This window comes from Coenobita brevimanus, chromosome 63 (assembly GCF_032717465.1).
Source record: "Coenobita brevimanus isolate Jiangsu-jjx chromosome 63, ASM3271746v2, whole genome shotgun sequence".
In the NCBI taxonomy this organism is placed as follows: domain Eukaryota; kingdom Metazoa; phylum Arthropoda; class Malacostraca; order Decapoda; family Coenobitidae; genus Coenobita; species Coenobita brevimanus.
Window position 1 is genome coordinate 4,197,183 of NC_137016.1, and position 132,996 is coordinate 4,330,178.

Here is a 132,996-nt window from a genome sequence, read left to right on the forward strand (position 1 = left end):
TATGTTAAGCATGTCAGTTATTTTGATATCAGAATGATGAAATTTTACACATGAGGATCGATGTGTAAACGGCATAATATATCGTTGAAGAACAAATATTAAAAAACAAACAAAAAAAAACAAAAAAAAACTCCACGGGTATGCGAGTACATTCGGTGATGGTGTGACTGGCAGACGGGCTGTGACATCTCCCTCACCTTACTATACACAAGACTTAACTGATACTTCTCTCTTTAGAGCTAACCAGTTATCGGTCCTTCTTCCAGGGTATCAAATAGTCTCAAACCAGCAGCCAGATCCGATAATTCAACAGGTGAGTCTCAACCCTGGGACGCATAGCCACGATAAGCAAAACGTCTTACTGAGGTCCCAACTTTCCCTCTTTTTATTACCGAGTTGTACGGCTTTTTCTTGTGGATGCCGGGAGATATAGGGGCGGGTTGGCTGGCGTGGCTATTGTACTGGGTGGATACTGTAGGGGAACCTCTTTGTGGCACAGTCTGGTTCCACGCCCACACTTCCCACGTTCTTCGTATAAGGATGTCAGATTTTCAATTTATGAACATCGCTCTAGCCTTTCGGTCAGAGAGGTTAAATAAAATAGTTCAGGGCACACATAGTATAAGATAGAAAGGAAAACAAAAGGAGAAGAGATAATAATAATAATAATAATAATAATAATAATAAACTAAGAAGAAGAAAAATGATAACAATAAGTCGACACACTCAAATAGCTAAATGAAACTCTAAACCGTTCACTGTAAAAGGGGTCCTCAAAGCTGAATATCATCATTTGCCGATAACATGAATGAAATGCTAACACTCTTGATATGAAAGTAATTATCCAGACATATAGCCCAACCAAAAGAATCAAGAAAAACTGAAAGAACACTACAGAAACCCCAGTGAGTGATGGGCAGGATCTAACTCTCCTTCAAGCCAAATATGGGATGTGCCTCTCATTCTTAAGCTTCAGTCCACAACTTAACAGAGCAGGCATTTCTTAATCTCATTAGTTCATGCCACACACGGTTTATTCATCAGCCGTTGCTACAGAATAGAATCAAAATTTGGTTTAAATATTCATTTTATCCAACCATTCTTTGATTCCAATAGGCATATTTCATTTTCTTTTCCTAACCAAGAAGCCACATGTGGACATTCCATACCATTTGTTATTGTACATTCTAAATTCCCTGAACCAGCAGAGATGAACTTTGCATTACAAGTCGATCATCATTTTTTCACGATGCGCTGTCTATCTCATTCGAAGTCCTTCACTAAGCATTCCTCCCTACGCAGCCTAACTGTGTACCTCACTTCTCCTAAATGAAATGCTACGTCTTATATTCTCTCCTTACTAATTCACATCCAGACATCCTTTGGGACTACTGATGTGTAGTATCAACAGAGGTTTATTTGAAATGGAGAAATTTAACCTATACTTATTTAAAGGTGACGTTGGATTAAAAAACAGTGTGTATTGTTGGATTTTAATACCGAAGAATATGTGTACAAATTATATATACCTAATAAAAAAGTCTTTAAGGTTACTGTTTCATGTAAACTCCTTTAGCCTAAGGATGTTTTTTGTTTGGGGGGGGCTCATACTAGACAGTTAATTTTACTTAGAATAGATCCCTCGAACTAAAGAGGCTAACATATATCATTGTACATAGCCAGACTCTTCATTTACAGCCGTGAGTCAAATTAGGCACACAGGCCCAGCGTGCAGGCCGTAATGGGTGAGAATTGTTTAGAACCGTGTCTTGCTTAACAGCGGTAGTAAAAACGGTGACGTAATTCTGGAGAGAGACAGACAGACAGACAGACAGTGACGGACAGACAGACAGACAGAGACAGAAACAGACAGAGAGAGGGAGGTTCCCCCCACAAACACACAAGTACACTGCAGACAGAAGATCAGACGCATAAGTAAGTGTCCATACGTTGAAAAAAATAACAATAATAATTTTCTACGAGAATTATGTAACCTACCAAGGAGACATTACGGCAAAGCGAAAGATAGATGCACTGAGAAAATAACGGCAAAAAAATGCACAAACTAGGTAAGAAGGCAAAAATCTCCTATCAGGATAAAACAAGACCCTTTTTATCCATCCATCAGTGCACTCATATATCTTATCCCATCGTTCCTCTGTAGGTTATGCAAATGGCTAATGCAAGTCAAACAGCGTGATAAACTGATGTTCTTCAGGGTTCTATCGGCTTATTCACTCTCTTCCTGTTCTTCGACCACCAGCGTTTGTAAATTCCGCTCAGTACTTGTTATAGCCTTTACTGATGTTCCACTGATCCTGACTCAAAGCGTCAACGATCACGTCACCACAAATCTCAGGTAAAGAATTAGTGATACACCTGAGTCATCGGTAATGTCTGACTGGAAAAAAATAAACGAAAACTTGTCTAAAATTCCTGATACCAAGCCATGTGTTATTTCCTTTGAAAGGTGAGTAGAAAAAATATATATGACGAAAGGACTGCATATAAAATGATACATCTACCTTCCATGGTTCTATTGTTCATGAGCTCTTTGTCCCTGCCTCTGTGTCCTGTACTTGTTACCAGGGTTGGCTTTTATCAAGGATCCTAACCATTTGGGGGAAAACGAGGCTCGATAGAAGTGTGCTAGTGTCAGAAATCCTTTTCATATTTTTCACCCTTATATCCACCTTAGCTTGGTTGAGAAGTATACGGTAGCTGCTTGTGTAAGGCTGTTGAATAAATTATCAGCCTTATAAACAATTTAAGCTAAAGAAAGTTCATAAATACAGCGTCAAGTTTGAGGGTCGACTGGCCGGCGGAGGACAGGAGGGTTGACCGAAAAGAATGAGACAGGCGCACAGACGGACATCAGATACCCACACTGAGGCCAAGACAGACGAGGGAGGCGTAAGTGACAGGGGAAGACAGAGGATGGGGAGAGGGGGTAGGGAGGTAGGGAAAGAGGGTGTTAAGGTACGAGATGAGGTAGCGTTGTGATGGAGGGTGTGGTGGGGCAGTTGGTGAAGATGTAGGGTAGTGAGGTAGTTGTGCAGAGGCAGGGTGCAGAGGTACAGTGGTGGGGTGGGAGGTGGATTAGGTTTGCTGGGGAGGGTGTGGAGACATGGAGTGGTAAGTCAGGGGAGTAGTGTGAGTCGAGTGTGGGTAGGGAGCATGTAGTAAGTTGGGTGTAGTGAGGGAGCTGTGATGGAGTGGGGATGAAGAAAGAGGGGCATGAGGCGAAGGATGGCGAGGTATGCGACGGAGAGAGAAGGTGTGGCAGTCCAGGAGGTAGAGAGGCAGAGTGGAGATACTACAGGTATACGACGGTGAGGCAGGAGATGAGGTAGGGTGTAGTTGGACATTGGCTCAAGAGGAAGGGTGATGAGACTAGGGAGTGGTGTGGCAGGCGTGGTGAGGTAGAGAGTCAAGAAACAGAATAATGATGATCAGGGTCAAGACGTAGGATAGTGGAGTATTAGACCAACAAGTAGAAAAGTGAGGTAGGATACTGTGGAAGGGATCATGCAGTAAGGTAGTGAGGCAGGGTAGTACTGCGGCAGGGATGGTGTGGTGGAGTAGGGTGGGGCGAGAGAGAGTGCGCTGGGAAGGAGAGGGGAGGGAAGGGCAGTGATAGTGAGATACGGGATACTGGAGCAGGGATAACGAGTAAAACCTTGTGTTGGAGGGAGGGGGTGTGGTAGGTAAGAGATCTTCTGGAAGTGCTGTAAGGATGGTGATGAAGCGGGTGGTAAGACTGAGGAGGTGAGATGGATACTGAGGTAGAGATATAAGGAAAACAATGGTGTGACATGATAAAGAAAGGTTAGACGTTTAACTACAGAAAGGCATGAGTAGTGAAGTATAGGAGAAGAGGCAGAAAGCAGAGATACACAGATGTCACAACTGTTGTCCTGGGGCAGTAAAAGACTATAATGAAGGTACAAACACTCATATTCACACGGAACTCATTACACACGCCGAGCAGCACTTCACAAAGATATTAAAATTTTCTGTAAGATGACAGTTGTAATTATTTTAATCAAGAAAAGGCTCGTGTAGTGAAGTGTTTATGGTACTCATTTCCTTCCGGTCCTGAACGTTTCGGCCGTAAGTCATTTAGGCCGTAACGTCCAAACTACCAAAACAACATACGGCCTAAATTGTATACAGCCTAAATAACCAAACTTCATCAAGATAACACTGCTCAAGTTAGGTTAAGTTAGTTTACGTTACGGCCTAAATGACTTACGGCCGAAACGACCAGAACCCTTTCCATCTACCTTCCCAGTAAAAACGAATTTACATATCATTCTTACTGGCAATATATGATTTCACACAGGGGACGTACAGTACCTTGTAATGAACTGATAACAAAGTTCATTAACTGCAAAGCAAAAATTATGACTTAATTACTACGCGTGATATTACCTATTGCACTCTGAAATAAATTGATTAGCATATACACTGAAGAGAGCCATCTAAAGGCTAACATCTTTATGCAAAGAAGAGGAGACCAACAGCTGAGTTTGCTAAGTTGTTCTTTCAAACAAAAGAAAAACAAGAAATAGCCATATTCAACATCCGCTGATTTCCAGATGCCTCGACACCCTGCAGGAAAATGCAGACTGAAAAAGACAGTGTGAGAGTTTACATGCAGCACGTATGAAGGATCGAGAGTATCGGTTAAAATTTACATTACAGAACTGGACACAAAAGAGATGGAACTCTGCTTCAAAACGGATTACTACGCACCCACCATAATAGATAGATGTCAGCAGACAGTTTAGAAGAACAGCGACCACTGAAAGCGTGAGATTGGAAAAATAAAGATGCACCAGCATAATGGATTGGAATGGATTCGGTATGAGGATGATGGGAGTTGAAGGGACGGAAAGGCTTTGACTCCATCTAGTTTAGAAGTTATTTGTGGGGAGCCCCCCCCCCATCCCCGAAACACACACACACACACACACACACACACACACACACACACACACACACACACACACACACACACACACACACACACACACACACACACACACACACACACACACACAAGAGAACTGTACTTCATCTAAGGGCAAGAGATACCCAAAATTATTATAAAGATTTTCGGTAAGCTGTCACAAGTTATGGGAAGAACTTTTAGTAGCCTATAGAGCTCAGAACATTGTGAACAAGGACGCAGAACAGCCAGCACGATTCCGGCCAGAAACATAACGCAGCCAAGGTTAAGGGATGAGCTGGCGCCTGTACCTGTTGTAGGCTACTTCCTTGATGAGCACAACATTAGAACAAATGTGATTACTCCAAGGAATTTTTGCACTAACCAAAAATAAATGAAAGGATTAGATAATTCCCTGCCAAAGAGGATTATCTGTATGAGGCGCTGTCGATCATGGATGCTGTAATCATTCTAGGGAAAATCAAAGGACTGCCCGAACTACTCCAAATCCGCAGCTCCAAAGAGTCCATAGGTCTTACGGGGGTAATAAGATAGTAACCGAGATAAGGCTGTGATCGGAAGAGACCAACGAAGAGAAAAGATTGACAGAGTAAGCAGAATGTTTTGTTGTATGGTTGCCAGGGACAGGGGTAGGTGTTATACAATCTGTTAGAGGTTAGTGATAGAGAAGATGTAGGCAAGTTCGCCAGATGTATCAGTGAATCGAGAGGACAGCTAAACGTCGTGGTGAAAATTAAATCACTTATTATTATGGAGACTTCAAAGTAGGAACATATGGGATGAAAAAGATTCACTTTAGAAGTAATGTAATCGAAACATTTTGGATAGCCGGTAGAATTACAGAATAAGTTGTTGCTTTTGTGTAAGCTATGTCTGTCTGGCGGAGCAGAGCCATCAACCGCATGTTAGCATCGTCCCTGCAGGATCGTCCCGTGCAGTGAACCAATGTTCTGTTGTGGCAAACAGCGCCTCGCCACAGTGATGCGTGAGGATGTCTGGAGGTTTGTTCCTGGATGGACGCCGCATATGCCTCTCTCCATCTGGTAAACTGGGGCACCATTGTAGGCTCCACATCACTCCGTTGTTTGTTTATGTTGTTACCACCCAGAGTTGTAAATGGTGTTCTGGGTTGCAAGAAACCATGAGATTTGTAACTCAGTGTAGAGTGACCTAAAGTACAAAGAAGAGTATTGAAAAGTGACAGAATGGATGGGAGAAAATATGAAGAAAAGAAGGAATCCAAAGAAAAGAATGATAGAGGTGAAAGAAGCTGTAGGAAGCACGACACTGAGTGGCTGATGGGTGCCCCTCACCTACCTTCAACTGGATAAGTAAACAGCACCTATGTGTTTTATCAGAGAATTTTAGTTCAGGATCACGAAAGCAAACTGCATTGTTGCGTACTTACACACAACAACCACCTTTGACTTTGAGATTAGTGTACAAAAAGTATAAAGACACAGAAAGGGGATTTTTTCACTCGCCTCAAACAGCAGGTAAGCTGTTTAATAGGGGTCTCTTCGCCATGCCCAATACCATATAGTGCAAAATAAAGTCGTACATGTGGAGTTAAGGGTATTCGTATTGTACCTTCCCAGTGGTCAAGTCCAGTAACTCAGTCTTATCTCTCTGACTGGGTCCGAGGCAGGTACGGTGAGACATAGTGAGATATGCAGAGGGTAGTGAGGCGGTTAGGTAGGGTGAAAAAGTAACGAACACTTTTATCTCCTCCTTAACAGTGTCCAGGGCAGAACTAGGGTTGGGTAGGTGGTTAGGTAAAATGATTAAGAATCGAGTGGTGAGGTAAGGTGGTGGCTAGGCAGGGTGGTATGGTACGATAAGGTAAGGTGGTTAGGTAGGGGGTGAGGTTTGGGACGGTCTGGAGAGGAGGGTCTGGTAAGGGTGGAGGTTTAGAATAATCTGACAAGGGATGGTAAGACAAAGTATAGTAAGGCAAGGTGGTGAGGTAACGGCGAAGCAGGGATTGGTAAGGCAGGACGGTGGAGTAGGGTGGTGAAACAGGCAATAGTAAAGTACGGTGGTGAGGTCGGGGATGGTCATGCAGGATACTTTAGGGCTGGGTGGTGATCCATTGACTGTTTTGTTTAAGTAAATGATCTCGGCAAGCTATTATCAACACCATCGCCGCCTTATAGCAAGAAGCAAAGCAAAATAAAACACAAACACTTCAGATATATACTATAAAGTACTAAGCGGTAAAAGGAGGAGTGTTGAGGTAAACTGACAGTGGGAAGTGGGCAAAATGTAGTACCTTCCGAGATAACAAGATGTGGAAGGCTAGGGGAAGGGAAGTGAAGATGATGATTTAGATTAATGAAGATACTCGTACATGGGGATGTGGAGGAGGTTTGCGTATATGTGAAGAAAATATGTACAGAGTATGTATGTAACAGTTACATGAATCTGTGTAAACTGCTATGTATACAAGTGAAGGAATGTGTATGCATGTGAACGACGTACAGTATCGTACATATGTACGTATGTAATGGAGTTATGTAAGTACGTATATAAGTATGTATCTGTATGTATGCATAAACGTATGTATTTGAGGGTGGCTGGATGTTTAACTGGATATGTGGGTAAAGATAAAAGAGGTGGGAAATGCTACTGATGCAGGCGGAGAGGGACGAGGACAGAAATGTGTGAGAGGAGGGAAATGACTAGGTTGATGAAATGGGGATCGTATGGAGGCAAGCGCGACAGACGGCAGAGGTGAGGGAAGAAGAGGGCTGGTCTGGAAACACAAAATACTGAGGGAAGGGGGGGAGGGAAGAGGAAAGGGCGATTTGGTACTGGGTGGGACGGCAGCTGCAGCGGTGGTGGTGGTAATAGCTAGGGCAGCACAACAGAGCTTATGACATATATTTTAACGAATTATGCTTGAATTATTGATAATTTGACGCATTCCTCATTACTTCCGCCAAGCAGGTTATGTCTTACCCCGCACTGGTTTGTTAGTTAGTTTGTCTGTCTGTTAGCAGGATTACTCAAAAAGTTACCGACAGATTTTGACGAGATTTTGTGAAGGGGTGGGCCATGGCCCAAGGAATTATTTTGGGCCGGATCTGGATTCGGGTCAGGAGTATCCGGCTCTGTTTCTCCAAAAGTTCTCAATGAATTTCAATATATATATATATATATATATATATATATATATATATATATATATATATATATATATATATATATATATATATATATATATATATATATATATATATATATATATATATATATATATATATATATACATATATATATGAAATTTTGGGGCGGATCCGAATTGGATCTTGATCCAATATCCACTGATCCGGATCCGGGATTACTCAAAAAGTTTTAAACGGTTTTTGATGAAATTTTGTGGAAGAGTGAGTCATGGGCCAAGGAAGAAATTATTAAATTTGAGGGCGGATCCGGATCCGGAGTATCCCGCACAATATCTCCAATTTTCTCAATGAATTTCAAAGAAATTTTGTGGAAAGATGGGCCATGGATCAAGAAAGGATTGATTAAGAGTTGGGGCGGATCCGAATCCGGATCCGGATCCTATATCCAAGGATCCGGATCATTTTTATGGCAATGACATTGGTGGAGATATGCGCTGTCTGAACGCCTTCTAGTTTTGTTTATGAATCTCGGCTTCATGTATGTCGGAGCGATTCCTGAGAGAGAGAGGAGGTAAGAATGGCTCATTGACCCTCGTCCTCGTGTGACTGACAGCGTCCGATGCAGCTGACACTTGTCAAACAGAACACACGGGTGCTGACATGACTGGAACTTTGCTTTACTATCAATAAATAAAATCTGGTTTCAAAGTGCGCAGTATTTCCGTCGGCGCACGACACTCTTGCACCTCGTACACGTTTTGAAACAATCGACATTGAGCAGGATAGCATACTGTCAGTGACATACAAGACAATATTAGGGTGTAATATGCAAAATAAGTCGTTAAAGAAAAGATACTAGAGAGACATCTAATTTTTTTATATGAGGCTACAGACCACTGAGAAGAACGATCCACCAATAATTCTATATGAATCGTTGCAAGCAAGAGGTCAGGGAAAAGACACTGCAGTTCCTGACAGTCACCACATTAAGTACTTACTAAACTGAGAAATGAGCCTATTAGCAATTGGTCGTGTACAACCCTCTCAATATGACCCCAGTGTACGAGTAACTGGTTAAAGTTCATCTGTTGTGGTAATGCTTTAAGCAGCGTATTTGATAGTTAAGTGTCGAAAAATATATGATCTAGACCAGGTGTTCTTAAAGTTGTGCCTCAGTACCCCCAGGGGGTATCAAAATGGGTTCTTGGGGGTATCCAGAAAGGCATCGTGGCAAAAATTGAACAATTTCGTGTACAGAACAACTGAGCATTTTTTTTTTACGAGAGAATAAGAATTCATGAAATTCACCAGTTTATTCTTAGCCATTCTTTTTCTCTCTCTTTACAGCTATATGGCTGGACAGTTTAAGTCAAAAGAAGTGCGTTGTGGCATCCGTGTGAATGCACCCTTATCGCGCTAAAGTTCCTACTGGCACTACAGCAAGTCACCCATTATCTCACTAAGCTGCCCACCCCGGCCTCACATCACCAAAGACGTACAGTAACACATCAAAGCGTCCGACCCATACACTAAATAATTACAGCAGCCGTTCTTACCAGGGCCAACCGTCCAACAGAATGCGGCCACAAAAGGCAGAAGCTTTCATAGATTAAATCATCTCTTTTTTGTGTTTACAGGCACCATATACAGCTGATCAGCTCCTCGGGATTGTACACAATTATCCTTCTTTATGAGCCAGCCCTGGGCCAGGCTCCGTGCTGACAAACCTTCATGAGCTTAAGTTGTGCATGATATTGTTTGTATAATCCCCACCATTAACACACGTCGGTGCTATATGCTTCAAAGCCAAAGCCAGAATATAAAAGCTAAAAAAAGGCGTAAACTGCTCATGAGGCTACTTTATCTTATACGTTGGTTAAGATCCTTCATAAATAAGAACCCCGACCCTCAAAATTCTTCATCGTTTAATTAGAGAATATTAAAGACGCATATTTTACTGGATTTTTTTACTATCCATCTCAAACCTGGGCGATGTTAGCGGAAATGAGTGGGGCACAGGAGACAGTGACAAGAGACTTACTGGGGGAGGGACGAGATAAAGAGGAAAAGGTAAGGCAGGTTGAGAAAAAAATTGACCAGGAGAGGCGGAGAGGAGAATTTTTGCAGTCGTGTGTGTGTGTAAGTGTGTGTGTGTGTGTGCATAATCTACACTTCAACACCTAGATATAACACGCGGTCATCATAATTACAAGCAAATACCAGTCAGGATGGCCTATGCACGGAGATACTGTTGTGTCCTGCCCTGAACTTTGCAGTATTGGTGTTAGCGTATCGTAGCTCATCTCTGCAGACACCTTGCAGTCAGGACCATAAATATTAATGGCTCCCTCCTTCACACACCCGCACGCGCAGAGAGAGAGAGAGAGAGAGAGAGAGAGAGAGACAGACAGACAGACAGACAGACAGGGAAATAGATAGATAGATACATAGATAAATTTTCTCTTGCTGTGACAAAGCTGTTACTTCTACAGCCTAACAGCCTATCTCTATCTAGTTGTCGTCTGCATATCTACTTACTTATTGAACTCCTCATCTGCCCGTCTACCTACCTGCTTACCTCCTAAAGTTGTACACTTGAAAGGGTGACCTGAGCAAAAAGCCATCCCTGAGTAAGGAGCCCACATTCACAGTCCCTCATGTATTGTTACACCCAGTTCCTCAGTTTCATTGCTTATTCTGACTAGTAGTCTGTGATGCTTGCATCACTTTTAGTACTGTCTATTGTTCCTATAAAATACTCTGAAGGCATTATTACCCAGTCATATGTTACTTTTGGTGCTGGACAGGGACGCCTTCACGTCGTAACACTGATATTACTGGGCATTATAGTTACATGGTTATATAAACGTCTCTCAATTCCCTCCCTGTCCCTTGAAGGAAAGAGTATGGACTGAAGGAGGAATTTACTTTCAACCTACAATTTACTGGGTTTACGTTCAGATGAGTTTGGGGCTGGAACCACTACTCCTATGTTGCTTCACTATATTCATGTACTGTTAATGACCGAAGAGTTTGGATGAAGACAGTTACTTGCATTGCTATCCTATGCTGTTTCCGTTAATGTTTTGGGATAATAAATTTTGTGATATCCCTCTCATGATCGGAAGAACTTTGTTAATCTATTCCCGTTAACGTTAGGAGGTTTTTCTTTTTTTCGTAACAGTAAGTCCTGTGAGCCTGAGGGTGTTAATACTGTCACGATTCCCCCTTCATGCTCGGGAAAATTCTGGTATTACTGTATGTTTAAGCGAGCACATGACGTTCTTGGTCAGCTTATTGAGTACTGGATCCTGAGGCTGTAAAAAACATTGTTCACTGCTCCTTGAACTCACCTACAAGGGCTCTCATAGGCTGAGTTATGATGTCTTATGGTAGCTAGAATAAAACAGATTAAGGTTATCGTATTAAATGTCATATAGTAAAGGTAGGACCACATATATATAGATGTTCTCCTAGCCAACCCACCCGCGGCCACACTTGATAAACTTTCACAACAGCACATAAAACTGCAAAGTGACCGCATCCATTTTTCGCCAGTAATCAAGCTGCATAAATTAACTGCACTCACTCCTATTTGCCAAGGGTGGACGGGGCAGCGTTTGTGCAGTAAGGCGAGAGTGTCTGTACACATCATCAGGCCCAACACAGCTTCTGGCAGGCTTCAGGCGCCGCCACGTCACCCATCACGCTTATTTAGGCGGGGTTTTTAGTACCGTCAGGAGAGCAGGCAACCTTATACATGAAACACTGACTGATGCCACAAGTAATAAAATAGCATCTTAGGCATGATCAGTCACTGCACACACACACACACACACACACACACACACACACACACACACACACAGTATCTCTATCCATCCTCATATCTATATCTATGTACCTATCTATCTATATACTGGAGAGAGAGAGAGAGAGAGAGAGAGAGAGAGAGAGATGATATATATATAAATATAAATATAAATAAATAAATATATATATATATAATTCTCTCTCTCTCTCTCTCTCTCTCTCTCTCTCTATATATATATATATATATATATATATATATACGCGTGTGTGTGTGTGTGTGTGTGTGTGTGTGTAATATTTACTTTGTTTTTCCGTATCTAGTGTTGCCGGAATAATTACATTTCTACTAAAATTCCTTCCTGTCTAAAAATAATGATGATAATAATAATAATAATTTCACTGGGCTGGTGCAGTTGGCTTGGTATGGTAAGGTCTGGCCGAGTTCACTCATATAATGGACCAACCAGAGCCACACAGTTAAAATTAATTTGACTGTTGCCGATAACACATTTTTACTCCTGTACAGCAAATGAATGAGATATTTGTGCACTGCAGTTTTTCGACGAGATATTGCACACGACTGCCCCAAGCTAACAACGATACGATGTACACTGAAATAAAAAGAGACAGAGAGGTAGCTTGACAGAATGAGAGAGAGAGAGAGAGAGAGAGAGAGAGAATATTGGGACTGACATATTTCGCAACAAATACAGCCAGTTTGATGCACAATATTCTCCGACGTTCATATTTAACAAAATGAGACTGTCAGCATTATTTGTAGGATGACTTTTTTTCTCAACTCTTGGGAAATAATTATATATATATATGAAACTGTCAGCGTTTATCTCCGTTATTCCATTGCTTACGATTACAGTATATCTTTTTCTCATATTTTACTCTGATTGTTGCCAGACATTTTCTTCTACTTTATCAGAGACTTTGAAAGGGTTAAAAACGTGGTTTACTTTTTGAGCAAGGCATCTTAGAACTGGATGTAGTCATCTCAGTATGCAATTTCGTTAAAACTGTGGCTAAATACAAATTTTATATTCAGTAAACAAAATCACATATATTAAAACGTAAGTGCATATCGTGCATATAGTGTAGGGGTACGCTAAATTCACTGGAATATTTACACTCTTTATAAGCTCTTCACATGAATGAACGGTTCGACAGTGTGCAACCAACTCTCCTAATAGTAGATACACCTGCAACCCAACCTTAGAAGACACAGATAAGAATAACCTTCAAAAATCCAAAAATGAAACCTGAAGACTGTTCTCGCTGGCTCGCTTCGCTGGCTCGCACAATCACATCAGAGATGTAGTATGGTTTGAACACAATTACCAAGTACCACACCAAAAAATAAAAAAATATAATAAACAATAAAAATCATGTTATTCGGATTCTTTAAAACCACATTCGTTTAGCACACATCGTTGGACAACCAATGGAAATACACGAGGTGGAAAGTGACGTTTCTTGAAATTCACCACCATATTGATAGAGAGAAAGAAAAAAAAATTGTCTTAGCACCAAAGCAGTGTTCTTTTGCGGCTGTTGTTGAGTAACCATGTCTGTCTGGCCAGGCAGACCCATCAACCACAGGCAAGCATTCACCTCTGCAGGGCCGTCCCGTGCAGTGAAACGATGTTCCCCTGTGGTGGACAACGCCTCACCAAAGCAAGGCACGGAGAAAAGTGTAAAGGTCTGGTTCTTGGATGGGCGCCGCATTTGTGTCTCTCCACCCAGTTAACAGGGACACCATAGTAGGCTCCACATAACCCTCTTATCTCTTTCTATGATTATCACACAGCTTTATGAGTCAGCTGAGGAAGATGTAGGCAGCACTCCATCAAGTGAGTGGATGATAGCTTTGGGAAAAGTAATATGTGATATGTATGCGATTTTTCTCAAAATTCACCACCATTTTGCTGAAAAAAAAAAAAAAAATGAAGGAAAAAGCACCAAACTGAGCAAAAAAACTGACTTATCTCCGAAAATTTTCAAATAACAACATTAGAAATCTACTCTCTCGAACACTTTCCAGTTTTCAGGCATGGATTCTTGTAACTTCATAACAGGGTGTACAGAGATCACAAATACAGATTACCTTCATCGAGAAACCAAGTAATCCAAATTAAAAGCCACATTAACATTATGATGAACACAATCCATTTCTTCAGTACAGGATTCGCCCTGTCTTTATTGTTACATGATATACCACACAATTTGTTATACGCTGCCTTGTCAGTCATGTAAACTCCCTCCCCCTCCCCTGGAAAGCAACAGTGAACTCGCGAATTAGTGTGGTCATTGTGCTAAGGAGACAAGTTTCGATCCTACAAGTGAAATGTGGGGAAGGAACAGGTGGACGAGAGGGAACAAGTGAGAAAGTAAAGGAGAGGTTAATGGAGTGGAAGAAATGAAAGGATGAGGACAAAAGAAATGGTAAAAAGTATAGAGCTCCTAATGAGGAAGGGGTAGTTATGAAGCTGTAGGAGTTCAGAGGGCAGAAATTCCTAAGAAACTGATAAAATCGTCTGGGAGTAGCCAGAGAAATATACCTAAACGTGGTCCTGGCATTTTAAAGGGATTATCAAAATGGATTCAATATAGAAAAGAACCTGTGTAGTAAGTAAAACGAGGGAGGACAAGGAAATATTATTATAAAGAGGAGGATAGAAGAAGGGAATAAGAATGCGGTGGGAAGTGATTGTTCCACCTAAAGTCGGAATATATCTGATGAGATAATATAAAGCTACCAATACGATCACAGGATGACTGAAAACGGAGAAAGATACATAGGAGAGGCTGTGTGGCCACGGCAGGTAAACAGCAATAACAAAGGTAAAGGTGGGTGAGTAAAGAGAGGTGAGGGTGCGAAGAGCGAGACGAACTGAGTGTGTTCGTGCGTCTGGGTGTGAACTGCCATGAGGCAACACTCATGTGCAGACACCACTACACCACCGTTATCCTCGACAACGGGGATTAAGTAGGGACCTCTGACACACACACACACACACACACACACACACACACACACACACACACACACACACACTCAACAGCTTTTATTTGCATCGCGCAGTCCTTTGACATCATCATCATCATCAGCAGCAGCAGCAGCAGCCCGAGACATTTCACAGAACGACAGTGACCTCTCCCATATTCTCAGCTCTGATTTCCTGGCCGTTTCATTCGATCCCAGCAAATTCTATGTTTCATTTTATCATCTTATTCTCTGTCTGTCTCCGCCTCTGTCAGTCTCAGGGTTGCCACTCAATTATCCCGACTATCTGTTCTACGAAGGACATAAGCGTCCCATATGTTTCCTCTTTGTTACTATGATGACTGTATCCTAAGCTTTCATCTGTTGACTAAAAAAAAAAAGAAATCTGTCGGTCAGACCTAGACTACTTGAAATGGGTCAAGTAAAGCCGAAAAATCTACATCTTCAAAACAACCATATTTTCCGTAAATGGGTATGTTTCATCCAAGAGAGAGGGTAATCCTTGCAATATGATGTGTCATTATTGTATTCTTGATTCCACCAGACGATTATATTTTATAAATAATAAAAATATAAAAAATAACTTCCAATCCCCCAATAACTACAGTAGATATATTTTTTCTTGGGCTGGTTTTTTTTTTTTTTTTTTATGTTGCCTACCGAAAAGACGATTTCATCCAGCTCAGGACAGACAAGACCTTCAGTAATGAAAGGAATAAAATACACACCAACTGTTTCTTTCTCTCTAAGGTCGTACCCTAGATGAGATAAACTCCTATATTTCAGTCGGCATCATAAAGCTTCATGCAGAGCACCAGGTCAGATGAGGGACGTGAAACCCAAGCATTCCTCCCCTGGACTACTTCTTCACCGGGAAGCAAACAGTACCATTCCAATAGGGCTTAATCTGACAAATAAAATCCACAGTAATCCCAGCAGCTTTGGTGGATGATGAGGATCGAACCCCTACGTGTGCCAGGCTTATACAGTACAAATAAAGCTACCCTTGCCGCCTTCCCTGCCTGTCCCCTGCCATCCTTATTTTTATACCTCTTTCCCCGCACATTATCAGTAGTTAGGTCCAGTTACCCCTTCTCTACCTGGCTTTTCAATTACCCAGGCTTTCCCTGTCTATCTCTTTACCTGTCCCTGCTTTCCCTGTCCCTAAATTCTTCTCTCTGTCCTGTTTCTCTGTCTTTTCTACCCAGTGCCCTCTTCCGCTGCTTCTCTTGTATCCTTTCCTCTTCCCTTCCTCTCCAGGTCGCTCTCTCTCTCTCTCTCTCTCTCTCTCTCTCTCTCTCTCTCTCTCTCTCTCTCTCTCTGCCACTGTCTTCTCATGTAAAGGACGGAGAGAGGGTCATAACACCTCAGGGGGAAGAAGGAAGGGAAACATAAGGGCAACAGAAGAGAGAAGAGGGGAGAGGAAGAAATAGAAGTGGGGGAGGCGAGGAAAGGATATGAGAGGAAGGCAGCTGATGCAAGGTGTGAGTAGAGTGGAAGAGGAGCATAGACGAGAGGAATAAAAGGAAGAAGGAGCGAGGAGACTGGGGAATAGCAGGAGAGAGGAGGAAGCTGGTGAAAACTGAGGGGAGGGATTGAGAAGAAGGGAGTAGGCTCTGTGTCTAAACCTGAAGCGTATAAAGGCACGTTGAGTTCAAAACAACCTTCACATCGGACTCTGCCAAGATGAAGGTGAAAGAATATCCACGATGGGTTCTTTGCTATAACTGAACGACATGAAACGTTTAGGACTGTAAGCTAAAATTACTGATATTGTCTGCCAAGCTTGTATTAATAAAAAGAAAGGAGGGAATATCAACGCGCATGATTCAGGTGGGGTCCAGCAGTCCAGGTGTGGCAACTTGGTCACAATTATTGAGACCTAAATGCTGATACGTATCACAAGATTGAATGCTGGTTCAGCAAGGGAACATATTTTTGAAATTTTGGTACTACTTCACAAGCCCACCGATGGTACAATGAGAGTCTTCATATTCAAGAAACGTGAGGGACAACTGTTACCCAAGAAGGTGCCAAGATCTGCACACAGTATCCACTGCAAGTAAGAAACATAGGCAACGCTACTCTGTTGCAACCCTCCATCTGACCAAGCACATATCCCCCACCTCCCTGCACACCTACCCAAGCACATACCGTAACAGCGCTTACCTCCCCCCCTCCTCTGTATAGCACAGAGACATTAAAACTTAATAACACCCTCTTCTGTCTTTGTCAGGAATGTATAACCTGGGCCCTTCAGATTGCTTACGTAGGTCACACTGAAAATCTCTGATAATTTTTCTTTACTTTGTCGTTATTTAAGACACACAATTCTACCTATCAAAAGGCACCAGTTTACTATAAGACACATAACGATGGGAAATTTCATAACTCCATAGTGAACACTTTCTGAGTTCTAGCTTCAGATTCCTTGCGCAGGTCACACTGAAATCTCTGAGATTTTTTTTTTTTCGCTTTCAACAAAATTACTCATGACACAGCATCCTACCCATCAGAAGGCACCAGTTCACTATCAGACACACAACTATGCGAAATTTCATGACTCTGTAGTTAACACTTTCTGAGATTTGCCCCGGAAACGAAATCTTTACGCCACCTATTCTTGTTGATCCCAGTGATAACAATATCCTCCTCTGTCTTCGTCAGGTGGAAGGTAAAAAACAGAAGGGTCGAACTCGTAACAAGTGATCCCAGAACACTGAGACACAGCACTGTTTAGAGGTCAAGAACCATTTAACACATCGTAGTAGTAGTAGTAATAGTAGTAGTAGTAATTATGATTATTACAGTATTAATATTAGTAACAGTAGTAGCAGTGTTAGTAGTAGTCCTTATTTTATATTATTATTATTATTATTATTATTATCATCATTATTACACTCAGTGAAACAGAAGACAGCGGTTGCAGACAGTAGTACGGTGAAAGTTAGGAGGGAAGAACAGATACACGGCATGGATGGCGAAACAGCAGACAGTGGCACTAGACAGGGGAGTGGTGTAGGTTGGGAGTATGAGAAAGGGACAGACACACAACACACACGGTTAAACAGTAAACACTGGTACCGGTAAAGACAGTGGCATGGCGCTGGCATAGTTAAATCATGTGGACAATTAGGGAACTCAGCCTCACAATAGCCACAACAGATTATCCTCCGAGCATAAGGCCAGCAACAAATTAACCCAACCGAGCCACCAAGTCGTGCTGGCTAGAACAGGCTCGCATCTCTCCGAAGGGGGTAATGTTGAACTGTTTTTGACCTGCAGTTTATATTCATTTCATTTTACCCAGATTTGCTTCTTATAGCCTTCCTGGCAATAAACAAAAGAGAGGGCGAAAGCACGAATTGTTGCACATGGATGCTGGCTCAGTGCCGGGCGTAGCATGGAGGAAGCTGGGAGAAAGAATTAGGAGTGAAGGGGACGCAGCCAGTGAAGCTAATGGCTTGAGGGAATTTTTATAGGGACGGAGAAGGGGACGAATCGATAGCAGGGTAGAAAGAAAATGGAGAGATGAGAAAGTAAACTGAGTACTGACAATGACAAAGCGGAAAAGCTAAAGAAATGCAGTATTTATAAAGAAATTGATGATAACGTTTGCCCTCCATAATTAGCAGCATCTCGTTAACGCCACGAGTCGCCTGCTTCACTACGCTCATCACTCGCTTAATCCTTCAGACCCAAGACTTCTTTGTTTTATTTTATTTTATTACAGCGAACGTTAGACTATGCTCGTCATCTTAGGAAATTTCTATCCTTCGTACTGATGAATTTAATGGACCCAGTATCTAAAATCCTCCAATTTTTAAAGTGTTTTTGAAAGCTGATTAAAACTGTCTTCCAATCGTTTTCATCCTCTCACTCACTCACTAAATCACTGTGCCCTGTTGAAAGATAGAGTCCAGTATTTATGCGTTGTGCATTGAGGGATGGGGGTATTGGTGGTGTGTCTGGAATGTGCCTTAGGTTTGCATGGTGGGCATCTGTTCCACTGCATACCTGCCTCGCTCAGCAATATCTGTTAATACGATAGTGTGGGGAGGTGCAGAGCGCTGGGGTGTGCGTCTGGGGATGTTTAAAATATATGTGTAGTATCCACCTAATCAATTGCGTACCTGCGCCATGGCGGAGTAGCTGCAGGTGTGGCACAGAGGGACAAGGGAAGGCACTGGGCAGTAAGCTGTGCCTGGGACAACCTATGAGCCAGAAGGTTCGCATTTAAGTGCCTAACGATTAAATTATGGTTTCTTTCCTATTAAAATCCTGCAAGTGTGAGTGCGGCTATTAAAGGTGCCCTCTGTCTTGTTCATTTGATTCCGGCTACCACTAGAAAATCTTATTCAGTTTACGATAGACTTTTCGGACAGAATTAATATACAGTATATAGCCTAAATCTATTCCTTCTACGGTAAAGATGCATAAAGTCGTTGAATAAGGGTATCTTAAGGACTATAGCAAAGATTAAGTGGCTAAAGTGACTAACTCCGGTGTGTTGACCAAAGTACTGTATATGAAATTACATCCACTGTAAATCTAAAAATACAATGGAAAATGGAAGCAGGTTCGAATTTCCCTGTAACTAATCCCTAAGACACCTCCTTTGCTTCCCTGCCACTTCACTAATCTCATTTAAAAAGCCCCCAGCATGGAAAGCCTTTATGGGGAGGAAAGGCAGCTCACTGACGATCCCATGGGAAGTATTATAACAATGTTTCATGTTAATTAATGGAGGGTTGCGCTTGCTAGCATTCCTACCAAAGACGTATGTGGAAGCAGAAACAAAGGAGTAAAGATTTCGTTGGTTAGTAATGTAAATAAGGGGAAAAAACGTAAGCATGGAGAGGACCTTTAGCGATTTTTTTCCCCTGGATGCTAGGACTGGTGGCTGTGCGGGAAATAAGCAACAAGGGAAAAAATATGTATTCTAGTAAATATAGAGAAATGCAGGAGGTAAGCACCATTAAGAGAGAAAAGCAGAGACAAGAGGAGAGACTGTGAGGAGAAGGTTGAAGGGGACGAAAGGGAGAGTGTTGGAGGAGCAATGTTGTACTGAAGGGTGCGGGTAAGGTGGGAGAAGTTGTGCGTGAAAGGGAACTGGAAAGTGAAAATGCAGAAGAGAAGGGCACAGCAGGGATACCTCAACTACGTAACGCAGCTAAAATTACTTAAACCTTCCAGTATGACGACGTCTTTCTTGTATTATTCCTTTACCATTAGGCGATTCTGTTGACTGACTGGAGCCCTCTCGTCAAGCAGGGATTGGAAACAGTCATCATTAACCTCTTCTTGACAGTAACATCACTCATACATTCTTCTTGTTACCAGAGCAGAGTTTTATTCAACTTACTGAAGCGTTCACCTTGAGAAAGGGTTTGACTTTTAATATCGTACACAGGCTTGATTGATGAATGAATGGGGGTTTCGCCCATTGCTACGGTTAGTCAGTCACTAGTGTACTTGGTACATCCTTATTTTTGTGTGTGCTATTTATAGATTCTATCCACTCCCGTTTATGCAACGCTAGGAATGGGGTTATGATGATGATAATTATACTTTACTACCACTGGAACTAAACAAATTCCATAAGAACTTATTCTCTTAGTATTACGAAGTCTTTTCTTTACGCGTTACAACAGTTATTCTGCTTGCATGTGTTTTATTTAATTAAGGAAGTACCATTCATACTGAAGGAGTTCATCATCGAGGAGCATTTTTTTTTCTTTTTAAGATAGGGATAATTCTATTTGTTATGTCCCCTGACATCGCCATAATTGCACTAGATATTTCCTACACTCCTGGGTGCCATACCGTAGAGAATATATATGTACACAGGTTTAATGTTTCTCCTGACAATGATCGATGACTGTTGTCTTTTAAACTTTTAGATCCACTGGTGATGGAGATTGTGTCTCCGAAACGTTTGGATTAATAAAGATGCTGTACATCACAACGTTGGTACTACTTTTCCAGGCAAGACACTCTCTCTCTTTCTCTCTGTCTCTCTACAGAGAGAGAGAGTACACAAGTCGAAGTGACGATATATATATATATATATATATATATATATATATATATATATATATATATTTATTTATTTATTTTTATTTATTTATTCATTGATTTATTTATATATATATATTTATATTTATTTATTTATTTATTTATATATATTTATATATAGAATTAAATGAAAGACCAGGGCCTGAATAAACGGCAACATCATCGTGATTTATATGGCCGACGTTTCGGTAACAATACGGACCACCTTCGGAGCCTAAAACGTAAAAAGTCGAAACTGTAGAGCAGGATGAACGAAGACTACAGTAATTTTAACTTTAAAGTAGTAGCCATTAATCATACAATCCTGGTAAACACTCGTTACAAAATTGTTACTTCAAAATAAAGCAGGGTCGAAACCCCGTCAGCGATTGTCAAATCTAGGTATATAAACAGCTAAGTGAAATACCTAGCAGTAATCAGTATACCAAAAAAAAATATTGTGGTGCACACTATTTATATGGTATACCGATTACTGTGTGTGTATATATATATATATATATATATATATATATATATATATATATATATATATATATATATATATATATATATACCGTATATTCCCCCCAATATGTCTAACATATAGCTCAATCTTTTCTTACTTTCCTCCGTCTTCCTTCCTCCATTCGTTTTCATCGTTCCGTTCCCCGGTCTGGCTGAACTCTTTTCTCTGCCGGCTCTTTCCACGTCAACAATAGAAGACTGAAGAGTTTCCTCCCTGCGAACTCTTACATTTTGTGGAAGTGAACAGCGAGATGGAGGAGAAACGGCTGCAATGGAATCCAGAGCGACAGTTGAGCAATACTGAATTTCTCGCCGACTGGCTCTACAGTGAAAGAAGCACGCAGTGGGCAAGAGTTGGCGGCCAAAATAAACAAAGTCCTGAAAGTGGGCAAACAATATGTTACAACAGGGTTAGGAAGGCTCCGGCTTCCTCTGCGCATAAAGTATTGGGCGTCGGAGAGGGAGCAAAAAAAACAACAGACTCCGGAAATGATGTAATCGAACTTCACAGAATTCTGAGGAGAATGAGAGCCCCCAGAAAATGTTGAGCAAGATAAATGACATCTGTCTTCGTTGTGGAGTAGGCTGGTTTTAAGACGAATTCGTTCATAGTTTTTTTTTCTCTCAAAAATAATTCCATATTTTTTTCAATCAAAATTTTCATAATTGGTTACCGGTACCCATACAGGATTGTACTGTTGCATATTATTACTTTAATATATATTTCATGATGACTTTGTCGCACACAGCCCGTTTTTCTCCCAAAATTAGTTTGTACGGTACTTCTTGGCAATTTTAAAAATCATAGGATAATTTTCGCCTATTTTCGTAATTCTTCTTAATTAGGCTTACCGTCATAAAATTCTTGGTAAAGATTAATGATGAAGCAAACTTATTTAATAATAGCGGTATGATTGTCATTTCAGTAGTAATTTATTACTAAGAAGAAAACCGAAGACTGAAACCCTGAAAATGTTTCCCCTTTTAAATAAAACCAAACAAATGAGAGCAATAAACAGGACCCTTTGATTTCGAGACACCTGAGCATATTGTACAGTACTTGAACGAAGTGGTTGAAGGTCGTGGCCAAACGGAAAGACAAAACAAAGGACCATTACTCCAGAGCTGATAATACTTAACCCATTGGATCCCAGGGGTGCTGGGCGAGGCATGGCGCTGGGTGGGCACTAAGCGTACCGCCCTCCGCCTATCCGATAGGTCCTATCGGCTCATGGTCGCGAAACTCGTAGGTCCCTACCCGGGGGTTCCCTACTTTATAAAGACTTGAAAAATCCCAGTTCTGTCCAATATTCCGGACACTGGGCTCCAATGGGTTATGCATTAGACGGACCAGGAAATTGAGTTACTCTGGCATTAGAAGGCCAGACACAAATAGGTCAGTATATGAGAAGATACGAGTAGTTGGACCATCATAAAGGAGGAGGTGTGCAGACAAAGAGTTCAAATGGCTGTTAATACGTTCCCTCCTTGGCTTACCATTAACTCTTCCAGCAAGTTTAATTAAAACTGAATTAAATTTGTTTGAATTTATTCATACAAATGACTACAACGGAAAGTACACAACAGTAGACCTCCTAGTCATTTTACGTGGTGAGTCGCGGTGGTGATGATAATAAAAACACCACGATCGATATTCAGTCGTGAGATGCGTGTCCACCTCTCGTCTGGCCTCAGCACCACTCCACCACCTCTCCCCTGCTCTCTCTCCCACCCTGCCGCCATAACTCTCCCGCCCCGTCTGTTATCTGGGGATATTAACACCGCAGAATAGTTCCCAAAGCTAGTTTCATTAGTGTAAATGGCTCTATAATTATCGTCTGATGTACTCCTCCTATGTTACTGTGATACTGTTAACGGCAGCGACGCCAGATTATAAAGGTAGCATGCTGAATAATTATAGAACAAGCAGCGATTCGTTGTTTTAAAGCCATTATACCGTCTCACTGTCTCTGTTGCAAGCATTGTGGAAGGAGGAAATAGTAAGACAGGTAAAGGATGAATTACTGAGATACGTAATTATTTTCATACATGCCTATATCACTGATCTTGGCGATTTTGTTCTGTGATTATTTAGCATGATGTCTTTATAATTTGCGTGGCTACCGTTAACAGGACCACAGTAACATAGGTAAAGTACATTAGACGATCTTTATTTTGGCCATTTAATTGAATGAAACTTGCCTTGGGAACTATTTTGAGGTGGTAATGTGTCTGATAGATATTGCAGGAGCGTTATGGCGGCAGAGAGAGAGAGAGAGAGAGAGAGAGAGAGAGCAGGGGAGAGGTGGTGGAGGGGTGCCGAGGCCAGACTAGAGCTGGGCACGCATCTCAATTGTAGGACTGATCCGACTCTCAGCATACAAGAGGAAAACAGCATCTCTCTCAAGACTCACTTTTTCCTCCTTTAAACCCACAACGTCAAGAATGATTGGCTTTGCTATATTGAAAAACTGTCCGACACGATGGCAAAACAACGTCTGTGACACTGCATAGGACTGGTGGAAAATAAGCATGAATATAAACCACGTACGGTAATCATATCGATACATTGTAGGCGTGACATATACAGGAATTCTTGTTATATGCATCGGCCAAACTACTGTCACCAGCCAGTATAAATGCATCCACTATTTTGCTCTACCATCAAAACTCTTGTCAGTGTTTAGTGTACCGCTGCTGTCCTCGTACCATTATCTCCCTCAACCGTAGTACTGCCATCACTGCACCGCAATATGACTTCCACCATTCTACCCCTCCGCCATAGATCATATACTGCTGCCATTCTTTTGTGCCTTGAAAATACTTATCATTACACTTTGTCGTAATTCATTCAACTGTATTTTAACTGCCATTCAGCTACAGCTCTACACTTCTGCTATCATTATAATGCACAACAATAATACCACCTCCATTCTACTGTACCTCTATAAAACTGTAATCTTTCTACCCTCTCTCTATAATGCCGTTATCATTCTACTCTGCTGCTGCAATAGCGCTTTCATTCTAATATATCACAATAAAATATCCAGCACAGTTCCCAAAATAATAATAATAATAATAATGAAGTAGGTTAAGACATTGTTGGGGCAATATTCAAAGAACTCCCCATTCCAGATGAAAATACGTTTGTTATTGCAGACCTAATATTAAGGGCCTTTGGTGTGACAACAGTTTTTTACGGATTTGCATTTATTAAGCTCCTTTTCCTCTTCCTCCCGGGCACCAGCTCAGTTCATATTCATTCAAGCTTTTCTAACTTGGTAAAAATCGTGGTATAATACTGTCCAGTGCAACCCAGTCAAAATTCCAGCTGATGGTGTGACATTGTGGGTTTGTCGCCACGTCCAGAGAATACCTTATGGTGGTATGTGTATATGAGGTGCCAATCGTGTGGCTGAGAAACTTTGATATTAACATTCTTTTCTCAACGAATGGGTGCGCTTGAAATTATAATACGGCTACCATCGGACTGTTACACGGAGAAGGGAAAGGGTTAGATAAGCTGATGATCAGACTATGGCATGGTGGGAACCGATCCAGTTCAGTAACTGCATGAAATGAATCATCCACTGAGGAAAAAAAAAAAAAAATGGATCTTATAAATGTAAAACAGAAAATGTTGTGTATTTGTCTTGCTGGTGATACGTGAACTCACAATAAATCATCATCATCCAATCCTGTGTTACGCCTTGAGGAGCGTAGGAGCCCGGGGCTAGGCAAGTTGGCCCTGGCATTTTTGAGTGACCAGCCTTACACATCCCTGAGTGGCATTAAGTGAGCAATAAACCTCAATCACCCCTTGAATATAAACCTGCACAGGCTCAATCCGACTGGAGCACCTTAATTACCCACTAAACAACCAGGCGTCATAATTTGGTTATATGGTTACCACCCAGCCCTGTCCTGTAAATGGTTTCCTGGTGCACAGAAAACCATTTGGCATGTCACTCAGTGTAAAGTCACCCGTAGACAGAAGGTAAAGGAAAGAATGAAGGAAAGAAAGACAGAAGAGGAAGGAATGAAAGAAGTAAGGACGAGGGGAAAGGGCAGTCATCCGAGAGCAGCACTACATCGAGTGAGTGGATGGTGAGCGCCCACACCTACCAATATATACATAACAAATAAATATATAAATATATGTACATAAATATATGTATATAAATATATGTACATTGTCTCATTAACAGTACACAAATTAACACAGAGTAGAGTGTTTTTTTTTTTTTTTTTCACTTCCATCGCCAGCAGAGACTACCACCAAAAACAGACTCCACGCAAATAAATGAATGGAAACAAAACAGTAACACGCAAAGAAAGATGCCCGGCACATTAAATCACTGAAACACAAGAGACAACACATAAAGCCCTGCTCAGTAGTGGTGGCCTTATCCTCTCCTTTCCTATCCCAAGCCTTTACCCTCCGTTACTACATCCCTCTAATTCCCATGTTACTAACCTATCCTGACCTCTCCCAATCCTTTCACTCCCTAACCCTAACCCTCTCCCTCTGTCACCCTTATCTCCCTATCTCACCGCAACTCTCTCTCTCTCTCTCTCTCTCTCTCTCTCTCTCTCTCTCTCTCTCTCTCTCTCTCCCTTCGCCACCCTAATCTTCTCCTTCCCGCACCCCAGCCTCCTCCCTTCCTCACCCGAATCTTCTTCTTCGTTCACCCCAAAATTCCACCTCATTCATTTCAATCTTCCATTTCCCTCACCCAACCTCTCCCTCCACCTCATACTATCCCTCTCGCTCCCTTTTCTTGCCCTGTTTTGCTTGCCTGGAAATGGTAGCTTCCCTGCTTCTCTTATGCATTCATTTCCCATCAATGGTCCTCCTTAGCTCCTCCCTGCCGACCTTTCTCCTCCTACCTGCTCCTCTTTTCTTCTTTTGCACCCCCTCGTTTCCCTCCACTCATAGTTCCCGCTCCCTATATACCCTCCCTGCTGTCTTTCTTCTTTCCTCATTACCGGCTGCGTAACACCTCTTACAAAGTGCTATATTTTGCCTATAACACCTGAACAGTTCCTTATGAATTAGAGATGTGATGTTTATCGTTATTAGAAAGAAATTAATAGCATAAAAGAGACACCTATTTTCACAACTGTGGTCTTAGTTACATTAACACCTACCAGCGCCACCGCTGGCTAAGAGCACCTAAACTCTTGACACTCACAGTTGCCGCAGAAACAGCGCTAAAAAGTTGCTAAAAGCTTTCTATATCATTATAGAAAATGTAGCAGATAAGTTTAACTCACGTCAGTCATCTCAGCGCTTATACTCGTACTTACCATACTACACCATAAACTATCACAAGCCCTGAGAGAGAGAGAGAGAGAGAGAGAGAGAGAGAGAGAGAGAATTTTGGTAGGAATGATGCTCATCGCCAGCACACTTTATGTATCGGTATCTGTCCAGACGAGGTTGAAATGTAAACATGATAGCACGTGTTTGTGACATCAGTTTAAAAATGACATCGATTTCGGTGCCGGATATGGACACGTTTTCTTCTGTCAAGAACCAAAATTTTTCTGCTCTATAGATATTATCCATACTTATTCGATAGGTTATACACTTTTTCCTCTCTCTATTGTCATCTATATAGCTCTGTGCGCCTAGCGACGTTCATTAATGCTTTCCGCGTTATGCAGCGATGGGAGTGGGGGGCTCAGCACAGCCAGCAGGGTGAGCAGGCCAACAGCGGCGCCGGGACGAGCCAGTGTAACTCGGACCATGGCGGAGTGAGGGGGAGCGCCCGTTCTGTGGGACAATACCAGTGTTGTGAGTGTTTTGCCTCTGGTGTTATTGAACTATGTGATTTAACAAGAGGTGTCTTGGTGGTAAGACTGACCCCCCAGGCCTGGTGTTTCGGTTCATTTGAAAATTATTAATGCCACGTGCGTGCGTGAATATAAATGAGGATTATTACGACGAAGCTGAAGTTAGATGGGAAAAAGACTGACCACGCTGGTGAGGGGCTGGTTGCTGAATGTTAACTTTCTCGTGGAGTGTATTAGCCAGTAAATGTGAAAGAAGTTTGGATTACTCCACATGAATTGCACTATTTTTTGCCCTAAACATTTTCATCAGTACCAGATGCCCATCCTATGCTGCCAGCATTATTAGATCATCGACTGTCAGTGCAGATTGAATCTTATTTCTACCACTGATCTTCCGTAAGAGGAATAAATAATAAAGTGGTAGAAAGTGTAATAAATGAATGACTAACCCAACCCTGTAAATTAAAAAGTCTTGCGAATAATAGTCTCGTTTGGTGATTACAGACTATTATATCGTGATGACATTATCAATATACCTCTTCATTATATCTGTGTGTGTGTATTATTGACGGAAAAGTACCGGTACATCTGGCTAGGAAATAATTTTTACACTATACCCGAAACAGCGTCAGATGTGCAGAGAAAAAGCAAACATTTCAGTACAGTAATTTTCACTGCGAACTGTTTATTCGACTGTTATAATATGTACGAGTATTTTACTGATATTTATCTCATCTGCCCGACCACCACTACGGATATTGCAGTATAGGCCTATGGTTGCAGCGTGAACACCTATACCACAGCTCTCCATGTACCTGGCGAAAATCCCCTGTCGGTGTCGAGACTAGGATATAGAAGTAGCACATTGTTCTGAAAAGGTAAGTAAAGCACTTTCACAACAATCTTTGTTATGTTGGATGTCTCCGTCGCTGAATATGATCCGTAGACTGGAGCACAGATTAAAAAAAAAACGATAGCATCATCGTACTGAGGGGTAATACCCATTTCATTGTCGAATTAGTAAGTTGATGCGCAGAGGCTGCATTTTAGAAATGGTTGTTCATGAGACACACTACCGGTACGTATTTAGATACTTAAACGGATTATTTTTTTTTTAGTACCCTTCAGTTTCATAGTCATCTTCATTTTTGTTTGGGGGGGAAAAGGGGGGAATTGATGAAGGCTAATTATTTTCAATCTGCCACATTTTATCGCAGATCACTTCGTTTTGTGATATCCTCTCTTATCCTACCTGTGGCGGCAATAAAGGAGAGCTGGATGGGACGTCTATAGAGTCCTTAAATTACCATCATCGCAAGTCAGTCCACTACAGGATAAAAACCTCTCCCATGTTTCTCAGCCATTACCTATATACTTTTAGACTGTTCCATCCAAGCTCAGCATATCATCTGAATCTCAGCTAGCTGTCTCATCCACTGTCGGCCCCTATTACTCCTCCTGGGTTGCCACTTGATACCCTGGTTATCCATCTGTTGTCTGTTCTTCTAAAGAGACTGCCAACATCCATTCATGCATTTTGACTGCAATATATCCTCAACTTCCGTTTGCTATCCAGAAACCCCTTTTTTAACAACATATATAATCCTTTCCAACCTCCTCAAAGCACTCCTAAGTTTACGTTCCTATTTTTTTTTTTTTTTTTTTTGGGGGGAATACTCGTATTTGCTTCTGATCTCTAAGTTAGAACAGGACAAATACCTTATATGAGAGTCTCGTTTTATGTAAAGGTAATAGTTTGCCTTTCTTGTGATTACCCTACGCCCTCCAACCCATTTCTTCACCTTGTTGGGGGGAAAGGATACGTCCCCAGTATCCCTGCTTGTCGTAAGAGGCGACTAAAAGGGACCTTTCTTTCCCCAACCTTTTTATTCTTTCTTTCCTCTGCATCTCTTCTGTCCTGCCACTCTTCTTAATGCTTCCGTGTTTCTTCCGGCGTTTATATATCTCTCTATTCCATTCAGGTTACTATTTGGTTTCATGACATCAACCGTTTAAGGACCTCCCACTGACGTTGACCCATCCTCCCGTCCTCGGTCAAGCCTTCCAACCAGCTAACCAAACAAGCCACTTCATCGTCAAGCCTCTTTAACGTCAAGACACTTCATCGCCAAGCCACTTCATCGTCAAGCCTCTTTAACGTCAAGACACTTCATCGCCAAGCCACTTCATGGCTTGGTGTTTTATTTATTTATTTATTTAGTTACTTATTTTATTGCTTCTTTCCTTCCATCCCATTTCTGTGCCTTGCTTGAGTTCACTGTCATGAAATGTGTCTGCCTTAACTGTCTGTCCCAGGGAGGCTGTATTTATTTCCAAGCATATTCTGCTTAATTTCCCATTTTTACTGCAGGGCAATGAATATGTTAAATGTTATTATCTTTTTTGTATTCATTTCCAAAGTATCATTCAGACTACTATAAATTCGTTTAGCCTAGTTCCTCCCCTTATTTTCGTACGAGGACTGCAGTGCGTCGTCTGTAGATCTAAGAATGTTCAGTCGTTCACCATTAATGTTATATCCTATATGCCCTCCCAATCTAAACCGAAGTCAACGGTCAAAAGTATTATAACCAAAACGTCATGGCCTCATATCATAGAGAAGCTACCGTACCGTACATAACCAGTCTAACCATATAGTAATATGCAATGGCAGCAGCATTATATACCTCCTGTCGTAATGACGAGAGGAAGCAACTGCACGCATAGAAATTTCTGAGGTCAGTTGGGGTAGAGGCTATTAAAATACTCATCGTTCTTTAAATATGAGGAACAGGTAACAAGGCTTATCAATTATCATATGAACACATATCAACGAATAGTTCCCCATGAAGAAATCCACTCCGACTTACTGAGTGTTAGCTAGATGTACCCAGTTTCTGAAACTATGCAAATTTTATCTCTACCTTCCTTTCCGTATGCTTGATCCTCCTACTCCATCGCTGTCAACATTTTCTGTTACCTGTTCTGCAAAGGACATGACTTAGTTTCTAACAGTTTTTATTGTGCTCACATCCCTTACTTTTGTCTGTTCCCTTCTCCAAGAATGTCTGTTTTATCTCCGCCTAACACCTAATATACACTGCAGTCTAATCCTCTCCACTCCACTTTTTCTGAGAGGACTTCTCCCAAGCTTACGCTCCAAGGACTTTCCATCATCATCTGATCACCATATGAAACTTAACATTATCATCCTAATCCTAGTCCCGCAATCAACATCTTAATATTCATCTTCCTAATCCTCGCCACATTATTATAATCACAATCACCTTACACTTCCTCATCACTGTAAGCTATAAGCATCAGCATCAACGTAACCCTAGTCACACTGTTATCCTCCCAACCCTGAAATGCTCACCTTATTCCCTAGAAACTTTTTTTTTTTTCGGTTAGATTAAGATATACCCGATGGGTGACAAACCACAAAATGAGAATTATTATCAGAAAATGCAGCGAAACTGGCTACATCTTCATTCACTCATCATTCCAGCTTTCAGAATTAGTTATGCCTTTCTTTATGACTTTTTTTTTAGTTTCATCTTGCTTCCCTCATGTGTTTTCATGAAACGGAGGAAAGACATCATAATGAAGAGGTTATTATATGCTAACTCCCCAAGTTCTAAAATATCTCTCAAATTTGGCGAAATCCTCTGAGGGTAGCTAAAAACAGAGGCTTCATCGTAGTAAAGGTCCTGATACGATCTGTAGGATACTCCATTACCGTACTAGAAGTCCCTTTTATGTCCCTGCTCTCGATGGGTACTGTAAGCAGGCTAGCACCTCATCCATAGCGATGCATTTTTGGCTAGGGCTGATGAATAATCTTTTGTACGTTTCTTATGCAGAGTTTTTTTTTTTTTTTTTTCGAGGAAGAAGGAACCAAAGGCCATGAGCCCGCAGTAACAGTTCCCTCCAAGAGAAAAACAAAATACAATATAGAGCCAAATTCAAGATCCGATCATTTTGAGATGCCTGGACACACTGCGTTTGAAAGACTGGAGATCATAGGCAGCAGGAAATACAGACAGAGGGAGACTGTTCCAGAGTTGACCTGTTGCATAAATGAAAGACTGGGAGTAACGGTTAATTCTTGCATTAGAGAGTTGGACAGAAAAAGGATGAGAGTCTGCTGCCAGACGGGTGCTACGCGCCCGTCGTAGAGGTGGAGGAATGCAAGCAGACAGTTCAGAGGAGCAGTGACCATTAAGGTAGCGATAGAAAAGAGATAAAGATGCAACAGTGCGGCGAAGAGACAGAGGTTGAAGGGAGTCAGTAAGAGGAGGAGAGTTAATGAGACGAAAAGCCTTTGACTCCACCCTATTGAGAAGAGCTGTATGAGGGGAGCCTCCCCACACATGAGAGTTGTACTCCACACAGGGGCGGATAAAACCCCTGTATAGAGTCAACAATTGCGCAGGGATAAAGAAAGAGCGGAGTCGGCTTAGCACACCCAATCTCTTGGAAGCAGATTTTACAAGAGATGTAATATGATCTTTCCAAGATAAGTCCCGAGTAAATGAAACCCCAAGCATGTTCAAGGATGATGTAGGATTAAGCTGAATATTATTAAACATTAGTGGGTATACCTGTGGAAGATTTTGTCGGGTTGAAAGGTGTAAGAACTGAGTCTTAGATTCATTAAAGACAACCATATTATTTTTACCCCAGTCAGAGATACGAGCCAAGTCAGACATTAGGTGTGCCATAGCCTCATCCCTTGTTTGTTGAAGTAACTGTTGAGATGGGCGTTGCGGGAACCGAATGGAAAGGTGAAGGGTGGAGTCATCAGCGTATGAGTGGATAGGGTTAGATGTACAGCTTAGAAGATCATTGATGAATAAAAGGAAGAGAGTTGGTGATAGGACAGAGCCCTGAGGAACACCACTGTTGATAGGTCTAGGAAAAGAACGATGGCCGTCTATAACAGCGGCTATAGACCGACCAGAAAGGAAGCTAGCGATGAAGGTACAGATAGAAGGATAGAAACCGTAGGAGGGCAGTTTGGAAATTAAAGATTTATGCCAGACTCGATCGAAAGCCTTTGAGATGTCAAGTGCAATGGCAAAGCTTTCGCCAAAGTCCCGAAAGGAGGATGACCAGGAGTCTGAAAGGTAGGTGAGAAGATCGCCAGTGGAGCGTCCCTGACGGAACCCATACTGACGATCGGAAAGAAGGTTGTGATAGGAAAGATGCCTTAAAATTTTTCTATTAAGAATTGACTCGAAAACTTTTGAAATACAGGACGTTAAAGCAATTGGACGATAGTTGGAGGGTTGGGAGTGGTCACCCTTCTTTGGGACTGGCTGAATGAGAGCAAACTTCCAGCAAGAAGGAAAGGTGCAAGTTGACAGACAAAGACGAAAGAGTTTGCCTAGGCAGGGTGTAAGCACAGAAGCACAGTTCTTGAGAACAACAGGAGGGACCCCATCAGGCCCATATGCCTTGTTAGTACTGAGGCCAGTGATGGCAGAAAATACATCAACTGAAGAAATTTTAATGTCAGCCATGAGGAAGTCAGAGGGGGGAAGTGATGGAGGAACAGCACCGGAATCGTCTAAGGTAGAATTGGAGGAGAAAGTCTGTGGTGATATAGGATGGAGTTATGTAACGGAATAGGACAGTAAGGTGTAGAAACCAAATAAATCGCTTAGGAAGGGGTGTTAGGGAGCTTCATTAATCGACGAGAATACGGGCCTTAAAAGTGAAGGATATTGGCAAGAAAAAGATTTTACTATAATGAATGAGTAAATGATAAAACTGGGAGGGGTTGAGGGACATATGGTATGGGAGAGAAGCCCAAGTGTGTCACCATAAGGCTGGATCACTGGTTATGAGAGAGAGAGAGAGAGAGAAAAAGAGAGAGAGAGAGAGAGAGAGAGGCTTCGTAGGATACGGATTATTACAACGAGAGGTATGCTGTTTTCTTCGTCATTTTTTTTGGGGGGGTCAGACTATCACGCGGTAATTAATAGTGGTTATGATTCTGCACCGTTTCTCTCTCTCTCTCTCTCTCTCTCTCTGCTGTATACTGCCAGGATTCTGTCCATAATTAATATTGAACAATTAGGTCATTTCATTCCTGATTTCAAACAGTATTCTTGTTTGCATGGGAGGCCTCATAAGGCATTTTTTTTTTTTTTTTTTTTTTTACATATAACACTGCTTTTTTCTTGTGTATAATGTAGGCCTGTATCGATTTCATATTGAGACAGTGTGCGCCTATAGCAAAAAAAGTAAAATATTAATGAATGTGTAATGTGGCAAAGAAACAAGGTATGAGGTACAAGTTCCCTTTGCCAGTGAGAATACGACCCTTTGCTTACATGCACCACACTCGGCTGTGTGGTACTCAGTCAGATCATGCTACGGATTAAAGGTGCATGTTTCACCGACTGGCGATTGACGGTCGTATTCTTGCCCAGTACCGGTAATGTACTCTCCAGCTACTTCACAGTAAAATTTCAGCAATATTGGCATTTTTTAGTGGACGAGTGAGGTATATATTGTCAGCTTTTGGTAACATGTATATAGAGCGTTTAAATATTTGTATAGGATAGAATACAATAATTATAACAACACTGATATGAATTTCATGCACATAGAAGTAATATCAGTGTCTGCGTACGTTAAAAATTTTGCGGGATATTCAGATTTTATTTTTATTCCATGATGCTATTCCCAACTTTTAATAAAACTGCTGGGAGCCCCTCGGTATTCATAGGTTATTTCTGAAACACACAGTGAGAATAAAAGTGTTGCACAATTACATCGCAATGTGGCATGCAGTCTGGCTACATCATGCTTCACTCACATAGTATGCTATGTGGTGGCACTCTTTATTTAGAGGTTGTCAACATTCTCACAATCTTCCTTTTAACACCTTCACTACCGTACTATGGCATCTGTTCAACTTATTGTCCCCAGCAATTTACGAAATTTTCGGTACGAGAACTTTTTTTTTCTTTTTTTTGTCATCAGCTTAAGGAAAACCTGTGCTGCTTATGAGAAATCCTAAAGCTTTAAATAGTTGTGAATAAGCCTACAGACGCATCCGTGAGAATTTAGTGAGCTGGATCAATTGGCTAGGATTTAGACTGGATATCAATCCATCATTATCCTGCTTCTCTTAGGCCATGTGCTCATTGGTCTTCCTAATTATGCCTTAATATCCAGTTGTCTGCTATATATGTCTTTCTGATATTGATATAGTTTGCATCCGTAACATATAAGACTATATTATTGTGAGATAAACTAAATAAATCGCTTTTGAAGGGGCATCACGAAAGCTCCTAAACGGTCTAAAATAGTCGCAGTAGCATCAGGCTTCCTCCGCAGCCCCCCTGGAGGAGTAGGACCAGTGGCGTGTGACCACTTTATGAAGGGCTCTTACCGTTGCCAAAATGAACCCACTGAGCTGCAGGAAGGGCTGCTTCGGGGGCGGAAATTGGCGCTATTCTGTCGTGTTCCTCAGAGATCCGGCAATCTGGACGTAGTGTATGGTGGTTCACTGGCAAGGAGAGGAGAGTCAGCCAGAAGATATTAGTGTACAATATGTTGTCGTTACCTGCTACGGGTGCTTAGGAGAGTACATTAAAGGAACACCAGGAACTTGGTGTGTCGGTATTCTTGACTCAGAAACCAACTAAGACTCCTACTTACCAAGAAATGACTTTGAATGAAATGTAATTACTTACCGTTAGAAACACTGACAGAGACCCCTACACTAAGCTACCCTTAGCCTACATTAAAGAGACAGAGAGACAAACAGACAAACAGAGAGAGAGACAGAGACAGAGAGAAATTTCACTTGACCGGTTGGCTTTTACCTGATACGAGGCAGCTCCTGTCTTGTGTATAGCTACCTGTAATGTATATTGTTAACTCGGCTACGAGTTGTCCTCACCTATTCAGACCTGCAGCAGAATAGCAGAAATACGTGAGAAATTCTCGTCAGTCAGTTAAGTGTGTTCTTGGTAAGGTACTTGAATAAGTGTGTGATGGTTACGGTATCAGTGCTCAATTTGTGACGTGTAGGAGTGCGTGGTGCCCTCGACCCTCTGTATATGTGTGTGGACAGATTGCTGGATCTCTGAAACTGATTTCTTGGCAAAGACTTTGATCACTGGTGGATGTAAAAACAATTGGTCATAGCCAGAAATACAACGGCGAGTCAGTTCAATCGATGTTTTACCTTCAGTCAAGCCCACTGGTACTTAATCTTCCCAGGGTGGCTCCCCCTTCAGAAGCTTGAGTATGTTGCCACAACCTCTCCCCCACTCTTCTTTCTTCATTGTATGTCCTTCAGTTACTGGCACCACCTACTCCCGCAATACGTAAGAAATACTGTACCATATATAAAATGTGCACTTCTTTTACATCTATCTGTCTATTTATAGCCAGATGTCTCAGTCCTGTCAGCGGTGGCCACAAAGAAATCACCCGTGCTTCACCCGTCCTCTGCCACTTGGCTGCCCTCTGTCCAACTTACACCCTCCTCCATTATATACTGTATATCTCACCCATTCCTCCATCTCATCCACGGCCTTCCCCATCCCCTGCTCTCATCCACCCCATTCACATACACCGTGGTGAAATTGTGAATTTCTGTAGTTATTTATTTTTTTTTTTTTTAATGCGAGGAAGAAGGAACCAAAGGCCGCGAGCCTGTAGTTATTGTTCCTTCCAAGAGAAAAACAAAATAAAAGAGAGAGCCAAATTCAAGATCCGATCATTTCGAGATGCCTGGACACACTGCATTTGAAAGACTGGAGATCATAGGAAGCAGGAAATACAGACAGAGGGAGACAGTTCCAGATGCCACAGAATTCTGTCACTTGAATTCGTGAAGCCAAGCTTTTTCAAGCGACATCTGATTAATTATCTGATTCTGAAAAGTAAGAATGCTGCCTTCTTCAGTCAAAAGAGGGCGGGACTGAAGCGAGCACGTTTTGATCGTTCGGGACAGGTCAGTCAACGAACTGAATCTGAGTTACATGCATTTTACGGTATATAGTATCACTGGGAGTAGCACAAGAAATAAAAAGAAATGTAGAGATTAGAGAAGTTAATCGTCCCATGTTGTTGATATAGTCTGCTATGTTATTGGATGTGATGCTGAGCAAATGTTCACGTCAGTGCCTCTTTCCAATGATAATGTTCATCGACGAATATCAGATATGTCTGAAGTATCAAACAGGTGATTGTTGAAATACAAGGAGCATCTTAGGCATATTTGCAATCCAGCTTGATGGGTCGACTGACGTGGCTGTTTGTGCCAAACTCCTGGGCCCGTATTCACGTCAGGTAAGGAGGCTTCCTAGCACCTCTTCCCTAACGATTTATTTCTGGATAAGGGTGGTTAAGATTGTGTTATTTATAAGGAATATAGTGATATAGGAACGATTCATGCAACTCAGAATAAGGCAAATCCTGAACAAGGTACCATATCTTGACTGTTTTCTTCATAGATATCCTCTGGCATCTAAAACTCTCCCACCAGAGTTAAAATTAATACATGATGATGATGTGCACTTGGAGAATACCATCAAGTCAATTGCCCCAAATACACGACGCTTCCACCTACTGTGCCAAGAGTTTGGAACAGATGAAGTAGTGTTGCGGTGCTGTTTCGCACCGAGGTTTTCTGGTTGTCACGGGGGAATGTGGTATCAAAGAGTAATAGTGTAACTGAAGAAGAAGCTTTCCAAATTCTTCATACGTGACAACAAGACAAAGTCACTAGAGTTCATCAAGAAATTGTCAGAACCTGTGGTTCCAGAAGCTATCCTGCTTTAGGTACAGTACATAATCTTGTCTAAACTAGTTAAACTTATGCCTGCAAGGCCGGTTTACCATAGTACATGTAGGCTAATTGATTTCAGGGACAAACCAATATCATTCAGCATGAAGCTAGAGCTGTGGAGAAGGAAGGTAAAGACGAAAATCTTAGCATGTGTGGACACCCTAGTAAAGGACTTGATAATAGTAAAGCCACAGGAAAACTAGAGCTGGTGCATCTTGTGCAAACATCTTTCTCTCCGGCGGATAGAGTTGCAGTGTTATTTCCCCGAACTGAGCGAGTTGGAATCGTAACTGATTAAAAACCCAGTTATTGTTAATATGCACTTTCTCCCAGATAACATACAAGAAGAATTCCCAGTGTGCGTGAACAACTTTGTTGCAGAAAGTGAATTTGAAACACGTCCCTTAACTAAGTATTGATCTAAAATGAGTGAGCTTTACTCTGCCGTAACTGATGTTGCTGTGAGGTCTTTGCTAATGTTCTCTGGTACTTATCCATGTGAGCAAAGATTTTCAGTGCTGTTTAACGTGAAAAGTAACACTGAGCACGGCTTAATATGGAGCATGACCTTCGAGTAGGCCTATGCTTGTATAATATTGCTCTTCGAACTGAGAAAGCTACTTTGCTCAAAACAGGCACAGCCCTCACAGTGAAGTGTAATCCTGGTTGTATGCATGTTTGTGTGCAATAAGGCGTGAACGTTGTTGATGTGTAGCCTATGTATGAATTCATTTGTATAACAGGGTGTGTAGTTTGCTCATGGGTATTTATGTACCGTATTTCTGTGTATAATGAGGCATATACATTTCTGATATGATGTCTGTATGTTTGGTTGAAGTGCAATATAGTTTCACTTTCCTGTGTTATAGTAGCATTATACACTGATTATGATGTCATCTACAGTTTCAGCTACGGTATTTGATATTATCCCTTGTAGTGCAACTAATGAATTATTCTTAACATATTACCATTGTGTATTTGGTGGGGATTCGGGTAGATGGTCCGATAACTCAGGGAGTACTTGGTTGAAGACAGGTTGAGAACCCCTGTTCTAAAGTTTATTTTATTTTATTTTATCTTTTTACTTTCAGTCAACATGTGATAGGAAGTTTGGCAGTTATTGTTACCTGGTTTGGCAGTTTTCTCCCAGTCTGTCTGCACATGTTTCAGTCTCACAGTCCACCAGCTTGTAAATATATTTACTGTGCACCTCTTCCCGTGTCATCATTAATCGCTTCAGAAGGATGACAATTTTTAACTGCGTTGTGAATTACCAGAGGGCTGTCTGTGTTTGTCACTTTGTCGTTTGGTTCCTCTTCTTGTTCATCTGAAAAGGGGAAAAGTTTAAATTAATTCATCGCCATGCCAGTCCCGGACAACGTAAAGCATCCATATTCACAAGGTACACTACCCTGGACTTGACACATATACTTCCCACTTCAGTTGCAATCTGTCTGTCCAGTCCTCCTCACCCCTGCACATGAAATTTCTCCTGTCTACCTGGTGCACTCATTGCTGCTCTGTTCTGGTGAATATTATAAGTGGACTATCTCAGTTATCATCCGGCCAACAACACTTATATATGGTATTTACCGGACATACGGTACTTACCTTTATGTAGCCCATACTGTCGTCCCGCCTTTGCACATCTCGCCCTTTCTTGAAAAGCCTTAATCAAAATGTCTCAGCCAGTGCACTGATGGAGTTAAGATTTTAGCACACTTCTTCATAGGCTTGGCCTAAAATATGCTGTACTTTGACCTGATCACCATCTCGGCTCGTCTTTCCTACTCTTGTCTACCCATTTCTGATCTGATGTATTCTGTATCAGGGAACGGTGTCTTTAGCTACCAGCTGACATACAGTACCCACATTCGAAGGCAATATTTCCCCACCATGGCATTCCGATTACTACCATCCCAACTACCGCATTTAATCTTGCAATGCCTTCAGTAGACATATCCCAAAAGCTGTTTCACCCATGGAGCTGATTTTAGACCCACATCTGTATATACGTGAAATGAAACACGTAGCTACTGACCTGATCATCATCCCAGCCTCTCCCGCGCACCCCGTCCCTTCCTCCCCACTCCACACATTTCTACTCCGATAAAATGACCATCATACAAATGAGTGTCTCTACGATTTGCCACAGTGTCCATAGTCCCTGAATACCATAGCTTATAGCTTCTCAAGTCGTGGTTTTCCCACTTGGATATACCTCTCAGTTGTATGATACATTCCTAGGCAATCTCTCTCTCTCTCTCTCTCTCTCTCTCTCTCTCTCTCTCTCTCTCTCACCCCAAAGAGAGCACCACACTGTCTTAAATTCCTGCATTAAAAAAAGTGGGAGGGGGAGGATTGCTAAATGGCGTGGTAAGCAACTGTATGTGGCCCATTGAAAGAGGTGACACAATACGAATATCTTGGCACGGCTCTGTTACCTTGACAATCCTTGTTTTCCACTGAGAGGAGACCTTGATGTGAAGTACTAATGAAGGCAGTATCGAAAATTCTCTCGTAAACTGAATATAATCATTTGAGTGCTACCAGAATTATAATGAAAAAAATAAGGCATCTGATTCAAATGATTAATGTCGAGGTAAGGGGATGAATGAAAGTGTGTGGGAGGGAGAGTGACTCAGACGTTAAGGAAAACAAACACTCACTTAGCGTAGAAGATGGGATGGAATTAATCTCCTTAGTTCGATGACCTGATGTTCATTTTTAAATAGTCCTCTGGAAGATACTTTACGGGTAAGATTAGCCCCCTTGTAGAGAAAAAAGTTATTGAAGATATGTCTAATCCCTTCAAGTCAAGAAGCAGTATCGTAACGTAAATGTGATCGTCTGGAGGTAGCAAGAATATAATACTTAAATATGTCATATGATTATCTGTGTACAGTGCTCACTTAGGATGAGGTGTCTCTCTTACGCTAAGTGAAATCTGTCAGTCACAAGAATAAAATAAAAATGGGGAGGAGGGGAAGTGGCTCAGACGGTAGTTAAAACAAACACTCACTCAGCGCGGAAAAAGTTGTGATGGGATTAAATGCACTCTCGCTACCAGGGATCTCTCTTACCCTCGTCAGTCATGGGACATTAGTATTAATGTAGTTGGTTCTCATTACCGCGAGACAATTTTGTTCATCCTAGGAAAGGCCACTTAGTCAAGGAAAAAATGAGAACTACTCTGGTATCTAGCCCGTCACATTCGAAACGTCTCTTCTAAGCTAAAGAAAACCGTCTGGAAATAGCAAAAATAAATAAAAATCATCATAATGAAGGGATTAAGTTGAATTAAGTTATCTGGTCGTATGATGAATAAAATACCGGTACAGTAAAAGTGTTGGTGAAATTGAGTGGTTTAGTTGTGCCTTAGAAATGACAAGTAGGGACACTCAGAGAATGCAACACCCTGCCCCTAAATGTTCGACAGTTTCTTAAACGTTTGGTCAAAAGGCTGAACATCAATCTAACTATGGCCTGTGAGCTTGACTTTTGACTTTTTTTTTTTTTTCTCACATGTAATCACTTTCCCTGTGATGGTCGTCAATCGTTGTTTCAGAGTTGGTGTAATTCCATCCAAGATTTTCTTTAAAATTATGACCCCAACATTGTCCTTTGGCCTTTTTCTCCAGTATATTGAATCAGTTGTTCCTCTGAAGGTCCTCAGTCATTATGGTATTCCAATTTTGGTGCAATTCCATCCAGTATTTTTTCCACAATGTTTCTAACAAACACACAAGTAAGCTGAGCTCCTTCAGTTCAAAGTCTCTCTTAAGCTAACTGAAAGCTCCTGAAAACAGTTGAATATAATACAAGACAGAGGGCACCTGTGATAACAGCATTCACACGGTACAATGACCCAGTGAATGGGTGAGTCGGTGACCTGGTTAGAGATATCTTTGAGTAGCCTATCTCCCCTTCCCCCATGAATGCAGTAAAACATGACATCCGCTTACTGTAGGGATTAAATGCAATATCATAGCGAAGGATATGATTTCTGAATACACTCTGGCAGTAGGAAGAAAACACGACAAAGGAGACCTTTGATAGCTACACTGACCACAAGCAGAGTTCTAGGGGAATGAAATAATTACTATTGGTTAATTATTTCTGTGATGCCCTTCTGGCTCACAGGCCATCCCATTACAGCTAACTGCCCAGTGTTCTGCTCTGCCCCTGGGTATCATACTTATGGTTATTCCGGCACGACGCATGAAGCTCGGCTACGCGGGTGACCACAGTAGAAGCAGACCACACATACTCGTACCACAGACACAACCCAGACACGGTCATGTGGACACTCCGGTGTTCTACCCTGCCCTTTCATGTCGTATTCATGGCTGTTCCGGCACGACGTAGGGACACGGTGAACTGATGAACGCCACATGCACCTCAGACACACCCTAAACAAGCTGAAAACGCACGCTACATGCACCTCTGACAAAACACACACAACCTATGCTCAATCCACATCTTCTAAGGTCTGTATCCTAACCTTCAGAACGGCACAATGAGTGACTGGGTAAGTGCATGAATAAATGAGTGAGTGACACAGTTCGGGACACAAACTGGATTTGCCTAACCCTCCCCATGGATGTGGCAAAAATGCTTTTGGATGAATAACTGCTTCAGTATGAGAGAACTTTCCTGGGTTGGAAAAAATGCAGATAAAAAGAATACGGTAACTTTTGAAAAGAAGTCATTACGCTGAGAGCGTAAGGCTTTGTGAAATTTGTTCAGTAAAAGTGGTAGAAAGTATAATAAGAACCTAATCAAATGACATCATTCATCATCATAATCACCTCATTTCTAGTGTTCTGCATGTGGAATGGATAGGATTTAGAAATAGGATATACAGAAATATAAATCTGGGTTTGTCATTACAGTAAAAATGGGCTGTGCATTCACGAATTCGTCAGTCGAGTCTTCGAATTGAACGTCAGTAAAGTTCTGTGAACTGCCATCTAAAGTTACTCCCGTTCTCTACGTTAGCTCTTCTCGTAGTTGAACAAAACCGTCTTTTGGTGGCGAGAATAAGGTATGATGTTATTATCGTGAAAGGGTTACTGATGTTTGTTTCAAACCCCTTCTCAACGAGAAATGTTCACTGGGCTAAATTAAATCTTCTAATGGTATAAGAACAATATAAGAAAGACATTTTCGTATTGGACGGGGGTAGATACTATCAACTCCCTTACGCCGTTACGCTACTTCTCCCGTGTCCTCGTCTTTTCCTGCATTTGCACTTTCCATTTCTTTTCCAGTCACACCATCTCTTTCCTTCCCTTCACCCTTTGTATATCCCTGCTCATCTCGCACTCTCCCCTTCTTCCCCTTGAGTCTTTTGACCCTCTCACATTCCTCTCTTTATTCTCTTATCTGCTTCCTTTCTCTCTTAACTGTATTTATCTCCTAAATTTTCTCATACCGGTACATGCCAGAGTAGTTTAGTTTTTATTTTCCTTGCAGCTAACTGACTATTCAGTGACCGACTCCAGCTCTCAAGGGAACAAGTCACAGATGGCCACCTCTGTAGTGACATTTCTTTGTTGGTGTATAAACCAACGAAATCATCGCTCTCTTGTTTCTGCAGTTGTCATTGGCAGGAGAGTTACTAAGGAAACATTATTAAAATAGTTTCTGTGGAATTCTTAGTGAGCTCCCATACCATTCCAAAACAGGTGTCCATGATAATGATTCCTCAGAGATGAAAACAAATCATCTGTGGAAGCCTCCTAAATGCCAAACAGAGAGAATTGAGAAAGGGAAGAGGGCAGCAGCGGAGATGTGAGGGTGCAGAGGAATCCGATCCTGCTTACGTTTTTCTTTGTATTCTCATAATCAAAGTGGGCTGTAGTCTCATGTACCATACAATATCTACCTGGTATAATATGTGATCCCAAACTTAACCACTTCAGTCCTATGACGTATTCTGTTTTAACTTTGTTATTGTACCACCAGACAATTTTGCTCAGTGACTTTTTCTGTCACCATTGTGGATGGAGTTGGTTTAGGCATTATTGTTCCAACAGTTCGAAAAGTTTCTCCTAAACCACAAATGTCCAGCAACAGTAAGAATCAAGCAGCTAAGCAAAAAGTACCTCATCGTATTGGAGTATTTGAGTCAGTGTGGGTACAGAGGAAGTGCCTGCCATCCCTTCTGCCACAACATATCACCGCTCCATTCTGCCACATCAGACCACACCTCGTCCTCATTATTTATTACTGTTGTTTATACCTTGGTCATCTGTTTGTTCATAGGATTATCATGTACTTTCTTCACGTACTCTCTGTTAACGTTTCCTTCTCATTACAATTTATGCCTCTAACAGTGTTTGTCTGTCAGCCAGTCCTGCTGTCCACAAGCTTACAGGGAAGCCATCGGGGGACTCTTGATGAAAACGTTGTGGGGATGTTGTTGGTCACCCAGGGATGAAATAATTTAATTTTGGAGAAAAATCTGATCACAATATGAGCTGTTGGCTATGACAGGTGTGAAGGATACTTTATGGTCTTCAAACTGTGTTTCTTATACTAGGTATTGGTATAAGCATTACCTTCCTCTGTCCTTGTCTTGCCTCAGATCCTGTGGTCCTATTCAGTGCATATAATTTTAGGTAAAATTAACATCGCACACGATAATGTAAATAAATTCAATAGGAGTGTTATTGAACTGGTCTGTGGAAAGCATAGGCGCCTAAGTCTGAGTTTCCCATCAGCTGGTAGCAAGACGATATTATTCAACTTTGGAGGGACTTTAAAACAGGAGAGGTTAGATAGAGTTTTCGTTTCCTTCAGAACGAAAGGCGTCCTTAATGGAAAAGAGTAGTCTGCCGCAAGTGAGAAAAAAAAAGATGGGTCTAACGAATTAAGTAGGTGATTAGCATTGTGAAGCAGACAATTCAGGGCACTAATGAAATGCTGTTTATTATGGAGGGAAAATGTTGCTCCCACCAACCAGTTTTTATAAATCATTCCGTTTCTTAATCCCATTTTCTTTCCTACTCCTCTTTTTCTTTCTCTGTCCATTTTCGTTCTCACCATGCCTGCCTGCTATCAGCTTGTCCCCCTCTCCTTCCGTGTAAAAATTCCCTCAACCCATTAGCTTCACAGGCTGCGCCCCTCTCACTCCTAATTCTTTCACCCAGCTTCCTCTTTGCAACGCCTGGTACTTCACCAGCATCAATGGGTAACACTTTTTGCTTTCACTTTTTTCCTTTTTTCATTGGTAGGCAGGCCATAAAAGGCAAATCTGGGTCAAAAGAAATTTATATAAAATACTGATTACAGACTGTCTCCCATTACCTATTCAGGCGAGATTTGCACACGTCCTCGGGAACATGTCTTGGTGGCTCGGTCAGTGTGAGTTGTTACTGGTTTTATGTTCGGAATATGAATTTCTGTGAGATCGAATTCCCACACTGCCACCAAGTTTGTGGGATGAATTCTCCTAAGGTAATATATGTCCACAGCAAATATTTAACTAAACCCGCACCATACCACTTACTGAACACCGGTACCGTTATCCTCTGTTTCACTGTTTCTGTCTTGTATCCCCCACCGTGCTGCTAACCTACGCCACACAAGTCTGCTGTCACTTTCTTCTATTTCAGCATCCATGAAGTGAACCTGCTTACTGTCATTTGTTTCACTGCTTGTGCCTTGTATCTGTCCTGCCGTTCGCCTATACCCCTCTGATATTAACCTTTCACATAACTCTCGCTGCGATTGCGGTCTCTTGCTAGTAGACCATCACGAGGTATAAAGAAGACAGTGGAGGGGATGTAAGTGTAACTGGTGAAAATAACCAAATTTAATGTTGGATTATCATACGCATTACAAATACAGATAGTGGAGGTACAGGACAGTTGTTGTTGCTGTTGTTGGTGGTGATGGTGGTGGTAATGATGAATGATGGTGACGTTGTAGAATTTTTTGCCCTCGGCTGTGAGATTATGGTCATGTCTTTTTCATTTTGATCTCGGATTATTTTATTTAACATAAATAGAGCCTCCCATCATCATCATGGAAGAGGTAAATGGTTGTGGTGTACATAGCTTCATCACCCTCCAACTCCACCCACATAGGTTCCTTCGTGCAACCCTCCAGGCAGCGACTCTTGCCCCTCAAAGTACCTGTCGACATGAATGATCAACCTGCTCCAGCCATGAGTTCTGTGGCCTTCCACTTGGTCTCCCCCACCCCGGATCAACACTGTCAGAGATAACTCTGTGGGCAGGATTAAGCGCAGGATAACGTGCCCAATGCCCCTTTAACTGGAGCTGGCACTGACATATTATGTGAATATTATGCCTCGATTCAGTCTCACGGAGGAGTCACTCATTACCTACCTGGTCGCAACAGCGATATCACATGATCTTGCGAAAGCACTTAGTACTAAAGAAGTCAATTCGCCACTTCATGTTACTGTCTAGTGTCCTTGTCCCACAACCTGGAGTAAGACAGGAAGCACCAGTGCCCTGATGCTGTGAATTTTCATCCATCTGCACAAATAAGGTCAACACCAAATACCTGAGTTGAGTGATTTCATAACCCTATAGGTCAGAACATATAATTTTATCAGGATTATATATAATTTTTGTCATCTGGTTGTTATGCGCTGGTTTTTTGATGATTCCGCACCTATCTTTCACACATTTTGCAGTATACTGATACAGTCGTTCCAAAGGCCTAATCTGACAATCTGAGAGTCTCGAAGTGTCATATTTAAGTTCTATATATACATAGTAAGTCTCAGTCCAATTAGCCCAGAAATTTAAGTGTGAGGTTGTGATATTGGGTATTGGTAAGATGAACATTAAGCATCCCTCCTTTAAAAAAAAAATAAATAAATAAATAAAGCAAGAAAACCAAGATCCATGAACATCAGACTCCATCTCCCAAGACAACCACTACATTCTGTGAACATCTTTACCTTAGCCCCATCGTACCCATAAAAGTAGGTGGGATCCCTTGTGTAAATCCAGGCACTGGGCACCTTTATCCTGCAAAATGTTTGAGTGTTTTTCTTGTCAGTCAGTCAGTCACTCGGGAGTTGAGGTCAGCTGTTCCTTAAACAATGTCCAGAGTTTTAACCTACAGCGATACCTATAAGTAATCTGTAATAATCAGCAGGGTTGACATATATCATCATTTATACGAGAATAGCTTCATTTAGAGTTTCTCTCTCTCTCTCTCTCTCTCTCTCTCTCTCTCTCTCTCTCTCTCTCTCTCTCTCTCTCTCTCTCTCTCTCTCTCTCTCTCTCTCTCTCAGTCACACACTAATAGACGTGTTTTCCGTCACCAGTTGTACACTATGGCACAGGAGAGTCAGAGCGCCCAACAGTTCACACACCAGATTAAGACCTCGCGACACACAGCCAGAGAAGGTAAGAAATTCTAACATTATTATTATTATTATTATTAACATAGGCATCCATACTGCAAGTGTGGAACGTGTTTGAGCGAGCGAGCGAGCAAGTCAGGCAGTGCTGAATATTGTGAAATGTGATTCATCATCTTCCTCGGATTTCCTGACCTAAAAATACTAAAAAGAACATATTTGATTACACCAAAAATAATCGCTCACACTTCCTATCACCAAGACTCCTTTTGTATTAATTTTAGGTCTAGGGCTTGGGACCTAGCAGGTTAATAATGACTTTGGTTTTTGCTCACTCACAAAAATTCCTTTCACCAAATCTCTCGGTGCTCTCCGATTCGAATCAGAAATTAGAAATTCAGAGTTTCTTTCGTCGATCAGGGTATTGTATTAGTTTGACTCGGATTCAGTCAAAAAAAAAAACAGAAGCTATTATTTGTTTTGAAAAGGCGAAACCTGGTTGCTCTCGGCAATCGTCGGAAAATACTGCTGTGCCACTCACGCAACCTTAGACCGTTACATCTTGCGCAGTCGGCTGTTATCCTAATCTGACTTACAAAAAATCGTTTCCTCGATTTATGGAAAAACTATTGGAAATTACGGGTTGTCTATAAAAAGAAAATAATTGAGGACCTATTTGCGATTTGCAAATTGGTGTCAGTATTTCTTGTAACTTCAAATCTGGCTGAGATATCCAAAAAAGTTCGCTGCTGTACAGCAGAGTTTTCCTCCCGACCACTGCCCCCATTTCTTGCTGATACGACAAATCTTTCGCTCGGGTACATATGTAGGGGATCCAAACTGTGACTAAATTTGGTGCTTGCACTCGCTTCGCTCGCTTGAACAGTTAATATTGTTGATATTATTATTATTATTTTTTTTTTTATTATTATTATTATTATTATTCGTAGTAGTGGTAGTAGTAGTACTAGTAGTAGCAGTAGTAGTAGTAGCAGTAGTAGTAGTAGCAGTAGTAGTAGTAGTATATAGTAGTAGTAATAGTAGTAGTTGTTGATGTTTTTGTTGTTGTTGTAGCAGCAGCAGCAGAAGTAGTAGTAGTAGTAGTAGTAGTAGTAGAATTAGTAGTACCAGTTGTGGTAATGGTGTTTCTTACATGTTAATGTTGTTTTATCTCTGTAGACAAAATACTCTGTCCTAGTGTTAGTGGAACTTTAGGTTTGAGCTAAAAAGTCCTTATTTTCCTTACTCGCCAGCTGAATTGGTTTTGCACAGGTCCTACCACCTCCATAAGTACTGCTTGACTACAGCTTTTTTTCTTTTAATATGGAGTCTCATTCAGTAGACGTACTGGCAAGCCAGGCTGCTTATGAAAGAGCACTGAAACTAGTTACAAAGCAAAAGTCAATAATATGTTCCCTTGCTACACCTGTACTGAGGCCTGGGATTTCATTATTGCCAGCTTAGTACTATGATTCAGCACAATACCTCAAGTGCTAAGCCACACTGGAAAGTCATGTGCATTGAAATTTCAAGCTATGTTTGCATTACCTGTATTAACCCTTGCCAGGCTGATTCTTTGTAAGGGAGTTTACTTCCCCGAGCCATTGTTTTATAACCGACGTAAACTATACCGCAAATGAGGCTTACAGCTTGGCCCGTGTAGACCTTCATTGTGCCTTATATGAGATCTGCAGCATGGCAAGAACTCTTCGCCCAAATATTCTTTTCATACTTCTGATTTGGAACATAGACGGTACTTTCTGTCCTCAGTGACCTCATCCACCAGCCCTCCTGCTATTCTCAGGAACTGTCCTTCTTTGCTAATGCCATGTCTAGGTAAACAGTTTCTCTTTGCCTACCAACTTGTTCTTTTCCTTGCTTGAAGCTTGTTCTCATTAAGCCTGTCCCATTCCTCTAACTACACTGCTCGACAAATTTCAACTTTCTATCTAGTTCAGAAATGAGGATGGGTAATTCGGGGTAAATTGACGTGCTGATTGCAGCTTTGGTTTTACTTTTTCTCAATCGCGCACAGATTTATTGAAATTTAGCCTTGACATTTATCTTCCACTAGTCAGAAATCAATATGTTCCTATCACCTGGTTATGCCGGGAATATATGTTTAATCGAATAATATTAATTAAGATGTAAAATGTATATGCTGAAACGAAATAAAATGTATTATTCTACCACTGTATGTAAATTCTGCTGTGAATACAGGTACGGTAGTCATAACACGGTTTTTGATGATTTCTTGTTCTGTACATCGGTTTCCCGCGTCAGCATCCAATAGTCAGTCAGCCATCATACCAGCGCCAGTTTTACCTTGGCGTCCTTGTTCTACCACTGCAATATCCTGATGAAAACGTTCACCCTGTTCATCACAAACATCACACAAGTGTTTTGGAAAAAACGAGATGTGAGTGAATAAAATGGATTTTAAGGACACGCAACATCCAAGTTCATGGTACACAACCAGAAGCTCTTCAAAGCTTTCCACGTAATCATCACGGCGATGGATGCCCAGAAAACCAGCATAAATTTTCTTATGATACCTCCAAGCCCAAAGTTCGTCTGCTTCGAGGGTTGCATCAGACGGTCTTATCATCAGGCTACGATTTTGTGGGTCAGCGATAATGCCCTCCGTCAGTTTGGTGTCACATACCTTAGGGAAGATTTCCTTAAGGTGTGCAAAGCCTGCACCTGTTTAATCCAAGGTTTTGACGAAGTTTTTCATGAAGCCTAACTTCATGTGAAGAGGCCGAAGTATGATAACTTCCCTTTGGACGATTGGTCCATTCCATACTTTGTGTACACAGGCTTCATAGGAACTTTGGGGAAGTCACTTACGCTGGATGTAGTGCAGCTGCACAGCACGGCTGTCCCATAAACACAGGAAGCAACAGTATTTCGTGAAACCCCTTTGTAGTCCAAGCAGCATGACTACCACTTTCAAATTGCTGCAGATTTTCCATCGGAATTCGTGGTACTCAGTCAAAACGCGGAGTTTTTGCATCGACTGTTACGTTTCCTTCATTTCAGGAGCTAAAACAAGTGGTATACTGGGTAATATGTTCGCAGTGATGAGAACAGCCTTCAGACCTGATTTACTGGAGTCAATAAAAAGAGAGAACACTTTAAGGAATTGTTGAACGTAGAGGATGGAAGTAATGCTAGTATAAGTGGCTGGGGAATGGCTGGGAGAAGGAGGGAGGTGAGAAGACAGGAAGAAATCAGTAGGATAGAAGTTGTGGAAGCCATGAAGAAAGTGAAATCGGGGAAAGCCCCAGGAATTGATGGAGTGTGTGGTGAAATGCTGAAGCATGGGGGAGAGATGGTAGTAGAATGGATGTGGAAGATGTGTAGATTGGCCTGGGAGGAAGGTAGGGTCCCGGAGGATTGGAAGTCAGATATAATTATTCCCTTGTACAAAGGAAAAGGGGAAAAAGAAGTGTGTGGTAATCATAGGGGCATTTGTCTTCTTAGTATAATAGGAAAAGTGTATGGTAGGATACTTATAGACAGAGTTAGAGAAAGAACAGAGAAATTAGTTGGAGAAGAACAGGGAGGCTTTAGGAAGGGAAGAGGTTGTGTAGATCAGATATTCATTCTTAGATCTTTAGTGGAAAAGTTTCTAGAGAAGGGAAAGAAGGTGTATGCAGCTTTCATGGATTTGGAGAAAGCATATGACAGGGTGGATAGGCAAGGATTGTGGAAAGTGTTGAGAATATATGGAGTAGATGGGAAGTTGTTGAATGCTGTGAAGAGTATGTACGATGGTGCGAAGGCTGCAGTGCGTGTGGATGGTGACCTAAGTGAATTTTTCTCTTTGAAAGTTGGTTTGAAACAGGGATGTGTCATGTCTCCATGGTTGTTCAATCTGTACATGGATGGGGTAATAAAAGAGGTACAAGGTAGGGTAGTGGATGTTGGAGTGGCCCTGGTGAGAGAGGATAGTGTTTGGAAACTCCCTGTACTGTTGTTTGCAGATGATACTGTGTTGTTGAGTGAAGACGAAGGAGAGCTGCAAGGCTTGGTGGATGAGTTTGAGAGAGTGTGTAAGAAACGGAACCTAAAGGTGAATGTAGGGAAGAGTAAAGTGATGGTCTTTGAGAGAGGTGAAGTTAGTGAATGTACAGCGAGGTTGGATGGTGAGGAATTGGAAAATGTGAGTACGTTTAAGTATTTGGGTAGTGTGATGAGTAAGGATGGAGGTTTGGAGGGTGAAGTGCTTGAAAGGGTACAGCAGGGAAGAAAGGTTGCTGGTTCCTTGAAAGCAGTGATAAGAAACAGGGAAGTGAGCATGGAAGTGAAAAAGTTACTACATGACAGTATTGGGATACCAACTCTAACGTACGGAAGTGAAGCTTGGACATTGTTGGAAGGACACAAGTCAAGAGTGAGAGCAGTGGAAATGAGTTATTTAAGAGGAGCCTGTGGAGTCACGTGGAGAGACAGGCTGACGAATGAGGATATAAAGGAGCGTTGTGGTGTGGATGTGGATGTGATAGGAAGCGTTATGAGGAACACACTGAGGTGGTTTGGCCATGTGGAGAGGATGGAGGGTGAAAGACTGACGAAGAGAGTGTATGTGAGTGAGGTGGAGGGGGGAAGAGGGAGGGGGAGGCCGAGGATGAGATGGAGGGATGGGGTGGAGAGGTATATGAGAGAGGGGGGTGTGAGTTGGGAGCAGGGCAGTGAAATGGCGGGGGACAGGGCGACTTGGAGGCGATTTGTTTGTGGCCACCCCAAACGGGATTGAGGCGTCTGGCAATAGATAGAATAAAAAGTCGCCATTTGTCTGGATCATGGATTCTTCTCAAGGCTTTGAACAGACCTATGCCATTGCTGCAGTAGCAGACTCCTCCGTTAGACTTTAAAAAAACGTTCCAAATTTTGGAACTTGTCGCCTTTGTGTCTGGATGCAACAAGTTTTATTCTAGCAAAGTCGAAGCGAGTAGTTCTTACTGTTGTCTTGATACACTTCGGTCACACACAAGATCGTTTAGTTCACTTTGGGTGACTAGATGGGATCCTTTGTTTGACGGCTGACATTCGAAGTCAGAATTAGGGACAGCTGCTCCAGATGCCTCTCCATCTTCATCCTCACCTGAAGTCTGGAATACACATTTTTTGGTGGCCTTGGAATGGAAAGGTCCTCAGTGTGATTGGCCAGTCTTATTGTTGATGGTAAATTTAGATAAACAATGCTGTTTTTGTTTTTTAGAATTAAAATCCCACAACTTCTGTCAGGGAAAAGTATCAAAATATTGTGTGGTCACAAGGTTTTCTCCACAGCACGGAAACTGTGAAAGGCATCTCTCTTTTCCTTCCTGCTAGCCATTCGCGAAGAGAGTTGAAATAAGTCACGCAGCAAGTATGGAGCGCCCATCGTTTGTCAGGGTCATCAATATTAACCCCAAAATAATGTAGATAGACCTGAGCTGTGTTTACAAAGGACGTGATCTTCTGTTTCTGCTCTTTCTGAATGAAACTTCCACATATATAACAGAAAGCATTAGGATCATTAACACATCCGCAAAGCTATAAATTTGAAATAATTGTGTTAAGCCTAATGAATTAATCTATCTATCTATATACCTAGGCTGCTTCCCCCAAGGAAAGGGAGGTAGCCGAGACAGGACGACACACTCCCCATTTACTCATCCATTCGAACACATTCATTCGCATCTTAGCCCCAAAGGGGAGAACGGACAGATCCTCACAGCACCACACCGCACAAGGGTCAACTGCGCAATGCAATCAGTGACATCCACAGCAGGGCCCGACAGCAGAACTGGTTTACCCCTGCCACATCATAACAGACCCATCCCCTTACCCGTACCTGACCTGACTAGCTGATCAGTCATATTTTAGGTAGTTGATATAGACAGCTGGCAATGTATATGTAGGATATTATACACCACACCTAAAGACGTATAAAGAGCACGAATAAAGCGGTGAAAGGAAGAGCCATTGTACTTTAGAGATGCGTGTAAGGGTAGTGAGTTCAGAAAACTGTACATGCTAGAGCAAAATGAACATCATATTTTAAATCAGCGCCACGTTATTGCCTTGGGATACCCATTTCAGTTTCTGAACTGAAATTCTTGTCGAGTAGTGCTGTCGTTGAATTACTCGGATATCGTGTATTTCTGATGTGTCTGAATCACTTTTCTCGTCAAAATATTCTTTCAGATCGCAAGTATGGGGTCTGTCTGGAACGTTTAAAACACCGATTCTTCAACCTTCCTTTCTGATCCTTGGTTTTCCTCCTTTAAAATCCTTCTTTCTTGAAACCTTTGCCAATGCATTTGACATCTCAGATACTTTCAACCTTGTCTGGAACAGATTTTTTGACACTGGTCTCTTACAGTTGCTGTTCTCATGTGTTTTCATCATCAACCTCGTTTGTGGCCGATCTATAACTCCTGTTGCAGACGGTCACTGTTCTTGTAAAATTATCGATTTTGATATTTCACTGGGTTCCCTCCTGTCACCAACTCTATTCCTTCTTTTCATTGGTGACCTTCTGAGCTGCACATTGAGCCCTGTTTACTCATATGCAGATAACTCCACCTTTTACATTTCCACCCATTTATCACAGCATCCATCACAGCAGCAGTCAGGGGATGAGGCTATGACGCAAATGATTTCTGACATGGCTCCCTTTTCTCGTGGAGGTAAAGGAATCCTCGCTGTTTTCAGCGCACCACAAACTCAGTTCATACATTTTTTTGACCTACCAAGATCTTCCACAATGATATCATTCATCATTTAACAAACTATAGCGCACTCCTTAGTCATTTCAGAATGTCATTGAGGTTTATATCTCTCGAAACTCTCACAGAAAGATCACATTATACTATTGCTTCCAAGATATTAGGTGTGCTTAGCTGACTCCATGCTTTCTTAACCCTTATGCTGCCCCTGTATACAGTAGCAACAACTGTAATATATGGGGAAAGGGAGGCCACACACACATAGAGCGCTTCTAAACAGTTTGAGTCAAAAGTTTTTCGTCTCATCATCTCTCCTTCTCTTAATGACTCCTTTCAACCTTTCTCTCCCTTTGCAGCAGTGTTGCATATTCATCTCAATCCTATCGATATTCAATCGTCACTGCCCTTCTGAATTGCTTGCATCCCTCGATAACGGCGGACGCGTAGCATCCGTCTGGCAACACACACTCATTCTTCTGCCCAAATCCCTAATGCAAAATTTCGTCACTGCTTTCATTTATGTTTGCAACAGGCCATTTCTGGAACTTTCTTGCTTTGTTTGTTGTGCCCTCTGCTTCTGACTCCTAATCTTTCAAATGCAATGTGTCCAGGCATCTCTAAACGAACGGATCCAAAATCCCTTTTTAACTCCTTCAGTCCGATGATGTCTTCATTATATTTTCTTGCTGTCCGTAGACGGGTTCATTATATTCAGGGTGTATTTATCGAACTGGAAGAGTTAGATGTAGACATATTTAAGTCCTTTGCTACCAGAGATCTTTCTTCAGTTCAATAAAATCGTTTGGTGGAAGCTTGACTAAAAACGACCAAGACGCAATCGCAATGAAGAGATTAAACTTATTCCTGGGGTGGGCTTCTAACCTTCAGCTCTTTCCTCTTTATATATAAGTAGCATAGGTTATAACAAACAGTCCTAAAAGTTTCATGTTTTGTCATTGTGAAAAACAGTGTGAAGACTGCTGAGTTACACAACAGGACCTAGCAACGGATTTCTTTTCCCTTGAGCTTTAGAATCCAGTGTCAGGGTCGTTTCCAGGTAAACCTCGCCACCTCCCTACACACATCAAGCCTAGACCCGTATCCCTCTCCTTTCCTTCATTCGCTCCCCTCTTCTTTGGCCAACTTCGTCCACTCTCCTCGTTCCTCTTCGTTCTTTGCATCTTCCTCCGTACGCTTCCTCCCCTCTCCTGGCTTCCCCTCCTACCCTCCTTTCCCCTCCCTTTCAGTTCCCTCCCCTTCGCTTCCCTCCCCTTTCCTCTGTTTCCCTAATGCTCTTCTTCCTACTTCCTTCCAAGGCGAGTTATGACCCTCTCTCCGTCTTTTACATGTAAAGGGAGTGACAAGGAGGCAGGGCACAGGAAAAAGGAGGGAAGGAGAGAAGGGGACTGGCAGAGAGAGAGAGAGAGAGAGAGAGACAGAGACAGACAGACAGACAGACAGACAGAAAGTGACAGAGACAGAGGGACAGACAGACAGACAGAAAGGGACAGAGACAGAAGGACATGCAGACAGACAGAAAGGGACAGAGACAGAGGGACAGACAGACAGACAGAAAGGGACAGACAGACCCAGAGAGAGAGTCAGAGAGAGAGAGGAGGATGTGGCAGAAAATGGAGAAAACTGGAGAGTGAGTATGAAGACAAGAGACAAGAGAAGCAGGGGAGAAGAGCAGTGGGGAGAGGAGACAGAAAAACAGGAAATGGAAGGGAAGGGGACAGAGTACAGATTAAGAAGGGGTAACAGACAGACATAAGTGGACAGATAGACAGAGGATGCTAGGTAAATGGAGAGACAGGCCAGGGGTAAGTGGAAATAGAGACAGAGTTAGGAGTATGTGAAGAGAGAGACAAAAGATGCAAGGAGACAGGGGAAGAGAGACAATGAAGGCAGTAGAGACACAGGGAAGGAAAAAAGGAGATAAAAAAGACAGGGGACAGGCGGGGAAGGTGACAGGGCTTGGTCTGTGCACTGTATAAGCCTGACGCACGTTGGGGTCCGACCTTCGCCACCGATACAGCTGCTGGGCTATGTTGGATTTTATTTGTCATGCTAAACCCTGGCGGAGTGACATTGTTTACTTCCCGGCAGTGGTGCAGCTTAAGGAAAGAAGGTCAGGTTACAGTTCCACTCCGACCGTGGTGTTGTGCAGGGAATCATCTAGTGAGAGCAAGAATGAAAAATATACCAGTATATTCTTTCACCAAATAACCTGACAGAGAATACAGTATTTCTTGTATATTTTAACGTTTTCACTACTGTAGAAAATCCATGAGCTGAACGATATCTTCTTTTCGGTACCCAGAATGAGAGAAGTAAGTGTCATTTGCTGTTGACATTGTTGTGGCCCCAAGTAAGATTACATCGAGACTAGAACCCACTGGACTACTGTACAGGCTGAAGTTGCCTTTCAGATAATTCTCTCTCTCTCTCTCTCTCTCTCTCTCTCTCTCTCTCTCTCTCACACACACACACACACACACACACACACACACACACACACACACACACACACACACACACACACACACACACACACACACACACACACACACACACACACACACACACACACACACACACGAGAGAGAGAGAGAGAGAGATGGATGAAATCTGGACCGGATGGAACATCGTGGGTAAACATGGGAGAAGCCTTTGTCTTGCTGCTGACTATTTTAGGCTGATGATGATAGGCTGATGATGATGTTGATCTAAAGATTGGACGAGATAAGTAGAGAATGTGTGTGTGTGTGTGTGTGTGTGTGTGTGTGTGTTTGTATGTGTGTTTGTATGTGTGTGTGTGTGTGTTAAGAGGTCCCTACCTAATCCCTGGTGCCTAAGGGAAACATGGGTGGTGTGATGTTTACACAAGAGTATCACGTCAACGCATTCCACACCCGGATCGGACGACACATCCTTTATCTTCATCACACCCTAGTCTTGTCACGCTTACCCATCCTGCACCTGTGTTCTTGTTCTGCCTACTTGCCGTGATCATGCAACCTCTTTTCTTTACCTTTAACTTTGATTCCTATCAGATCGCTATCATTATTTCCTCTCTTGCCATATATTCTCAGTCTTTTCTCGGAACCGCCACTTCCCACCCTATACTTTTTCCTGCCATCTGCTTTCCTCCTTAGTCGTCTTTATTCTTCCTTGGCATTTTTCTTAACACTCCTTCCTTTTTTTCGCGTTTCACAGATGATTGACTCGTTTCAGACTGTCTTTTTAAGTACTTCAGAGAACGCGGCCTCATTTATAACGCTATACTGGCTACTTCGGGACGATTTTTTTTTTTTCATTTAAGGGAAACCTCTGCCATTTTAAGGGTTATTTCATTATATCAAACTCTTCAGTATTACAAGCACGTACATTTTTTTATATATATTTATCTTGCCATCCTGCGCACCTTTACTCTCTCATTCCACCCGTAACCTCACCGTTGCTCTATTGCTTGCCCCTCATCTTTGCTCTCTCGTGCCCACACTTCCAGTGTTATACAAAAAACGTGTCCCCTTAACACTGCTACTACATGAATTCCTGAACACGGTGTTAGGTGAGGAGTCTTACAGGGTTCGGTGAGGCAAAGCAGAAGAGATTGTAGTTTTACTATGTGGCTCGGAAAGTGGCATCTGATTGCGTTAGTAATGGTGTAGTTGCTGTAATAGTAGTAGTAGTAATCATTGTTGTCTTAGTCGGGATAGGGAGAGTATTTGTGGTTTAGGCAATGATAGCGGTAGTCGTTGTGGTAATGGTAGCGTCAGTACCTGTGATTGTGAGTACAGTGGTGGTTGTGGTAGTAGTGGTGGTAGTGGTTGTGGCCATGGCAGTAGCAATGGCACTGAGTAGTAATGGTTTCAGTAGCTGCAGTGGTTGTCATAGTGACGACTGTAGTAGTTGTTGTTATGGTAAGGGTGTGGTTGTTTTTGTTGAAGTTGTGGTTGTCGTAATATTTGCTGTTGTAGTTGTGGTAGGTTTTGCTTTGTAGTTTTTGCTTTTGTTGTTGCTGCTGTGGTTGTTGTTGCTGGTGGTGGTGGTGGTGTGATGATGATGATGGTGGTGTGATGATGATGATGGCATCTTTATTGCTCTGAATCCTTAATCCCATCACTACTATGACATCATATTAATTGTTCAGTATTCGTGCCATCAACAAACTCCTTTACTCAGTTTACGTGAGAGTTTTGATCATTGATAGTGAAGGGGTGAATACATTACGCAATAATTTATATATCTATTGGAACAACTTGCCTTAATGATTTATCTGTCGCAGTAACAGGCATCTACTAGAATTTATATCATTAGCTCGTTCCTTTTTAATTCGATCGCGGAATATTAGTTAGTGTTGCATAATTTTCTCAGACTCCCTGGCATACGGCTTTATTCACCTCTAAAAAATACTGTAATCAAAATATTTAGTTTTTCTTTCCAAAGATCAGAGCGTCGGTACAAAGGTCATCGTATTCCAAATGAGACCAAGGCATTCAGTCCTGCAGCCATAAGTGTCATACAGCCCTGGGTTAGTGAGAAACTTAGCAATGAAGTTTGATTTTTGACACACACACACACACACACACACACACACACACACACACACACACACACACACACACACACACACACACACACACACACACACACACACACACACACAATATTGCTAGTCGTTCTGATTTACCCCCCTTCCCACTCTCCTCCCCCATCCCTTCCTCCCATTTCACCTTTCTTCTCTCATCCTTCCTCCCCTTCTTTTCTCTTTCACTCTTCTCACCTGCTGCCTCCTCCCTCATCCCTCTTCCTCCTGTCTTCCACATCGTGTACATCGTGTGTGTGTGTGTGTGTGTGTGTGTGTGTGTGTGTGTGTGTGTGTGTGTGTGTGTGTGTGTGTGTGTGTGTGTGTGTGTGTGTGTGTGTGTGTGTGTGTGTGTGTGTGCAGTGACTGATCATGCCTAAGATGCTATTTTATTATTTGTGGCATCAGTCAGTGTTTCATGTATAAGGTTGCCTGCTCTCCTGACGGTACTAAAAACCCCGCCTAAATAAGCGTGATGGGTGACGTGGCGGCGCCTGAAGCCTGCCAGAAGCTGTGTTGGGCCTGATGATGTGTACAGACACTCTCGCCTTACTGCACAAACGCTGCCCCGTCCACCCTTGGCAAATAGGAGTGAGTGCAGTTAATTTATGCAGCTTGATTACTGGCGAAAAATGGATGCGGTCACTTTGCAGTTTTAAGGGCAGTTGTGAAAGTTTATCAAGTGTGGAGGACAGTAAGGTGAATGGATGAGCTGTTTCAAATGAGGGCTTCCCTAGGCGGTCCGGTCTCAATAATTTGGCTTTTAATACGATAACCTTATTTATTCTTGTTTTTACCATATGGCAGTATTATTCTGCTTGGGAGACACATCGTACTGAGTAGAGTTTTGAACAATAATAAGTCTCTAGCTCTTTTACTCAGCGGAATAAAATCGTCTTACCCAAACCTGAATAAAAGACGAGAGATCTCCCCGTGTTTTACACTCTCAGGCTCGAATGAAACACTCTTAAAAAAAAATGGCTTGGCGTTAACGAGAAGAGAATACCGGTGTTATCAAGTCCACCAAAGGGAAAGCATAAAATTCATCCCCGTATTGCGGAAATCTAAGCAACAAACCACCGCACACCATCCATACCCGCTGACCATTATCCGTGCAGAAATATATGCAGAAGCAGCGTAAGACTCGGTAGTTGTACGGTACATGCTGATTATCTTAAGGGAACGATCGTTATTAGTGCTAAAAGCGTGTGAAGCATGACAGAGAGGTAGTTTGGAATCATCAGTTTGAGGATCTTGGTGAAGGAAGGCATAAGGGAGTGTGAATGAGATCCCTTAACTGAATGGGGATGCCATTTTGTTAAGGTCACCCCTCCAGGTATACGACATTAGAAGATACAGACATAGATTGCTTGCTTGCTTGATTGAATGACTGATTGACTGAAAGATGGCTAAAGACATAAGGAGAGATACAGAGATAAGCAAATAGGTAAAATTATCCATTGTAGGAGTAAATACCTTAGTAGATTAGACACAGGCAAATATAATGATTGGCTTCAACGACAGATAGATACATAAGCATGTTAGTAGACAGATAAATAGACGGATGTATGGACAGATAGCCACAGAGATAGAAAGAGAGACTGACAGATGTATTCAAAGTTGTAATGGTGAGATAAATACAAAGTTACATGAGATCTTTCTTTAATATTCCTTGAAATTCCAGTACAAGAGTGTGATAGTTGGGAGTTTTTCTTCCTTTCGACGATGTTTATGTTTTACTCTTGCTGTTTCCAACCTTCTTTTTTAGATTAGGAAGATGAAGGAATTATTGAAGACTATTTAACCCCTTCGGTTCACTTAATCCCTCCTGCGCTTCGTGAAATTAACCGGAAAAACAAAACAAATGTACAAAAAAAAAAGGGGGGGGGGAGGTGGGATTGAAGATTCTGAAGTTTTGTTGGAAGGGTGAGAGCTGCAGCGTGTGTGTGTGTGTGTGTGTGTGTGTGTGTGTGTGTGTGTGTGTGTGTGTGTGTGTGTGTGTGTGTGTTTTGTCTGAGGTGTGGATGAATTGTGTTGGTGAGAGGATGGTCGTGTGGAGTTGTAAAAAAAGGAGATGGATCCTGTATTCTCTCTCTCTCTCTCTCTCTCTCTCTCTTTGAATGTGTGTGTGTGTGTGTGTGTGTGTGTGTGTAGGAGGGAGCCTTATGGATTTATGGCCCTGTCCGCGAGGTGTCTGCATGAGATGAACACGAGTATTCCAAAGCCCAGGGCAGGACATAATAGCGCCTCCATATAGAGCCCACCCTAACTGCTATTTGTATTTAGTAAGGATAGCCCAGTGTTGTGTCGAGGTGCTGGGCTGCAGGTTACACGCGCCGAAGCCTCACCACAAAGCACCCATTTTTTATCCTCTCACCCTACCACGCCCTTTCCCTGTTATTCCCTCCTTGCCGTGGTAATCCCTTCTCAGTATCACCATATCCCTTCATTCCTGTTCTCCATTATCCTCTAGTTTTGAGACAGACGATCAAAATTTTACATAAAGTGCGAGACATTAATTTCCACCAACTATGTGTTCAAGGATGAAGTGAGAGGCGTGTGTTTAGCCCTTGGTGGGAGTGTGGGACCTTATTCATCAAGGATCTAAACCAGTATTCAGGATAAAGAACACCAGGACAGTTTACTATTATCACCAAAGCCTTTTCCTTGGCGAGGGAGTGGGGTCTTTTCCTTCAAAATTCACTCTGGTTTGATTGTGAAGTATAAGGTAGCTACATAGTGAGGGAAAAAATAAATAGCAATCTTACATACAACTTAACCCCATAAAGATTCGTAAATATGGAACCTGGCCCAGGGCGGGATCATAAAGAAGGGTAATATAGTAGGGTCCAGTCCAGCGGCTCAGCTGTATATGGCGGCCGTAAACATAAAAAACAGAGAAGATTTAATCTATCAAAGCTACTGCCTTCTGTGACGGTGTTGCGCATGAGGGCTGGTCAAGGAGAGAACGGGAAATGTGAAGAGCCTACTGTCAATAATTTAGGGTGTGAATCTGAGGCGTTGACGTGTTACTGGTGTGTTCGTTTGGTGATGAGAGGCGGGGCTGGGTGGGAGGCTTGGCGGGATGTTGGAGGAGCTGTTGTAGCGCCAGTCGTAACCCTGGCATGATAAGGCCATTAGTCGCTTGATGGCCTACACCTCCACCTTGATGCGCCTGTTGACTGACGCATATGTGAAGATTTGCATAAATAATCATATAATTGTTTATATATTATTAATTTTTTATGTGCAGTAGACTGATTCCTAACTACCGACATATTAGGTCAATGGTAGTTAACTATGAACACTGCATCATAATGTATTGCCACAACAGATGATCATTTGTTGGTTGTCTACACGGGGACCACAGTAGAAAGGTTGTCAGTGCCTCATTTAGCTGAAGATTCATTTCTTAGCCTAGTCTGTGATTAAGAACATATTTAATATCAGGTACTACACAGTCTCTCCTGGCCTCTTGTTTACAGCGCCTTACCATGCGTATTATTGACAGGTCGTTATCTTCTGTGGCCTTTCGTCTAGTTTCGTAGGCTTAGTAGGGTGTCTAACACCTCCTCTGAGGCGATTTAGTTTGCCTATTACATGCTAGTAATATTTTCTATGTTACTGCTTCTCCGTGTGGACATAGACTACGTAAAGAATGGACTGAATATGGTACTGGAGAGACACGCTTGAACTTGGTGGCACCGATATAAGTGGACAGTGCTTATTTAGATGCCCCTCACCTCACTCCCTATCTCTCAAAAGGGAAAGGGTGGAGTACAATAGAAGGATAACTTCAGCCTACAGTCCATCTGCGTGACGTCCATATAAGCCAGATGCCACAACATCAACAGCAACAACAGAGAGAGTGTATGGGAATATAAATGTGCCTCAAGTAAAAAAAAAAAATGTGATTATTAATAGGGAGAATTGGTCTCTTAAGCCGACAAGAATACTGCCCAATGTGATGCCCAAGTTTGTGTTCTGACAAGGAGTCCAGTTAAATGCCAGTCACGTCAGCGCCCTTCTTTTCTTTTTGCCAAGTGTCAGCCGCATAGTAAGCTGTCAGTCACACGAAGAGCAGGAGCAGTGAGTCATTCTCGTTGGCATAGAAGGCTTCGTAGCACTTCCTCCTAAGCGATTTAATTTATCTTAACGTTATATTTATTCTCATATATTTAGCAGGTACAAATAGTGTCAATATTACGGAGACAGATAGAATGAGGATAATACTGACGTGAAATATACTCGTACGGTACTAAATCAATCCTCAGAACGACAGCAGCAGAACCTTTGACATTCCCCGTTGACCGTGACTTTGAAATTTAATAACTTTCTTCCTTAACCACCCTCAATTAATATTCTAAATTTGATGCATTTCCATCCTAGTTTGTTTTACAATCTTGACCTTGGCCTTTGATAATTTTCACCCAAAACTTAATCTCAACCTCAGATGAACCTCAGTGAGTGATTAAGTCAGATGTAATGTAATTCCATTCAGTTGATTCCATTAGGTTGCTAATGGACAGGCAAACAAACCGAGCTAAACAGAGAACATTGTCGCTCGAGATTTTAATAACTCTTTCATCCAGAGGACTTCTATTCTAAATTCTTGCCTCTCCAGCTGGTAGTTACAAGGAGTACCAGGTACCGGTATCCATTTACCCTGTCTGTACGATCACTTGTTTTCATTATATTCTTGCTGCATCCAAGCTGTTTCGTTCAAGATTGATAGACTTGTCGCACTGGAGGAGTGACTAAAGCCTACATTCGCCCGTCTCCTCTTTTGAAATGTTTCCACTAGCCAAAAATATTGTCGGATGGTGGCAGAAATGAAACAGGACCTCCCTGGAAGTGCAGTTGCCTCGTGTAGAGCTTTATCATTTCACGATTATTATGTATCACTATAAGGCTGGGTCCATATTGGTTGAGAAGTGGTAGGCCCACGTAATTATTATCATTGGCTGTTTACATAATCTTGTTTATATGTATCAGTTGTTTCCCGTAAGCAACCTATTTTTTGTCAGGTAAATTATTGCATTGTGAGATGGGAAAGATAAATCGGAATATTTTGTAGGTTATTTGAATTGCAAAAGACGGGGATTATATGGTGCTTCGTTTCTACACCTCGTTGTTCACTGCGCTCTATCGCCGTATTACATGGCATGAAGGCTGACCACATCTTATGCACAGCGATGTTCCATAACTGACCATCAGTATTTCGAAACTTCCTTAAAGCTTGTTCTTAGATTGAAGAGTATACATGAGAGTTTTATGTCTTTTGCCAGTAGTGGTGCTCTGAAAGCTTTTTAGGGAACATGCGGCTGGGGCAGAAAGTACAGTATACTGGTACATGATTATGCGTTTGAAGTAAGGGATGAAATGTTTAGTTAAAAATAGATTTGTGGCTATCGACTGCACACTGATCGTTCAGGAAGACAAGCAAGGGGCTTAAGGTTTTAAGAGGGGTTTGTGAAACCCCACCGAGATGAAGGCGATGTTACTCATTTGAGACCACAGCCTGTACAGTTTTACTATCCGACGCCAGCGGAAGTGGCTTTTGTGTGTGTGTGTGTGGGGGGGGGTGATTACGGCGCCAGAGTGCTGCGATTCACACGGGCATCTCCTTTCTCTGGGGTTAGAACTTGGCTCGGCACACACCAACGCTGAAATTCACAAACATATTTGCGGTCATTCCCTGTTGTAATTTAGTTATGTTTTTGCGAACGACAAGGAGAAGGTAGTGAAACACCTCATATGTCTCATGGTGTTCCTGCAAAAATATTTGTTTTAATGAGCAGATGAATATTTGTGACGTTTATTATGATTCTCATCCCAAGATTTAGTCGAACTTCCATACTGCAATGAGTATTGTTCTCGGTGTAGAAATTATTAAGCGTGTGTTGTTTTCTGGACCCCTGTGCAAGGCTATAAGGAACGTGTAAAAGCATTAGTAATTCCAGCATAAATCATCAAAACCTTCTCATATTCTCTTGCGTACTGACCTAGTCACCCACTCTGCAGCGCGCATCCTACTCCTACCCATAATCTTTCGACCCTTCCCTTCTCCCCCATCGTTTCTAGCCTCTCCTTTCTACTCCCCTCTCTCTCTGTTCAGTATATTACCGCTCTGCCCTAGCCCTGCTTTTCTTCTCTGTCTGCTTTCTCACTATTCCACTTCACTTAGTCATTTGCCTCCTCCCACACGTACGAGAATCTACTGTATCGTCCTTTCTCTTCGCCACCTTCAGTAGTCTGTCCAGTCTCTATTATAGTTAGCTACCAGTACATCGGGCGCTTCTTCACCTCTACTACAGACCACCCTTGTACAAATAGGCTACATATATACCTCCACTGCATACATACAGTAGATACCTCTTTCGCATGCGGACATTTTTACCTTCACTAGTTTACATATCTCTTTTTATACTTAAGTACAGGCCTTCATCACATGCATACATACCCTTTACATACTTTCCTCACATGCCGTATACACATACCTCCTCCATATCCTCACCCATTATATCTAAATCCATATTATGACTAGACTTCCCCCAGCCTTCTTAATGTTGTTACCTCTTTGTTGGCACCGACTAATTTTTTACTTCAGCGCACCCTCGCTCACCACGTAGTAATTTTGTAGTGTATATGTGAGGTCTGTATTGTGTTTTTATCTTGCTTTACTTCTCGCTGTTAAGGCGGGGATCACTTTGATGTTACCGTGCCGGGACCAGGTACTTGGAAAATGCCGCTATCGGATCACCACCTCAGGCTTACCATACCCTGCCTCATCATCTTCTACCTCACCACTCTACCTCATCATCTCCTACCTCACCACTCTACCTCACCACCCTACCTCATCATCCGCTACCTCACCAGCCTACCTCATCATTCCCTACCTCACCACCCTACCTCATCATCCCATACCTCACCACCGTACTTCACCACTCTGCCTCACAATCCTCTACCTCACAAATCTGCCTCACCTTCCCCTACCTCACCACCCTGTCTCACCATCCCTTGCCTTACCACTCTTTCCTTCCCATGCTTCACCCCTACCTCGTCACCCTGTCTCGCCATCCCCTGTTTAACTCCCTGCCTCACCTCCCTGCCTCATTATATCATTCTTCCTTCCTCTCCCACCACCCTACCTTACCGTACCTACCCTGCCTTAGATGATACTGTCTCTTCACCCCTACTCGACCCTCCTACCCAGTACACTCCCTACCCCATCTTTTACCTAAACATTTTACTGCACCCTACCGCACCACACTTCCATACCACCACGGTCACACCCTACCTAAATACCTCAACCTTTCCACCTGATTTCTGACCAGCGCAGGTAACCATCTACCTCAGCCTATCCCTGCCCTGAACGCCCTCATCTCACAGCCCTACCTAACCACCTCACTACCTATATCCCACCCTGCCACACGCTCACTCTGCCTGCCTCGGACCCAGTTGGTGAGAGATAAGAGTGAGTTAGTAGCCTCGGCCACTCGGATGGTACAGTACCAACGCCCCTTTAACTCCGCATCTATGACTTTATTTTACACTATCTGATTCAGACTGTGGAGAGAGAAGCGTAATTAATGTTTGTTCAGGCACTCGGCGAAAATTACTTGTTCAATGTATGTTTTAATCACAACGTTTTATTGGTGCCCAGAAGATAATATCCCTCGTATTAATTATTAAACATATTTTCTGCTTTTTGGTTATTGGATATTGCTTCCAACAACTTCACTGAGGCGGTTCTCTTCTGATTGTCCGGATATAATAGGAATTAAATATGAAGCTGTTGTACTGAAGAAGTGTATGGTGAATGTTTCTTCTGGGGATCCCATGAATAAAATCGTCTGGTTATAGCAAGAGTAATAAATAGTGTTTCATTGTATTGGAGAAGATAATAACTTTCCGGAATAGTTTTTAAGTTTCTATATATGTGCATTTATCTTGACTATATTTTCTTGTAATTAGACTTACAACATAGCCACAGTAGCTGTGATATCCAACGTCCCCTAAGAAACAGTAGACATTTGTGACAGCTAAGCATCGCTTCTCTCATCCCTTCATATCGCATACCTCACCATCTTTCTAATCACTTCATCCTCATCACTCAACCTCACCATCCTTCACTACGTACCCTCACTACCCGTCCTTCACCATCCAACCTCACTTACCCAACCATACCGCCCCATACAAACCCATTCTTCGTTATCCCGACCTCATCATTCTAATTCAGCACACTCTACACAACCACCCAACCTCTCTACCCAACCATACCACCCCATACCACAAAAACCCTTTCCCCGTTATCCATACCTCTTCATTTTAACTCAGCACTCCATACACCACCACTGTACGACACCCTCTCACACCACCATACCTCACCTGGGTTACCATCCTAATCCTCCACCCATCCTCACCACCCTTCCACACCATTCCCTTGCTTCAGCATTCATACTTTCCGTGCCTCACCCCGCCACACTCTCTCACCACCCCCTTACACCACTTCTATGCCTCAACGCCCTACCTTTGCACTCCCCACCTCACCACATCCTCCCACTCCACCCTACCCCACTTTCAACCACATCACTGTGCATCTGCCCCTCCTGCCACACTACTCCCATATTTCACCCCCCTGCCCCCACCACCACTCTGCTCCACCACACCCTCCTTCACTGCCCTATCACACCTCCTAACTCACCACCCTAGCCCCCTTCCTCTCCGCCATACCTCTTCCTCCTCTCCTCATCCTCTCTCTTCCCCTGTCACCTACGCCTCCCCCATCTGTCTTGGCTTCAGTGTGGGTATCTCATGTCCGTCTCTGCGCCTGTCTCATTCTTCTCGGTCAACCCTCCTGTCCCCTGTCCGCCAGCCGACCTTCGGATCTGGCGACCAGTACAGGGAACACAAGCAAACATGAAGAATATGTAACCAGTAAGAACGTGGAAGTCTTGTATAAATTTATTTGTGCAGTATTTTCGTCATGGTTTTGTGTACTAAGTCTTTGAAAGAGGGTAAAAAAATAGCACATATTCTTGGCGACATTAGGCATTTGTAGGTATGGTACACGAGTTTGTATTCATTTTTCAGGTAGACCTTACTGACGTATCAAGTTACGTGCTTCACAACCTCATCACGCGAGCTTTGTAATGGCTATACCGAGTCGAAAAGTGAAGGCTGGATCATCGGCGCAGGCCATAATGAGTATAAACCGGAGCTTTAATATTAGTCGACGAACAACATGAAGAGAGTTGGGAAGATAGGCAGAACCTTGAGGAACATCATTCTTCATAATTCTAGAACAGTAATGACCATTTACATCAAAAGCAACAAAGGGAATACAAGAGAAGTATACAGAAGATAGATAAAAACCCTGTTGGGGCATACAGGTAACGATAGACTTATTCCACTACTCTGTCTACGTCACACAGTGTATGTTCCTGTTTATCCTCCTCTCAGTGTCTTTGATGTTATTTTCCTCATAATTAGCCTGTTAAAGGTTATGTAACTTCTCATACAATATTAGCCTAACTCCTTTGAGGCAGTTGTGCTTTTTAATCCCTACTCAGTCGCTAACTTATGCACCCTAGGCTGCTCGACCTTCTTTAGAGTAGTTAAGTTTGTTATACTCTCTCTCTCTCTCTCTCTCTCTCTCTCCAGCCGTATTACACAGGACACTGCTCTTATATGCTCCTTGCCTGCATCCTTTCATGGTTACAGTAGCACTCAGTACTCTCAGACACTCTTTTGCGGTATGTTCATTCCTTCGTATTCACAACGAGTAAACCTTGGTACACTTTTCGTCTGGCTGTGTCTTTCCAGCGTAATCCTTCCAAGGATCTCGCCTGGAAATATCTTGGTTTTGTCTTTTCCTTAAGTGACCTTTAAAGGGAAGAGTGTCTGGGTGTTTCAGCCAATGGTCGCTTTGTATTAAAAACGGATGTAGTAAATAAGTCATCTGACCATTTGCTACCAGTCGATCAGGTGCGTTCGTCAACAACACGTGTGATACAACACTGAAGCTGGTGTGGTGGTATAGTGATGGTTCGTTCGTTCGTTTGAAGTTTTCTGCACCTATGGCGATGGTGTCTGGGTGTTAATCTTACCACGACCCCAGCCTGACCTGGCCAGGCCGTCACTATTATCATAATGCCGGCGGGACACACCTTACCCAGACATTCACCTGTATACCTCCTTAACTCTGGGGTTTATATTTGCATTTTCCGTGTATTAGGAGCCCGAAAATATATGGATATTATTCGCAAGGAGAAATCAAAAATAATTCTGATGTCTTTATTTAGGATGCTGCAGTTTCCTGATCTCACAGGCTAATGAGCCAGTCATCATACTCTAAAAAGGATAGAAGGTTCCGATGTATATTCTCTCATAAAGTTAATAAAGCAACTATTTCATTAAGTTAATCGTTAAATTTTGAAGAAGAAAATGGAATGGCTCACAAGTTTCCCCATCTGAATGGATTTTCCTTCGAAAGAACTAGCATCTCTAAAATATTGTAATATACTACTTTTACCTCTAAGATGAAAAGGAAAAGTGCCCTGAAGGAGCTTTTAGGGTAGGTAAAATGTGACGAAGCATAATGTGTAACTGAGTGTGTAAACATGGTGAGAGGAAGAACGAAGCTGGTTACTAAGCCCAGGTATTATGGCAAGCGAATGTTTAGTGTTGGGTGGCAGATGAGTGTAGCATACACTGCTGATTGATTATACTGCACGAACCCGCACCAAGAGAGTTCTCCAACTGGCTCAAGCATTAGTTTGCATCTATACCCGCAAACAGTACTAGACAGGTGGGAGAAGTATTAATAGGACGAGGAAGTAAGGGAACAGAAGGAAGTGGAAGTGCAGAAGGTAGGGAAGGAGCAGGAGTAGAAACGGAGGAAAAGGGAACATGAGATTCGGTAGAAAAAGGAGAAATGGAGGAAGAATTTAGAACGCATGTAAGGCTATCTTGACAGGCTGTTTATTCTTATTCTGTCTGTGAATATCTTTATAATAAACATCTTTAGTTTGATATCATGGCGAACTTTGAACATTTTCAAAACTTTTGACTCCTGCATTTACTATAGCTGAGATTATTCCGCGAAGTAACAGTGAAACATGAAAAGTGAAGCATTTTTTGAAAAGTGAGATGCACAGTTGGATTATTCAGCCAGGAGTATTCGCGGATGAATTAGCGATGAAAGTATATGAGATAGGCTGTGCATATTGAAAATAAGCGCGTTCGTTGACAGCGTGCCATGAAACCGCCAAGGAAGAAGAAGAATGTGCAAGGTGAGCGAAGGTATGGGCCTTATGGTGTACTGGACGAAATTATACCCTATGAAAGTCAGTGTTGCAACATTAGTGTTTTAGATGCAGAGAAGGTTTGTTTCAAAATATCTTCCAAGAATAAAGGTTTTCCGTGAGATAGGTAAAAAAAATTTGCGTGGGGTGCAAAGAAATGGGTGGGATGTACTGGAACTGTGGAAGACCATTGAGGATACCATGAGAGTAGCCTATACCCTGTGGACATAGAAGCTGTAGGATTAATCGTTTGAAGAAAGTGTAGGTTTACTTCAGACTTTTCTCCAACAAGAATAAATAAGCTAACTTTGCTTCCGTGTGTCTGGCGTCTTGCAGCTGAACCGAAAGATGTCGTATAGTGAAAGCTTTCTATAAGACTGTTGTTCCTGACAGGATGGTGTGATTGTTTAGTGGGATAAAAGAGGGATATGCATACTGGATAAACTTCAGCAATATGGGCACGTGGCCCGCTTTCCTGAGGCTGATCCTGCTCACAGGGTGATCTCTGAGCGAGTTAATCCAGGGTGGAGGAGGCCAAGGGGAAGGCCACGTAACTCATGGCTGGAGCAGGTCGATCACTCCTGTTGAGAGATACTTAGAGGAGGAAGAGTCGCTGCCTAGAGGGTTGCACAGAGGGACCTGCTTGGATGGAGTCGGAGGGTGAATGAGGCCAGGCGCCCCTCAGAGTTTGCCCCTTCTTGATTGATTGACCACCAGACAATGATAGTCGGTTTTGAGAACACTTCACAGCGAACAAGTTAGAGAAATAATCTTCCAAAATCTTTGAGTTGGGACTATTTTTTTTTTTTTTTTACTCTGGTTGTGGCCGTACGATTTATTCGACTTCTTAGAGCCCTGTCTGAGTATAGGGGGTTAAAACGATATTCATAAATCGAAAATCTGACATCCATTTAGGAATAAAGTGGGCATTGTGGCCTTAGAACCAATCTGTGCCATACAGAGATTCCCCTACAGTGTCCGCCCACTACAATTGCCACGCCAGCCAACCCTCCCTTATATCTCCCGGCGTCCACAATAAAAAGCTGTACAGTACGATAATAAAATGGGAAAGTAGGGACTTGAGTAAAGCCCTTCCCTGATAGTAACGCTAAAACGTAGTTGTCTGTCACTGAGTGGAGGGTCACCACTTGAATGATCGGATCTGATTGGAGCTTTAGGACTACTGGATAACCAAGACTAGGCTGGAAGAAGGAGTAATTGGTGGGTTGTAAAGGGAGAACCATCAATTAGGTCTTGTATACAGGAAAGTGAGGCAGATACCACAGCCGATCTGCCAGTCACACCATCTGATGTTATATTTTTCTGAAATCTTTGTTACACTTTCCTTAACTATTTACTTAAAAGTTTACACATTGTCTATCTATCTATCTATTGCCAGACGCCTCAATCCCGTTTGGGGTGGCCACAAACAAATCGCCTCCAAGTCGCCCTGTCCCCCGCCATTTCACTACCCTGCTCCCAACTCACACCCCCCTCTCTCATATACCTCTCCACCCCATCCCTCCATCTCATCCTCGGTCTCCCCCTCCCTCTTCCACCCTCCACCTCACTCACATACACTCTCTTCGTCAGTCTTTCACCCTCCATCCTCTCCACATGGCCAAACCACCTCAGTGTGTTCCTCACAACGCTTCCTATCACATCCACATCAACACCACAACGCTCCTTTATATCCTCATTCGTCAGCCTGTCTCTCCACGTGACTCCACAAGCTCCTCTTAAATAACTCATTTCCACTGCTCTCACTCTTGACTTGTGTCCTTCCAACAACGTCCAAGCTTCACTTCCGTACGTTAGAGTTGGTATCACAATACTGTCATGTAGTAACTTTTTTACTTCCATGCTCACTTCCCTGTTTCTTATCACTGCTTTCAAGGAACCAGCAACCTTTCTTCCCTGCTGTACCCTTTCAAGCACTTCACCCTCCAAACCTCCATCCTTACTCATCACACTACCCAAATACTTAAACGTACTCACATTTTCCAATTCCTCACCATCCAACCTCGCTATACATTCACTGACTTCACCTCTCTCAAAGACCATCACTTTACTCTTCCCTACATTCACCTTTAGGTTCCGTTTCTTACACACTCTCTCAAACTCATCCACCAAGCCTTGCAGCTCCCCTTCATCTTCACTCAACAACACAGTATCATCTGCAAACAACAGTACAGGGAGTTTCCAAACACTATCCTCTCTCACCAGGGCCACTCCAACATCCACTACCCTACCTTGTACCTCTTTTATTACCCCATCCATGTACAGATTGAACAACCATGGAGACATGACACATCCCTGTTTCAAACCAACTTTCAAAGAGAAAAATTCACTTAGTTCACCATCCACACGCACTGCAGCCTTAGCACCATCATACATACTCTTCACAGCATTCAACAACTTCCCATCTACTCCATATATTCTTAACACTTTCCACAATCCTTGTCTATCCACCCTGTCATATGCTTTCTCCAAATCCATGAAAGCCGCATACAACTTCTTTCCCTTCTCTAGAAACTTTTCCACTAAAGATCTAAGAATGAATATCTGATCTACACAACCTCTTCCCTTCCTAAAGCCTCCCTGTTCTTCTCCAACTAATTTCTCTGTTCTTTCTCTAACTCTGTCTATAAGTATCCTACCATACACTTTTCCTATTATACTAAGAAGACAAATGCCCCTATGATTACCACACACTTCTTTTTCCCCTTTTCCTTTGTACAAGGGAATAATTATACCTGACTTCCAATCCTCCGGGACTCTACCTTCCTCCCAGGCCAATCTGCACATCTTCCACATCCATTCTACTACTATCTCTCCCCCATGCTTCAGCATCTCACCACACACTCCATCAATTCCTGGGGCTTTCCCCGATTTAACTTTCTTCATTGCTTCCACAACCTCTATCCTACTGATTTCTACCTGTCTTCTCACCTCCCTCCTTCTCCCAGCCATTCCCCAGCCACTTATACTCGCATTACTTCCATCCTCTACGTTCAACAATTCCTTAAAGTGTTCTCTCCATCTGCTCACTTTTTCTCCCTTCTCCACTAGTAATCTACCATGTTTATCTTTCACTCCCCTGCTAACTTCACACATTGTTATTCTCATATATATTACTTATCCATATTTATATCAACATAATTGACATGTTTATCTTCCAAGAAAAAAAATGGTATGCCATGAAGAGGAATAAAATGGAACGAAGTTGAGTTAGGGAGCCTCCTAAATCAGTGAGAATACAGCCCTTGAACTCATTTTGTCAGTTTGGGAGGCTGTCTGTACCTTGTCCTTAGGGATTTACATTTCATATTACAGTGTGTACTTCTATTGTATTTTACTTATTGTTTTACTCATTAGCGTGGATAATATGGTGGATTTACTAGCATAAGAGTTCCAGAAAAAAACAAGAAAAGGAATAGGTGCCAAGGAGTCTTCTTAATGGACGAAAATACTGCCCCCAGCCCAACACCAGTGGCATCATCAGGACTCCTTAATACCACCTTCAGCCACGCGCCATTACCACCCCTGAGTAGAACACACACACACACACACACACACACACACACACACACACACACACACACACACACACACACACACACACACACACACACACACACACACACACACACACACACTTCCCATAACCTGGTCCCATAATACACCATCCACCCTCTCTTCTGACCCCTTATCTCTTCCTCGTCGCGTTCTCCGAGGTGCTACCCAGATTTCTTTAAATTTGTTCTGATATGATACTATAACTTTGGTAAACAGAAAACTGTGAAGAAGATCGCAAATACCTATAGAAAAGGAGCAATCGTCGCAAACTTGCTCTCAGGACTGAATTTTATGCTTCCATACAAAAACCCTATACTGTAGAATTGAGACATTATAGTTTCATCTAAGTATGAAAGAGTTGATGAATTGTTGACTTAGGTAAACCAGTACCCCAGAGTCCGTCTAACAGAGTTGTAACATTAGCAGTTTTGCATGTCCAACAGTTACCGCCTTTTTTCCACGGGTCCTAAACCACCCACAGGCTCACACAGTAGAACGTCCTGTACATACAACCAAGGCAGTCAGTCTCTCAGTGTCTCGTGGTAGCATCCCCTCAAGTTTTATTTCAGCTTTCACCAAACGATTTTCCTTTGCTGAGAGTGAGCGGTAGGATTCTTAATCTGGCTGGAACCTATAGTATGGCTTGATCCTGTTTCTTGGCTGGAGCGTGTAACCTTCCTGGAACCTGTAACTTGACTGGAACCTGTAACCTAGCTGGAATTTGTAACATGGCTGGAACCTGGTACCTGTTTGGAGCATAAAACTTGGCTAGATCCTGTAACTTGACTGGAACCTGTAACCTGACGCCAAGTTAGTGTTCTGTCTCTTCCTTATTACCGTGTCCCCCTCTCACGTCGCCTGGGAATTATCAAGTTAACTCAGTCACCTCTTCGTGGCTGGGATGTGATTACCTCTTCGGCGAGCTGGCAGCCTGTGACAGCCAAGGTGTTGGGAAGAACTTTAACGTAATTATGGAGCCCGTGTGTGGAAAGGAGTGTTGGTATGATAGTTAACTTTGTCTGCTATGTCCTCTGTAGCTGTGGGAAATTGAAGAAGATACGGTACTGTGCAAAATAGCAGATTTGGCGAACTGTTGTCACTGCACCATGTAAATTTACCTTGTTTCATGGAATATTAAAACACAGTGATACGAATGTCATTGTGTTGTAGTATACACTCCCACATCTCACATACAAGTCAAAGGGTTGGCTTGTCGTACCACACACACTGCTACACAAGATTTACTAGTGTGCGTCGCATCACACACACACACACACACACACACACACACACACACACACACACACACACACACACACACACACACACACACACAGAATTAGGGTGATGGCTGTGAGATGGCGATGTGGTAGTGGTAATGTGGTGGAAGCAGTACAGACTGTACGGGTGGATTCACGTCAGATTTCGGCAAATGATGGTAATTATGATGATTTGGCACTACAGTCCTTATTATCGTCGTCATATATGACTTTCCTGGCAACTCTTCGCAAGATATTTATCGTGCCTATTAAAACTTGATATTCACTTTTATGATAATGTCTTGTATATATCGTCACAGATTATGTGGTGCCATATACAAGAACGTATTAACTTAGCAGATACAGGTTATACTGATACGGAAGAAGTGCTAAGGAGTCCCCTAAAATCTGAGCAGAGGACAGGACAGATGTCGACAGATGAGTTCGGTCTGTAGTTAGAGGAGCACAGGAAAAGGGAGGGAAGGGCACGGTATGGCAGGGGTGGGCAGATGATAGATATCTTTTAGTGTAGAGGACAGGGCAGGACAGGTAAGGGGTAAGCAGATGAGGGATAGCTGTAGTAAGGGGAGGAGAAGATATGGCAAGTTGAGGGTAGGGAAGGGAAGTGGCAGACTGATTGTAGTGTCTTTAGGGCAGGACAGGACAGGGAATGGATGAGGAGATAGAGGATTTCCGAAATCAGGGGAGGATGAGACAGGGCGGAGCAAGGGACGGGAGGAGAAAGTAGAGCAGAGGAAAGACGGACAGATGAGGGATGGCCGCAGTTGGGGGAGGAGGGGACCAGAGGGACGAGTTTGAGGATTTACATATATACTAGAGCGGCGTGCTCCCTCGGCCAACGGGACGCAGGTGTAGCCGTGCCTGGGGGAATACAAATGACTCGTTTTTTCCCAGCCACCCTCACTTTCCACCCCAATATTGTGTCGGCCGGTCATGTGAACCTGTCACCTTGATAAATTTAATCCCTCGCTTTTCGACCTGTGTTCTCACCATACTACACTACGGTTCTATAAATAATCTATGCCCTCACCACTCCACACTGTGGGTACCATGATAATCTGTGCTCTTACCATGCAATACTGCTGTTAAGATACAATAAGAATCTGTGCCCTCATCACACAACACTGTGGATACCATCGTAATCTGTGCTCTTACCACACTACTTTATGGTTACCGTGATACGGTATTCTCTGCCCTCCTCAGTCAACATTATGATTACCGTTAAAAAAAGAAATATAGTTGTTACGTCACCACACACTGCAGGAGAGTTGGCAATATAATGGTCATCCAGAGGTATTTGTTATCATGGACTGTGGCTTTAGAACCATGTTAACAGAATTGAGGAAATGAATTTGGAAATTAATATTGAGTGTCCGAAGATCTGATATACTAAGTTCGGGAGATGATTTTTGGGCGAATTTTGAGTAAAAACTGCTATAATATCATTGGTTCAGTTTTCATCGCTTCTGAGTTACAGATACTGGATTATGATGGAGACCATTTTCGTATCTAATATCATTTGCAATTACAGTTGTCTACCGGTTTAGACGAGACCCATGTTGATATAGCATATTATATTCAAAATAAACCCAAGAATCAACTGTTGAAGTCAGTACATCAAGCCTTGGGACACCTTGAATTACGTTATTCCATATCAAGCTGCACTTCATTGTCAAAGCTTTCACTGCGAAGAAGCTTGTATCATTCTTGTTGCCACCAAACAACCTTGTTCAGTTTATGTAATATCCCTGGACATGAGGTTGGCGGAAACGAAGCCCAGTAATACTCTCACTAGTTACGTGTGGTATTTTCTAATCTGAATAATCGTATTTGACAGTGACAGGAATATCAGAAAGAAAACTGCACTGAAGGGAGATAATCATTAAAGTGATAAAATCGTCCGGTATCAGCAAGAATAAAAAAAAAATACAACCGATTGAATGAGTTAAGGTAAACTGTATTCTAGCCGACATTATGACGAGCCTGTCTTAAACAGAATATAAACGCCTGAAGTTAGCGAAGTAAAAAATATGACGTCAGCGTTCAAATGATGCTGAAAAGAAAGCGACAGTTAGGCCTTGTAGCATAATTAATTCAAACTACATAGTTGACTCCAGTAATATGACAACATCGTTTCTACTTCATGCTTGCTGTCAACAGGTGATTTTATTAAGCTCGGGAGAGACTTCGCAGACAAGAAGACTTAAATATAGCCATCATTAACCCTCCAACTACCACACGACCAAAATAAATCGAAAAGGATATCATCAGAGTGAAGTGAAGGTGCTTTGGTGGTGCGAGACTGCTGATGTGGGTAGGAGAAGGCAAGCCCGAGTACCTGAACCACCATTATCCCGCCTCTGTAGTGAGTAATGGTCGCTTAGCCGTGTTCACATGTGGTCTGCCAGGGAAGGAACATCCCTGATTTATGTTGGGCTGGGTGACGGGGCCAGGGTTCCCATGCCACCCTCCAACACCACCACCACCCACGTTCCTTGTGCCTTTCAGGAGTAAACTTTGAACTCAGTAATGTCGGAAGAGTTATCATTTCATATCTTCATGCATCTTAAGAGAGAGAGAGAGAGATGTGAACACGTCGTTAATATTAATCTTGTTGTAGGACACCTTTGTGATCCTCTCTGACCGAGCAAACCTGCCCCATCGCCGTCGGTTTGAGACAGATCCAACAAACATGAAGTGATATTTTGTACTGTATGTGTGAATGTTAGACAGTGAGACATATCGTAGGTTGGACTGCAAATTATCCTGCTGTAATTGTGACTAAAAGATGTGGCATGATGCTCGTAAACAGTTTCCTGAAAAAATTGGAGAAAAAAGTCGTTTCACTGTCACATATCAGTTACCATATATCCTACTCTGCCTAATTTATGTCAAGGTCAAACACAGGAACGTGGGTGAAGCTGTTTCGTTCAAAATTTCAAATAATGGACTGCAATGTTTACTGTGACACTTTCTAACGTTCTGTCTTTTTCATTACGAGAATTTCTGTTTAATATTTTCCCTTAAACCACCACATAATTTATCATAGTTTAAGGGAGACGTATTGAACTGAGAAGGATACATACAGCCTTGGTTAACCCCATGATCATCAGAAATCATTCCTAAGTTGAAGTACCGTATGCTTATAAGAAGAATACAATATAAAATGACATAATTGAATTCAAGGTGCCAGTGTACTAATAAAATATATTTCCTGTTAGCAAATGTAGAGACATACTCCCCTTCGTAGGATGAATATTTGTAAGCCTCATTTTTCCATCACCAGACGATTTTCTGCGATTTGGGAAAGATGTCGCATGATGGAGTTACATACTGGTATATTTAGAATGTTCAGATTAATCCCTGTCGACTGCAAGAGGGTCAGTAAAAGTGACAACCTTCACACAGAGTACGGTCCACAACAGTCGATTTACATTCAAGTCTTGCACTTTTGGTAGAATATTGATAAGGTGGAAATGAACCTTGTCAGAGTCTAGTCCGCTCGACAGTCGAACTCTGTTTTTTCAGCAGTGGGCTGGATGTGCTTACCAGTGCACCATCGACTTCCGCAGTGAGAGGAGATGCGAAGTTGATGAAAAAGTGAGACTAAGGATCGCTGAAAGTACACTAAGTAACCGCTTTTGGTTGTCTTTTAAATGAAAGAGTAAATCTCACTGGACAGAATTATGATAACCACCTTCTTTAGCACTGGTATAATACTGTACACTCCATATATTCAAGCACCATATCCGTTAGTTTTGTCAGTAGTTTGCATTCCTATGATAGATATTTCTTGTCACCTTCGGATGTTTTATCACTGAACAGACCTCATATAGCGCTGTTAGTCTCGTCATTACGAGATATTTCCTCTGAATAGACAAGTAAACACAGACGTCGTTGTACACTGGGAGTAAACTGAGGCTTTCTTACGCCTGTGCTTCGAGATGTCACTTCTAAGCGGTAGGAGATCAAGTGGTGATAGTACAGATAGAATATGGAAGATGTTATCGTACGGAAGGAGTGAAGCAGTATACATTCTTCATTAATACATCATCATCATCATCATCATATCATTATCCCACACGTTTATCTACTAATATATGAGGCGATATGGGTCTAGAATCGGAAACATGAAAGCATCATTAGGACTCTAATAGTGTGCCTGCTGAATTGTGCCTTATCCCCGTACACTCATTTTTTAATCTCTAGAGATTCTTGGTCTAACCTCACAGGGCTATGTTAAGTCAAAACAAATGCGCTTCACAGCGTCCGTGGAACGCAGCCGTTTGGGTCGGCTGTCAAATTCTAAGAAAGAGCTGCAGCCATAGTCGTTCATATCCATCCCGTACATATTGGCCATTTCTTGTGCTCTCTCAGTTTCCGTATTGTGCTCATATGCACATTCACTAACCATATCCCTACACCTTCCTGGCCCTCCACGCCGCCTCATACCCCCAGACTCACTCGTGCTGTATATATCGGTATCCCTTTCACCGTCCTATTCTTTTCCATGTTTATAAAGTGGCCACACCAACTAAGCACCATCTCTTCCCTCCACAAACCAGCAGACTCCCTTCGTCATCTTTCACTTATTTCTCAAGTTCATATTTCTAAAAATACTTAACCCTTTCAGCCCAAGGCTGTTTTATCTGTATATTTTATAACATAGAACAACTTTTTTCAGCTTATGAGAGATTTTTCCAACTGAAGGAGTTATTACCCCCACCAGTTCAAGATTTTTTTCGTAATATGATTAAACTTGCCTGGAAGAATGTGATGTACCAGACGTCATCATTCTTAAAAGGGTAATAGTCTCGTTTCTACTCCCACTCTTGATTTATTTAATACTCTAGCCATAGCAGTGTCGCAATATAAGAAATGAAGGGAGAGAGCAGTGGAAATATGCTTCTATGAAAACTGACGATATGTGGGTGAGTCCTAGGTGTAGTTCGCATACCTGTGTTATTTATGTGACTGTATGAAGATGTTGCGTATAATTATGTGTGAGTTTAGGTGCGGTTTGCATACCTGAGTTATTTATTACCTGTGGGTCGGAAGGCGGACATTGGGCGTGACCATAAGGGCCCTTCGTCTTCCGTAGTGGCAGGAGGGAGAGACTTTATGCAGTCCCACACCACGGCCTGAAGAACGAGGAAAAGGTGAGCGACAGGAGGAATGGTTGGAGAAGGAGGGATGGACGGGATAAGAAATAGAGATTAAAGAGGGAAGTTAGCAAGAGGGACTAGAGTACACGGAGGGAACCACGTGAGGAGAAGGTGGGATTAGAGAGGGAGGTTTGGAAAGCCGAGAGGCTTTAAGGAGAGCCATTGGCACCACCAACACTCACGGAGGAAGAGGGAGACTGAAAACACAGCGGGGGGAGATGAAGACTGAGAGAGAGAAGGGAGATAGGGTAAGACCGGAAAGGAGAGGCAGAAAGGGAACATAACTTAGTTCCTTATTCATAAAACTTGCTGAGCCTACGTTGTGTCTAGACAGCTATTGTTATGCATTATTTTCACCAGTTCAGCCAAGCAACATTTCATCACCCAGCTAGAGCGAGGTAAAATCGTTCACCCTAAAAGTTCGAGTGTGAGGGACGGAGCGAGCTCATAAATTATATCCTTTCCGACAGTTATATGGCGTTTGGATGATTACAGTAAACCTATAACTAAAATTATTGAGACAGTAGCAAGAGTTATCAAAGTCTTACGGGAGTTTTCAAGTCTTTAATTTCAGGTTGTTAATAAGTACCTTAAGGAATTATTTACAGGAGAAACGTTTGAAACAAGGTAATTTCAGAATTACATTTAGCTACTGTGTTTCTGCAAGAACATATTAGTTTTCGATTTTGAGTTTTTAACAGTAAGGTATTAATTGATTTTAAAAAACTTAAGCCATTTTATAGAAAATCTTGATTAACGAACCCTCTTATAACCATTATTTCTTCGCAGTAGCGAGGATAGATTTCGAATGCTTATCTTCCATAGCGAAATTTTTAGGTGTTCAAATTTACCTTTAGCCCTGTGGAATTTAACTCGAGTATTGTGGTGTTTCCGCTCTTTTCATTCCCGTCAACCCCCAGTAAATATTAACAAGAAGAAAATATATTTATGATTAATCAAATTGACTCCTGATAACGATTCACTCATGGAGATTTCTTTATTAGAGAAATAGGTGAAAATGTTTTCTGAATACTTTTAGTGCTGAGGTCGCTCTGTGATGTATGGTGGGCCGTGAACCGTAAATCATTCCAACACTTCTGGGTGACCGCAGATGACGGTACCCTGACCACTCTCATTACCCACACAACCACTCACGCTTACCCTCGCTGCTGGGGGGCGGAGGCTCGGAGCTCTACCAGACCTGACTATAATTGGTTACTTGTCTGCTGGAGTAATAAATCAGTGATACAATGGAAGAACCGAAGGGTAATAGAGAGATGTGGTCGGCTGTGAAGAGAAGATTAGATAAAGCCTTGGTCAGACGTCACCTACAGTGAGGCCCCAGTGTTCATAGTCCCACCAATGCTTGTAGTTTATGGTACAAAATGTGCTTGCAGACTTCTAGCAGCATGTCGAAACTGTTATGTTTATATACTGTGCAGGAAAAAGAGTGAGGGAGAGGAGGAGTAATAATCCCTTTTTACTGTGATATCTGGGCCTAACAAAGTGATGCTTAAGAGTGGTAGAAATGAGTGCGTGAAATGTTCTCTAGAATTATGGGACGCCCATAATTTTCTTTTCCTGAGACGCCAGGTGTATAATAGCGGTGTGTTCTTCCTTTCTTGACGTTGTACTCTCCGAAGAAAAACTTTGATTCAGACCTTTACCACGCTACTAGCATACTGCCCATGATACAACTGCTTCCTTCACTTTTTTCATTTGGTACACCACATTTGTCCCACTATTTACCACCATCCCAACCTGTTCCTCCCCATCCTCCATTTTTCCCCACCCACTACGTACGAACGATTTCTTAAACAATTTTTCCTCTGGCGAATGCCGCACTCATACAACGTTCTTCGTCACGGAAAGTAGCTCCAGTGGGCCTGCCCTACCTTCAGTAACACGCATCATCATCTCGGCCTGTCTAGTCTACTTCCCCTTTCACTCTACCTACTTATGCTTCCCCACTGAACACAAAATTTTTCAGTGACTACAGAGCCAACCGAATTGCTGTTTTATATATGGCAACAGAGCCTGATGACTACTCAGCTTTGCTATCCTTATTTCCATATAATTAGATATTATATGAATGGTCTTTTTTTTTGTGCCAAACATCCTCGAAAGAGCCGTTTGGTCTATTGACGTTTGCTTTCAGTTATTCTCCCCTGTACCTTTTAATCATAGCGTCCTACATGAAAACAACGCAGTATGCATAGAAAGTGGAAACACGTGTGCTACTGTAAAAATGTTTAAATATGTGTGTTTATCAATAAAAACAATGGACACTAACAATGAAGGGCAGCTATGAAGCCTTTAATATATTTATGAAAATAATAATTAAATGAAAGATTTCATAACTGTCCTTGATTTTTAATGTCCTTTGCCTTGATTTGATAATATACATTTTTAAACATTTTTAACACACGTATTTCTTATTTCTGTGCATTTTGCGGAGTTCTCGTGTAGGACGCCATCGATTTGCATATTTATAATACATATCTCCCCTTACGGAAAATATTTTCCTGTTTAGAATATAGATACCGTAGATATAGGTAGATAAATACAAATAGAGAGACTGATTGATTGACTGATTAAATGATTGGTTGATTTTACTTTTATTGCAATATTTATACAGTTATGTTTTCAGAAATTCCTAAGATATCATCGTACCGACAGGCTAGGATTTGGAAAACACCTTCATTGTCATGATCTGAATATATTGACCTAAACCACTGTGGCTGATTATTAAGGGATTCCAAATTACCTGACTGACAAATTATTAAAAAAAAGTGTCTCAAATCGGTGCATTATTCGAACACGACTTGATAGGGATTACCTGATTTACTGTAGGTTAAACCGAATAGATCTGACCATAGATATCCTGTAGAGTCTCAAATTACACCAGCTTACTGAAAAAGACCTGAACTGATGTGCTTAGGTCTGAACATTGCTGAAAGGAGGTATCATAGTTAGAATGCACTTAACTTGACCGGAATGGATATAAGTGGAACGGAAGATCCATGAGTAGACTTAAAGTTACCTGAGTGGACCTACCTTGAACTGAATGGCATTGGTCATTCTGACACAGCCTCAGAAGATGTGAAGGCGCAGTGGATCTAAGTGGCCAGAAAGACGCAAGTTGGATCTCACTGAACCGGAATGGCCGAATGAGCAGTTTTTATAGTCAACTTCGTATACTCATGAAGTTAAGACTCTCCCTACTGCTTCATACCTCTTTTACGTATGAATTTACTCCCCAATAATGCACTGTAATATTCCCCTCTATGATAACCCCTTTTTCTTTATTTTTTATACCCTCAGACGATTTTATTCTTACTGAAAGTTAATTCATCCTCTCTCGTTATCACTTTCCGTTATATAGTATACCGTACTAAATAGTGTCCCTTTCGACAGGATAACACTGACATTTTTTTCCCTTGTTACTACCTGCTGATATATTGTATGTGAAGTATATGGACGCTGCCTCTAACCCCTCCACATCATCCATAAACTCCATAAAATCACCCAAGGATAGCAGCGATGAAATATAAATGTCGTCGTCTCTTTGCAAGAGTCAAAGTTTAATATGGACAAATGGATCGCTGAGGAGGAGGTGCTAGAAACCTTATTATACCCAGAAGAATACAGCCTAAGGGAACAAAACTTCAGTCATAGATTATATCATTTCAATTATGCGAACAAACACCATAACAATTTTTCTCCAGTGAAGTATTTGTGGATGTATATTTCCACTTCATTATTCACGCTATTGGCTGGTTGTAAAATTTATGGTAGCTGCGTCAGTGAAGAAAATAGATAAATAGGCAACGATGTAAACGGCATAATATCAAGAAAATCTGTTATTATTGCACTTCACATGTTAAAATTTAGCGTTACTGAAACGCGCTCTCTCTCTCTCTCTCTCTCTCTCTCTCTCTCTCTCTCTCTCTCTCTCTCTCTCTCAGGGGTGTCCAAGAAGGATAAAAATAAAGGAAAATTCCTCACTCTATCTCGCTCACGGCATTGATAATTCAAATTTCTCTTACCTTTCGATTCAAAATATGTATTGCCTTGACATCGTGCGGAGGCGGCGGCCTTTAAGCGAGTAATAATAATAATAATAATAATAATAATAATAATAATAATAATAATAACAGTCATGGATAGAAGGGTTAACGAAGACTGTAACCTCTTAAGTCAGCAGGATCTGTATTAAACCAACAAAAATCTCCAGGTGGCACCAGGAAGGTTATTTTGCCCAGCTTCAGGGTTACCTCTTGTAATAAAAGAGTTTGCAAGTGTCCATGATATCCTTGAGTACAATTATGCTTGGCTATTATATCTTTGAGACCACTAGACGATTTTATCCACAACTTCCTTTTCTTTAGAACAAGGGGCATAGGAAGATTTTATCCTATCAGTGTCCTATCGTTGTGAAAGAATGAAGGATTTGATTTATACAACTGTTTCCTTTCCCTGAGACTCATGGGTCATAATTTTCATGACAAAAAAATATAAGAGTGCAATTAGTGGTAATCCCAGACACTAATAACTCCATAAACCATTTAAACCACCGGAAGTGTTTATGCAGATTAAGGCGCAGAGTGCGTTTGGGTCAGTCGGTGATGTACGGTTGTATTTATAATGGATCGTAACACACTCATGGTCGCACCAACTCTGGATATTTTATTTACGTTAATATCAGACGATTTTCATCTGTTGGGGGTAAATCATAGAACCTGAGTGTGTTCATACAGTGCCATTAACCCTTTCATGGCCGGGACAAATCTAGTATTCTGTCTAGTCTAACCCCTAAAGTTTTACCAAGGTATGAATGAGTCATAAGAACCTGAGAGTGTTAACCAATTCCTTTGATAAATAAGACTCCTTAACAGTGAATATTCGTCAGCAATAATTTTATTTTATATTTCCCAGTTTAATGTTCACTCGGGTTTGACTGTGAAGTGTTTGGTAGCTGTATGAGTGAAGGTAAAATAATAGATAATCCTTTCCTCAGTTTAAGGAGAAGAAAGTTTATAAATATATTCCTGGGACACTTGGGGACCCGATTGTAGAACGTATATGAAGCTTCCTCCCACCTCTTCCCCACCACCTTTATTCCTTTAGAGTGCGTTAATATCTTCTTTTGAGATGATGATGCAAATTATCTCCATGAAAAATTTAGTTTGTAGTATGTATGCAGATTATTTTATTCCTACACAGGATATCTTTACAGCCCTTGCCCATTACAGTAGGCACACAGCACCTGTCTACCAACACACACCCCTTTTTCTATTCACCTCTCTAATGCAAAAGTTGACTTGTTCTTTAAGACTTTCTCTAGACAACTGGCCAACTCGGAAATGTCTTTATTATTCATCCTCCCACGTATAGTGGAGGAGGCATTAAGTGACTGGTTTGTCCTTCCGTGCGTGCCTGCATACGCGAATCCATGTATCCATAACACTTTTCTGGGTGCGATATCTCGTGAAAACATCGAATGATTTCCGTCAAACTTTTGTCATTGATGCTGTATAAGATGATGAACTGATTGGGTCAGCAAGGTCAAGGGGTCAAAAGTCAAGGTTATATGGAATCTACTTAGTTTATCCTTGTGGGTGCAATAACTTCTGAACCCCTTTACGAATTTCAACCAAAATTTTATCAGCGTTATAGTATGAAGGGGTGATGAACTGATTAGGTCATCAGTGTCAAGGGATGAGAGGTCAAGGTCATATGGGGTCATCTTAGATTGTGGACTAGATATCTCCTGAATCCCTCGACGGATTTCGACTAAACTTTTGTCTGTGATACAGTATAAAAGGACAATGAACAGATTAAGTCAGCTAGGTCAAGGGGTCAAAGGTCAGGATCATATGGGTGTGGGCACGATATCTCCTGAACCCTCAATGGATTCTGATGATAACTTCTGTCAGTGATGCAGTATGAAGGGATAATAACTGATTAGGACAGCATGGTCAAGGGGTAAAAAGTCAAGGTCATATCGGGTCAGCTTGGTTTGGCCTCATTTCAACCATCCTTTCTTCTCACCTCCCTCCTTTCCTCCACCTCTCCTCCCTCTTTATGGATGTGGGCCAGTGCAGTATCCCGTGAGTGGCAACCCAGGAAGCACCAGCCCTCCCTCTGTCTCACACTTTCCTTCCTGTGTGTGTGTGTGTGTGTGTGTGTGTGTGTGTGTGTGTGTGTGTGTGTGTGTGTGTGTGTGTGTGTGTGTGAATGCTTTCAGACTTGCACAAGTATGTCCATTCATACATATCTAAAGGACACGAGTGCCTGTTCATATAAATGATGTGTGTGTGTGTGTGTGTGTGTGTGTGTGTGTGTGTGTGTGTGTGTGTGTGTGTGCGTGTGTGCAAGCGAGATAAGTAAGTGACTTTTTGTAATCATGTCTTCTTTTGAATCGTCAGGCGTCACCAGATGCAGATACGATTAAATACATAATTAGTTCGTGTAGGAAACAGTCAGCTCATACATCCGTCTGAGCAGAATGGCAGAAAACGATGCCTCCACCACACCACACAGACCTATATCATTTATTCTCTTCATCTGCGTAACTGCGTGAAAATATGTATATAATGTAACCATATGTCTTAGAAACGTTATATTATATTGTGAATCAGCCACTTTTCAGTTGACCTCTTTATACAGATGCACATAAGTCTCACGAGCAACAAACACGAACACACAAGTTAAGATTCCTTCAGGTCATCGCTGTCAGTATCATGTTATGCTCGCTTTACTACGTTTGATAGTTTTTTACTTAATACTGCGCGTTTTACCTTACACTTATATTTGTAAATCATGGAAAGGAAGGAAAAGACTGTAATTTCAGTACTAAGATTCAAAGAAGCAACCCCACATCATCCAACGAATCACACAACGTTACAATGTGTGTGTGTGTGTGTGTGTGTGTGTGTGTGTGTGTGTGTGTGTGTGTGGGTGGGTGGGTGTGTGTGTGTGTATGTGTGTGTGTTATATAAGATCAAACATAATTCTTAGTAGTTCTTTCATGAAAATAATTTATCATTTACCGTCGGAGACGGTTCACCCACCCGTCTTTCTCAGCATCGCCCCGGAGTACGTTGTTTCCCTCACAACATCCATCTTTATTTCCAAGCAAGAAGGATGATAACCGCATCCACTCTGAAACGACAGGCCTTCTACCCATGACGTCAGGTCGCTCACTTGTATGGCGGTGCTTCAGATCTTCATATCGTAACGCCAGTGTGTGGGCGTTTTCTCTCACGTCCATTTTTGTGACTATAATGAGAAAAGTATGCAATAAAAAAGAAAACAGTATTATATTAGTATTTATTGTCACTTATGTACCCATATATTGATTTTTTCTAAGATACAGAGAAAGAAGAGCAGAACATGACAGAGATAGCTAAGCATCGGAGGATTTATAATTTGTGTGTACGTGCGTGGATTGCGTGATTGTCAGAGAGGGCCGCCGTCCAGAAACGACCAGGTCCTAATCTCTGGCTCCGACCCGGGTGGTTTCCGAATGCACATGGGTGTTTTTATATCTATATCTGTATTTATAGATAGATATAGTTATATAGATGTGTGTGTGTGTGTATTTATATAGGGTATCCCGGAAGGAAATGGCTTAACTTTGGGAAATGACAGACAAGGTAATTCTAAGCAAGAAAATTAACATAAGTCCAAATCTCAGTCGCTACGAGCTAAGGAACAACATTGATTACCTTGTGGGCAAAAATTGTCTCCCTTATAATTCACCCATAAGGTCATCAGTAATCGTAGCTCCGTAGTTCCGGTTTCATTTGATATAGCATTTTTTTTTTTCCTTAGATCTCCCTCATTTATCTTTTCCCAAAGTTACTCCCGAACACTCTGTTTGTACACCCTTCATGGCTCTTTATGTGTCTTCTCTCATGTTTATACCTCAAACATGTGTGTCCTAATGCAGGCTGTGCGACTGTGTGTGTGTGTGTGTGTGTGTGTGTAGGCAAGTGTGGGAGGTTGCTTGTGTAAGTAATTGTGTGTGATTGCATGTATAGGTACGTGTGGGAGGTTGCTTATGCAGGAAAGTGTGTGTGGTTGCATGTGTGAGTGAAGTATTGACCGTGTACTGCGTGTCTAGGTAAGAGTGTGTGTGGATAATTGTGTGAGTAAGGTATTGAGCGTGTGTAGAAGAGTGTGTGGTTACGTATATAGGAAACTGTTGGTGCATATGAGTGAGGTAAAATATCCAACGTGTGTGGTGTGTGTGTAGGCAAGTGTGTTTGACTGCTTGTGAGTGAGGTAGTATGCGTGTAAAGCCTGTCTGCCTCAGCATGCCCTCACCTTCCCACCTGCTCGGGCTATTTTATAAAGCTCATCTCAGGCAGGTGATAAATATTGAACCTTCCTGTCCACCACAAAATTTTTGATAATTAAGCGAAGTTTGTGATGGGGAGAAAAAAATAGTGAAAATCTTTAGTAAGACGATTTATTCACCTTTGGAGAGATTTTTTAAACTGGAGGGATTAAATATCGCCTTCAGTAATTATAATAGGAATCATAAGTTACATGACCTTAGTAAATAAGTGTCCTCAAGCTGAAGGGATTAAAACGAACACTGTGTGCAGAAAACGTTAAGAGTGTTTGTGAAACTGATGGATACTTGTGTTTGCTCGGCCATGTCTGTCTGTGGTGTTAAATAACAAGTCTTTCACAGCGTCAATACGCCCTCACCAGTTTTGGGTAGAGCTTAAGCTAGGTCATCCTTTGAATACGAGATGCTCCCCATTCCCTCCGTTCCCAACACACACACACACACACACACACACATATATATATATATATATATATATATATATATATATATATATATATATACTGACTGGGCTTCAAGAGATTGCAAGCATAGCAGAAAAAGGCCAGACAGAGATGGAGAGATGAGACAGAAGTTTGCAGGCAGATCTTGGCAGAAATTGGCTAAGTCAAGCAATTCGTAGAAAAGGTAGGCGGAGGGCTGTTCTGCAGTGAAATTGCAATGGCTTATGATGATTCATTCTCTCTCTCTCTCTCTCTCTCTCTCTCTCTCTCTCTCTCTCTCTCTCTCTCTCTCTCTCTCTCTCTCTCTCTCTCTCTCTCTCTCTCTGTATATATATATATATATATATATATATATGTGTGTGTGTGTGTGTGTGTGTGTGTGTGTGTGTGTCTTGTTCCTCTTCCTTTGCAAGAAGGACAAATGAGGAAGAGGGCAGAATCTACGAATGTCCATTGTTCTAGCTTGAAAAATAATTTTAATTTCTAGAGAAAATTTATTGTAATTGAATCTCAGTTCAAAGCCCCATTAATCACTGATGAATGACGGCCTCAGAGTTTCCCGGGTTGGTGAGTTAGTCAGCATTAAGGATGGGTAAATATCAGGTAGTGTTGACTGACAAACACTCTGTATTTACAATCTCAGCTGACGCCTGATGCACGGGGGTAATCAGCGTGAAGAACTTCCCGTATTGATTCAGCTTCTGCATACTTGTAGTGGTGGCGTTGATGGAGGGGTTGGTGAAGGTGCCAGGGAGTGGTTGGGTGGCCTGGAGGTTGATGGAGTGAAAGATACAGAACTGCCAGGGAGAGTGCTGAGGTGGTGGATGAGGTTCGTAATAATAAAGGTAGAACTACTATAGCATATTTTTTTTTCCTACCTTGCAAGGTCCCTGACCTCTTTCATTTCAAATGATGGTCCAGTGTCGTCCATTTGACATTTTACCAAGGAGACTCAGTCCTGCTTCATAACTAATCTTGTTGAATTCCATGTAACCACGCAGTAGTATTTAGGTTTGGAGTGGTGCCAGTTTCGTTAGGTAAAAACCGAGTACAAGATGGATTTAGATGATCTGCCGTTGAGAAGGAGGATGGATGGACTGAGAGTGTAGCAGGGACGAATTCTGAAGGAGCGCTGCACTGAGATGGAGTATTTGTTTTGGTGAGCGTGAGAGTGTTGGTGACCTTAGTATGTTGGAGAGTGTGGGAACTTGGGAGATAGGTACTAGAATAAATGGATGGTGAAAATTGAGGATGACGGCCGTTGTGAGTGCTGAAAGACTGAGCAATAGAATCAGTAGGTTCTGGAAGATATGAGTTTGTCAACTGTGAGCAGTAGAATTTAATGTTAGAAAGTGTGGGTGTTGAAAAGTGTATGCGCTAGAAGGTGTGGCTGCTGGAAAGTGTTGGCAGTGGAAAACGTTGACGCCAGAAGTATGGGTTCTAGAAATGTAGGTGCTGGAAATTGTTGGTACTGGATAGATATGTGCTACAAGTGCTAATGTTGAAAGCATGGGCATTTTAAAGTGTTAGTGCTGGAAAGTGTTGGTGCTGGAAAGAATTGGTGTTGCAGGATTGGTGCTGGAAAATGTTTCTGCTGGATATATCGGTGCTGTAAGTGTGGACGATGGAAATTGTTGGTGCTGGAAAATGTGGTGCTGAAACTGCGGGTGCTGGAGGATGAAGGTGCTAGAATGTGAAACTACCGGAAGAATAAACGAAGTTGCCCTTCTTCTATAGTTCACCGTCCTCTTTTCGTGGGGTAGGGAGGAAGTTGAGGGACTTTGGTACAACTGGGCAGAGGATCCACATGGTTATTTCTGTGCTGTCAAGTGAAAGCGACCCTCTTCTACAGTACCAGGCTGTTAACATGACTGATACGACCCAACCATCGATACAAGAGTAACTGAGGTGGCTTGATTTTGCTATAGGATTCATTTGTTCATAACTACATAGTTCAGGAAAATTATGACCCATTTCGAGTGTTGTTCTGACGATTGTGTGTGTTGATAGTTCCACTGGGTAATGCCGGCACAACGCAAATACCAGCATGTGATTAATTACGGGCAGAAGTAAATGGAAATCCTTTATCGAAGCTCTCCCTTGAAGGATACAGTATCACACAATACATATCCAGAGAGACAGACAGATAGATATTGTATCTGCACTGAGATAGACAATAAAAGAAAAGACAAGGGACACTTGATAGCAACATCTACTCCTTCAAGAGGGAAATACTTATTTACAAGAGAAGTGGAGGGGCAGTCTCCAGGGATCCCACTCTATAATAACTTTGGTCCGGGTAAAAGTCTACCACTATGCAAAATTTCGTGTGCCTGCGCAAAAATTATGGCACTGTTCCTTCTAGGGGCAGTCCCCCCCTTGACGGGTGGTCATCTGGGGTCATATCATGTCTAAAAAGTACTCAGGGTGATTGTATACCAGTATGCAAATATCTGTTTGAAATATTACTTTAACTTATTTCACGTGACGCCAGCTAGACTGGGCCGTTGGAAAATAAAGACTTTATTACACTTAGTTTCGGAGTCTGGTGTTTGAGCATGATGATAGCTCGAAAACTGATTCCAAAGACCGATGGATTTATCTGCGTACTTTTATTTGTGCGGAATAGTTGGCCGACTGAATATTTTGGCTTAGCCAAAGTGATACACACACACACACACACACACACACACACACACACACACACACACACACACACACACACACACACACACACACACACACACACCATGCCTCCGTATCTACGGGCCGTGTACAATAGCCTTTTCATGGTGGTATTTAAAATAGGTTGTTTGCGTTTCCTTCCGTATAGACATACATATTTTTGTTGTCCTGGGTCCTGGTTCTCCACACTCTCGTTCCTGGCATTTGATACACACATTTTCTTTCCTGCATCTACTGGTAGTCAGTACTTTAACTTCTCACCTGGCTTTAACTTCTCACCTGGCTTTCTTTGCAGTGCCTCTCACATCTTTTTCTCTGTACAACCGTCTCCTACACCGTTTTATACAAAGACGTGATCACGCCATTCACACATGCTTCTACTCTGTACCTGCTTTTCTGTGCATTTCTAGTGACTCCATTCATCCCATTGTTTTTGCATTCATCCCATTTGTTTCTCCACACATGTCTAACTTAAGTTAAATCATATAAATGCCGAACAAATAAAAAGCTACACCTCGACACGTATCCAGGATCTAATATAGCTGTCGAGTATAAAAACATAAGTACATATGTTTAATTGTTCATATTGTAAGAAAGTTTGCATCTTGACCTGCAACGCCTAAACTATTAACTGCTTGTGTAGTTGCAGGTCAGTTGAGGGCGCCAGTGATAACAGAACACCCGGCGGACCTGCTGGTGGCCAAGAACGAGCCAGCCACCCTCAACTGTCACGCCGTGGGCAGGCCAGACCCGGAGATTGTATGGTACAAGGACGGACACAAATTTATGTAAGTTCATGCATTATTAGCCCCTCATTCATTTACAACAGTGTTGCACAGGAAACTGAGTATTGTGTATGTAGTGTGTAGCTGATTTAGAATAATGGTTTTGGACCTGAATGCTAATTAAATGGTTCTCTGACTCAGATGAAGGTTTATGATTTAATATCTACCCATCATGAGAGAAGATATGTAGCTTAAACCCTATTTCGCAAGAGATTCACGGTTCCCTTACCCTATAAAACCTTCTGGTCTGGGGTGGATTTACATGCAGGCTGATTTCAGGCCTTGAGCTTGTTGGGAGCTCCAGGAAATAAACGCATAAAAAATATCGGTAAAGTTTAGGAATATGGCAAGCACAGTAATGCAATAAAAATATGTTGCCATTGCATATCTAAAAATTCTAGTACTTTTGTATTAATATTACATAAAAATACACCTGCTCTAAAGTACTGTACAGTATAACTTGCATGCTGTCTGTACTGCCTTTAGGTATTCACAGTGACATATAGCAACTCTTTACCTCTTTGTGTCCACGGTGTGACTTGGCAGTTCATCTTAAATGAATGAAATAGACAGTGGCAAAAATAAGGTTACTATGACTGACAACGTTAAAAGAAATAATCGTTGATGCTTAGCCATGTTGAGAGGATGGACAGTAAGTGGCTGACTGGAAGAGTGTATGAAAGTGAGGTGTAGGGGAGAGGGGGAACAAGGAATTAAATAGAGGGATAGAATAGAGAGAGACTTCAGAAAGGGGGCTAAATCAGAGAGTGGGTAGCCAACTACCAGAAGACAGAACGACATGGAGGTGATTTGTTTGTAGCCACCCCTTACAGGATTAAGGCGCCTGGCTATAGATGGACAGATAGACGTATGTACCTTGTTTTTTCTGTTTAATGGAAAATACAATGACAGCGTTTTCTTTTGTTATGTGACATTGCAATATATATATATATATATATATATATATATATATATGATCAATCTATCCCGACCGAGATGAGGACGATACTGCCAATAAATCTCTACCAAGTGGCTTAGGCTGTCTGGTAGAGATTGTATGTCGGGTGAGAAGTGCATGTCAGTGTGATTGTAATGTTGGAGTGGCTTTGGATGTGTGTGTAGTATGTGAATCAAGCGTAATTGCCCGCGCAGGCCGACTGGGTGCAAACATACTCTATAGTATGCGACACTGGTTGAACCACAGCACCCATTATGTCCGCCAAAGCAGTACGTGGCCGGGTGAACACTCCCAGAGTTTATTACCTTGGCGGGGAGCGAACCCTCGTTCTCCCATGTATGAGATCGCACTCTATCACTGTACCACAGAGGCTCATATATACTGTATATATATATATATATATATATATATATATATATATATATATATAATATATATATATATATATATACTGTATATATATATATATATATATATATATATAATATATATATATATATATATATATATATATGTGTGTGTGTGTGTGTGTGTGTGTGTGTGTGTGTGTGTGTGTGTGTGTCTGTCTGTCTGTCTGTCTGTCTGTCTGTCTGTCTATGTCTATATATAGCCAGACACCATAATCCCATGAGAAGTGGTCGTTTGTATGAGTTTGTTGTTTCACGAGGAAGGACACTAATCCTCCACCAACCCACATGTTGGCACGTATGGAACACGTGTGGAATGGTTATATGGTTACCACCCAGCGCTGTAAATGGTTTCCTGGCCTACAGGAAACCATTAGCCTTGTCACTCAGTGGAAAGCCACTTGAAAAAAAAAAACAATAAGAAGTAATAGGAAAGATGGAAGGTATTAGGAAGAGGAACGCAGACACAGAAAAAGATTGATAAAGGTGGAGGAAGAAGTAGGCAGTACTGTATCAAGTGAGTGGATGATTATATATAGATAGATAGATAGATAGATAGATGTTATAGATAGATAGATAGATAGATAGATATTAATATAATGAGAATGGTATTGATCGTATTGTGGTGATGGTGAGTATGGTGATAGTTATGAGGATAATGACTATAGTTGTGATGATGATGACGTTTTTTCTTCCGGAAACAAGTGTTTTTTCATACACTGGTGATGACTGTGATGATTGTAAAGATGGTTTCCTACTGTAACAAGGTGTTGTTAATCATGATACTAGAGATGAAAATGACTAATTTAATATTACTTCCCTAAAGTAGTAAAGTATTATCCGAGATGCACGTTAAATGTGAGTATCAGTGAATATAATTACGCTGCCCTACTACTTTATAACTTAATGATGCCTCCATCCCGCCCTCACAGACTGCACAAGGGTCGCCATGTGCAACTGGGTACTGGTGGGCTGTTCTTCCTTAAGGTACTGCACACCAAGAAGGACAGCGATGCAGGGGTGTACTGGTGCATGGCCTCCAACACCGCCGGTCAGGTCACCAGTAGGAACGCCACCCTCGAGATTGCTGGTCTGTAGTACCCCCTTAGCGCACAGTAATTAACAGTTGTGAAAGCCTGTTTACTTAACTCCTTTACTACCAAGACGTCTTTTATATTTTTTAGTCTCATTTGACTGGTCTTCATAGTAGGGGAGACCTTTTTACGCTTGGCCCTTAGGTAACATAATCTTCATTTACTCCCATACCAACGACTTCTCCCGTAGTTTAAATGCGAGAGAGAGAGAGAGAGAGAGAGAGATGGGGGGAGGGTGAAGGGGTACCAAGTGATTCTCGTGTGTGTAGATCTGCAATATTATCATCTCCCGTACTGTGAGCCAGAGCAATATTGTATGCCACTCCACCCCACCCACTCATCCTTCCCACCCACACACTCCACCGAGCCTGCAACATGGTACCTGCAAACACACACACACACACACACACACACACACACACACACACACACACACACACACACACACACACACGAGAGAGAGAGAGAGAGAGAGAGAGAGAGAGAGAGAGCATGTTTTATACAATAGATGACGCCTGATTTCAACTTGTTCCCTAATCCTCCACACAGTTTTATTTATACAAGGAAGGACCCTCTTGTGGTTAAGGAAAGAGTAGCAATCTGCATCAACAGCACAATGATATGTTCTTATGTTCTGTTATTGTAAGGAAACACGTCTTGTACTGAAGGAGATAATGCTCTTGTGAAATGTTTACGTTAGTTCTGCGAGACGACTTCCGACTACAGCCTTCAGCGACAAGAGTGGCTGAGGGTGAGACCGCGTTGTTGGAGTGTCTGCCCCCACGAGGCAACCCAGAGCCAGTGGTGTCGTGGCTCAAGGATGGTGTGATGTTGGACCCCGCCACCCATCACAGGTATGTCTCACACAGGATTCATGGATATATATATATATATATATATATATATATATATATATATATATATATATATATATATATATATATATATATATATATATATATATATATATATATATTTATTTATTTGTTACCGCACTGAACGTTCGGAAACACGACGAAACATTAATATATGGGCCATCTTGTGATGCATGTGCTCCTTGAAAACTTTTAGTAAATGAAATTACCTAAAACATCATGATTCATGAATATAAAGCACCAGTATCAAAAATACATTTGTGTCCAAGGAATTCGGCCATCTTCATATTCATGGAACCCCAGGGGAGCGTTACTGCCCGTGCTGGGTGTACAGTTCTGTTCAGAAGTTACATGTGTTTAGCTTTTAACAAGTGCGATGAGATTACAGACCTCTAAATTATTGATCTATTCAGTCCCAGAGTTTGTATTAATGTGACATTTATTTAATGATAATTAACCAAAGTAAAGAAACAAAAGGAGCAAAGAGGTAGACAACACCGTAGCACACCAGTTCACGTAAGGGCAGACAATTTGGCTTTGACCTGTGACCTTGACCTTCAACCAACAGCTCTCGGAATATAATTACTTTATCCATTTTGACCTAAACCTTTACCAAAGTTTAATCATACCTGATCAAAACATGCCGTGATCTTGGCCTTTCACCAATTTTGATCGACCTACTGTTCGCAGAATATAATTATTCATTCTGCCCCGAATCCCTTCCAATCAAAATATGCCCCATAACCTTTGACGTACTTTGGTGACCTGTAATCTTGACCTTTGATTCTTTTCAAAATTAAAATTCTTTATCTCTCTCTAACCCTGGTGCCTTCCACAAAGTTTAAATCAGATTAAAACAAATATGAAATTGCAATGTTACTTTGACCTTTATGTTATTTTTCAGCAAAACAGTACGTCAGTGTCTTGGTTGATCGTCAGTATACTCATCAAATTAGATCAAAACTGCAATATTTTGTTCAGACACGGATCGAACTTTGACCTTGTCTTGTGGCCTTGATCTTTGATTGTTCTCGAAATTGAACGCTTTAGTACATGCTTTACCCTCTTTCCTCCGCCTCGGTTTAGTTTAAACTAAGATAGAAAACTGTTTTAAATTAACCTTTCTGTGTCAGTTTTTACCGAACCCCGTGACTTTGACCTTTGGCCTGTTGTCAAGAGCCCTTTGCATTTGTGGAGACCTTTCTTCGCCAAATGACTAAGTCCTGTGGTAACCAAAATAAATAATAAAGCGTCCTCCAAGTGAAGGAATTCATAGTTAGACAGGATATCATTAGGATTTCGGCACGCCTTCCTGACAGTCTTAAAGAACCAAGTCTAATCCATTTGAATTTTACCACAGAGTTAGGGCAAAACTATGTTTCTGGACGTGCCTCTCCTTCTGCTTCTCTACTGATTCCATTTAAGGTTTATTCAGAACATCGACATCTGTAACCCGGAAAAAGAAAAGTGTGGCTGAAATTAGAAAAAAAAAATATCACGATCAGTTTTTTGCCGTAGCTTGTGACTTAAGATATATAGGCATTAGTGGAGAGTGTGAACCTGTTAAAGAAACTAGCACATAAACCCGTCTCCAGCTAACTACACGCCCTTCGATATCAACCCTTCACCCACATATTTTGTCCCAGTGACCTGTAATCACTTCGACAAAGTTTCCTTCTGGACATATTTTCCTCCTAAGACTTATTTTACCCAGTGGACCTGTTATGTCCCATGGAGGTAGTTTCCATAGGGACCTAGTAGACTTCTTCTTCCCATGGACCTGCTTTTCCCATGGACCTATTTTACCCATGGACCTCTTTCCCCAATAAACCGTGAACATATTTTCCACCATGAACCTGTCTGAACCATTGACGTACTTTCACTAATGGATCTATTTTGTTCCGTTGGAGAAATGGAATCTGCATATGGACGTACTTTCTTCCGTGAACCTCTTTTTAACCAACAGCATACGTATATGCCCAGGAACCTATTCCCCATGGATCTCCTCGTATTTTCCCACATGCATCTGTTCCTACCGTGGTCCTAGTCACTCTATGAACCTAATCCCCCGTGGATCAATTTTCCTTCCACCCACACGACCAGTCACACAGCTACTCACAACAGCCTTCCATCATCGCACCCCAGCCCATTCCCTGCCAATCCACCCAAGCCTATTCCCCACCCTCCCACCCCTTTCCATTGTCTGTCCATCCATCCACCTACAGACCAATCGACCCACTCATCCAATGTCCCAATGCTCGTCCACCCCTCCCCTGCCCACTTCGTCCACCCGTCCACTACATCTCTCTCTCTCTCTCTCTCTCTCTCTCTCTCTCTCTCTCTCTCTCTCTCTCTCTCTCTCTCTCTCTCTCTCTCTCTCTCACACACACACACACACACACACACACACACACACACACACACGTCTGCTCTTATTATACAGATATGGAAGATATTATAGACTCTTGCAATGTCATTCCATCCTTTAAAAATTGCGAGTCGTATTTATCACACTTGAGTCTCATGAAGTCTTTTTTATTTCAGCCAGGCAAGATTTACAGTAGGGAAAGTAAAATTAAGGCTTTGTTTAACCCCTCAGTTTCGAAAGATCCATCCTGGTCTGAATAAAACCGTCTGGCCAAAACTAAAACATAAAACAGATATCCCTCGGCTGAAATGATTAATCCTGTGTGTGTGTGTGTGTGTGTGTGTGTGTGTGTGTGTGTGTGTGTGTGTGTGTGTGTGTGTGTTGCAGGTACCGTGTGGTGGATGGAGGTAACTTGGTGATCAGTGGGGTGAGGGTGTCAGACTCAGGCCAGTATGTGTGTCGTGCCAGGAATGTCTTCGGCCACAGGGACACCCAGCCTGCAACACTCACAGTCTTGGGTAAGTCACATATTACTTATATTACAGTAACAGTATCGCCAGACTTTCTTTTATCATCACTAACATTTACTGTATCATTAGTTTTATCACCACATTCTTTTCCTGAAATTAATTAACCCCTTGAAGACCATGATCTCCTTTCCTTTGGTTTAGTCAGTCTACGTCCACATTACGTTATCCAACTCGGGAAGGTCGTCTTATACCTGAAGACATCCAGATAACGTCCATTAACCCATGCATTTCGATGGATTCTTTTTTTCTGTTTCTGTCTAGACGGTGATACTAACCCGAGGAATTATCTCTCGTTCCTTGTGAGAGTTTTAATCTTAGTAAACAATGTGTCCATACAGTTATCTTAACATATCCTCATTCTTTTGTACTTAGTAACTTCATACACAGATTCTAGTACCCAAGTTTGTCTACAATAGTTTTATTATGTTCGAGATTAGCTCATGACTTCTTGTAAGAGTAATGTTTTCTTCCAAAATACAGTGTGATTACCCTGTCTTATTCCATCATTCTTCCTGTCTTCGAGGATTTCATTATTCTTCTTCACGATGGTAAAATAAAAATTAGTCAAACATATATACTGGTGTAAGTCTCCGCTCGTCTTCCTCCCCTATTAGCATTTTCATATAAGGAAGTGAACAAATTTTGGATTTTAAGTTATTCTCTTATGTTTTTACTGGGCAAAATAAAACATTCTTTTTTTTATCTGCATTCGCCAGTTTTCCACTCGAATATCACCTGACTAATGGCTAAACACAATTCGTCCTTCTTCTAAACACAAATCTCATTGTCTAGTATATTTTCAGCTTCTCTGTAGACTAAACTCTTTTCATTCTGCTTCACAATTGTGTTGCATCAATTACCCTCCTAATTACACAACTGTGTTATTTCAGCTTCTCTGCTTTATTCAGTATTCACTTGTTCTTTTTCAGTCATATTGTTTTATTCAAGAATTAGCTGGTACTGTTATTGGGAGTATGGTATACTTAAAGTGAGTCATATTATATCGGACCCTCCCCTTGTCTATGACCTCCGTACTGTACAGTGCAATTAATCCAAGCATTTTAAGGCAAATCCATCTTTATTTGATTTTGGTGGACACTGGTTGCAGCAGGGGCCGCCCCTCTTAAAACGTTGATCTCTGAGTCATCCGCTGAAACTAGGAGAGAACTGGGCTAGACTAGAACCCCGAGGTCGGCTCCAACAATCTTTCCTGTACCTAATTGAATGCTAGGCTGTTCCCCAGGGATATGACCCACATTCACAAAGATTTGAGTTGAAAATTTTTTCAATACGTTTAGATTCTTTCCGAATACTAAGTGATACATATAAAATTAAATCTATAGGGTCATCTTACACCATATTTCTTCCTTAAGGCCAAGAACCCCAGTGTTCAGGCAATAAACGGCTTATTTTGGCTGAGCATAATACATTGTTTATTCATTTCTTATAATAATAATAATAATAATAAAAATAATAATAATAATAATAATAATAATAATAATAATAATAATAATAATAATAATAATAATAATAATAATAATAATAATAATAATAATAATAATAATAATAATAATAATAAGGCCATACCACGTTGAGTACACCGCTTCCCATCCGATCAGCGAAGTTAAGCAACGGTGGGTCTGGTTAGTACTTGGATGGGTGACCGCCTGGGAACACCAGATGCTGTTGGCATCCCTACGTGTCAAGTGGGGTTGGTGGAGGATTAGTGCCCCTCCCTGTAAAACAATTAACTCTAAGCCCTTGGCCACCCCGTCTAGGATACATGGCGTCTGGCAATGAATGAATGAATAATAATGATAATAATAATAATTTTTCAGCACTATGACCGTTTTTCAATTAATATTGATAAAAACAGCAATGATAAATATTATTATTATTATAATAATAATAAATACAAAAAGGAATGAAACACCACACCAACTAATCTAAGTACCAGGTATCTGACTTTGCCCATCACATTGGCTTTCAGCAGATATACTCGCAAAATCAAACTACGACATTCTTGCCTATTAACCCTTCCACCAACTTTGGTTAAGATTATATCAAGATTGTGTGAGTTGACTCTTTCCAGTTGACCTTGAACTTTGATCTTTCTCTGTGACCTTGCCCTTTGACTAATTGTTCTCAAAATCGAATATCTTTTTTGTCCTTATTTTAACCCGATGCTTTACATAGGGTTCAATTTACAGCATACAAAATTTGTTTATGAAGATCTTCTTGTGGGATTTTGATCTTTGGCCGCTGTCTCTGAAGGACAGTGGGTCACGCTTCGGTAATACCTCACTCATCCACCAAATTGGATCCAAATCAGATCAGAACTACTTTTTTTTTTTTTTTTTTTCACCCATAGGCTCGTGGGTTAACTTTGATCTTGGCTGGTGACCTTGACTTTTGACTGATTCTCCTCAAAACTGAATCCCATCGCTCTTCACTGACCGTTGACCATTTCTCAAAGTTTGGCGTTAATTGGTTGAAAACTATTTATGTTAACCGTGAACTTGTTCTTTAGTATGTATTTCACAAAAACAACTTTCAGCACTTCCACCAAATTCGGCTGAAATCAAATGAACACTAAATTATTTTGCAGACAAAGACCACACTTAATGCTTTCTCAGTCTTTGTTATAAATTTGGTTATAATTTTCAAGTTGGACCCTCAACCCTCTCACCAAGTTTTGCTAAAATGTGATAGAAGCTGCCTCAATTATTTTATTACTATACATTTACATGACTCCAGCTATGACTTTGTCCTTTGACCTTGACCTTTGATTATTCTCAAAATTAAAACCCTTGAATCCTTCCTTACCCCCCAGTGAGTTCTCAAAGTTTGGTGGAAATTGGAAAAACCTGATTAAGTTAATTTTGCATGGGCACTGTATGACCTACCCCAGCGACCTTAACCTGTGACCTAATGTTCTAAAAAACACTAGCTTTCCATTTGAGCCATCTCTAAACCCTTCCACCAAGTTTGGTTAAAAGTGGGAAAACAAAAATTGTTATTTAGTTCACACACACACACACACACACACACACACACACACACACACACACACACACACACACACACACACACACACACACAGTCTCGCGCGAGAGCTCCTCTAAAAAACATATCACCCGCTCCTGCATCTCGAGACGTGGGTGTAGTAGTAGTAGTAGTAGTAATAATAATAATAATAATAATAATAATTGCCAAATCCCATTTAACCTGCATCCAAGCGTGGGGGCTTGAGATCAGGCTACCATTAGTCCAAAACATTATAAGGGTAAGAGACTGTTTACGTCCCTGGTAGCGTCTAGACAGACAAACCTCCGGTCACATCCTGAATCAAACCACGTAGACCGCTGTGACGCTGTGACCTGAGCACTCTAACAAGGACTCTGCCAGGCGTCTAATAATAATAATGATAATAATGTTTTCAGTGTGGCAGCATCAAGTGCGAAAGTGTTGTGACTATGGGTCGTATACAACGTCGAACTGTAGGTTTTGTTACTAGGTGGTACTGTTGGTCATTAGAACCCTCAGTGATGTATTTAGCACATTATACCCCAGGATTCTCATGCATAGTACTAATAAGATTGTGACAGCGACAAAGTTTTTGTAAAAAAAAAAAAAAAAAGCATTCAATAATAACAAACCATATGCAGAAATAAATCACCAAGGAAAAAGTAGTAGACAACTCCCTAAGCTAACGCTACTGATTACCTGTGTTGTGACTGGTGGTGTTGGTGTTGTCAGTGTGGCCACATCTGGTGTCGTCGTCCGGTACTGTCACTGGTGGTGCAGGCTCCACCGTGGAATTGGTTTGTCGTGTTGGGGGTGACCCACCCCCTGAGGTCTTCTGGCGCCGTGTCAGCCCCTCAGTGGACTTGCCTCTAGGGAGGATGGCTTTGGAGGAGAACAGCCAGGTGTTGAGGATACATCACGTGGCACCTGAGGATCAAGGGGTGTACTCCTGTCAGGCAGAAAACCCAGCTGGCTCAGTTTCTGCCAACATCACCCTTAACGTCCACTGTGAGTACTGTTACACTATAACTCTCACGAATGACCAGTGTGATTTACATTCTGTGGCTAGAGTGAGGAGTGGCTGATTAGTTCAGGGAGTTGTTGCCTCTCCTGACAATGAGAGAGGTCTCTCCCTATGCAAAGGGATCTTTGTATGCAGCATGTGTTAGGGGTGTAATGCTGTATGATAGTGAGACCTGGACATGAAGGGAAGTGGATATTCGCAGGTTCAGACATATAAAAATGACAGTGATGAGGTAGATGTGCAATGCATCCATGAATGCGAGGCCTGAAGAAGGGGAGGGGGGGAGGCAGGTTTATGATGGAAGAGATGAGAGGAAGGTTGGGACTGGAGTGTACTGGTGTTGTGATGAGGAGAGGTGGACTGAGATGGTTTGGGCATATGGAGAGGATGGGAGATGAAAGTTGGATGCAGAAAGTGAGAAGTGTGAACGTTGGGGGTGGGGTTGCGAGAGGCAAACCAAAAATGACCTGGAACGAGCTCATTGAGTGTGACCTCAGGGACGGACTGAATTTGGAGGCTGCCCGAGATCGAGTAGCATGGAGAGCCGCCATTAGATGATCACTGCCGATGCATGAAAGCGTGTTGGAGCCTTTATAATCGAACTGAAATGATCTTCATGGCTGGACTACGTTAATGACCACAGCTAATTAATGTGATTAAAGTCCGTATTGCCATTTGGCCAGCCAACGGGACTGTTGAATTTTTCAGACAAAAAAAAATAATAATAATAATCCCAAACAGCTGAAGGCTGAGCTTCGAAAATTTCCATATATGATCAGAATTATATGTTGAACGAAGTTGTTCATGGGATTAAAATCCATAAATGTTTGGCTGTCATACTGCAGTTTTGAAAATCCTAATGTCAAAAAAAAAAAAAAAAAAAAAAAAACACTGAAAGGGGAACTTTTAGATATTCCACATATGACCGTACAGCCATAGTGAACTAGATTTGTTAATATGACTAAAATCAGTTTTACCGTCTGGCCACAATACTGGAATCGGCATAGCCCTGCAACTGCTGGCCTGCAGCCCATGTCTCTGCTAGGTCAGACAGACCAGGGTTACCCAGTATCAACTACTGTACACTAAAAAAAGTAAATTAACGATAATCTTCAGAGCCGCTTAGCACTGAAACTGTGCACAAATGGCTGGATATATATGGAGAGCAAAATTTGTTCATGGAATTAAATCCATATAACCCTTTGGCTGCCATGCTGAATTTATGAAATTTCCAAAAATCACAAAGAAAAACTCCAGAACCTGATTGATTGTTCTACTAATTGATTACTTGACTGATTAACTGGCTGTATAATTGACCCACTTATTACTGGATTGACCAATTGACTTATCAGTCGGCGTAATGGTCAGTCGAAGGACTGATATACCGATTGCTCAGTCGACATACCAAGTATTGTTTCAAGTTGTCTGTATATCAGTCGATTGATAGGTCGACTGATCTGTTGATTGATAAATTCAGAGATCGGTTGATTAATCGATGGATCAATCAACTGATCTACGGTATTAACTGATCCACATTTAGATCGACTAATAGTTCGATTCATCAATTGGTCAAATTATCGATCAATAGATTGATTATTTGGTTACTTAATTACTTGATTGACTGGATTGATTTATCTATTGATGGATGGAAGGATAAGAGTTTAAGAGATTGATTGACTGGATTGATTTATCTATTGATGGATGGAAGGATAAGAGTTTAAGAGATTGATTTATTGCTTTCTTGATTGATTAATTGTTTTCAGTGCTCCTTCTTATACATTCCTTCCGATGTTAACGGAGTCCTTCGTTTGTAGTGCCCTGTGTAGTAAATTGCTGCTGAACTCTGGCATCGGTGCTTGTAGTTTATTTTTATTATTATTATTATTACTGTTATTATTATTATTATTTTTTTTTCTTTAAGACATATCAAAATCGCACCTGGAGAAGCCATAACACTAAAACTCAAAAGAGCTTCGTTGAGGGTAAGAATTCGGTTAGATAGTAGTAGATAAGTAAGACAGAAATGTAAAACTTTTCTTAAACTGTCAAGTACAGTACTTCACGTTTGTTACTGCAGCACGACCGTTCATCAACGTAACGCCGCTTGAGGCACGAGTTGGAATAAATGGCACAGCGTCATTCGAGTGTACGACCTCCGGCTCTCCCCCTCCCACCACCTACTGGACACACGAGGGCTCTGGCAATGTGGTGGGATCAGGACAGAGTTGGGGAGGTGGAAGGTGGTGGGTGGACGCCAATAACACTCTGACGGTGCGAGGTGTGCGGCGGGAGGACCAAGGTTACTATGTGTGTTCCGCTGTAGGGGTGGCCGGCTCTGCTCTTGCCCGTGCTCACTTGGAAGTACAGGTACCCCTCTTACAAACCTTGTAAGCTTAAATTGTTTATAAAATTGTTTGCTTAATCATTACTCACCAAACACTTCACATCCAATATAAAATTAATATCTAAGTGAAGAAAGATAAAAAAATATTGTGACTGCTTGTTAATACTTTTATCTTCGGTAATACAGCCACCAGTCGTTTACAACCAGGGTGAAGAAACGCGAGCAAGCAAAAACAATTTTGATAATAAGTTATTGCAATGGAGACGTCACAAAAATTGGCTAACATCTTTCCAAACATATCTCCTATAGGATGTGCGGGATATGCCTCCGCCTTTGATAGTGCTGGGGTCGTCCAACCAGACACTGCCCGTGGGTACAGAGGGTGAGATGCCATGTGAGGCGCGTGGCACTCCGGAGCCAACGGTGGTGTGGCACAGGGCAGGTACACCCATCCACCCCAACCACCGCATTACCATCACGCCGTTGGGCACTCTGCGCATCAAAGGTATGCTTATCCTGTCACCACCATGATGTACTTCACGTTGATCCACCCATACTTAACCAACGAATTACCATCAGGCTGCTACGCACTTCACCACCATGATGCCTCATATGTTTTGTTATCAGTTTCCAACAGACTATTGTATTCGCCATATGATAAACCTCCCCTGATCCATGAGTTAATAATTGCATTCAGTGTTTCAATCAGTATAAGGACGTGAGTTTTATTTAAGTTTTGGTGCTGCCATATTACTTCATTTTTGTTAGAAGAGACAACTCAGATGTATGGATAAGCACAAAATCAGACATGTTGAAGGACGCCATCATCATTCCCATACTGGGGTCAAGAAATTCACCAACCAGGTCAAGTATTATTTATTCCGCTGCTTTGTCATCATCGTAATCATCATCATCATTTATTTCCAGGTAATTAATGAGTTGGGTAATATCTAGAGAGAGGAACGGGAAAACGTAGGCAAATTTCAACTGAGCGCCTAAAAGGAATAAGCCACATATGCATTCACTCGTCAGTCAAGCCTTAGAAGTCCGTGACTCCATGTTATAGGTAAACCATCCACGCTGTTTTTGAGTGAATGACAATGTGACCCATTTCACTGGGCACTTTTTGTGGTTGCCATCCTATGATGGAGAGCAGTTGTTATTTGCTCAGTTTCTTTTTTTCTATGCGCTTCAGAGTGGATGCCATTCCTTCTTTTCTTCACTAACTATACTCATAATTGTTGTTGTTATTATTGTTGCCCCAAGTTCACGTGCAGTTTGAACTGCAGGCTGACGTCATCCTTCTTCTGCAGTCGAATGAAGTTCATTTAATCAAGAAGTCAACCACCTAGTGATAGCAGTGCAAGTACAGTGAAGGCACTGTTCAAAGTTAATACAATTGTTCCTTGGACAAATATCCCCGGACTTCCTCCTCCCTTTTAGGTCTTTTGAAGTGTTTCATTGGGTCAGAGATCAAACCATACAAACAACTACACATATTAATCATGATGCGTGGCAACATGAATCCAGAGAGTTTATCAACGTTTGTGAGGAGGAGTTTTGAATACAAGATTTTTTTTTTTTTTTTTTTCTAAAAACCATTCTGAATTCACTTCGAAATGTTGGCAGTCTTTAGTTTTGCATTCTCTTTCCTCATTTTAATGGGAAATAGATTGATGATGATGATTCTGGAAAGACTTTTCAATGAACATCACATCTCACAACTGCATTATATAACATTTCCAATGAAGACAGTTCCAGTAACAAAATAAGTGATGTAAGTGATGTAATGTCCCCCTATCCATGTACCCCACAGATCTTAAGGTGTCAGATACGGACGTTTACACCTGCACGACGACTTCTGAGGCTGGAGAAACAACCTGGACTGCCTCTTTGGTGGTGGCAAAACCAACCAACCCAAACGTGGCCTTCTTCAAGATCCCTGATGAAGGATCCCTGCCGGAGGCCCCTGGGCCTGTGACTGTGCTAGGAGTGAACTCTACAACAGTGTCTTTAGGCTGGCGACGTGGAAGACCAGGCTTGTCATCCTTACTGGGTTACACGGTACAGCTGTGGAGCCCAGACCTGCGAGGCCCCTGGACTACCGCTTCTACTCAACAGACAGTTACCTCCGGCCACACGCCCACACCTGTGTCTCTAATTGTCACGGATTTGATACCAGAAACGAGGTACATGTTTGTGGTTCGTGCTCGTAATTCTCATGGCGTGTCGCGACCATCACCAGTCACTCATACAGTTAAGACTCGAGCTAGTGGTGCGGGAGGGTCAGAACCTTTGCACGAGGTGAGAGCCCGGTTGTCACAGCCAGCAGTGCGCCTCGTTAGTGTGGAACCTGCGTCGGCTGCCTCCCTCCGTGTGTCCTGGCAGCTTCTGGTGGATGCCAACCTGCTGGAGGGCATTTATGTCCGCTATAGACCACTGGAAACTCAGCATGGAAGACCTACTGGTGGCTTGAATGTAGAAACTGTAGCCCTGCATGACGAGGGAGCCCCACCTACCTCACATGTTGTTAGCAATTTAAGACCTGCCACATGGTATGAGGTGTTCGTGGTGCCATTCTATCAGGCGGTGGAAGGTCAGCCTACAGCAGCAGTGAGGGCCACCACCTTAGAAGCGGCGCCAGCAGTGCCTCCTCATGGTCTCCACTACTCTTATGTTAATACGTCCACCATCCGCATCACCTGGGACCCCATACCCTCTCACTATTCCAACGGCCGGATTACCGGATATAATGTACAGGTAACTCAGTGTTGGGTATTAGTTGAAGGCTCAGTGTTGAGAGAGAGAGAGAGTACAATAGTTTCGTACAAAATTGGTTCACGTCTCAATTTGCACTTACTATCAACATATTTCTGAACCGTATTATCGTAAACTTAAGGAGACTTCTCTCGCCTCTTCCCTGGTAACCAGTTTTCATTAACACTTCAGTTTTTATTTGTTCAGTTTTTGTAGTCTGCAAATTATGCAAAGAAAATATAAACATGTTATTTACATTGTGAAGAGGTACTTGGGTGCCTCAGAAGCCTAGGGCGATACAACTGTCTGCAGCAATAATCTGTGTTTTTGTTAATATTTTTACCCTAAGGTACAGTGACATTTTGTGTCTGCTATCGCTTGTTCATCATATTCAACAAGGAAGTGATTCCTTATGTGAAGAGATCAGTAATATTACAGACTCTATAAACAGTTTTGGTGCTGTTTTGGAGACTAGGTGTGATGCATGCAATAATGGCATTGTTGACACCACTACGGTTATCACAACTACATCAGCACGAGTGATGTCACCAAAGCTGACACCAAGACAGTCGGTCTTTCTTTACTGCTACTCATTAATACCACTATAATGGACACCATCACCATAAATAGCTCAGCATAATTTTTCAGTAATACCACCATCTTTGGCATCAACACCATTAAAACTACAGTATTACGCTACCACTGAAAAAAAAAAAAATGTCACAAATATTGTTCATAAAAACACTAACTGCCGTCGTGTACGAGAGTTACTTGAAAAACTAAAACCAGATTACGAGGAAAAAAAAAAAAATCCCACGAAACTAATGGAAATCTCTTTATTACTGTGTAAAAACTCTGAAGCAGTTTTGAAAAAATTTGAAAAGAGTAGCAGTGAACATTTATTAATCTCGGAAGGCAGTGTAGTTCATGACACCTAAACATCTCCATCAACACCAAACGAATCCTTTGGCAGTACAGTCGGCTGCAGGAGCGTTGTTCCCTCCTACCATCCCGATCTTGTTCATGTGGCAGCGGCGCTTTACTCTTGTGGATAGGAGGCAGACAGCAGAGATTTTTCATATTAAGTATTGTGATACAATAAGTCGACATATTAACATGCGGTTGAATGAGCCACCGAGGATATAATATACTGTAATTGTGGAATCTCTGTGAGGGTATGTGGTGTTAGTTAAAGTAAGGGAAGGGAGAAGGAGGAGGAAGGAAAGTCAGGAGAAGGGGAATGCCGAGGTGAATGAAACGGCAGAACAATTTGTGAGCTGCAAGGATACAAACACCCCAAAGTTTGTCACTGCAGTACTAAGACTTCTTCAGATTTTAGGCCTTGGATGTCCCCAAAAGCTCCTACTCTTCTCCCCCTAGAGTCATGGAAGACAATGACCGAAGGGAGATGGGCTGATTTCATTATTACCCTTAAACCAGTTGAAACATGGGACAGCTTCGTTCCCTTTCCGCTCCACCCTTCGTCCCCCATTCACGGCGCTTCGATGCTTCACCACCTCTTCCGTTCACCTTCCCTTTCTCCTGACTTTCCTCCCTCCCCTCTCTCCCTTCTCATACCTCACCCCCTCCATCACCCTACCTCTGCCACCTCGCCACCACTTTCTTCTTCAAAGGCAACATAATATATTGTAACACCACATACCCTCATAGAGATTCCGTATTATATCCTCTGCGAATCATACAGCCACATGTTAATATGTCGATTTACTGTATGAAACTATAAGAAAAATCTCTGCTGTCTGCCTCCTACCCACACGAGTAGTGAGCCGTTGCCACTTGAGAGCGGGGTAGAAGGGGGCAACATGATTCCTTGAGCCGATTGTGCTTTCGCAAGAGGGTAGCGTCAACTTATCCACATCACAGTCCATCTTAATATTGTTATTTTTATTTTAGAGGAAATGTCAAGCGTTGAAGAGGCAAAAACACTATCTCCAAACTCTTTCAATTCAGTGGCATATTCTTGTATTTTTTCTTGATCTCTCCAGACCATTGTAGTCATATTTGGACTAATTTTTCGAACTGGAGGCGGTAGATATTGACTTCAGTAACCCATTCGCTGAGAGGAGCCTTTTCGAAGCTAAGCTGATTGGAGGTATCAAGAATGAAATACAGACTTAATTGTAGTGAAAGGATTAACACATCAAATTTTTCGTATGCCAGGTCTTGAACTCTCAAAACCTGAGTGACATTCTGGTGAACACGACTGTGAATAACACGTGGACGCTGGTGCCTGGGTTGACATCTGGCACCTCATACCTGGTGACCCTACGAGGTGTCACTGCCAGGGGGCCGGGGCCAACTTCACCACCCCTCAACATCACACTGCCTCGCACAACTCCGTCACACTCGCTGGACATCCCGGAATCATCGTCTCTGGACAGCAATACGTATCTCATAGTGGGCATTTCGCTGGTGGCTGCGGTCATCTTCGCCGCCCTCGCTGTGACTGTGTTTTATATCCACCGACGACGGAGGAACAACAAAGAGAAGCAGCACTCTGGGAAAGGTGAGAGGTTTTAAACATTCTGTATGATGTCCGTTTATGGTTTATTCTTGCTGCCTCTAGACGGTTTTGTTCAGCTTTGAGGAGACGTTGCAATGGAGCGGGAAATGAAGACTACATTTTCACCTACTGTTCAAAAACTCCACCTGAAACTTGATACAATCATCTGGTGCTAACAAGAGCTGCATAAGGAAGGCGTCAGCTTAGTAACCGAATTAACGTTTTGGCTAGTGAATGTCGTTTGGTACTTTCATTATATTCAGTATTGACAATTAAACTATACAGTAGACTTCACGAGCGGGCTATAGAATCCAGATTTCCTGAACAGGCTGAGCATACGTAGAGAAGATTGTAAAAGTTTCATAAAAATACTGTGTACACCCTCTCAAAAAAGTATCGGGACTCTTACTGCACGTATCATTCTGAAACACGGATGAAGCATTGTGATATATGGGGCATCCTGAAGTTATAAGTGCAAATATTATCTCTGGTAATTATTAGAACTCCAAATTGCAAAAAGATTCACTTGCTGGGTGGTATATGTTTTGAGGCACCACATTTATGGACTCGTGTGTGTGTGTGTGTGTGTGTGTGTGTGTGTGTGTGCGCGGAAGTTGCACATTTTCACAACCATCGTACCCGATGAGGCCGATACTTTTCTGGGAGGGTGTACCTAGAGAAGAAAATGAAGGAAATGTAGAAAAATATGTGTTGAATGATTAAGCATACTTTTCATCATATCATCATCAAATACGCGTTTGTAATGTAATCATGGACAGTACGAATTATGTGCTGACATTTCGTGTGGAAATAAATATCATCAAACAGGATCAGTTTTCAAAAGCATGTCATATGACTAAAGCATATTTTTTTTCATCATCATAATTATTAGTTCCACTGTTTCACACTGGGTTGGAAGAGCTGACGATGAGCGTACACTTGGTGGCACCGTGTACCATGGGCGGAACGAAGCAGCTTCAGCTTCCACCCAGGAGCTAATTCTCCTCATATTTCCCCATACCTTACTATGAGGAAGGACCCTGGCCCGATCCTGGTGAGGTGAAGTCTACTACAAGAAGGTGCTGGTTCCTAACACGCTATATGTGCAGCTGGGGATTCTTCTAATGAGTACAGTAGATATGGCAACAAGATCGAGTTGTGAAAGATGTGGCACGACGTGCTTGCTTACGTTGGAAATCAAAGAATGGATATGAAACAGCCTCTGTGATTGGTGGTCACAGGTGGCTGCCGCGATGTATGCCATGTATGATGCTGTTATCCTAACGCAACCTTTATTATTATGAATGTGTGGTGATATTAGATATGAAGAGAAATCTAAAATAGCTACTGTAAACATTATTAATTTAAACAGAATATATTAGTATATTGTAATGGACTGTGTGGGAAACTGTTGTCAAGATAATAATGATTTGGTATCTCTAAGCTCGTAGCTAAGACGTGCGATGCACACAGCAGCCTGAGGTCACAAGGAATACATGAATCGGTATGATAACATTGAATACTTACATTTTACTAGACTCAGTAAAGCAAAGAAATTGTTTGCTTTATATTCTCATATTTGCATGAACTATCTGATGTCTAATTAGCTCGTAATAAATCACCAACGTGGGACTGATTTATAATGCAGTAATCCCTTGAAGTAGGGGTGAAGCTTCAATTCATTCGGAACCATTTACCTGCTATACGTGATAGGGGGAATGAAGTGAATGAGAATAGGAATATAAAGCTATTTGGAGTGAGAAGTAGAGAATACTTGTAGTGTTAAACATGTAGAATTAGGATGCGTAATTATCAGATCCAATGTTTGTTATTACCCAGCCTAAAATGTTTGCTTTTAGTTTTAAAATAGAAATTATCATGCAAAAAGATTAATTATTAATGCTGTGGAAGTAACGAGGCAACGTACAAAACAGCAAGGACTTCAATTTAGTAAGATAAAACCGATACGAACTATGTTTCCCAGAACACTTAGTTTACTCTTGTTAAAAAATAAAAGCACTGAAAGCTGATAGACTTACAAGGCCTAACACATACACACACACACACACTGTGTGTGTATGTTTAACACTACAGTCTTGACTCCAAAGAGCATTAAAACTCCATTCACATTCACTTCATTTCCCATATCATGTATAGCTGGTAAATGGTTCCGAACGAACTGAAGCTTCATAGTGCTTCGGGGGTTTACTGAATTATAAACTAGAGGGGCACTCAGTAGAGCGCATCTCTCCGACAAGGACAAATTTCCAAACCACTCTTCTGGATCAAGAATCTGTCATACGATCCAGATCTGTCCCAAAGGTAATCGATTGTTCCCTGGGACATGGGCATTCTACCCACCAAATTTGGTCCAAATCTCTCTTTTAGTTTTTAAGTAATCTTTCTAACAGACAAACTAACAAACAGGGGTGAAAACACACTCTCCGTGTCGGAGAGAATTAACCCCACGTTAGTGACCCAGTACGTGTTTATATGACATAGGATAATTCATGTCAGTATAAGCAAATAAAGCAGACAGTTTATTTTGCATTACCGACTCTTGTAATAAGTAAATATTTAATGGTATCATACAGCTTCATATATTCCTTGTGACTACAGGCTGCTGTGTGCATCTCACGTCATGACTACTAGTTCAGACATGCCAGATCACTATTATTTTGACAATAGACGGTTTTTCTAATTGTCCGTTATAAGCCAGTAACAGTTATGTTGATGGTTGCTGTTTTAGATTTCTCTTCATATCTAATATCACCAAACATTCACAATAATGAAGGTTGTGGAGGATTTGAGGATAACTGCATTATACATCGTGCAGCCAGCTCTGACCACTAATCACAGAGGCTGTTTCATTTCCATTCTTGGACTTCAAACGTAAACAAACACATCGTGCCCCATCTATCACAATCCGATCTTGTTGCCACATCTACTGTTCTCACTGAAAGAATCCCCAACTCTACGATACCTTTACCTGTAGGACGGCCCCACATAAACAGTTATTACCTGTGGTCGATGAATCTGCTCAGCCAGACAAACCGGGGTTAAGCAACAACATCCCTAGTTAGGTAGTTTTAGATACAGGTAAAAGGAAAAACACAAATACAATGGGGCACATCTCAACTCACTGATCATGAAAGTCTTACAAAGCCTTCCTTTATTAATGCAGGCTGAACCATATTTCTGTTAAGCATGTTTAAAAACATGCACAAAATGGCCCTGTGATTTCCTGTCGAGACTACTATTTAACCCTTTGGCGGCCACGGTTCCTGTGTGGAGATTTTACTGGAACAGTACCTAGCGTACCCTTGGGCACCAACGGGGTAGGGGATTATTTTTTTTTTTTTTTCCCAATGGAAAGATGATGAATGAACAGAAGTGTGGCCCAATGTACTGTACATGTCTTTCCTTTTACCTCATTTTGGATCTTACCTACCGAGTGTGAAATACAGCGGCCGAACTATGTTGAAGATGATAATGATACTCTGGATGGTTATGGTCGTATTCTTAAAACTGAGAAGTAGAATGATCTGACGATCTTTTATGGAACAGATGTTTGTATTAAGATGAGGTTCTGCTACATTTCACGTTGCTGTAAATGATTTCTTAAATGACCTACCAAAAAATGGAGGCATGACAACACTGAACGATCTCTGCTCTTAAGAATAGCACTGTTAGCCCATTCAACCGGACTTTTTTCTACATTTGCTCTCTTCAGACGATTAATTTAATACACAAAAGAATTTTTTCATTTGGGGGGGTTAGCCACAACTTTAACCTTTCCGAAAAAGAAATGAATAAAATTGCAAGGCAGCAGAATAAATGAGCCAAAAAAAAAAAAAAAAAATAAAAAAAAAAAAAAAACCGATCTGATTGAAGGGTTAATGTGTTGACTCAGGCGACTTTGGGGGTCCGTGGGTGGAGTACCGTGAGTGCTGGGGCGACAAGAATGTGGGCGGGAGTGAGGGTCTGCCTCAACTCTTCCACTGTGGTGATGGTTCCCCTGCCTCCACAACACCCACAAAAGCTGATTACGAGGGACACCAGCACCACGATCTGTATGAGGACCCAGACAGATTAAAATTCGTCTCGTTCAGTGGACATATTAATCCAAGGTGAGGCATGGATGGAAAGGTCGGGAAGAGGGAAATCATTACTGAGAAATAATAGAAAAGCTTAGTGTAAATTAGATAGTGAGTAGATACAGCAAGATAGATGGAACCATTTAAATTCAAGATGAGGAATCGATGGAAAGATAGAGGAATGGAGGTAGATAAACATTAAGAGATAGGACCTTACTAAACAAGGTTAAGATTTGAATAAACCTGTAAAGAGGGATAGTTAATGAGTAGAGATTGAAAAGCCAGTGTGTTTTCTGGAAGGTAGATAAACAACAACAAACATGGGGCTACAGTGTTGCAAACTGAGGACAAGTTGAGGAAGGATGGTGTGGCGTAGCTGGAGGGGGAGCAGTTACTGGAAAATAAGTCAAGAATGACTATAGTCGCGGCGCTCGACTCTGAGGTTGTCATTATCGTACCCTGGCAACCTACCATTCAAAAGTGCTCCGATTTCGTGTCATATACACGAATCATTATTATGCACGAATATATTATACAGAAATATTATTATACACGAATATATTATACACGAGTCACATGTGTCTCATTTTCTACACGAAATCAGACGCACGTTTGAATGGTAGGTTGCCAGGGCACGATAATAACCTCAGAGTCGCGCGCCACGACTATAGTGGTTATTCTGTCTCACCCACTGCTCACAGAATGCAGTTTTGGGCTATATATATATATATATATATATATATATATATATATATATATATATATATATATATATATATATATATATATATATATATATATATATGGAGAGAGAGAGAGAGAGAAGGGGGGGAAACAACAATCATGAGTTTCATGCTGATTCCGGACACTGAATGCATCTAGGTGGTTTTGAATGAAAATAAATATTTTTCAGTAGTTGCAGTCGATATTTCCTTTACATGTCATAGATCACAAAGTAGTCAATTTACTCCAAATTTTGTCGTCGTTTTTCTGACATGCCTGTTAGCGGTAATCATAAAGCAAAGATAGTTGCACCATATTCAGGTCCAGCATCCTAAATAGTGTCCCGTAGTCTCTGATAACTCTGTGAGCTCCACACTTAATGATAGCTCAAAAAATTCATTTTGAGATTATTCAGTGTAAATGAGTGAGAGCAAAAACGCCCAGAAATTCACTTATACACAGGCCATCAGTAACACGAACAGGTCTCAAGCAGCATTTAGAATATATATATATATATAGAGAGAGAGAGAGAGAGAGATAAATGTAGACAGATAGATAGATAGAAATAGAGATATGTATGTATGCAGATACAAGTATATAGATAGATAGAAACATATATTTCTATGCAAATATATATATATATATATATATATATATATATATATATATATATATATATATATGTATATATATATATATGTATATATATATATATATGTATATATATATATATGTATATATATATATATATATATATATATATATATATATATATATATATATATATATATATATATATATATATATATATATATATATATATATATATATATTCTGGAATCCATGTTGTGGTCAGATGCAAACCCACGTCCCCTGAGCCGTACGCCACTACACCACTAATCAGGGACATCTTCCGTGGCCCGGGTACCATGAGACTGCCACCCAATATTCCAATCAGCCCCGTCCAGTCCCTTCCCACCACTAAGCCGGCCTCAGATGACTCCTGCACCAAGACAGCCTCCAGCGACCACATCGGCAGTCATCATTCCCACACATTCACAACACACTTGGACAAAGGTAAAGTGCTTGTAAAGTGTGCCAACTTGCTTTATATCTGAGAATCTCAAGGTTGGTTAATGATTTAAGTTCTGTGTAGTTGCGGAAGTTCTGGTTGTTGCATTTGAGACTAATGAAGATATTTCTATTTTACTGGTGGCTGGATGCTTTATTTTTGTAGCAGTCTACAATTGTACCATCAGCACAGTCTACTAGTGAATTCCACAATTTGGCCGTATGCTTAGTAACAATTGTAGCATGGAATGAGAAGGTCAGCTTGACAACTGAAAATTGGTGAGGTTGGCAGTCATTGGATTTTTTTTTTTTTTTTTTTGGGGGGGAGGGGAAGCAAATACATAATTTACATGCATTTAGGAAAGACTGTAAAGCACCTTTTGCCATTCCACATTATTTTCCAGTAACTTTAGCATCCAACAGTCTCTCAAATGCATCATCCCAGAAACGTGGATTCCACTTTTTTTTTTAAGCATTACATTAGAGAGCAACTCTGATTCTTCACATTTCTCCTTTAGCATCAGAGTCCCCACATTTATCATATGGCTTACAACCGCAAAAGCTGTGACAGCACATTTGTATTCAATAAAAATTCAGCACTACAACATGGGGACTGTACATCACATCAACACAGCACATACTACCCTCTTACAATATTGCAAGTCCAGTATACCACAGATACACTCAGTTCTGTTCTTGACATCATCATTGTCTATGTTCATCCAACCATTTAAATGAATCATAGTTAAAGAAACAACTTCTAAGCCTTGTGAAATTGTCCACCGAATTCAAGAATGAAACATTTAAGATTTGTCATAATCAGAGGATCAGTAAACATGATTTTTTCTTGAACGACAGTGTCACTCAAAAGCAGAATGACATAACTGGTAAGTAGCCAGAACAAAATGGTAAGAGATATGTTATCATCAAAACAACAGTACGATACTTTTCTCCTATATCATTCAGTCTACTGTCAAACAGTTACTCTCAGCTTAGAAGACACCTCAGATCTCCTCCTCCTCCTCCTCCTCCTCCTCCTCCTCGAGCTGCTGCTGCTGCTGTCGTTGCCGCCGCTGCTGCTTTAACCATTCCCTGTCCTAAGGAGTTGTCTTCCAATAATGAGCCTTCTCCATAGCTATCTATCCATGGCATCATCATCCGGGAGGCCAGCGCTTCTCACACCCCCGTGAAATACTTCTGTTCGCCTCATATAACCAGTTGCTTTCCTCTCGACGTTCTTCCTTCCACTTTCCTTCATGTTTCCTTGATTGACTTTTGTTCGTCACTTCTCATTATATGACCATACAATTTCAACTTTGCTATTCTGATCTCTTCTCTGATACACACTTCACCTGCCATCCTTCCCACTTTCTCGTTTTTTAGTCGATCTTTGAGTGAAACGCCCAGCATCTACATAAGCATTCTCATTTCAGTTCTTTCAATATTCTTTCTGAGTGCCCAGTTCTCTTACCCATACATTAACACCCGACTAATCACCGTTTCATATGTTTATATTTTCACCCTCTGAGCCACTCTTTTCTCGCACACCCTTCTAGGTACCTCGCGTCACTTCTTTCAGCCTGCTTTTATCCTCTTACCATACTTCTCTATCATCTTTCTTTGTTACCATCGATTCCAAGTATTTAAACTTCATCATCTGTTTCATTCCTCAACACTTACATCTCAGATTTTTATTTCATCTCCCCACTGCTTATTAAAAAACAGCATTTCTGGCATTTTTGCATTTACCTTGAGACCCCTCACTCTGCAATCTTTCCTGAGACTGCAATACCCTTTCCTTCAGCTCCTCCTTGGACCCTGCAACTCTTACAAGATCATCAGTAACAACGTCTCCTTTCTCTCTCTTTCTCCATCTCTGATACCGACACTTGAGACTTCCATCATAATGACAAACAAAAATGGACAACGTGCTGATCACTAGTGCTCTGTGTCTCCAGCCTTTGTCCTCACTTGTGTACTGGCTCCGTGATACATCTATTCCATCATCTTTGCCGTCTTTTCTAACACCCTCTTCTTCCCCAGATGCCAGTAAACCACTTCCCCAGGCACTCTGTCATAGGCATTTGTGAAATCAGTGAAAACACAGTACATCTCATTGCCTTCTGAAGTCTCCTTTAGCTGCCTAACAGTGAATGTGGCGTCCATTGTGACTTTCCTTTCCTAACTCATATAGCTTACTATCAATTCTGACTTTACTTCTCAAACTCTCATTTAAAACCCTTTGTTATCTTTAAACTGTGTTTTGTCACTTAATTTCTCTGTAACCTCCACCATCCAATGCATCACCTTTTTGATTGCTAATTAATATTACTGCATTCTTTTCCAATCTCAGGAATATGTGGCACCCTATCATACACCTTTTCCAAGTCAAAGTACAGTGCATCTTCTCATTACCTTCTAATCTTCTACTGCAACTGCCTGATAATAAATATGTCATACACCGTAATTTTGCCCTTTTATAAAATCATACTTCATATTATCATTTCTGACTTCGCTCAACGGTCCCTCATCTAAAGCCCTTTTCATTATCTTTAAACCGTGTTCTGTTGCTTAATTCCTCTATAACCTCCACACTCCAGTATATCTTCCTTTTGTTTGTAAATTAGAAGTCTCACTCTTTCTCTGCTCTTCATTTATTTTTTCCATAACCCATACCACGTTCAGCAAGTAAGAGGTTATATGTAGTCCTCATAATCCCTTCTGTATGTGCTTTATTGTTTTACGGAGACCGGACATGCTGAATAGATAGAGAATTAATTATTGCTTGAAGCTGAAATAGGTGTCTTGCTATCTTGCGTGGTGCAGGAGTGCTTGGCCCAGTGTTGCAGTTTCCTCCACCACCAGCACTGACTGAGGAACACTTCAGTGACAACACGCTGGCTTCCAGTGGCAGTCGTGGTCAGTTCTCCTCCCGGCTTCTACCACAGCAGCTGGTGTACTGCGGTGGTTCCTCCACTGGGGGTTCCCATAAATCCCACGGGAGCCCTCTACTTGGCCCACGTCCACCTAGGAGAAGAACCAGACTGAAAATGCAAGGAGGTAGCCAAGATGTGGTATGTAGAGGGGATTACGAGGTGCAGGTGATTGGTTTTACGGCAGCCCACAGTCGAGCAGAAAGTGACAGTCCACACAATAGAACTGTTGGTGTGTCTGCCCCCGACCATGTTGGAAAGAACATACTTGAGGATGCCAGTGATATAGAGTGGAATTCACAACCTCTTCTCAATGGTCGTACCTCACCACAGTCCTCAACAATGGGTGATGCAGAGTCTGAGGATGAATCTTACTGTTCATCAAGAGAATCCTGCTGCTCTGCTGACCATCCACTATCTCAAGTAACAAACGTAAATTGGGCCGACACCTTTCATGGTGCTGAGGATAAATGGGGACGGGGTGATTCATTGTGCAGCAGTAAGGGGAGTATCCTAATGCCCTCCCACTGTCGTCCCCCAAAACCCCACCACCCGAGGGAGCAGAAGCCCAGACTGCAGTACAATCATCACCCCCACCTGGATCCACAGGTATCTGCGACTTCACCTCTAGTGTAGGTCATACAGGGTTATACAGAGTTCTAAGTAGCCATAATATGTACATGCAGGGTGTCTCAGGACGATGTGCTAACTTCAGGAGATGATTCTTGGGCTCATTTTTTAATAAAAATGGGCTCAGTTCACGCCATTCTGGAGTCATAATTACTAATGGGCTGATGGGTGAATTATGAAGGGTACTATTGCCACAAGATCATCAGTAATTGCAGCTCCTTAACTGTCGAGAATTGCTCCAGTGTTTAGTCTTTTTTCGAATATTCAAAGCTACCTCAAGAATCACCTCTTGAAGTTAGTCCATTAAGCTCTTGGACACATATTTTAATATTGTGAACGCTAGTCCAAATCGTGATTCGACCGCTGTGTATACTGTATTTTGTTATCACTGGCATCCCTTTATACCTTACTTTATGATCTTCAGTTCCTGTGCTCATCCCACAATTTTTGTACATTGTCATATCTTAATTCGTTGCAGCATGGAGTCGTTCAGACTTTTTTTTTTTTTTTTTTTTTTTTTTTTTTTTTTTTTCGGGTAAGCTGTACGGAAATGTCCATACTTGATATCTGTATGAAAGGACATAAGCACATGCTACAAATGAGTGCAAATAATGTAAATAAATATCATATGAAGTGCACACAAACAGACTTCTATTACCCTCAGTGTCTTCGCTTAGTTTATGATAGTCCCTTATTTATTATTTTTAAGATGAAAGGCTACATATTTTCTGTTATACTCTATGCAAGGCTTTTGTATTAAAATGAATGTTACTCATATTTTCTAAAGCCTTGCTTTTGATATTAAATACCCCAAAGAATAAATAGGGTTGTGCATATTGGGTTTTGAAACTGAATGTTGGTGAACCCATTTGGAATAAATATACCTTCCTTTGGAAAATTTCACAGGGTAGATGCAACAGTTTCAGCTCGAAAACGACCTTCTTCAACACCTCACACGTTTGCTGCTTTTCGGCGTTGGTTTGAGGTGAGAAGGGTGGCATCTGGGGGGAGGGAATACAATAGGCTACTTCTTGTATTCACCTGGATCTGGCTTACGTGTGCGGCATATTTGTCGCTTTCATGCTGGACGTATAATCTTGAAATTAGTTGCTTGGAGGGAGAGGGGCAGAAAATCATACCAAGTCTCCCTCAGCATTGAAAAGTAGGTTTGGTGGAGTGGTAGAAAAGCCTGTGATCCTGTTTGTACACTCACCGACAATAGTTCTTCCTATCTCATTCCCAGGTACAAGCATCGATGTGTAGAATTAACAGGCAGCAATAAGAATATCGCAGTTTGGTTCACGGGGAGCAGGCAAACAGCAGCTGAAGCCGCCTTAATCCTGTCTGTAGAGTACATACAAGGAGGACTTTTGACTGCAAGTTTACAGTTCGTATCAGTAATCTGTGCACTTTTTTGAGGCATTAAATTAATGAAACGAGATTTCTGTTTATTTGTTTAATATTGAGTTACTCAGCGACATACGAAGGTACAGTAGCTACGCAACTGGTCATCTAAAAGAAATTGTTATTGTTGCTATATTTTACATTCTGAAACAGAAAAAAAAGGTTATAAAGTACTATTCTGTGTGTCATATTAAAGGGAATAAAATACAACACTGCTTTGTCCGTCTTTACAGCAATAATAATTATCCAAGAAGGTGATAAACACTCAATTTTGAGGTCAGGTTTCTGTTGTAACTTTTACAAAGAGGAACAGGCAACTTGGGGAGTTTCTGCACTCTCCTTTCCTTGTCTTCATGTTTACAAGATCTTTGTTGCTACATGGGATTAATCACAAGTTTGTGAATGTGAGTCTTCTGCCATCCAGGCTATGTCCAAGCTGCTCACAAAAGCGTGGAAACACTATCATTGTATACAATGAGCATCTGTAATACAGCAGAAAATTTGTCTATGAAAGGCTATGCTAGATATGACTTTGGTTAATGTAGCATGAGCTTTAGTACCATGGAGGCACTTTGTACCATGTCTTAAAGTCTTTGAGCATAAAACTTTGTATATTCTTGCTCTCTCCAGAGGATTTTTCACAGCATAGGATATGATCAAAAGAGGGGCATTTGATGCAGCACTCAGAGTAATGTCTTTACAATACGGAATTCTCCTTAAATGAAAAATTTTTGTGGATAACAAGAATAAACTGTCTAAGAACGTCTCTGCACTAAAAAATGTTTAATTCACACTGCACACACGAAAGCACCTTCAGAGGGTGCATCATTCTTGCCAGACTATTGCATAAAGGGCCGGGCATTTGCTATTCCTCAGTGACATGATATTAAACCGTTTCATTTATAATCGAGCAAGAATAAGCATTCAGAGCCCACAACACCCGCACTGTACAATCGTTCTCAAGGCCCTTCTACACGATCAGTGGACACTTGTGAATTTGGAGTATCACTGAAAAAAATTATGATTTGAAGCACCTTCTCCATTTTTGATCTACATTGTATAGCATAATTCGTCCCCGGCGTTTAAGCCGTACGTTTTACCCTGTCCATACATTTACTTAATTGCTCTCAAAACTGAATTTCTTCATCCTTGCCTGGCCCTCAGTTCATCCACCAAGTTTGGTTCGAATCAAGTAAAGAATGTTAATAAGTTGATCTTATTCTATGACCTTGATCTTCGTTCTGAAATGAATTAATTTGATTATCAGAAAGCCGTAAACCGACCACGTTTTCTTGATATGCCAAGGTAACAAGACAGCGTCAGGTCAGACAGTTTTGATCCAATTAGAACCAAACTTGGTGGATGGTTTAAGGTTCAGGCAAGAATGAAGTGATTCAGTTCTGAGAACAATTAGTTAAAGGTCAAAGTTCGATTCGTGCGTCTGCATGGGAACAAAACAGTGGAAATAAATTTTCTCTGATCTGTACCACACTCGGTGGAAGGGATGAGAATTAGGCAAGTGGTTTATCTACTCGTTTTGAGAACAGTTGCTCAAAGGTCAAGGTCACACAGATATGTCCATGGGTTAGATTTTTTATGCTGATTCAAAAGGAATGCAAAACACTGTAAGAATGTTTTATTTATGTCTTTATACTGTACAAGATAACCTTTTCTTCAGTTTAGATTCTTTTAATAATATATAAAAAAAAAATTCTCGTCATTGTCAAGGCTGCATGCTGAACAAACCATCCTAATGGCATGGTATTATTATTGCTGCCTTATTCAATAGATTCAATTCTTGATTTTAATCCATGGATATTTTTTTACTGCAAACTTTAATATTGCTGTGAATTTTTCTTTGCTGCATTAATTTTTGCCTCACAAATATGGGAAAAAACAGCACTGCAGTATACAGGGAACAGAGAGAAATTTCATTTATTATTTTTTTCTCCCAAGTCTTTTAATATGAGCCTTCATGAACTAAATTTGGTCCAGAGTTAATGGATATATGCTGATTTTAAGTACAAAAAAATTGGTCTTAGAGAGAGAGAGAGAGACTGTGTAGCATATTAATCATCGTGTTGCCTACCTGCCTAAACACTTTGAACAGCAACTAAACCAGGCAGGCGAGGACAGCAACACCTCTCTAACACAACACACTTGACCGGATGGAACGGAACCAGCGCCCCTGCACGACTCCACCACGGGATGCTGCAGGTGACTCGGGTACAATGCGCCTGGTACAGTACACGGGGCGACAGTCGGCACATGGATTTGGGGGGAGTCGAGGGTTGTCTCGCCTCTGCTGGCAAACGACGACTGCCACAGCAACATGTACAGCGTCAACCATGCTCCGCCACAGTTACGCTCTAGTTCGATAGACTCATAGATAAGTAGATAGATCTGTCTCTCGCAGTCTACTAGGTACATTATTTTTTATATAAAATGGATAGATGGATAGAAAGATAGCAGGATAAGATGTAGGTATCAAGGAAGATACGTAATTGGCAGATGAAAGAATCAGTATCACGTAGAGTTGGGTAGACAGTTAAATAAAGAAATTATCAGTTACATGGATAGCTCCTTGGATGGAAACTTAAACACTTAGATGAATGACTAGGCTGACAGATAGACAGGTAGATAGATTAAAGGACATAAATTAATAGATAGGCAGATAGAAGGACAATTATACTGTATATGCAAGCTCAAAGGCACTAACAAACTTGATGATCTGTCACCCACCAAGTGATTGATAGATAGACATGATTCCAGGTAAACAGATAAATGTATAGACAGAGACAGATAAGCAAACAGGCGAATGGATAGACCAACAGGCAGATAGACACCCTCCCAGCAAGCTCTCGATCTAAGGGTAAATGGGCCTAGACACCAACAAGTGGGTAGACACATACAAAAGGCCTCCCACGAATCCGGTCACAGTTTTATACATTTTCCTTCAGCAGATATTGGCAGTAATATCGCTTTCATTAACCAGGATCATAAAATAAATCGTCCCTTGATGCCTAAGGATTAACCTGATGCAGAGTACGCAATAGAATTTGAGTGATACGTATGTTTTTCTACTGTATATGTTCACTTTTTTTTCCTCATATGGTGTCGTGCTGTCTTACTGTTTTTGTAGCTTTAGCCAATACGATAACTTTTGCTCAATGTATACGTCAGTGCATCCCTTGCTCTCATGTACTCTTTTCTGCTTGGCCTTCAACGACAACGTTCCCCAGAATGTTGGGGCTTATTCTGAATGATAAACAAAGAATCTAGATTGAAAAGAAATGTAATAAAAGAGGTCAGATCCATAAATAACCCTTAGTGTGAGTCAAGAGTAAGGCCACATCACCTCTGCCACAGACCACTATGGAATCTGCAGTAATTCAAGAGAGGCGACGGCAGCTAGTTAAGGTATTCACTGTGTTATTATTTCAATCAGCCCCACAGCCACACCTTCCTCAAGGTTTTTTCTGTTATAAACCACAAGTTAACCACGCGGCTGCTTCTCCAAAGGCCCTACCGCTCCACTGGCTGCCCCCATTCCGCCTCTCTGATTTAAGGCAGCGTACGTCCTCATCATTATGTAATTTTCCTTTGTTTTCGTGCACGAGAATTTAGAGCAACTTGTACGCAACCCTCTCATTACACTGGCTGGCTCTGAAGGAACATCACACAAAGATAAGAAAACGGTTAATGAACGTATTCTAATCACATTGTAGCTTCAATAATTTGCATATTCGACTGGTTGCACTGAATTCTGAATGCACCAAGGAAAATTTACAGTTGCAAGGAAAGATGAAAACGGAATTTGATTTATAATGCAACTCTTATGTAATATGCATATTTGACGGCTTGACTTGAAATAATACGTCATCAGTAACTCGGAACGTTTATTACAGTGACTGAAATAATTTCACCTGCCACCATTACTTATCGGGAATATAGGGTTAGGATGAGGATGGTGACTGAATTACAGGGTAATCTAGACGAAATATAAATATTCAACCTGCTTTCAGTAATTTCTAAATACCCTAAAACAAAATCTCGCCGCGGTAGTCGAGTGACCCATTAGTACCAGAGATCGAATCCTGGTGTCCATCCACCATTTATGGGATATCAGGTAAAATGAACAGCCTACTCAGGGAAGCACTTATGGGAGGTAATTTTGGTGACCATAATTATGTAGATGCCTTGTATCCCTGGATAGTGAGTAAATAATCCACCACTGGCTCAAAGGATTAAGCTGCGGGCATGAGCACTGCAGCAAAGCGCCTCATAACATCTATCCCCCACCCTTGCCTTTTTAAAAGCAAAAGCCTCATACTGATGAAGATAAAGCAATATGGTAGCGCATTAATACAAAGCGTAAAGTTTTATGAAATATTATTATTCATTTGATGGTGATCACTAAACTTTTAAAAGGGTGACAACAGCGCTAGAACAGTCGTGTTATTACAGAATTATTGTAATCATCATTGTCACCAGGACATAGCTGAATAAATTCTAAATACTGAACTTATCAAAATAATTTCATAATGTTCTGAGGCAAATATCGTTTCCCCGTGTACTAACGGAGGACTCAGGCAAGTTGAATTAAATCGTCCAGAGGCAACAAAAATATAATAGGCTATAAATGATATTCTACTGCTGAGAGAGTAAATGGCGAATACTTGTCCCATTCGCCACGAAACGTCTCGTTTAATCTAAATAAATCGTCTGACAGCAGCAAAAACTGAATATAAACGACTCTTGGTGGCACAAGCGTTATGGCAATGTAAAAATTGGTTCTGTTTGTTGCGAAGAAAAATTATTACCTATGACTATAGCTTGTCTGATCTGATCCCAATTAGACGAGCCTTAAGTTTTTTGTAAGCTGGCAGCTGATTGGTTGTCAGAGTGCATTCATTATTAATGACGCCTTTTAATGCAAATTACTTTTAATATATGGGTTTCAATAACCATTTGATGATAAGATTGCCCAAATAAAATATTTATATAGTTATTTGCATACATTAATTTAAAAAGGGGCCTTACTAAGTTTATCAGGTGGCCTAGATACGTGCGAAATTTTGAATTCTCGGAACAAATCAAAACACGTCCAGGTAAAGCTTTACGAATACCTTGAAGTTTTCTCCTGTTCAGGCAAATTAAAGTAAATTATGTCATTACAGTGACAGTTTGTAAAATGTAAAACATCGGAATTGCAGTGAAACATTTTCCCTGAATTTTGATGAATGATAGACGGGGGAGGGGGGTAGGCCACTCATGGGATGTCCCACGACTAAGCAGACGAATATTCATATTAACTTGAGAATGTTTTGCTCTCCCATCAGCTTGCGTTATGCTCTCTACTTTTGCATAATTAGTAAGTTTTTTGTTTTTTTAGTTACAAAGATCTAGTTGCAATTCACAACAGAACTGTGACAACAAATGGACAGCGAGAAATTTAAGTGAGTCACACACAGCTTCGTCGCTCGCGTTTACTATACCTCATACCAATTAATTTGGCCAGGCATGTATGGCAACACTGTTCCCACCGAGATTCTGATTGGCTGGAGGTGTTTGTTCGATTTCGTTGTTGCTTAAACCGATACTCTATTATCAGATTTGATACTGAGTTTGTCGACAATACAATCGTCAAAAGCAATGACAAATCCGTTATATACTTAACAACAATGAAATCTGCTTAGGAAGATAGAAATATGAGTCAACAAATTATTATAACAGTCCAAGTCAAGGTCAGCATTCGAACAATTCCTTTAAATCGCCGACACTCGATAAAATTACAGAAAATTAAGGAAACCTGCTTAATCTAAGCGCTGGTGTAACACATTTAAATTTTAAGTCCAGTCCGTACCCTTAAATCGTGCCACAACTATGAATAATTAAGAGTTCTGATGAAAAGACGAGTTGTGCGGGGAGGGAGGTATGAAAAAATTGCGAAAATCAAAGTAGGCTAAAGGAAACTATTTCATTACATCTCCTCTATTATCATAGTATGGACTGGATTTAAAATTTAAATGTGTTACACCAGCGCTTAGATTAAGCAGGTTTCCTTAATTTTCTGTAATTTTATCGACTGTCGGCGATTTAAAGGAATTGTTCGAATGCTGACCTTGACTTGGACTGTTATAATAATTTGTTGACTCATATTTCTATATTCCTACGCAGATTTCGTTGTTGTTAAGTATATAACGGATTTGTTATTGCTTTTGACGATTGTATTGTCGACAAACTCAGTATCACATCTGATAATAAAGAGAGTATCAGTTTAAGCAACAACGAAATCGAACAAACACCTCCAGCCAATCAGAATCTCGGTGGGAACAGTGTTGCCATACATGCCTGGCCAAATTAATTGGTATGAGGTATAGTCAGTTTTGGAATTCCCATGTTTACTGGGTTAGGCTTTATATAAGGTCGCAGTAATGACATGATTTACCTTAATTTGCCTGAACATGAGAAAAAAAAATCAAGGTACTCTTAAAACTTTACATGGATGTGTACTACACAAAATATTATACTTGGGAGATCTTCTCATCAAACAGTTATTGAAACCAATACATTAAAAATCATTTATAATGTGTCATTAATTATGAAAGCACTCGAACAACCAGTCAGCTGCCAGCTTGCTAAAGCTTAAGTCTCGTCACTTCGCAGATCAGATAAAATAGGCTGTATTTGTCCTAATATGCTGTCTCCGACCCTGATCTGCATTACCAAAAACGGTCCGCTGTGATATGTGTTTTTACAGTTCTATCTACAGTCTTGCGAAAAGGACTGCCTGGCAACTACACTCCATAATACGTTCATCTTTCATGCTGTTCTTCATTTCATTATTCTCCCCACCTGCCTCACCCTGCCTCTCTCATTTGTCCTTACGTCTTATCCTCCTTCCCCTAACCCCACCTCCCCCCACGTCAACTATGAACTTTTTGCCTCAGTATTTTCAAAGAAGAAACTTATCAAACAAGAGTTTTAAGAGCGTTGCCTGTTGGGTTTTCTCCTCTGCCTCAGCCAAGTTTCCTCTTTGGGGAGAAACTGTGAAGGGAAGATGAAGGAATAAAAGGGAACCACACAGAGAAGGCATGAGAGGAAATGACCAACTTTATTTGAAGATACCATGAAAATTAAAACATCTTGTAAGGAAGGTGACTTGACCCCAAAAAATTATAATGTAACAGGATTTTATTCGTAAATATACAAAATACTGAAGGGTACCCTAGAAGTCCCAGCATCACACTCTCATTACAAGATGCCATTGTTGCGGCAGACGTGTGTGTGTGTGTGTGTGTGTGTGTGTGTGTGTGTGTGTGTGTGTGTGTGTGTGTGTGTCATGATGCACAGGGTCATTGCAGGGATGGGGTCCCACACACTCTCTGGGCTATCTACCATAGATGGATAAGGCAAAACACAGTTTCACATTACTGAAATAGTGATCTTAATATAGCAGGTTCAAATAATAATGAGTAGTTATTACTGAGATGCCTTTTGACCTGTTATCAGTCCCACTACCATTACTCCTCCGTAAGTTCAACTACTTGCTTGGGAAACTCGTGTGCTATTAACATGTTCTATATTATACCAAAGATTCTTTAGTTCACAGAATCGTGGTGGGCAAGTAGCATTCAGGCAGACGACATTAAGGGGTGCGGTGAAACTCCATTAATTGTTCTACCGTGAAAACACTATTCTCTGTAGCTAATACCAGTCAGGCCCGCGATACAACTCATCTATAATTCATCCTGGCCGATCTAGTATACTGCGCATATTATTCATTCATTCATTCGTCATTAAAGCTAGGACTCTCTCACTCAGTATACCTCTCCCCCCTCAAAAACCAAATGTTGAAGCCCTTTGAAGGTGAAGGGGCGCGGAGGGGGTCCCTGAATCTTCCCTATGTCAAAGGTAAAACCCAGTGTGGCTGCCCTAATGAACCTTGTGCTTTCATTAGGCATAAAACATCTATCGATTATATTGACAGACAGACAGAATGAAAGGAAAAGCGATACACACACACACACACACACACACACACACACACACACACACACACACACACACACACACAGAATGGCAATAAAGCAGTGGAGTATTTGCTGACCAATCTGAGTGGAATTCAACGAACAACTACCTTTAAGCCTGGTTAATTTTACATCTTTTTATTTACACTGAGATAGTGTAGAACGATATATCAGAATTTCACTTTGTTTTTCAGTTCCGTTTTCTACCGTCAGACAACTTGACCTATAGGAGACAGTCGGCTCTGAAACAATCTTCATTAACCGCTTCAATAACATGACATCTTTTCCAATATATTCTTTTTAACACCAGATAGTTCTATTTAGCTTTGGATAGACACGCTGTACTGAAGGGATTAGCTAGATAATATAGTACAAACATGATCATAGAAAATTTTACCACATTTTCTATATCAGTAAGCAGTATTGTAATTGTAACTACAAGCACTTAGCACACACCTCCTCCAAAGCCAATGAAATTTATGATCCACTGCTGTTATTCCTCTGTTTGCCAGTGGAATATTATTACGGTCTCACACAGTCAATTAATTTTACGGTCTAGTCTCCCACATCACATACAATCAGAGACCACATACCTACTCCAACACCAGTAGAATTATTAATTTACTTCTGCATCCGGATCCACTTCAAAATCTCATTAACTCTTTTGACCTATTGTCCATGCATCCACCAGAAATTCCACTGGGACCTGATAACAACTTTTTGAGATATCTTATGCACAAACAGACAGTCAGACACGCGTGAATACAAAACCTTCGTCCACCTTCATTGGCGGGAGTAAAAAAATAATAATAATAATAATAATAATAATAATAATAATAATAATAAATAAATAAATAAAGCAGACGTGGCTGCTGATCAGACGAACGGAAGGTCAATACAAAGTGGGGGCAGGGAACGGTCTGTGGATATAAAGCTTGTTACATATCTTTACTGATGATGTATAAGCGCCACCGACGTGTTATAAATACACCTTCACTGCCCTGGCATATATTAAGCATGGACATCTGGCAGGATTCCTGGGTCTTTATGAACGGAATGTCAAATCAATGCCCAGAGAAACACAAAATTTATACCAAATGACTAAATATCATCCCCCCCTCCCCTTCCAACAATAGCTAATTCTCTCTCTCTCTCTCTCTCTCTCTCTCTCTCTCTCTCTCTCTGTATTCCTGACTCTTTCACTACTAAAGATTTCCTCTATGCTGATATACTCGCCTGGCAATAGGAAGATCGAAATGAAATATACATAATCAAACTGAGATGTGTAGTCGGAATTTGTTGTTATATAAATCATTACACCCTAATATTATATTCTGCAGTGCATCACTTAAATTCTATTTCAGTATTAGCATAATTTGCATATGTAACTGGATTTGCTAGGGAAGGGGTGGTACAGTGCCCGCTACACAGCAAGAATAATGCCCTTCATCTCTTAGTCATCAATGCGTTTCACAAGCCAAAACGAAATTTTCTTCCTGACAAAAGATTTTTCTCAGCCTAAGGGAAATATATTGTAATTAAGAGTTTTATGGAGAGGATGGAGAGTGAGAGACTGACGAGGAGAGTGTATATGAGTGAGGTGGACGGGGAGAGAGGAGAGAGGAGGCCAAGGATGAGATGGAGGGATGGTGTGGAGAGGTTAATGAGAGAGGGGGGTGTGTGTTGGGAGCAGGGCAGTGAAATGGCGGGGGACAGGGCGACGTGGAGCCGATTTGCTTGTGGCCACCCCGTATGGGATTAAGGCGTCTGGCAATAGATAGATAGAAGAGTTTAAAGGGACATTAAGCACTGTCTCATGATATCTTTTAATTTTATTTTGCTGTCGCCTGATGAGTGTTTTCAGCCTACAGAACTCAGGTAGTGAAGAGTTGAACGCAGATATTTTTAACGTCTTGGTCACAACCCAAAACTGGGTCGACATGCCATCTGTATGAGTCGCAAAGGATCTAAGTGTATTATTTGACGACTACTACTACTCCTCCTACCACCACTAATAATAATAATAATAATAATAATAATAATAATAATAATAATAACAGTAGTAGTAGTAGTAGTAGTAGTTGTTGTTGTTGTTGTTGTTGTTGTTGCTGTTGTTGTTGTTGTATTCAGTTTTTATTATTATGCAACAGACTACTATTGCCAGGTTGCCTCGTAAAGCGTAAGAAGGGAAGGAGACTGAATTATGGTTTGGTTGAAAATAATCATTCACACAAGAAAAAAAGATCCTAATTCAAAGTGAGTGATGAATGCAGTTTTTCTTACGCTGATATTTTTGCAGAGATTAGTGGCTTGAACATTTTAGTGCAAGGCCATGATAAGTATTGGTTGAATTGTCAGAAAAATCGGCAGAATTAATGGGGAGGTTGAAGTTACAGAAGAGCAAAACTGAATATGGAACGACATCATCCTCTTCTCGAAATTCACTTCTGTATGACGAAACAGTCATGGTAATCCAGAGCATCACTGTGGGGTCTGTTTTCGAGTTAATCACAGAGTTTGATCATTACATTCCTGAGAATACACCTTCGCAAAATTTCCTAATAACACTAAAGAAGTCCAGCCTGAGATATTTGCCAGCAACACCAAGCTAACCCAGAATGTTAGCTATTGGACCTTCACTGCAGTAATCATCAAAAACATGCATCACGGATATGAATTCTGTTACACACACACTAGGTCTACGTGAATAGCACAGTTGATTTCAAGAACTACAGTAACACAATTGCTCTCTAAAGATGCAGTAAGATGAAGAGGCAGGCAGAACCAGACGGTGGGATGACATCTGAAAATTTACAAGGCAGAAATGGAACCAACAAATAACCAACAGGTGAAAGTGAGCGAAGCTTGTAGTGACTCGCATCCTCTACTAGTTGACTGGTTACAAATGATATTATATATGAAACTGGGAATGCTTAATACTCTGAAACGATGAATAAAACAAAGCAGACTAAAAGCTTCACGAATGCAACGTAACACCGCTTGTTTTATTTGCGGTGATGGATACCAAGGTGGACAGGCTTGGTCAGAAATTCATTGCTCTGGGATCCCGGAATAGTGAACTGAAATCCAGCCAAAATAATTGGTTTTCATGATTCCATCCTTATTCCATCCTCATCTCAGGGAAAAGGTGATGATGATGATAATGATGAATGACAAGTTGAACAAAATTACTTAGGTTCTGACATCCTTAATACTTAACATGTCTAGGTTTCCAACAAATGTAACAAGATTCCGATCTATTTCATTATTTATTATTTATTTCAACATGATGCCATTACACTGTGGCACTGTGTCAAGACGATGAATACCAGTTGATTGGCTGCAGCTGCACAAGCGAGCCACAACAAGAATCAAATGCTATTCAAGCCTAAACTAACAACGTCTGTGTTTCTATCGGCACGTATCGGCACTCACTTCCTCTCACTTACGTCCTTAGTAAAACATGCCTTACGTTATGGGCCCTTAACGTCCCCACCCTGCCGAGCAACAACTGTCTCACAATTCAGGTCTTTACGGCCGTGTTATCTGTTGGTCTCTCCACACTTGAGGCTTGTACTTATAAACTCTGTAAGATTAGCTTTGTATAAGAGCGCTTGAATGCACACCTTCTCTCAGGCTACAACGACTCACTTTATAATGACATAAGAGTGAATATGAACGTTTGAAAAGTGTGGAAAGAGCTAACTGCTGTAAAGATTTGTTTACCCTGTAGTCTGCTTAAGATCTGTTGTAAATACTTCTGAGAACGTGATCGCTCGCCTCTCCTGCTCTGCTCAAACGGCATCTTGAGAACGCGGGCTCGTGTGAACTCTGGCCAGACCTCGCTTGTTAGGCTCCACCTCCTACAACTCCACCCTCGGAAAAAGTTGACCCCTTCTGATACCAAGCTTCATCGCCTGTGCAATATACTTCCAAGGAGGTGAACGTAACAATGTAGGCATTTCACCTGAATATACCAACTTCTGCAGCACACTAGAAACTGATGACTCAACTATAGTGTTATGCAATCACTCCTGCTCTTGGCGTTCGTACCGTTTCCTTTCTCTCTCCCTCTTTCTTTTCCCCTTCCTCCTCCCTTTCCTTTTCATTATCATTTTCCTCTTCTTTCTTCTTACAAATCTTCCCCTCTGCCCCCTTTTCCTCTTACATCTCTCTCCCTCTTCTTTTTGCCAATCCTTTCCCTTTCGCCCTCGTTCTCTCTTCTTCTCCCTCTTCCCCCATCTTTCTTCTGGTCCTCCCCTTCCTCTCCCATTATCTCACGCTTTCACAACGTTAACCCCAGTTCCTCTCCATTACTCCTTTTCCTCCCTCTTCTTCTATTTTCATATCTTTTTTTCCTTCCATCTTCCTCTGCCTCCTCTCTTCCCCTCTTCCCCTCCCTAACTCCTATCCACTTCCCCCTTCCCTCTACCCGCCAGCCTGACATAGCTGGTCGTGTGTCCGCCTGTGTTTATGGCTGTTAAAGAATTCTCTACACCGATCCACACCTGTTGCCCATCTCTTTGTTTTTACCTGAGATCCCTGTGGGCCGCGCTCAAGTGCTTCTCAAGTTGGTGAATTTACACAGTGAACGCTTTTGTAAACACTACTGGACCCTGACTCAATAGCGAAAGGTAGTAAATACAGCACCAGTTGTTTATCGTTTATCTATTAAAGTGTTCTCTTCAGAGCCCTTAATTGTGCAAAGCGACGTGCCGTAAACGAAGTGGTGTCAAGATTGCGAGTGTCACAGGAAAATAAATCTTGCCCAACAGATTCCTGACCTAAGAG

At 41.5% G+C, this 132,996-nt stretch overlaps 1 protein-coding gene and 1 non-coding gene across 2 annotated transcripts; both read left to right on the plus strand.

Annotated features, from left to right (window-relative positions):
* Positions 1 to 46,455: 46,455 nt before the first annotated feature.
* Positions 46,456 to 118,774, plus strand: LOC145404282 (protein sax-3-like). Its single transcript, XM_080275803.1, is given in 15 exon segments — positions 46,456 to 46,528; positions 91,271 to 91,409; positions 93,704 to 93,861; positions 94,566 to 94,719; positions 97,496 to 97,626; positions 101,398 to 101,673; positions 103,767 to 104,056; positions 104,343 to 104,538; positions 105,850 to 106,793; positions 108,972 to 109,014; positions 109,017 to 109,037; positions 109,084 to 109,317; positions 113,228 to 113,444; positions 115,039 to 115,211; positions 118,032 to 118,774. Coding segments are annotated over 15 exon segments (3,792 nt in total).
* LOC145404551 (5S ribosomal RNA) lies at positions 99,212 to 99,328 on the plus strand. Its single transcript, XR_013898207.1, has one exon. It is a non-coding gene; the product is annotated as a 5S ribosomal RNA (ribosomal RNA).
* Positions 118,775 to 132,996: the final 14,222 nt, after the last annotated feature.